Source organism: Cryptomeria japonica, chromosome 3 (genome assembly GCF_030272615.1).
Source record: "Cryptomeria japonica chromosome 3, Sugi_1.0, whole genome shotgun sequence".
NCBI classification, from domain to species: Eukaryota; Viridiplantae; Streptophyta; class Pinopsida; order Cupressales; family Cupressaceae; genus Cryptomeria; species Cryptomeria japonica.
In genome coordinates, this window is record NC_081407.1 from 888,000,325 (window position 1) to 888,144,503 (window position 144,179).

The 144,179-nt window shown below is 37.3% G+C and overlaps 1 protein-coding gene across 1 annotated transcript; it reads left to right on the forward strand.

The window, feature by feature from the left end:
• Positions 1-6,896: 6,896 nt before the first annotated feature.
• Positions 6,897-74,037, forward strand: LOC131055806 (ATP-dependent RNA helicase DEAH12, chloroplastic). The gene is made up of 3 exons (XM_057990151.2): positions 6,897-8,149; positions 8,788-11,938; positions 72,784-74,037. The coding sequence occupies exons 1-3, from the start codon at positions 7,388-7,390 to the stop codon at positions 74,001-74,003; spliced, it is 5,133 nt and encodes a 1,710-aa protein (XP_057846134.2). The 5' UTR covers positions 6,897-7,387; the 3' UTR covers positions 74,004-74,037.
• Positions 74,038-144,179: the final 70,142 nt, after the last annotated feature.

Consider the following 144,179-nt stretch of genomic DNA (forward strand, 5'->3'; position numbering starts at 1 on the left):
TATTTATTTATTTTAAATATTAAGCACAAACATTAAACATTGCACGAATAATAACACAAGAGGAAGTCTAACAATTACATCCTAAAGGGTTACCAACGAAGATTACTTCATATAAAACTACATCACAATGTTAATCCAATTATCCATCTAAATTAGGGAAATTCAATTACGATTAGCTAACTCAAACTCAAAAACTAATTCCAAATAGATAGGTTTAAAGAGTTACATTATTTATACTTCCAATGATTTATTTATACATAAGATGAAGGATAACCGAAATAACATACAATCCATTGAACTTAAATTAAAATATTCCATAAATTACAGGGCTTCAATAGAACAATAAAAGTACATAGGTTACAAAGCCAAGGTTACAAAGTTTAATAATACAATGACCACATGGTCACAACTATACAATAATCTCGAACAAGAGCTGATACAAGAATCACAAACCAAGAACCACTAGCAAAGCCGATCCTCACAAGAAGGTAAGAACCAAGATATCCGATGGGAAGTGGCACTACCACCCGACCATGTGATCCCATAATGGAACCACCCCACCGTGCTAGGAGATAGCAGAAGACCCTCAAGCAAGCAATAAGGCAAGTACAACAGTACACATGACTCTGCAGAACTCAAGTGACTCAACTCACAAAACACTAGTGACCCTAAAGAGAGAGTGTCATCACATGGCTTAAGATGGTTACCCTAGGTAGGTCTCCATAGGTCCCGACCCCCTTCCTGGGTTATCCTGGTAACCTTTCCCGAACCCCCGGCTCCACCTAAGCATCATGCGGACTCTACCAACCTTTCGTGAAGACAAGGTGGTAGGTTTGCCATTCCAGGCCTTCCCACACACCTTGAGCCTATACAAGTACTCAACCGTGTGCGGGGTACAATATCTTAATTAATTTAATAACTACCCACCCCCTAATCAATTGTTAGGTTATCACTTATTATCTGACTTCTGAGGGGTTATCCTGTCATCCACTTTGGGTGCGGCCCCTGCTCGAAAGCCACTCTCTCTCCTAGGACACTAACAGAAAAAGTACCTCACTATGAGAACTCTATGGCGAAACTGACAGCCATAAATAATCCTGACATAACACAAGTGAAGGGTTCACAATCACTAACCCAAGATTGACCATATGGAAACATGACTCACAATGGCTTACATCCTCAGGGTTTAAACAATGACACCCGACTAAGGGAGTAAACTTCATACGACTTAATGACAACTCACCAAAATTGCAACGACATTGAAATTTGACTGCAATTATTATTAACACAAGATCCTAAATAGGCAATCTTTCTTTAAGCAGTCGACAACATAAAAATACTTGCAATAAAGATTTCTAGAAATAAAGAAACCACATCTATTTTAACATAAGGAAATGATGAAATCACATGTCTAATAAGATTAATTGAAACCACATTTAAAATCTAAATCTTCGATCATTTGATTATGATTAAATTATAATTTACCCAAATTGACTAAAGCCAAGTCTATATTCAATTCCAATTTTACATATATATATATATATAATAATATAAATTAATCTCAATATAATATATATTTAATGAATATAATATTATACGACTAAATTATATTAAAATATAATATCTAATTTTAAAAATCGCATTTATATCCAAAAAATTTCACCAAACCCATTTATTTTCCAATATATATAAATATAACTAATAACTCAAAATAATATATATATATATATATATATATTATAATTATTATTAATTAATATTTATATTAATTAACATTTATTTTATTTTAACATTTATATTTTTTTTAAACTAAAAAAAAATATTAAAAAAAAAGCGATTAAAAAACTGTGGGGCCCATGGCCATCGCTACAGTAGCAGCCTGCTACCCCACGTATGAGGTAGCAGCGCTGTTGCTAACCAATGTATGGGGACACAACTTGCTGCCAAGGGAGGTGCGTGGCTGGGTTGAGCCCAGCTCCTCGCCACCGCCCCTAAACCATTTTTTTTTAATTAAATTTAAAATTAAATTTCTTTGATAATTCCAATTTATAAAAATTGAAATACAGAGATTTAAATCTTCGTTCCTTCCCACTCTGAGAAAACATATTTAAATAAAACAAAGTCAAATTAATTTTTTTTTAAAAAAGAACAAAATTGATAAATTAAATTTATGACTGGTAATGAAATTTTACTAGCAAGAAAAATCTCTGAGACAAAACAGAGATAAGAATTTGTTTCCCAAATCAAACAATTTCAATTCCAAATTCAAATTGGCTGGGAAATAAATTCATTGCCATCCCCCAATTGGAATTTTTGCCCAAACAAGACTGGAACAAGAAGAATTTAACTCAAAATTTTTCCCCAATTTGGAAATTACCAGGAAGAACTTATTTTTTTACAATTGAAGACATAAGGGGAATTTCTTGGCAAAATTTTACCAGCACGACTCTACCCAAAAACACAAAAATAAACAAAACTACAATCACCAGGAAATGAAATTTCTTGCATAATCAAAATGAAGAAAATGATTTTAAACCAAAACTTTTCATGAAGTTGATTTGGGAGAGTTTGAAGTTGAAATTTAATAGCAAAATTGATTGGGATTTTTCAATAACCTCATAGCATACAAAATCCATAACCCAACACTCATTTAATCAAACTTTTAACAACATCCAAAAATTGGGAAGAAGCATGGATTTCTAAAAAATAAACAAGAAGAAATCAACCAACCTATGGAGCTTCCAAGAAGAGATTTGTGAGCTTCAATCCTTCAACAAAATTCCAAACCAAATCAAAAGCTTCTTCCAAACAATTTTTCTAGAATTTTCCTCCTTCCAAAACAAGCATTTTCTTCCAAAAACAAGCCTCCTCTTCCAAAAATTTTTTTTTGGGATAAATAGCGAAAAATATCTTAACCTAAGCTTTTAGGTTGAAATATTTTTCTCATGAAAAACATTTAACAAACAAATTGACTCTTTCTATTTTCTTCAAAAGTAAATGGGAATTTCTTGTTTTTTGAAAACAATACATTTCTCTCATAATGGAATTTAATTACTTTTTCAACAAAAGTAAAAATCAATAATTTTAACTCTATTTTTGTTTTTCTTTAAATCCAAAATCAATAGGATTAACCTTATATATTTTATTTTTCTATATGATTTAAATATAGTTACTTTTCCTAAATAAGACAATTATTAATTTAAATCTAATCAATTAACTCAACAAGCTAGGTTTATAACACAAAGGCATAATAATGCATAAATTACTTATACCAACTATGAAATGATGATTTAAACTCAAATAAATAATCACACCCACTATGGCACACAAATCGAGAAAAATACAAGAAGATTCTGATAAAGCCAAACGAACAAGACTCGAAGGTTGAACAAAAGGAACAGACGACCGAATGACGACACTCACAAGAGTAGACTGAGGGTAAGAATTAGGGTCAACAACTATCTCCTCCACTCCCATCGGACATATAAGGCATGCTCAGACCTGTGAAGTCAGGTGGAGACGATACCCCATACCTACTTGGTACTTGTACCTGCAATATTTGCATCATCAAACCACACATGTCTATACACAAATATAGAATACACGACATACACACCGATGAAGGAGAATCGCGACGTTCCCTGTCTCACCGGAGTGAGTGAAGGAAAATCGTCCCCTTGCATCCAATACAATCGCAGACATGCAACATATATATGACACATCGCATAGATAAAATAAAGTGTCAGTACAATGCAATAATCCATAAATGCTGCAATCACAAGTATTGAAATACTGAAAATAACTCATACATCTCATATCCAGATAAACATGAAATAATATCCAATATGTCTGAATAATGTCTAGCAGAATGTATCAGCTGAAAAGTAAACTACAAAAAAATATCAGTCTAATAAGTTCGATCAAGAAGGGGTACTAAATAAAACATCAATCGTTTATGTTTTTTTTTAATTTATCAAATAAATTGATGTTTCCCATCCTTTTAAAACTTCATTTTCTTAAAATTTATTTAATCTAAATTACCTGCAATTAGATCATTTACATAATTGATAAAATAAATGCTTATATTTGATAAAAAATAATGTAATCTATATGCTCAGTTCCATAGTATTTATAATTATATTGAAGATGTTTTATAGAACTCTATTTGACAAATTTACAGTGTTTTGTAATAATGTGCGAGTGTTCAAAATAATGGTTTTGGTTATGATCATTTTGTACATACTACAAATTCTAACATATGAATCTTCCTATCTTCGATTTAAGAGACTTGGTATTGGTAATAGATGTCTGATCTCTATATGGTGAATTATTAAACTTGTTCAATTTATAAAAAAATTCATTTCGCAATATGTCATTTTATCAATTATTATTTTGGTCACTGTTCTTCTTTGCAGATTAAAATCAACTATGCAACTATTTATCCTCTTACAAGGATTGAAATGCAATTGAAGTAAAAGCTCTGAATGAGGAAGATATGCAAACAATTTTAGGATTTGGTCAATACATGTTGATTTTGCATTTTCTTGAGAACTTCCAAGGACATTTCAAATGCTTGTGTAGAGTTGAAAATTGCATACCCCTTTGCAATTCCACCTACACTTTTGTAGCCACTTTAATGTCCATTCCCCTAGCATTTGAGTAGGCTTATTTGAGCCCCTGTATCAACCTTTTCCCCTCTTAGGATGCTCAGGACACCCTTTTCAACAACTATCCTTCAACTTCAGTTTTGCATTAGCCTCGTGTTTCTCTTGCCCCTTGGCATTTTTAAGCATGTTTCGTATGGACACTAGTGCATCGCGCGAACGTCCGCGCGAATGTCCGTGCGTCGTGCATTCGTCTCGTGACATCTTAACGTTCAAATGTCAATTCTGCGCATTTCGACACTTGTCACCTATCTTGAACGGTGGAAACAACTCAAAATCTCCTAAACGGCTCGACAACCCTCTTTTTCCCTCCTTTTCTCTCTTTTAAATCCATCTTTTCTCTCCATTCAATCTCTTTGGTTCTTCAATCTCTCTCTCTCTCAGAGTTCTTCAAGCAATCTCTCTTGTTCTCTTGGCTCTCACAACTTTCTCTTGCTCTCTCTCTCACTTGCTACGGCAGTCTCTAGTTTGCTATAACACTCTTAAGCTCTCACAATAATATTTTGCAACTCTCTTGGCTTTCTCAAGCCTCTTTGGTAATATCTTTCTATCATTCTACATATCTCGTCTTTGAGCATCTTGAGATTTATCACATCCCCTATCTATTTGATCATTTGATCATTTTAACTATTTATCTTTTGATCTATCTATCTATCTGGGTTGTTTGTGGAGGTGAAAACACCAAAATGGGGGTCTGACTGAGGTAGGCCTCTAAACACAACCTCCAACATTTTCCCTCTTTTTCATGTGTGTAGGTTTATTAGAAACATTCAAACGCACGAGGGTTTGCTTGTGCTTTATTTATTTCATTCATATTCATTTCTATTTCTATTTATTATCTTCTATTTGCTATTCTATTTCTAACTTTTGGGTTTTGCAGGTTATATAAAGAACACAAAGTCGAGTTTTCGTGTTTCTAAGTCTCTTCTGTTCACGGTCCATACAAGACTACAACGCACCACATAGCCGTTCGTGCATTGCGCTGGTGTCCTTGACCGAGACGCTTAAATTCAAACTGAAGACTCTCAGTTGTCTTCTCTTTCTATTAATTAGATATCTTTACTAGCTTCATCAGTTGGAGATATTTGAATGTATGTTGTGAAATTGGCTCTCAAGGGAACATAGTTCTTCCCTTTGCACAATCACTTTTGCACCATTTCAACTTGTATTCAAGAAAAAATAATATAAATCATATATTCAATTCCATAATGTTTGTTATTATATTTTACATTTTGCACATGTTTGCTTGAAACACTATTTTGCATTGATCATATTTATATGTTTATATATACTACAAATTCTAACATATGAATCCTCCCATCCTTGATTTCAATGACTTGATTTTGCTAATAAATGAATTATCTATATACGACAAATTATTGAACTTGTTTAACTTATTTAAGAATTATGATTTATAATATGCAACTTTATCAATTTGTTTCTACCAATATTCTTCTAATTCCCATGTTCACTGTTTTTGCCATTTTCCTTGTGATCCGCGTATCCATTGCACATTAAGGTGCAATTGCTAGTAATAATAACTCTCACAATAAATGAAGAAAAACTTTAAAAATAATATCCACAAAACTAAACAATCTAGGGAACTATATAGCCTAATAACTTTTGCATAAAGCAATTTTTGTACACTTTTTATTAAATTAAATTTTAATTTTTAGATTTTTAATTTTTTTTATTATGTCGAGAGGCATCTACAATGACATACAAATATCTGTAAACAAAAAATTGATTTTGAATAAATTTGACGTGTAGATGACAGGTAAATGCATGCATGTTTTAGTTTCTTAAGTATTATTTTATTACTTTGAATAAAATAAGATTATTATCACTTTATTACTTTGAATAAAATAAGATTATTATCACTTGTCTCTAAGTATATGAAACTGTTATATCTTTAATGAAAGTGAAAGAGTGCAACATTATTCAGCTCCATGTCCTTCTTGACAACTAATAAACATGCAAGACAATTATATGATAGCTCTTTTACGTATATATTTTTAGAATATAAATATACTAGTTTTTATTTTTACTAATTATTATTATTTCTTACTTCTCCTTCTCTCAAAATAAATATATATATATATATATATATAAAGCTATCTAGTTCATTCTACTTCGAAAAATAAGCATGGATATAAAGCATGCAGATACAAGAAGAAACACTAAAACTAGGTGAAAACGAAATGTAGCTACCGTGAGTTATTTGAAAAACTTAGAACTGGTGAAGAACTGGTGAGAACGAAATGTATCTACCGAGAGTTATTTCAGCCGCTTATTGTGGGGCTTTTTCGAGGCCTTCACGGGAAAAAGCTTCCATTCATCTTTATCTTCTTCTTCTCTTTATAAAAACAACGGTGGATCATGGCGGCGGACGAGTTCCACATTTTATAATAAAATATAAAAAGAAAGCATTTGCCTAGGTACTAGGTACTAGGTCTGAAGCAAATCTGGTGTTTTCCACGACGTGCTTTTTGATTTTAACCGAAGCAAATAAATTCTCTCCACGATCTGCAGAAAAGTCCAGATTAGGTATTTCTTTAATTGGAAATTAGGTCTCGCTTTAATTGAATTGAAGAGCAAGCAATCTCTAGGCTTGGAATACAGAGTATGTCTACGGACCACTGTGACTGGGGAAAGAGCTGAACTTTACAGAAGATATACACAATCTATAAACCTTGGGTGTGAAGGCACTGTAGATTTTTTTAATGGCAGCCATGAGGAAATATCCAGGTAAGCAGCAAATGAGAAGAACCAGCAATGAAGTGAAATTATCGAGGGCAGGGGCTTGTGATAACGGTGAAAACACAAACAGCGAGCTGAAAAATTTAATAGATTCATGCCCGGGTGTGAAACAGAGGATAATTTTGGAGAACCCTGGGCATTTACTAGCAAGACTCTTTTTCAGTTCTCCAGAAGATGCCGTGGAAGGCTTTGCTTTTCTCTGGAAGCAGCGTTTATCAGGTGTTCATTCATGGAGCCCCGAAATTTGCTCGGGCTCTGGCGACGTACAGAGAAAGGCACAAGAGCGCACGAGAGATGCTTTTTTGCATTATTTAGAAGAACTGCGCCACGGGGAGGTCGTGAGCAAATGTAAGAAAGAAATTGACGAAGTAGACAAGGAGTATGGTAAGTGTATTAGGTTATTGAGGTTGCGCAACAGAGTGTATGAGTGGCATAGGTTGGATGGTTTAAAACAGGGTTTGGATGCGCAGGGGAAGATTCTTCGCAAGAAATTTCTGGAATTCAAGAGAGCTTTGCAGTGCTTGGAAACTTATCTGAAGAATCCTATTCAGGATTATGATTATTTTGATTCCTCCGGTGAGGAAAGGCCTGTTTTTGTGCTGGGAAACGACTGGAAGTGGGAGCAATTACAGTGTAAAATTGTTAGGGAGTGCAGACGTTTTGAGTCGTCCTTGCCTATGTATTCTAGCAGACGGGATATCCTGACACAAGTTCATATGAAACAGGTTTTTGTTAATTTAACCCCTAACACTAGCTCAATTACCGCTACTCAAGTTTAATCTTGATGTTTTTAACATCATCCTGCGATTTTTTTAGTATTCTCCTTGGTTGTAATTGAATTACAGTTATCTAGGTTGAATGTCGAGTGTCGTTTCTTAGTGTCGGACCTCCTGTTGTAGCTGAATTACTCTTAACCGAATTAAATGATGAACATTCTGATGTTTTCTGTCCTTTTAAATATTTATTTTATTATTTTAGTTTAATTACTGTCGTCTAAGATAATTGTTGAACTTTTTGAGGTTTACTTCTTAAAATTTTAGTATTCGTCATCTCCTGCCCCCAGTTTAGCTGAATTATTGTTACCTGTGCTCTTGTTGTGATTTCTGATTTATTCCTCTCTCTTTTAATATACTTTATGCTATACTGAGCTCAATATTAGGTTATTCATGACTACCTCATTATTTTTTGTAATTATAACTGCTTTGCTGCATTATGCAATATGTAGGATAAAATCCGTTACATTGGATGCGGGCTCTGTGGAAACAGAAAATATAGTTTCATACTATGATTTCTTTTCGTTAATATGATTTATTTTAAGTGGACGTTTGTTTTCTCAGTAGGTTTAATATCAATTTGATGACAGGTAATGGTACTAATTGGAGAAACAGGTTCTGGAAAGAGTACCCAAATAGTGCAATTTTTGGCAGATTCAGGGTTTGCCTTGAAAGGTGCTGTGGTATGCACACAACCCAGGAGAGTGGCTACCATGTCTCTAGCAGCACGAGTTGCAGGAGAATGCAAAGGATGCTATCAAGATACACACCCTGTCTCTTGTTTCACCACTAATCCCAGAGATAATTCTTTAGCAAAGATTACCTATATGACTGATCATGCACTCCTTCAACTATGTATGTCAGATCCAGAGTTAGAACATGTTAGCTGTATTATAGTAGATGAAGCTCATGAGCGCAGCTTAAGTACAGATCTACTATTAGCCCTGCTCAAGAGATGCTTGTTGAAGAGAGCAGAGTTGAGGCTTATCATAATGTCTGCAACAGCAGACGCAAAGACATTATCGGATTATTTTTTTGGTTGCCAAACTTTGTATGTGCCAGGAAGAAATTTTCCTGTGGATGTTAAGTATGTTGCAAATGATGAGGTAGAACTTGCACAAAGCTCTACTATCAAATACGGGCAATTGAGTGTTCCTTCGTATGTAACTCAAGTGATGAAGATAGTTGCCGAGATTCATGCCAAAGAAGAAGAGGGGGCAATTCTTGCCTTCTTAACTTCTCAGATGGAAGTCGAGTGGGCTCGAGATCAATTCCAGAATTCCTCAGCAATCACACTTGCATTGCATGGAAAGCTTTCAATTGAAGAACAGAATTGTGTATTTGAGAGTGCACCTTTGGGAAAAAGGAAAGTTATTTTTGCAACAAATGTAGCAGAGACATCTCTAACAATTCCTGGTGTAAAATTTGTGGTGGACTCTGGCATGGTGAAAGAGAGCAGATTTGACCCTAAAACTGGCATGAATGTGCTGAGTGTGTGCCGAATAACTCAAAGTGAAGCAGCTCAACGGTGTGGTCGGGCTGGTCGTACTCAGCCTGGAGTGTGCTATCGTCTCTACACAGAGGAGGAATTCAAGGCTATTGCACCCCATAAGGATCCAGAAATCTTGCGAGTTCATGTTGGCATCGCTATTCTAAAGCTTCTAGCATTAGGTGTTAAAGATCTTCAATCGTTTGATTTTGTTCAAGCCCCTAGCCAAGAGGCAATTGACATGGCTGTAAAGAATCTATTCCAACTAGGTGCGGTAGTTTTTAGTCAGGGATATTTAAAATTGACTGATTTTGGTTGGAAACTTGTAAAGCTGGGAGTAGAACCTCGTTTGGGAAAGATTATCCTTGATTGTTTTAATCAGCGATTGGGTAGGGAAGGCCTTGTGTTGGCTGCCGTGATGGCAAATGCAGGTAGTATATTTTGTAGGGTTGGTACAGAAGCAGATAAGTCAAAATCTGATTGTCTAAAACTCCGTTTCTGTAATCAGTATGGAGACCTTTTTACTCTTCTTGCAGTTTACAAGGAGTGGGAGGATGAACCCCCAGGCAAGAGAAACATATGGTGCTGGGACAATAGTATCAATGCTAAGTCAATGTTGAGATGTAGAGATACTATAGCAGAAATGGAAGTGTGTCTTAAGAATGAACTGAACATAATTGTTCCAAGTTACTGGTCTTGGTCACCACTTGCTTCTAACAAACATAGCATAGCTTTGAGGAAAGTTATTCTGTCTTCAATGGTAGAAAACCTAGGTATGTTTTCTGGGTATGATCGTCTAGGCTATGATATAGCTTCTACAGGACAGCAAGCACATCTACATCCTTCATGTTCATTGTTAGCTTTTGGTAACAAGCCTACCTGGGTGGTTTTTTCAGAACTTCTATGTACAACAAGGAAGTTTTTGGTTTGTGTGACAGTTGTGGAAGAGGAATGGGTCTCAGCTATTCAACCTCCTCCTTCATATAATGTTTTCCAATTGAAAAAAATTGCATTGGAGAAAAAAGTAATTTCTGGACTTGGGCGATGCCTCTTAAAAAGGTTCAGTGGAAAGGCTAATTGCAATCTACATGCACTTGTTCATCGAATTCAGCAAACATGTAATAGCCATAGGGGTGGTATAGAGGTAGATCATGATAATCAAGAAATTCAACTTTTTTCTGTGGCAGAGGAAATGGAACAAGCATATGGTTTGTTGGAAAATGTGTTGAAGTGTGAGCGGAGGTGGATGCTTAATGAGTGCATGGAAATGCCTTTGTTCTATGCATGTAGTGGTAAGTACTCTCCTGCAGCACTTTTTGGTGCTGGGGCAGAAATTAAGCATCTTGAACTGGAGGGTAAATACTTAAGTGTTGAGGTTTCCTGTCCAAATGTACATTTGCTTGATGATAGAGAAGTAATATTACTGTTTGAAAATTGTACTGATGGCATAGCTGGTTTCCACAAATTTTCGGGGATAGGACAAGAAACTACAGGTACTGGAAAGTGGGGTATAATAACATTTTTGACATCAAAATCAGCTGAGGCTGCAGTTTGCAAGTCTAAAAGTTTGAAACTAGGAGGGTCTTGCTTAACTGTCTGTCCATTCAATGCATCTCCTGTAACAGATCATAAAAGACCTGGGTTTCCAGCTGTCAAAGCAATGATTATGTGGCCTAGGAGGCAGAGTAAGGGAGTTGCTATCATAATCTGTGCTGATGAAGATGTTGATCGAATTGCATTTACCTGCTCAGAAATGATTATAGGAAGATCTCGTGTGCGCTGTAGACGTGGGAAAATGAATGGTACTGTTTTTATGACCAATCTAGATACTGAGTTTACTGAAAACGAACTAAGGCAGGTTTTAGGAAGTGTCACCAACAGGAAAATTGTGGATCTCTACATTATTCGACATCCTGCTGGTATACAGCCATCAGATGCTAAGTGTGAGGCAGCTTTGTTACAGGAACTCACTAAGTTTGTGCCTCGAGACAAGTGCCAGGTGCTTGTATTTAAATCTGATCCAAAACATATAAGTACACGTGCTCTAGTTACATTTGATGGTAGCATACATCTAAGGGCAGCAATGGCATTATCTCATCTCCAAGGAAAATTTCTTTCTGTCTGTATGCCTTGGCAAAAGATAACTTGTGAACAGACATTTTGTAGCACCATTCTTTGCCCAGCTCCAATTTACTCTGTACTAAAGATGGAATTAAATAGTCTGATCGAGTCTTTTCAAGATAAAATTCCAGGTATATGGCAAGACTTCTAGTTTATTTATGAATTTACTGGTAGCATTTTAAGTTTTAGTAATACTCTTTGCTATCAGCTTTAAGTTTTTGACATGAGTTAATCTCAAAGTCTTACTACTACTCTGGTGTGTGCCTTACTCAAATTGTATGATTAGCCCATACGATCAGCACTTTTTTAACAATATTAGCTATTGTTGAACAATCGTAAACAACCATTTTCAGTGCTTAAAGCTACTATATATCAGCTGCTGATCTGGTGAGATTTATGCAACCAACCTTGTATAAGTTATGGGGTGTATAATTATGCTGAAGGCATTCATATTTGAAATGGGCGAGCTCATTTTCACGATCCATGATTGATATCATCTCCAACACAATGCAAGACGATTCAAGTCATCTGGACCGTTCATCATCATCCCACTGAACTAGGGTCAAATTGGCAAACTGTCGTGTTCAATGGCTGAAGCAACGAACCATCATGCTAATTTTAGAGGAAGATATTATTTTGTTTCGGTCCCTCGCCTTCTGTCATAGTATGTATACTGTCTTTCAGTGTAGTAATGACCTCTGTCACAGTATGCATACAACATTTAGGCCTAATAGTAAACATTAGCAAGTACAGAATGTTTTTGCATACAATATCCTGGTAAGACAGTATCATCTACTGGTAAGTGTTTGTTACCGGTATGCTATTTGAATACATTTATATCTGTATGCCGTTTTTTTTCAAAGATGCCATCTCAATACAGTAGGTATCATCTCATGATCTCACTAGAATGGTATGCATACAATATTTTGACGTAATTATCTAGGTCTACAATACTACACCCAAATGAAATACAGAGAGAACTGCCTCGTTCAATTGGTTCAATTATGTAGAAAGACTTATCCGATGTTTTCTGAAAAAACTCGGAACAAATATTCATATATTCTATACTACCTTGCTTTAAGAATTGTCTGTTTATAGCCAGTATAATTGGAAATCAAAATTTTTAGGCCTCTCTTCTGGACCCATTTCTGAAGTCTTTATGGGTCCAGTAGAAATGTCCAGATTTTAAACATTATATACAGGCAGATCCAGAAGCTCTTAGAGATCGGTACTTCAGTTTTGTCACGATAAATTAGAGTAAATCCATTAATATAGATAGCAACCAGGCATGTGGCTAGCTTCATTCACATGTCAACATGTTAATAGCTATGGCACATCACTTTAAATAGTTCTGGCAAACTCTAAAAATGCCTACAAGATATTGGATTTTAAAGAAGATCAATTGCCCAAGATGAGCTTGAAGCAGCCATACGTCATGTGTTTCTGCTGCAATGGCATATCTTTTTTTGATTGATAAAACTTGACATTGTTATTTATTGCGTGAAGGCCATTCTGAATTTGCTACTGAATTACTACATTTCCAGTTTGATATATTATAGTCACCAAGTCTAAATATATCATGATTTGTTGGATATGATAAATAGCATCCACACCATGCCAAGGTTATGTCCAACTTTCATAAGCAGTGTGACCAATAAGAAATTGGCATAGACTGCTCATCATTTTAATAGAAGCCCACATGCATATACATTTATAATTATACAGAGACTTTGCTTTAGTAGAAACAAAACATAGAGTGAAGGCCTTAGTGTAAGGAAAAGCCCCGCATTCAATTCTAACATGTGACAGTTAAAAAGCCACAGATGTTTGAAAAGTTCTAAGGAGCAGGTCACAATCTTTATTCTCTCAAAAGCCATGGCCTAAGCATTTTAAAGGTATAGATATGTTAAGTCAAAGGATTTACGGACTAAATCTTTGCACAAATAGCTAAAGTTAAAATTGTTCCAGACAAAAAATAAAATACAAGCCTAAACAAACATTATAATGCTTTAGTGCCATGGGTAAATGAATTATAAAGAAAGAAGCCATAGATTGTGTTTCTGCAGCAAAACTGCTTGTATATTGGGAAATTAGAAAAGAAACTAGATAGGGCTGCAGTTTTAACGCAAGTAGTATCATCGGTCAACCACAATCCAGAAGTTTGCAAGAGCTGAGAAGGTTTTTTTGAGCTATTAAAAGGCAAAGATTCACAGGTCATTGATCATCTTCATCCTCCAATTTATGAGCCGTTAAGCTTTTCCCTGGAAATTTAATGAAAGATCTCCACTATTGGTGAATATGTGTTGAATTGGCAAGACGGAGCCCACATTTGTGTATGCTCACAGTCAACAAATAAAGGGAGCCTAAGGGTATAATGAAATGGAAATGATTATATTTTTCCACTACTATTAATATCAAATATTTAATACTTTTGATTATTTCGTCATTGATGTCAAAGGTTTGTTGAAAAGAGAATTGGAATGAAATACTAGTCAACCTGCTGAATATTCATCGGATTTTCATCAGCTACTTGGTTGCCTGCTTGAGGTACTTGGTTGTGTGCTTGAGCTACTTGGTTGTGTGCTTGAGCTGCTTGGGTGTTTGCTTGTCCACTTCACCTGCTTATTCAGATTATTTGCCATATCAGCATTTGAAGGTTGACTTTTAAAGGCATGTCAATTCACCTTATTCATGGGCTGCAATAGCTTTGAAAATGGCAGTTCAGTGGTATCAGAATTTTATGATAGGCGTTTTGTGTCAAAAATGATAGGACCAGCTAGGACTCGAACCTAGGACCTTCCATACGCTGCTGGAGTGCTCTACCACTGAGCTACTGACCCTTCTTGGACTAGTCCATTGTCGGTCCGGGTGTGGCTTATTTACACCGACAAATTTGCGTTCTAAAAATCAAAGAAGAAGAAACATGATATGAATTTACCCTCACAAATGAGGAAGACGAACTTTAAGAGGCAAAACCTATAAATGTTTATGAAGAAGGATGAAGTCGGCTGGAAAATCAAGGCAATGCGAATTTGATAAGCAAGGGAAAACGTTTCATTAAACCCAAGTCGGCTGGGTGGCTAGATGAAGTGATGCGATTTGAATTAAGGAAAACAAAAAAATTGTTTCATTTATTTGCCAAGTCGGCTAGGATGCTAAGTGAAGGGGTGCGATTCCCTTGGTAATCTAAAGAAAACAAAAAGACGTTTTTTATTCCTAAGCTGGCCATGTCAATGAAATGAAAGAGTGCAACTATCAACCTATAAGGCATATATATGAAAGGAGAGAAGTATTTCAATAGATCAAATTCAAACTAAATTATAATCTGCCCTCCCAAATTCATGTGAAGAAAAGAAAGACACAAAAATTGTAGCAAGGGGAATTGTTCTCAAATTCGCTCTAAGGAAGAGCATCCCGAAATCACTTAAAGAGACAAAGGACTTTGAAGTATTCAGGCAGAGTTGGAAGACAAATTCACACAAGAAATGAATTGCTCAGCCAGTCAAAGCGATTAAGGCTTGACCAGACTTCTATAACATCCAAAGATTCGATTGACAAAGTGAGAGTTGGAAGAAAATTGTGGAAGGAAGGAAGAGGGCTGATCACTGATCAAAAGCTCAAATCGTTTTCCATCAAGGAAGAGGAGACAGATTCTGAAACAACACTCAGTAATCAGACAGAGAACCAAATTTTCTTTTTATAATTTGTGAGAAATGTCATTTTGAAGATCATGATGTGTTCCTAAGATTGTCATTTGAATGCTTATTCTGATTTCTAAAATTAAATCCAAAATTTATGAATAAAATCAGAGTTTTAATTTTGAAGTATTTCCTTGAGCATCCCATTTCCAAATCAATATTTTTTGACTTCTAGCTTCGTGCAGGAATATGTTAGAATCTCAAATAACATCAAGATAGAAGAAAGTTGGAGACACTAACTTGGAGCAATTGGATCTAACCAAGTTCAAAAGGAGAATGTTTGGTACCCAAGATCAAATGCCGTCCACCTTAGCAACCAACATGATTAAGAACGAAATCTATTAAGCCGTTGACTTTCTACCAGTAGTTCAATGCAATGAATTGATGGTTGAATGTGCAAGGCATTACAACCTCCAAGCAAGGTCAATAGTGTCACCTAATGGAATGGTCTTGACATACCTTTCAGATGAAGCAATTAGAGAGACATTTGGCATTCCTCGTTAGGATGGGATGGTGGACATGACTAAGCAAGAGTCATTAGCATTTTTTGAGAAGGCATCCAGAAGGTGTATGAATCTCATCACTTCGGATTGGGTAAGTAGACCAGAGAGACCACAATCCAAACTACCAAAGAGGTTACTTACTCCAATTTTAAGGAAGAATATGGTGATATGGTATTCATGGTAAATAGAATCATGGGATGTCCACAAGGAGCAATATTTGAAACATGGATGTTTTGCTTTGTAGAGGAAGTCTGTCTAGGCTTGAAGATGATAAATTGGACCAAGGTGATTAATGACAACCTAGACATTCAGTTGAGAGAATTGGAAAGAACAAGGACATTTTACATGAGTTCCTATGTGGTGTATGCGTTGGCAAGGCACATAAAATATAAGGGATTAATATGCATGGGTGAGGTAGGTATTGAGAAAGGACAACTCAAAGTATATGATTGCTACCCCCAACTACAATTGCATGAGAAGCAACATTTCAAGAGTCAATGATGCATTCTCAATGTATCTCACCCGGTTATTACAAGGGGGAATACACAAAAGATTGTCAAAAGGGTCTATGGCATTTGTGGAAAAGTTCGGTTCATGGTTCATCTAGTTTCCCACTTCCTCATACATCAGAATCCAAGGGTGTTCATACCATCCATATCGTCTTCCATGATACCCAACTGACAAGATGGTGCTACTTGAGGTAGTGAGGCAATTATCCGAGTTTGATTTCATTCAGAGGGAAGAGCATAGGCTCGAAGTCTCATGCCCTATTTCGATTGGTAAAATGGTGGAGACTTGCTACTCAGTTCAAGCCACTGAGACAACAAACATAGAGTTCTAATTCTACCAACTTGGCATGTACAAACAAAGATCATGCTTCGATCCTCATCATAAGATGCCTATCATTGGAGGGAAAAGGTACAAACATAGAGTCGACATAGAGGATTATTGGGCAAACCTCACTGATGAGTTTGCAGTGAGAAGGAAGATGTGGTCGAGGATATTAGTTGATTTCATCAAAAGATGCAATATCTTTCCAATTCCAAATCAAGTCAAGGATAATGGAGATCATGTGTTGCCACAATATGAGCAAGAAAAGGACAAACCTATTTTAACATCCAACGAGTCTCAACCTGAACTCATTGATATCAACACGTTGATGAAGGATGTGTTAGATAATTCAAGGTGGTGGATCAATGAACAAATTAGCAAGTTGAGAAGTCAAGGGGTATCAGTTACCAATGGTAAGATGGATGAAGAGGATTCTTCCTTTGAAGAAGTTGAAGCAATAAAAAGCAATGAAGAAATAAGTAGTGAGGGAGAAGTTTAAGTCTCTAGGAAAAAGGAAGAGTACAATTGATAATCCTCAAGATGGGAGAAATGTCCGAAAGGAAGTTGCTAGTGCTGAGTCTCGACGAAAGAAATCAAGGACAAATACAACCGCATCAATCACAAGTACTTTCTCAATTAGAGAGTTGGATCAGTCACAAGTACTTCCTCAATTAGAGAGTTGGAAATAAATCAAACATCAATATAAGAGAACAACTTGGCAGATGAACAAGGAATAGGGTAACACACTCTCAAGACCGGACGTCACCAATTCGAAATCACTTTGAAGGAGAAAAGACAATCATGATAGAGGATTTGTGAGATCCTGGCTTAAACACAAATGAAGAACAAGGTGAATTTATCATTTCAGCCTTGAAAGGAATCAGTGGCGATAGTAGATTAGAAGATGGAATGGAGTTGTCTACAGTTCTTGATTGGCTAAAAGAGAGAATGAATAAGAAAGTCGTGGTAGAAGTCTAACTCATTGATGATATAGATGATTTCTTTGCAAGGGTTGACAAAGCTAAAGTGCAAAAGAGGACAAAGAAGTTCTCCCACATCTCAAGAGACAATTCAGTGTTACACACATTACAAGTGGTACTCCCCACTGTTGATAAACCACGATAGCAGATTACTCCATGGATTATGAGGTTAGTGTTGATGTGTTTTTTAGACACCTCTATCATAAAGTAAAATGCCCAAAAGTACTCTATCCTCTCTCTATCAAAATCTTCTTGGATGTTAAATGATGTGATCAACCAAGACGACTGCAAGGTTTCTATAGTCAGGTCTTGACGTGTAGATAGCTCAATTGGTTGATGTGATTGTTGGTAATCCAAGGGGACTTACGTTGATGCATGCACTTGATTGGAATGTTGCTGGAATGTGGAATCTTACCTGATTAGAAAAAACAAAGCATAGGGTTTAAGAAGACTATGCTACTCCTAAGAATGCAAGAGACAGCGAAAGATTAGGTGAAACTCAACCAAGCTCTGCTTCGCCATCAACGAACAACTTCACAAAGCTAGTGCGATCTTCTAAGGTAATCACGTGATGTTCAAATCACCATCAACAACAAAGATACCATCAAGGCAATGCATATCAAAGTGTGAATAGCATTTGAAGTTAAGTTCATTTAAGAATTCCAGTTGACCACACAAGGCAAATTTACAATCAGCAAATCGCTAGTGGTATGGATAAATGAATTTCACTATTAATCATTCACAATTCCTTTCATTCATTTAATCAACATGAAAGCAAATGAGAAGTAGAAACCATATAACTTGTTGAAGCAACACATTTCACCATATCTTCAATGAAAAGAGTATATGCATTTACAATCCCTAGCAACAATTTCTTCTTCTCCTACTCTAGTCTAACTTCTAACTTCTAGTCTATCTATTCTTCTACTCTTCTAATAACATTAACCCTTACAAATGAGAAGTTTGAGCTTTTTATAGAGATCTTATTACAATTGGAAGGCTTAGACTGATTCACAATCAATGGCCGAATTACAAGATGAAAACCCTAATTAGGGTTTGTTACAACAACTCCCTTTGGCCAATGAGAAAATTGCATTTGTTTTGACATATATCACATATTGAATGTGAACCATAGAAATTGAGGTTAGGTATCTCGAAGTTTGTTCCTCCATGGGTGAGTCAAGTGCATCGTATTTGGACATCTTGACTTGGAATCCTTTGATTGGTTGGTGATGACAAGGATGACACCTCAATTTGCTTGGTAGACTTGATACTCAACATCACAAGCTTCAGCAGTGATGATGATGAAGGCCTGTTCCTAAATTATTTCATGGTGTTCAAACAGATCATCTTCACTCGAAGCCTCCATCTTGGATAACCTTCATGCTATACTAGCAATGATTCTTGGATTTCCGGAGGAAATTGAAGATATTTGTAAAATTCCTCCCTTATCATGAGTACTTGATGAATGCTGGAGTGTTCGTTATGTGGAGCAATCTGCTTCCTTGCCTTGTATAATCTTGTGAAATCTTTCCTTTTGAGCAGCCTCCTTGTATGTTTGTAGCTGTAGGATATCCTTTTCTATCACTTGTTCATCAATGCACAATCCTCCTTTACAATGGTAAATTTCCTAATGCTGCCTGAGTTTGACGTTTCACTTCTTGTCTTAGACCTACAAACAGACAGATACTGAATTAAAACATTATGAAATGAACAAAAAGAAAGAACACATAGCAAATCATACATCGTAAACCGTTAAGTATGAAATAAGAACTCAGATTTAAAAAAAAATCTGATCCGTAGTTTTGAATTTGTCTTCCTTTATAGGTTTGATTCAATTTCTTCTCCACTATCCTCTTTCAGGTCTGGTTCAATTTCTGCCCTTGCTCCACCCTTTGTGGGCTTGTAATTTTTTAAATAAATGTTGAAAATACAGTCTTTAAAAGGTGTGATTTCCTGCACTTTAAATTGATTTCGAATTGCCCTTAAAGTGGTTGCAATTACCTTATTTATATAAATGCAAATCTAAAAGACACACTCCTTCGCTATAGCTGACTTAACTTTTTTGTTATTTTATTTTATTTATTTTTCAATGGCTTTGTTCTAAATGGATGCAATGTCTTTGGAAGTTAGTCATTCCATTATTGGTGCCACCTCATCCTTATGTTACATTATACCTTATTCACCTTTTATCATGGATTTTAATGAGTGAAAGTGCCAACGCTCTTGTCTTTTAAATGAAAGATTTCTCTTAAGAGTGGGCCCCTCTTTCATCCTTGCTGGCGTTGACTTCTTTTCAATGCTTGTTGGGTGTTTGGAATAAAAGATAACATGCTGCGGTAGTGGAGGAGGGGTGAAGGATGTGGGGAAGTAAAGATGCCGCGGTGGGAAGGGAGTAAGGAAGGTCGGTGGGAAAGGTGCCGCAAGGAAGATAGGAGTGCGGGATGTGGAGTAAGCATATGCCCTGGTGAGAAGAAGGTAAGGGATATAATAAGAAGGATGTGCCGCGGTGGGAAGGGAGTAAGGAAGTGTTGTGACCTATTTCACACATCACCCCATTGCAAATGGGGACCCTCGGTTGTTTGCTTTTTAGGGTTTTGTCTTACCATCGCAATTTCATAAGTCCATTTCTTGGAGAGTTTGGAGTTAGAGTTTTTTAGGGGTCATCCAAGTTAATTAGGGAAATCATGCTCGAAACAGTGTCTGGATACCATCAAAGCCCTTAGAAGGCCCGAAGGACGAAAATCGCAATTGCTTAGGGTCAATTCTGACACCTTCCTATTTTTGTGGGATTTTGCTTTTGCTTTTTTTGCTTTTTTGATTTGTGGCACTTTGGGACAAATCGGGGAAGTAGCTTTTTTGGCCTGTTTTTTGCTTTTTGCTTTTTCTAGCTTTTTTGAAAGTTGACCTAGGATTGGGTCCCTCAGGTCATGGCAACAACATTCCAATCTTCAGAATAAAAAAATTGTGTCTCCAAGTGTAAAAAGCAGGGTAAAATCTTCGGACAAAATGTTCATCCAGATGTTCCAGATAAACATGAATAATGCCAAGCAAACCATGAAGTCCGCCAAGGACAAGTTCAAATGGAGGTAGCAATGGAAGAAATTCGAAGTGTTATGTCAAACATGAAGTTCGCCATGCCAAAGGTGAAGATGGCAGATCATGTGCAAAATTTGCCATGTCAAGATGCAAGGGACATTGCAAGGTAAGTGCAAAGTCCGCTCAAACATTGCAAGTCAGTTGCCAAGTTTGCCCAAGCATTGCAAGGTAAGTGTCAAGTCTGCTTTGCACATGGCAAGACAATCTCAAAGTTTGCTGCACAAATGCAAGCATACTATAAACTCCGCCCTAGCATATGCAAGACAACTACCAAGTTTGCCATGCCAAAGGTGAAGACGGCAGATCGTGCGCAAAGTCCGCCTTGCACAATGGCATACAAGTCTTGAAGTCCGCCCACATTTGACATGGCAAAGGGTATGTAAACTCTGCCTAAGGAAGTTGCAAGCAAGTCCAGAAGTCCGCCCTAGCAAATGTGAGAATGGCATGACATTGTCAAAGTCCGCCATGCCAAAGAAAAAGATGGCAAACAAGCTATGAAGTTTGCCAAGGAAAGAGAAAAAGTCAAATGCAAAACAAATACAAAGTCCCCCACAAAGCGGCATGCCAAGGCTAAACTCCGCCATGATTAGATGCAAAGCAATCTCCAAGTCCGCCACAAAGTGGCATGTCAAGTGTAAAGTCCGCTATGCATAGTGGGGCATGCTAAGTATGAAGTTCGCCCTACCAAGTGACATGCTATTCATGAAGTCTGCCATGACAAGGGGTGTAGATGGCAAAACAAGTGTGAACTCTGCCATGCCATGAGTGGCAAATGACATAGGAACATGAAAGACTTGTTATTTTATTTTTTATTTTTTATGATCAGATTAATAACATGCAGATATAAAACAATTCAATCAAATTTGCACAACGTATACCCTGGGAAAACCCTCCAACATGAGGGAGAAAAACCCAGCAACGAATGTCTCTTATTATATTTATCAAACAGCAAGATGCCTTTACAAAAATCACTTCACTCCTTGAAGGTAGATGAATGAAACAATCCACACTAGATGAAATAAGATCTGCTGTGTGAATCGATCTTCCTTAGATAATTCACGAACTACTGTAGAAAATACACAACCTGCTAGTGAAGGTATACGAACTGCTATATGTATTATGTGAACTGCTGTGTGTATCCGAACTGCTATAGAAGATATTCTATCTGCTGTAGGAGAGACACGGACTGCAGGTAATAATAATCGATCCAAAGTGAGGAGAGCTGATGTCCTTTTATATCCTAGCAGAGGTGACCCTTCACCAAGAGTTGGCTCCCTCCGAACCAAGACAATTCTTCATACGATGCAAGGTGGTCTTTTCATAGAGTGGCGGACTTTACCAAAAGTCAGCCCCCTTAATAAATGTATATATTTTCCAAACAAATAATATTGCACATCTTTTAATTATCGGTCAACCTCAAATATACAAAGCCGAATGCTAATTGTATATTTAGTGAAATTGACCCAAGGTGACTCCCGTAGATACATACGTCAACACTCCCTCTTAGCTAGGGAGGAATCCTTGCTGATATCTGTGTCATGGAATGACATCCACCATGGCTACTCCCAGAGGGTGAAACAAAATTCATCACGGAGTCACTCAACGCGATGACATCCATCATGGCTACTCCCATGAATGGAAATGAATATGAACACAAGTGCCCATCACGAAGTCACTCAACGTGATGTCGTCATCTCATCATGATGGTCACCATGGCTACTCTCAGAGGGTGATCAAACACAAGTGATGTTGTCATGGTATTTCTCAACATGACATCTACCTTGGCTACTCCCAAAGGGTGGAACGAGGGCTTTCACCTCAAACTTCTCTCTCACAGAGAAGAATGCATTAACAAGGGCTTGCACCTCAAACTTCTCTCTCATAGAGAAGAATGCATTATAGTACATCTCAAGAAATCATTGATGTTGAGACTCCCTCTCAGCAAGGGCTTCTTTCTCCACAACTCCAAGCTTGTCTCGAAAATGCACAAACTTCACTTTGGCAAGGGGCTTGTTGAGAATACCAGCCATCTGATCATCAGTGCTAATGTACCTCAGCTATATGGCTTTCGTTAGAACCATATCTCGAATGTAGTGGTATTTGATCTCCACATGTTTTATCTTGTCATGAAACACAGGGTTGACAGAAAGTTTCGCACAACTTTGATTATCACAATGAATGACAGTAGGCTTCATCGATTACCCAAACAATCCTGCAAGGAGCTTCCGAAGCTACACTGCTTCTCGGGCTGCCACACATGCTACAATATACTCTGCTTCTGCGGTGCTTAGTGCCACTGAAGACTGCTTCCTGCTACACCAAGAAACCATAGCAGACCCCAAACTGAAGTAACAACTTGAGGTGCTCTTCCGATCAGTAACACTCCCTGCCCAATCAGAATCAAAATATCCTTGCAGATTTAGATCTGCACTTGAAGTATATCTCAACCCATATCCTACAGTGCCACACAAGTACCTCAATATATGTTTTTCTGCAACTAGATGAATATGTCTTGGTTCACACATAAACTGACTGAGAGTACTCACTGTATAACAAATGTCAGGTCTAGGATTGACTAGATACATCAATGAACCAATCAGCTGTCTGTACATGGTAGGATCTACCAAATCTGAACTAGTTGCAGATTCACTCAACTTCTTCAATTTTTTCTCAATAGGTCTAGACATAGATTTGCAGTCCAACATTCCAAATCTCTTCAAGATGTCAATGGTGTATTTCCCTTGACTTAGGATGATCTCATTCTTTCTTTGCCACACTTCCAATCCTAGAAAGTAATGCATAAGTCTTGGGTCCTTCATCTCAAATTTTGAGGTTAACTCCTTGCATCTGAAGATGAGATGTTCTTCTCCAGTAAGAAATAGATCATCAACATAGAGAACCAAGATTAGTGCTTCACCATTAACTACCTTGAAGTAAAGATTAGGATCAACATCATTCTTGCAGAAACCCAGACTTATCAAGTATCGGTCAATCCTTTCATACCAAGCATGGGGAGCTTGCTTAAGTTCATATAAGGCTTTCTTCAATTTACATACATGAGACTCCTCATGGATCGTAAAGCCTTCAGGTTGCTCAATGTAGACCTCTTCTTCAATTACACCATTGAGAAAAACAGTCTTCACATCCATCTGATGTAGCTTCCATCCTTTAGTTGTTGCAATGGCAATAATGGTCCTGATGGAAGTATAGCGAGCAATTGGAGCAAAGGTTTCTTCATAGTCTATTCCCTCTTTCTGAGAGAATCCTCTAGCCATGAATCTTGCTTTGTACTTCTCAATACTTCCATCTGCTGCATGCTTGATCTTGAACAACCATTTGGAGGAAACAACTGATTTTCCTTCAGGTCTTGGAACGATGTCCCAAACATCATTCTTAATATTGGATTGATATTCTTCATTCTTAGCATCTCTCCAGACATGTGGAATTGAGGCTTCCTCAACACTAGAAGGCTCAGATTCAATGATATTACTCATTAATGCAACATAGCTTGAAAATTTCTGAGCTCTTTTGCTTTCTCTGAATGTGCCTCTAGGAGCTGCAAACTTTTTTGCCTCCTGCTTAGTTTTCCTAGCCTAAAGAGTTCTCTTCTTGGTTACGACAATGTCTCTCGGACCATTAGTAGGTTCCAATGGCTCAATTGGATCAATGGCCTCCACTGGTTCAGTAGACTCCCTTTGAATCTCAGGAGTATGATCAATGTCCATGTCTTGAGGATTCTCTTGATCTTCATCATCTACCTCCATGCATGAACCTTTAGATCTTCTGAATGCAACATCTTCCTCAAATGTATCACCTCTGCTAACCTCTATCTGTTTCTGACTTGGAATGTAAATCTTGTAGTCTTTTGAAGTTTCACTGTAGCCTACAAATATTCCTCTATTGCCAGAAGGTTCCAACTTGGTTCTTTTATCTTTAGGTACATGAACATATACTGGACAACCAAAGATTCTCAAATGTCTGACTTCAAGTTTAACCCTTGTAAAAGCTTCTTCTGGAGTCATATTTTGCAATATCCGATGAGGACATCTATGCTGAACATATACTGCTATCCTGGAAGCTTCTGCCCAAAGAAAGGTTTGCAAGTCTTGGTCATGAATCATGGCTTTAGTTGCTTCAACTATGGATCTGTTCTTCCTTTCTGCAACCCCATTTTGTTGTGGGTTGTAAGGAACACAAAGCTCCCTCTTAATTCCCGCCTCAATGCAGAAATTACAAAAGCTTGTTGAAGTGTATTCACCTTTCTACTTGGGCTTTAAACTCTTTAAACCTATCTAAGACTTCTTCAGACTCTTTGGACTTCAAAAAATAAATCCAAGTTTTCCTAGAGTAATCATCTATGAAAATTACATAATACAAAAATCCGCTTAGGGATGCCATTGACATTGGACCACTTAAATCAGAATGTACAAGGTCTAATATTTCTTTTGACCTACTTTTACTACTATGAAATGGACTCTTAGTATTTTTACCCATGGCACAACCTTTACAAGTGCCATCATGCTCATGACTGAGCTTAGGTACACCTTTAACCATTTTCTCCAATGATGGGAGGGCCTTGTAGTGCAAATGAGCAAATCTTCTATGCCATAGCCTGCTGGAATTGGTAGTGTCATGTAGAAAAGCTTGAACTGGATGGATGGAAAGCTTGTATAGACTCTCATGCCGGTTGCCAATCACACGTGCCGTCTTGATGCTAGAGTTCTTTGGCCAAGCAAGAACTTTCCCTTCTGAAAACTTAACTTGATAACCTTTTTCTTCCAGGGCTGAAATGGAGACAAGGTTCCTCTTGATTCCTGGCACGAACAAGCCGTCACTTAGATGGAGAGGGATGCCAGATTCTAGGTTGAGAGAGGTAGATCCAGAACCTTTCACTGAGTAGCATGCATCATCTCCAATTATCACTTGAAGATTGGTCTTTCTTTCCACCAAGTCTGAAAGATGTTCCCTATAACCTGTGATGTGTCGAGAAGCGCCACTATCAATCAACCAAGTGCTGCTATCGGTTGGAACATTGCTAGATAGGGCAGAAATGAATAGAAAATCTTCTTGATTGTTCCTAGATTCCTTTTGAGGAGATACCTCACCAACATCCGCCATAGAAGCATGTTGCTTTGGCCTTGTCAAACAATATCTTGCATAGTGACCATACTTGTCACATCTAAAACACTGGATGTGAGAAAGATCTTTCTTCTTCTTAGAATTAGGTGTGGAAATTGAACTTCTATCTCTATTTCTCTTGAAGTTGCCTTTTCTCCCATCTCTTCCTTTCTTCTTTGAAGTTTGAGAGGCGAGAACATGATTGTCTTCATTGTGAGAACTTCGGCTATTTCCTCTTGTAGCCAACCTAGATTGTTCTTGGATACAATCAGCACAAAGACGATCAAACTTGAGAAATTTGGATCTCCCACTAATACTTTGAGTGAATGGTTCCCAAGATTGAGGAAGACCATTCAATGCCAACATGACTAGATCTTTATCCATAACTTGATCTCCAATGGCGCATAGTTGATCTCTTTTCTCAGAAATTTTCATGAAGAATGATATGACAGTTTCTCCTTTCGCCATCTTGATTTGAGGAAGTTGTTGCCTTAGAGCAAGGGCTCTACTAGTGTTGTTGATCTCATAGAGTCCTTCCAAGGTCTTGAACATATCTCTAGCGGACATCTTGGAGATAAGTGGCACTAAATGATCCTTCACCGAATCAATCAACATCTTCTTGGCCTTTATGCCATTTTTTTTCATTGAAGTTTCTCAGCTTCATCGGTTGGTTCAGATATATCATCCTTTTCTATGAACTCAAGAAGATCATTTTCTTCAAGTGCAATTAGAATTCTATATTTCCATGAAATGAAGTTTTTTGCACCTTCAAGCCTATCTTGAACCTTGAGTCCGTTCACCATATTGATGTTAAGAATTACTCCTTAGAATGGGGAGGAGAATAGTGAACTTCACTGCTTTAGAGAAATTTGATCACGATCTTCTTAAACTCGCTTTGATACCATGTTATTATTTTTTATGATCAAATTAATAACATGCAGATATAAAACAATTCAATCAAATTTGCACAACATATACCCTGGGAAAACCCTCCAACATGAGGGAGAAAAATCCAGCAACAAATGTCTCTTATTATATTTATCAAACAACAAGATGTCTTTACAAAAATCGCTTCACTCCTTGAAGCTAGATGAATGAAACAATCCACACTAGATGAAATATGATCTGCTGTGTGAATCAATCTTCCTTAGATGATTCACGAACTGCTGTAGAAAATACACAACTTGTTGGTGAAGGTATATGAGCTGCTATATGTGTTATGCAAACCAAAGTGGAACTACTCGCCACTCGGCAAAACTCACCAAGGCCTGGAAAAAAACTTCGGAAAAACTCGATGAAAAACTCGACAACTTAAAAACACGCTTAAATTTAATTAAAAATGCATTTTTTTGCAAAATTTAATGAGAAGATGCATCCAACGAGTCAATAAATGAGAACACAAAAGAAACAAGCTGATTCTAGATATATTTAAATGCAAAGTATCTACAAAATCGCATCCTCATGAGGAATGCGAATGGCTGGAAGCTCGGAAGCAAAATAGTAAATAGTTTTTGTAAAACCAAAAGTAAATTCATCATTACAATTACAACTTCCTCTTCCTAGCTCTAGCAAAAACTGGGGGAGAGGTAGAACTAGAGGTTCTAGTCCTAAAAGTCTGCAGTGGGCGTGACTCGCATGACTGTGCCTCTTCGTTCGGTATGGCTTGCTCATCCTCCATCCTGGCTGAAGCTATGTCTCCACTTGCTTGTGGCACTGGCAATGACTCCTTGTCCTCATCCTCATCCTCAATGTCATCTAGTGTGAAACCAAATCCACCCCCCTCCTCCTCCATAGTTTACCTCTCGAAATCAGTGATGTCATCCTTGGAAAATAATGGAGGCTGCTCCTGTGATGTCCAATCACTGTAAGGATCTATATCATCCAAGTCAATCGGACCACTTTCTACTTCCTCTACCTTCCTTATGCACAATCAAAGATTATATTGCACGAAGACAAGGTCATTGAGGCGTTTCTGTGCTAACTTGCTCCTCTTCTTCGTGTGGATTGCTTCAAACAAGCTCCAATTGTGCTCACAATTGGATGAACTGCAAGGCTGACATAAGACTTTGAGGGCAAATTTTTTGAGATGTGGGGTGTTTCCACCCCAATTTTGCGACCAAGCATCTGCAAAAAAAATAAAATTGAAAAGTTAGAAAGCAAAGAGAAACGAGAAAACATAATTTATCAATTTATCAATCACTTTAGATCCCAAAATCCAAATTGCAAATGTTATACCTAGGGTTTGAGTGGTTCTTTCTCTCCTAGCCAACTCTGAAGAGAATAGATTACCCCTTGGTTGCTCATAATTTTGAAGTTTGCCCACAATGAGCTCTCTCTCCTTAACATCGGGTACCATCCTCTCAATGCATGTATTGAGGCCCTCCATAACCTCTCCATTAGGATCCGAGTAAGAACCCTGTAAGAACCCCCAAACCTAAAACGAGGGTTGAGGAAGTACCCTGCTCATGAATGGGTTGGTGGAGCTGATTGTTCCACCTCCTATCAATAATTTCCCAAATGGGGATCAAATTTGAGTCTATCCCCCATCCCCCTTGTAGAAATTTTTGATAGACTCCTTGGCCCTATCCATGGCCTCATAAATATACCCCATTGGGGTTTTATCCCCATCCACCAAGCGGAGAACTCTAACCAATGGCTCCGACACCTAGAATTGAAAAATACCAATTACAAAAAGATTAATTAATGAAGTTACAAATTAGTAATGAGAGACTTGAATAAAGTAATTAAAAATTAAAGTTTTGAAGTTGCCTTCACATTCTCTGCAGCCCTTTGTGCAAATTGGCTGTCGAAAACTATGCATGCGACAACCTCTCCTTCAGGGTTCTTTGAATATGGTGAGTTTAGCCATGCTCCACTCACAAACATTTGTTTCAAAGAAGTCAATGCAGCAAGAAGGCTTTGCAACGTCAAGAAAATTGTTGCAAACCTTGTGACACCAGCTGTCACCAAATCTTTCCCTTCGGTGTTCTCTCTCATTAAATTTAGAACCCAAGGGTGATTGTAAATATATTTGGTTGAACTCATTGCATCTTCCACAACTGGAGTCACCCACTCAAGTTTTCCTATGTCCTCCAAAAGAAGGTCAAGAACATGTGCTGCACAAGGTGTCCAAAAAAGAGTGGGGTGGCTCTCTTGGAGGATTCTACCTACAAAAGAAGTTATTCTTAAGAAATATGCAACCAAGAAAAACAAAGCCACAACAAATGAAAATATTGCGAAAGGTGATAATTCAAAAGGATTCTACTTGCTGACACATATGCTGCTGCATTATCTGTGATGATTTGCACCACATTCTCTACTCCAACCTCCATGACAACATGCTCCAACATTCCAGCCAATGTTTCTACATTTTTCACTTTGCTGGAGGCATCAACCGATTTCAAGAACACTACATTTTCCTTGCAAGTAACCAAAAAATTAATGATGGTGCGGTTCTTGCCATCTGTCCACCCATCAGAAAGAATGGTGCAGCCATATTTTGCCCATTCAATTTTTTGTTCCTCCACCACTTCTTTTGCCCTAGCAACTGCATTTGTGAGACACCTACAAGAACAAAGTGAAATTAGTTCTTAGTACACAATTTTGATTTAATAAACAAGAAATCTAAAAAACAATTAAAAATGAAATCAAGTGGACTATTTAGTAATTTACTATACTCCCACTCAAATCCTTGTGAGAAGGGGGCCTTGTACCCCTTTCTTGCAACTGTTATTGCGGTCAGCAAATTCAGCCAAAAAGAATTGTCTGCCACATTGAATGAAATATTGTTGAAGTACCAAAAATCAGCACATGCAATGTCGGCTTTCTCATGTGCCTCCCTATTATATCAAGTGGTCTCTAATGATGGTTGTGCTCCAGGTGTGTTCTTGGGCACAAAACAATCACCTATGGACCCTGATCATGATGCTACAGTGCCACTACTAGTGCCAGGTACTCTACTAGAGGAAGCAGAAGCAATGGGCGAGGTGGTGGTGGGTTTGCGGATACGTGGGCCATGCCGAGAGCCGACTATGCCCTCAAGTGCTTATTGTTCTTCTTCAATGTCAATAGAAGCACCTTGAGATTCGACTATGGCTGATCTTATGGCTAGCTTTGCTCTCTCCCTTTGCAATTTCTTCTCTTCCCCAACCGCAAGTAATCAGTAGGTATCTCCCTTTGCTCTCTCCCTTTGAGATTCGACTATAAATCTCAAATCTTATTATGCAATAATCAGTAGGTATCTTTATAAATCTGCTTCAATACTTGAAGCACTTAGAACAGATGAAACCGAACTAGGGCACAACAACACAATTTACTTATCTGTTGATCAAGGAGGACAGATCATAAACACCATTCGCTGATAATGGAGTGTTTGCAGCCTCCGAATGGATTCACTGTCCCTTGGAATTGGTTCGCTGCCCTTGGAATGAAGTTCGCTGACCTTGAGTATGGTTCGCCGCCCTTGATTGATATTCGCTGACCTTATGTACTTCGCTGATCACTGTTGGTGTAAGATCGCTGTGTAAGTGAATACATTCGCTGATTGTGTGTAGATACAATGATTTAGGCTTTGTATATATATGTGTCTTAGCCTCCCAAATCACCTTAGGTCGGCTTACAAGAAGATTAATTTAATTACAATATAATGCTGTAAGTTTGGCGCCCAATATAGGTTATGCCCCATCAACACGTTACAAGTTACATTGAGATTATTGCATACAAGGCGTGACTAAGGCCAAGGGCCAATTAGTCACATACACGTGCTAGGTCGGCCCTAGAAGGGATCTGATCTAGCTATAACATCAACATGGCACCTATGCATTCTCTAGCATCATGCCTGTCTATGCCTGCAAGGTGGTATTTGAGGCAGTTGATGCCTCCATGAAGTATTTTTTCACACTTTATGCAAATAACAGTCCTAGGATCCGGTCCCTCATAGGCATACCTCCAAGCCCTATCTATAGCACCTTTGGGACGGGTGCCTATATATCCAGATGGGCATGGTTCTTGTGGCCAATCAAAACTTGCCATAATTAATGCTTAGTTAACCTACACACACAAAGTGAATTTTTTTTTTTACAATTTAGTTAAACAATTTAGCAAACTATCTAAATTAGTTGAAAAAAATTTAGACATCATTCAAAGTTTAAAAAGAAAAAAAAACTATTAGGGTTTAATTTTTTTTGGAAAACTAGATATTCTTCAAAAAAATAGTGAAAAAATCAACAAAACTTGTCAAAACTAGTGTTAAATCTTGTTCAAATAACTTAAAAAGATTTTAGACTACTTAGGAATGATTTCTAACTCATCTAGATTCTACAAAAAATAAACAAAATGTTTTAAAAAAGCATAGGAAAAAAAACCAACCAACCTAGGAATCTGATTTTTCTTGAAAAACCACCTCAAATCCCCTTCAAATCCATTTGGAATTCACAAGAATTGCTCAAAATCACCTTGCAAGAGTGTTGGAATCACTCTTCCCCTTTCTTAGCAAAAAACCCAAGCTAAAATGATGAATAAAATCGTGTTTTTGACGTTTTTGGTTTTCTATTGTAGCGGCTGAGTTTTTGTCAAAAACTCGGCGAGTTTTAGTTGCGAATTTAAGTCAAAAAAACTCGCCAGGGTAGAAAACTCGGCAAGTTTTTACATCTCACCGAGTACCCTGCAAGTAGTCCAACTATGACACGAAGTGTTGTGTGTATCTAAATTGCTATAGAAGATATTCGATATGCTGTAGGAGAGACACAAACGGCAGGTAATAATAATCGATCCAAAGTGAGGAGAGAGCTGATCTCCTTTTATATCCTAGCGGAGGTGACCCTTCACCAAGAGTCGGCTCCCTCGAACCAAGACAACTCTTCATGCGATGCAAGGTGGTCTTTTCATAGGGTTGCGGACTTTCCCAAAAGTCAGCCCCCTTAATAAATGTATATAGTTTCCAAACAAATAAAATCGCACATCTTTTAATTATCGGTCAACCTCAAATATACAAAGCTGAAGGCTAATTGTATATTTAGTGGAATTGATCCAAGGTGACTCCCGTAGATACATACGTCAACAAGACCGCCCAGCTAGCAAGCACAATTCGAACTAACATTTGATCAATTCAGCCTACCATATGACCAAATTCATCATGAAGAAAGGAAGAAATGATTAGAGAAATAGACAAACCTGGTGTGAAATACATGAAATCCACCATGGACGAAGGTTTAAACAAATTTGAAGTTGGAAAAATAAACTCAACACTTAGAATATTTTAATATGTTTCCAACACTTAGAATTATTTTCAACACAGAGAACAATTTTCGAAAAGCCAACACTTAGAATATTTTAATATGTTTCCAACACTTAGAATTATTTTCAACACAGAGAACAATTTTCGAAAAGCCAACACTTAGAAAAATTTTCAAACTCAAGAAGAATCTAGAAGATTCCGTGCCAACTCGTTCAAAGAGAAGATTAAGTTTCCATTTTGGAAGAGTCTAGGTTTGATGAATATAAGAAAAAAACATGAAGTTGCTAAAATCATTGAACTCTTCAACTCTATAATAAGTTTAACTTGTCACTTTCAATTCATTCTTTGATTGCGAAAGGTTTTCTCTCTCAAGGTTTGCAAAGATAGATTTTTGAAGGAGAATTTTTGAAGATAAAGTAAATTTCCTTAGTGGAGGACATAGATAAAGTGATTTTTTTGAGTTGAAGAACGTAATTTCCAGAAGATAAAGTGATTATTCTGAGTTAAAGACATAATTTTCAGAATTGAAGTCAGATTTTTCGTCAAGAATTCAGTCACGAGTGCAATTTCTAAGGTTCAAAATCTGAATTTGACTGACTTCTTTCATCCTTCTTCTGTCTTAATCACTTATTCTCATAAATTTTACTAAGTGTTTGGTCAAATTCTTCCATTTTCAATCTGATTTTTTACAGAAATTTAGCTTTTTGACAGGCTGATGACCACCATAGTAATGTTAAATTTTTATGCTTATTGCAGGTTGATGACCACCAAAGCAGGACCTTTAAGAAAAATTCAGATGAAGTTCTCCAATAAAGGATTGCAGCCGGAGTCAAAAATTAATTTCAAATGGAAAAATGTTACAGATACCAACCTCAGGCACGTGGACTTCAAAGATTTCAAAAGGAGAATGTATGGGCAAGATGGACTATTGCCAACACCTATTGCTTGCCAGATGATAAGAAATGGCATTGTGCAAGCAGTTGGATTTCCACCGGCCATGGAGTGCGCTGAGCTTATGGTTGAATGTGCCATACATCACAATGCACAAGAAAGACAAATCATTGCACTAGATGGGAGAGTATTGGCTCATCTTGGAGAGTTAGCCATTCAGGAAGCATTTGGAATACCAAATTACAACAGTTGTTCCTATAAAACTAAGGAAGAAGCTAAAAAACTTTATGAGGACTAGCTTCAGCTTTGTGCAACAAATGTCAACAAGTTGTGGTTGGAGAAGCCAAGGCCCACCCTCAAGAGAGTGCCAAAGAGATTGCTTCGCATTGACTTCAAGGAGGAATATGACAATAGCATTTTGTTATTGAATAGAGTAATGGGTAGTCCTCAGGGTGCACCATTTGAAACATGGATGTATTATTTCATCGACGAGATAACCTCTGGAGTTTGAATGTTCAATTGGTCCAGGATAATCAACGACAACTTGTATGAACAACTAAATAATTTGGAAAGGACGAAGTCCTTTTAAATGAGCTGCTACATTGTCTACCTACTAGCAAGAAATTATAGATATATGCAACTAATTTGCAAGGGCATAGTAGGCAATGGCGAGAATGAATTTAAGTCCTATGATTGTTATCCGCCGCTGCAGTTGTGCAAAAAGGCCCACTTCAAATGGGTAAACGATGCCTTTTTGATGTACATCACTAGGACATTATAGGGAGGAACTCATCAGAGGCTCACTCGGGAGGCCAAGAGCTTGATAAGCAAGTATGGATCCTGGTTTATCCAGTATCCAAGATTCACGTATATAAGAATTCAAGGATTTATCGGATGTCCATACCGACTTTTGATTTATCCTACCAACAGAATGATCTTGCTCGAAGTCCTTAGACAATTGGAAACATATCAAGGCTTCCAATGAACAAAGCAAAAGACGGCCATTTCTTTTCCGTTTTTCATCGGAAATATGCTGGAGTCTTGCCGGACGACACAAGTAGCTGAAGGTGCCAGATTAGAAATGCAGTGGTATCCGTTCACATTTTGTTGATCTCGAGCTGATTACGATCCTTACAACCGTATTGGAAAGGTGAATGGAGCGAGGTACAAACATAGGATGGACCTGGAAGATTTTTGGGCAAATGCTACAGATGAGTTTGATATTAGGAGAAGAATATAGTCTAGATTGCCAGTAAGCTTGATTAGAACAACCGAGCTTTTCCATGTGCCTGATCAGTTCGAGGATGATGGAGAATATATTCAGCCGTACTTTGATGAGAATTGGCCTCTCCCTACTATGAAATGGTCAGAACCAGAGCTTGCAAATATAGCCACCTCGATGCGGCCAATTGTCAAATATTCATAGTGGTGGGTTGATCAGCAAGTTCAAGTGCTAAAGTGAAGAAATTTGACCCTCACTTATAACTTGATGGGCGAAATGGAATCATGTTCTTCAAATGCAAGAGCGTCCCAAAGTGCCGAGTTGATTGAAAGCACTAATTCTAGGAAAAGGAAGGAAGCGGTTGATGACTCTACAAGGTCAAATGGTAAGAAAATTATGAATGAGGAACCTATTCAGAAGAAAGAAGTAGAGATCAGAGCCATCCCATTCCGCCACATCCAGGAATGTGAATGAGGTATTAACTATTGAGGGTGAGTCATTGGCTGAAATAAAGATTCCTTCTCCAATCCATGAGGGAAATATGGAGTCAATTCAACAAGAAGACGAAGAACCCCCATTTCCTACAGGCACGAAGATACTTGAATCAGAAAATGAAATGGATATTCTGGGCGAGGAATTTCAAGAGGGAATGATTTCCGCTTTTCGAGGAGGTCAGGATATTCCATGTGAAGAAAGTAATAAGGATGAGGAAGGCATTGAACAACCTACGATTCCTGATTGGTTGAAAGAAAGGTTGAAAATGAAAGCACCAGTGGAAGATCAAGAAGAATATGACACGACCGATTGCTTGGCCAGATTAGGGAAGGTTGCTGCAAAGAAGCCGACCAAAAAGTTTTCCACAATCCAGAGAGATGAAGTAGGCTGCTGTATAGTTTAGATTTCTGTACCAAAAGTGGACAAGTCAAAAGAAGATTTACTCCTTGGGAGTATGAAATTACCACTATCGACTTAGGACCAACTACAAAGGGTCAGGAGGTTGAGGTTTTAGACAATTCAGTTGCTTCCATGAAGGCAAGCCTGGACAAAGAGATAGGAAAGAAAAGAGAATACAAGAAAGAAATTGAGCGTCTGAAGGAATATATTCAACACTTGACCAAGCCTATCAATTAGGGCGATACAGTTGCTCCTCCACTTTCGAATTCTTTACAGGAAACAATCAAAGATTTTGAAGAAGAAAAGGTAACAGCCAGAGAGACCAAGGAGTGGATGGCGAGCAAAAGTGAAGAAGCAACCACATTTGTAGAAAAATTAATGTTAGTATACGGGCAGACTTCCTTTTTGCTTTCTAGAATTGCGAACATGGCAAAAGCATGGGACGACCTTCATGATGTCCAGAACAAAATTATCCTGTGCCTTAGGGTGTTGAAGGAATTCCAAAGAAGGAATTGATTGATGGAAAAGTAATCACATTAGGAGAGCTGCATATGATTTCAACACATGGCACTGGGCATTGGTTGCACGAAGTGAAGTCCTAGAAAAAGTGAAGGCTGATAGTATTAAGGCTGAGGAGTAGATTAAAGAGATTCAAAACAAGATTTTCTTTGTAACTGCTGATCTACTTGAGAAGGAGATCATCCGAGAAAATGATATGTAGGTGGAGAGTCTAAAGCTAAGAACTCAGGATATTTTCTTCACCATCACTGGACTAGTCCTGGAGCAGAATTTGACTAAGGCATCGCATTTCTTGTCCATCCAGGATGCCTCCTAAAGACAAGAGTTGGAATGGGAGATTGCTTTTGCCGTGTGTGTAGATGACTTGGACGAGTTGGAATTCAAGGTCAATATGCTGCCACATGTCACGATGGAGGAGGTCAGCCCGATCGTGTCTAGGTTCATTGAACATGCTGCCACTCAGGAGGATAAGGATGCACCTTCCTAGAAGATCGCTCCTTGCGCCGCTTGTTCTTCATGCACTCGTTCTTGATTTTATTTTGGGAAACCCTAATTAGGGTTGTTCTGTCTTGATCTCAACCGTTGATCTTAGATTGATCTCGGCCTTTCATTTGTTTTCAGAAACTATATATAAACTCTAATTCTCTAATTTCATTGTGGAGAGATTTATGAAATTGTTGCTTAGAGCTATTTTGATAATACAAGTTTATTTGCAGTATGCTTTGAAGCTTTATTGTTATCACGTGGTTGCATGGTTGCATATTTTCTTGAACAATAGAATAGATTTGCTTAGAGTAAATTTGCTATAAAAGTTGTTAAATGAATGAAGGATTTGACAATATAGATTGGTGAAACAATTGCTCATACTTTCTTTGAATAGATGATTTTTATTCAATGTGTAAAGTTAGCTTGAGCTTATATCGTGGATGCTTAACTTCTACTGTGGATGAATATTGTTTGTTGGATGGTATCATTCATAGTCTGAAAATTTCAAGCACAACCTTTAGAAGATTGCACCTACTTTGTTTAGTTGTCCTTAGTGTGGCGAAGCAGAGTATTGTTATTGGTTTCACCTAATTTCTATCGTCTCTTGAGTTCTTAGGAGTAGCATAAAACTTCTGAACCCTTATCCTTTTTATGCTTTTTTTTTGAAGTCTTGTCAAATCTGTCCAAGTCCTAGCTTGTGAATGATTTTTAAGCGTAAGTCTCCCTTGTATTTCAGCATACATAACCAAGGAAGCTATTCAACATAAAGTTGCCTGTTCGCCCATATAAACCTTGGAGTCGTCGTGTGGTCTTTCTTTGCAATCTTGGAATATGTAGTGATTTTGTTCTAGAGAGGGTAGTGTCCTTGACATTTTATTCTAATGTTCGGTGAATGGTAAAACGTACACCAACAGTAAAGTCGGTGGGAAAGGATGCCGGGGTGAGAGAGAGGTAAGGAAGGTGAGAGGGGGGGTAAGGGGATAAAGGTGAGGTAAATGGAGGATGGAATGAAATAAGGTTGGGTATTGGTGGATAAAGGGAGACATAAGGATGGGTAGTAGAAGGTAGGATGGGATGGGATAGTGTCAGGCTAAATGAAGAAAGGGGGGCTTAGGAATGTAAGGTGTGGGTTACGATATAGGATATAGGATGATGTAGGAGGTATAAGGGTAGTAAAGAATGGAATGGGGTATGAAAGGGTAGGTTAAGATAGGATGGAAGTTGGGAGGTAGGAAAGTGAAGGAAGGGAGGTAAAAGGATGGAAAATGGAAGATGGAGGATGGAAGGAGATGGATAGATATGAAGAATATGGTGAAGGCATAAGGGATGTTGGGGTGATGAAAGATGAGAGATGTGGGAGATAAAAGGGGGTAGTGGAAGGTGAAGGGTTAGGATAGGATAGGAAGGTAAGTGGGTGTGGATGTGAAAGGTAGGTGGAGGATAGGAATGGTAGGATGTGAGGTGGAAAGGGAGGCATAAGGGATGTGAAGGATGAAGGTAATGAGGGATGTGGGAAGTCAAAAGGGGTAATGGAAGGTGAAGGGGGAGGTGGGTTAAGGTAAGAAGGCAGATGGATGGAAAGGATAGATGGAAGGAGATGAAGGAAAATGGAGGCAAGATGGAGGTGGATGGAAGGAAGGGAGAATAGAGAGAGGCATGAAGGATGCCGCAACTAGTGAAGGTGTAAAGGATATGGATTATAAGGGATGAAGGATGAAAGATGAAAGGATGATGGGAAGGTGATTAAGGATGGGTGGGCGAAAGGAAGGAAGGATTGAAATGGTTGATGGAAGGATGGAGAGGCAGACTCCCTCATGTGAAGATTTTATCCTTGAATTTCCTTTCGGAAATCCAAGGAAAGCAATTGATATTCCAAATTTCACTCTTTCACACAACCCTTACCTATCAGTTATCATTATCCATTGAAATACAGATTTGCTTGAGGATTATTCAATCACCCCAAACCTTCATCATGGAACTCTTTCCTGGATACGATCTGGAAATTGCATTGCATCCTTTCTCAAGTAAGAGGTTAAAAGCTCCAAAACTACTGCTAAGAAAGCGACTAAACTAAACCAACTACTCTAGAAAGCAAAAAGTAGGGGTCCCCATTTGCAATGGGGCGATGTGTGAAAATGTCACAACAGTTAGAACAATTGATCTTGGGCCAACAACAGAGGAATAAGAAATCCAAGAGTTGGGTGACACCATCACATCAATTCGACAACAGCTCCACAGAGTAGAGGAAAAGAAAGATAAACTGGAAACAAAGAATACAAGATTCAAAGAATTCGTACAACAGTTGATAAAGCCAGTGAGACAGGAAGATGAAACGTTTGTTCCACCTCCCTCCATTACATAGGAGTCATTCAAGAGCCTTGAAGCAATGAGGAATTCGAACCAAGGATTGAGGAAGTGGATAGAGAACATCTCAAGGCAGGCATAAGAGTTTCTACAAGGGTTGGTAAGGATGTACGATGAAATGACATTATTCAAAGGAGGAATTCAAAGCATGGAAAACCAGTGGGAAGACTTTTCGATGGCACAAGACATGTTGATTGCTCGTCTTAGTGTATTGGGAGATATTCCTACTCAAACATTGGCATAGAAAGGTGTAATTGATGAAGTTTATGACTTCCATCGTTGGTATACCTCCTTAATGATGATGAAGACTACACTTGACAGAGTGAAGGTTGAATGTGAAAAGATAGAAATTCCATCAAGGGGATTCAATCAAAGATTCTTGTATCTTTGGAAGAGTTAATGGGACAAGAAATGAGTGAAGAAGATGGTTTGGATTTTGAAGAATTGAAAGAGAAAGTGAAGGGGGTCTACTACCAAGGGTTGGAGTCTATCCAAGAGAGCCAGTTGAATGATATCCTTTCATTCATGATCTTCAAGAATCAGCTCTAGAAGAGAAGCGAAATGGGAGAAGACTTTCAAGGCTTGCACCGGTCAGTTGGATGTGATAGACTTACAGCTTGATGCTTTGCCTAGTGTCACCACAAAAGAGCTTGAATTGATCATGACCAAGCTCATTGAATATGGAATCAGGGAAAAAGATAAGGGAAACATGGTTCTAGAAGATAGTTTGTTATATGATTAGTTGTCATCTAATTTTCTCATTGGTTCTTGCTCATCGTTGTTGGTGATGAGGAGAATGTTCCACTTTTATTGGATAGCATTTAATAATTTTGTTATAAACCCTAATTAGGGCATAGGTGGTTTAATCTTGGCCTTCGATTTTGGAGCAATCTTGGCCCTTCATTTGTAATAAGAGCTCTATATAACCTAGCTCATTTCATTTGTACTCAATAATAAGAGGGATTTTGGATAATTATTGCTACATTGCTGCTAGATTAATATAAGACATTGAAGCTTGGTGATTTTATATTCTATCTTGGAGTACTTGCATGGTTATCTATCTTCTCAAGTTTAAAAACTAAAAAAATTGCTAAGTGTTTTAATTAAATGGAAGTCATTGTGCATGATTGATGGTGAAACTTGCATGTTCGCACTACTTGTATTTGGCTGATTGTTAATGTAGCGTTGTAAATTGTCATGGGGCCAATTTACACCTCATGCTTGTGCCCCTACTTTAGCGTGTCCCTTCCTCATCTCCTATCTAGGTCCGCTATGTGCCTTATCTCCAATTTTGATGCCATGTACACCTGCCAATTGATTTCCTGGAGGGGTGTCCTCCATGGGGCTAAATTGAGGTCCCTAACTGAGAAGGAGCCTTGGTCCTAGGACCAGAGCACCCACGCCCTAGTCCCTCTTAGTTGGGGCCTATTTCAAAATGGGGCAAGGGCCTCACTTCTCTAGTGGGAATTCAATTTTATGGCTCCGCATGACTGTTGGAGGTCATCCTAATTGGTAAATGACCTAGATACCCCTATATAATGACATTTGATCAAACCTAATTTCATACGAACAAGTATTCCAATCATCTCCAAGCACTTTTGCATTCGTGAAGCATTCATCATCAAACATTTTCAGAGATCTTCAAGGCTGCATATTCTTCATTCATCCATTGTGGAACAAAATTACATCTTTCATATGCAAGCATGTGTGTGTGATTAGGGTTTTGTCATGCCTTTTCATACAACATATGTGATTACATTCAAGAAGCAAAGCATCATTGTCAACAATTGCAGATCTGAGGTATACCTTTCCATTATTTATATCAGTATTTGCAATCATTCAAGGTTAATTCCTAAACTGGAGTTTGACTTAGGCAAACCCCTATTCTCAACAATTTTCCCTTCTCCATTGTGTGTAGGAACGGGTATGGAGCTGCAATTCTCAGAATCAACATTATTTACAAAGACGAACAAATTCCCCTTTGGACGATGAAAAATGCGTAGGACCAAAGTGATGGACAGGCATTCTGGTCCCGACAATTCAGGTCGACCTTTTGGGAACAGATCCGAACATTCACATATTGCTTAGATCTAGGTTCGTGGTTCCGTTTGACGACCGTAGCTCACTTGTTATGTATAATTACTTCAATTTCAGCACACTTGCCCTAATTTCAGCATTTTCACAATTCAACTTAAAAAGAGGGAATCAAACTCCAACTAGTGGATCTAATCAGACTTCTCAGCCCTATCTTCGCTGAACTGACGCTAGATCTATTGGATCCACCGCTCTTTGATGTAATTGGTTCCTAAGCAAAAATCAATGGTTTTACCACATCATTTGGTGAAACCCTAATTTTTCACCATATTACAGTTAAATACTTTGCATGGTCAACTGAACTCTATAATTAATCTTAACTTCAATTGCTATTCATTCATCGATATGCATTCCTTTGATGGTATTAATGATTGTGAGTGGTGATTTGAACATCATTAGCTATCCTTAGAACATTGCACAAGCTTTGCCTAGTTGTTCTATTGTATGACGAAACAAAGCAAGGTTGAATTTCATTGAAATTGTCCATTGTCTTGCATCCTTCGGCTTAGTATAGCATTCCTCAAGCCCTTTAACTCTTTTGCATTTTTTAAATCAAATTAAACATTAGTAGTAGTAAGTAAAAAGCCTGATTGCGTATTTTTCGAAAGAATAAAGCATTCCTTTTAATCAAGAAATTCATCTCCTAAAGAACAATTATGTAAGTCCCCTTGGAAGAGCAACAATCACATCAAACCATTGAAGCTATCCACATGCCAAGACGTGACATATATAAACCTTGGAGTCATCTCAAGTGATCCTAGCACTCAGCATTTGGGAAGATTTTGTTCAAGAGAGGACAAAGTATTTAGTACTTTATTCTGTGTTCGAGGTGTCATAAAATGCACATCAACAAGGAGGGTGTCGGGATTTTTTATTGGGCATTTCAATTCATCATTACTGCTGGAACTATACTTGTGGCTAAGGAAATTGAGTAAAGCTTGTATCCATGACGTAGAGTTAAGAAGGGTGATTGGGACATGAGCATTGTGCTGGTCATGCATAACGAAGAACAGACATTTAAAGATTTCGGGAACACGACTTATTCCTCTATTTCAAGACTTGGTATTCTCTTTGGTTGGTCGAGGGTTCATCTCTGGTCCCTGGAGCTAGATAGGAGTCGAGGGAATGACCAGAACGTTTCTGCTTGGGCATGGCAATTAATCTTGCATTCAAGTCGGGACTCTTGGGGTCGTTGGGATTTAAAGCTTATCATAGGCTGTTCATGCTCAATATATCTGCAATATTATTCCAGCCATGACTAATATTCATATTTGAAGGGTACTCTTTTCTTATTTCCCTTCTTGCTATTAGACTTGGCTGCAGACCGGTGTGTGGACAGAGATAAAGGAAATACTTGGAGCTTAATGTACCTTATAGTTGCTGCTGTATGATTTTTGAGTATTCATTCTCAATGGTAGATTATTATTTGTAATTTTTGAGCAATACTCGAGCCATCATTGATTGGTTTCTGCAAGTGAAGCAGAGACTTAATGGAGAATATATGTGATCGTAGTGAAAATACAAATTAGTTCTGCATTTGATGTTAAAACTGAAGTTGGTGCTTCAACTGGACGGAGTTGGTGCTTCTAGAAGAGTTGGTGCTCTCAACGAGTTGGTGCTCCCTTGTGTAATCTAGGTTGGTGCCCGTTTTGTTAACGAAATCTATTGTGTGCCGTGGTTTTTTACCCGAAAGGGTTTTCCACGTGAATTTTAGTGCTTGCATCTTGATGTTTGCTCTCTCTATGTTTTATGTGGTTTCTTGTTTTTAAAAAGCTTAAAATACTGATTCACCCCCCACTCTTTAGTATTTTCTATGTTCTTTTCAATTGGCATTAGAGCAGGGTTCCTTCAGAAATAGAGGTTAAACGCTTGGAGGTTGATCTTGATTGCACACATGGGTTCTCTTGAAGGTCTTGCTACAAATAGAGCACCTTTATTTGATGGCTCCAACTATTATGCATTTTGGAGTGTTCAAATGCGGACTTATCTAATGTCTCTCGGCTTTGATGTTTGGAAAAGTGTGGTGTCCGGTTACACAATTACTTCATTTCCTCCAACAATGCTGATGGGAAGAAGGATTTTGAGAACAATGCAAAAGCCATAAATGCAATCTTATGTGGCTTGTCTGAGACATAATTTGTGAAAGTTATGCATTGTGATACAACTCATGACATTTGAGAGAAACTTTAGAAAGCATATGAAGGAGATGACAAGGTCAAGAAAGCAAAACTTCAGACAGAAGAATTTTTGAAAGTTTCAAGGTGCAGGAAGAGGAAAACATTGCTGCTTATTTTTTGCGAGTAGATGAAGTTGTTAACTCTATTAAGGGTTTAGGAGAAAAAGTTGAGGAGTCCACTGTAGGTCAGAAAATTTTAAGGTCTCTTCCATTGCGATTTGATGCAAAGGTTTCAGTGATTGAAGAGATGACAAAACTGTATAAGTTGATTGTTGATAAGCTTCATGGCATTCTAACAACCTATGAGATGAGAACAAACTGTAATTCTTCATCCAAAAGGGAGGTAGCTATCAAAGCTTTGAACAAAGGAAAAGACAAGGAGTATGTATCTAGTGAAAGTCTTGACGAAGAATCCGATTCTGAAGAAGCTCATTTCTTGAGGAAGTTGAAGAAAGGGTCTCATAAATATAAAGGTAAGTTGCCATTCAATTGGCGGATTTAATTGTGGCAAGGTAGGCCATTTTACAGCTAAATGTCCATATGCAAAAGGTGAGGACAGGAACTATGAAAAGAAGCTCAAATTCAACAATAAGAAGTATAAGGGAAAAGAGAAGTCGTCTTAGAAATTCAAAAAGTCTATTCAAAAGAAGAAAGTTTTTCATCCGATGTTAGTGATGAAGAGTCTTTAAGTGAATAATTATTGTTCATGGCTATAGAAGAAGTACATGCTGAAAATCAAGAAGATGAAGATCATATTGATGAAGAAGGAGAAGTGGATTTTAAAGAAGAGCTAATAAGTGCTCTAAGTGAAATCAAGAGACTTAGAAAGAAAAATCAGAACTTAAAGTTGCTGCTACAAGAAGAGAATGAGACAAAAACCAAGATATCTCATGCTCTTGAAGAAGCAGAAAAAATGATAGTTGATTTGAAGGTTCAAGTTGAAGAAGCAAAGATAAGAGAAGAAGAAATTAGAAATCAGCTTAAGCTCAAGGAAGAAAACTATCAGAGACTTGAAGCTGAAATTGTTTCACTTAGAAAGTTTGATAAATCTTTGACACAACTGAATTATGAGAAGATAAATTAGAAAAGTTTCATATCCTTGGATAATGTCATTGGCTCACAAAAATCGTCTACTGATAAAGGCGGAGTTGGTCTTGAAGTTGGTCAAAGTCTTAAGTCTACAAAAGAAGAACAACAAAAGACCAATGTGGACAGCACAAAGGATTCACCATCAAAAATGAGAAATAATGCTTTCAAAAGGTTCTCACCATCAAAAATCATAAATAATGCTTTCAAAAGGCCTCCTATCTCAAGGCTTAGCAATTCTTTTGTGTATGGTTATTGTTTCTCTTGCAATTATTTTGGACACAAGGCAATCAACTATAAAGTGTTTGCAAGTAATGATTTTCAGATTTACGAGTAGGAACTCCTTTGCTTCTCCAAGGAATTACAATGTCATATGCTATAAATGTAAGAACTATGGTCACATTGCAAAAATTTGTAAAAGTGGTATGGCAGATTTCTCTAAGTGAACCGGAAGGTTGAGAAAGAGGACAATGCAAAGGAGGTTACTAAGGTTTGGAGGAAGAAGGAGAAATAAGTTTTAGTAGAATCCTTCATTGTGCAAACAGTCTTTTTTGCACAAAATGAAAAATACATATGGTATATTGACAGTGGCTGTTCTAGACATATGATTGGAGACAAGCAAGTTTCTCACTCTCAAAAGCACTAATGGAAGAAAGGTAAGATTTGGTTGTAATTCATCTACAAAAATCAAAGGTAAGAGTACACTTGTTTTGGATGATGGTGATGTTAAATTTTGTAACGTCGGTCGTACTATTTCATGCTTCCGATATATATATATAAAAATTTTTACACCGTTCATGGTATCGGGTGGTAAAGTGATTCTCAAACAAGTCGCACTCCTTCTGATCGGGTAAGACTAGTTTATATACTGTGGTGAGAGGTACGTAGGGAAGAGATGTGTCTTCCCACGTGGGAAGACATATCTCTTCACTACGTAACCCCTCATCCACTTATATAGCATGCTTACATTGAGGAGGAAGAACACACCAAAATTAATGTGTTGTGCATCTTCAAAACACGCTATATGAGATAAAATACAACTTTCAGATCATATCTCCATCTCTTGTATTTTGATCATAGAATTTTGAAAGAACTTAACATGGTATTAGAGCCAAGTTAAGGAAGATCATATTAAAATTTTGTAACGATCTCATAAACTTTCACCAGGCTCTTACTAAGATCACATTCCCATAATCCTAATGGCAACTGCAGTTAGGTTTGAAGATAGATTAGATGGAACATCAAATTTTGTATCTTGGAAATTCAGGATCATGTTTGTTTTGAAAGAAAATAAAATTGACTCCCATGTCAAAAGTGAAATTCCTGAACCCTCTGATGATACAGAGAAAATTCAGTGGAACAAGGACAGTGAGAAGACCCTTAAGATAATTGTGGATTCAGTAAGAGACCACATTGTACCAGTTTTTTCTAAATATGAGACGGCCTTTCAGATGTTCAAAGCACTAGCTAACATTTATGAAATCAACAACACTAGCAGGGCTCTCACCCTAAAGAATCAACTACACCATATAATGATGAATAAAGGAGAAACAGTTACATCCTATTTCTTGAGGATCACTGAGCTTAGGGATCAACCATCCACTATTGGACATCTAGTAGACAACAAAGAACTTGCTATGATTGCCCTAAATGGATTTGCTACCTCATGGGAATCGTTCATTCAAGGAATCAGTGCTCGTTCTAAATTTCCCAAGTTTGATAGATTGAAAACCGGTTGCATTCAAGAGGAATCTCGGCTTGTCACAAGAGGAATAAAACAAAACAATGGTAATGAAGACATTCAAGTTCTAAACTCTAATTACCACAAGAAAGGATACAAGAACAACTTTAAGAGAAAGAGGGACAACAACTCAAATGGGAAGAGTTCTTCAAAGAAGAAGAGAGACATTTCTGAAGTACAATGTTTCAGATGTGACCAATATGGGCACTATGCAATGAAGTGTCCAGACAGGATCAAACAACAAGCTTCAATGGCAGAAATTAAGAAAGGGAGTAATTCCGAGAAGGTAGTCTTCTACTCAGCCCTCTCTAGTCAAGTCACCTCCAGTTTCAACACATGGGTGATTGACAGCGGAGCATCTTGACACATCACTGGATTTCGTGAGCACCTAGATACACTTGTGGAAAGTTCAAATGAAGAAGTGACAATTGGTGATGACTCAAATTATCCAGTTATGGAAATAGGAACCTGCAATATCAACCTAAAGTCAGGCATATCCCTATAGCTGATTGGAGTTCTATTTGTACCTGGTATAAAGAGAAACCTTGTCTCAGTTTCTGCACTTGAAGATAAGGGTTACAGATTAACCTTTATGGAAGGAAAGGTACTTGCTTGGCCAAAGAACTCCACCATCAAGAAAGCCCACACCATTGGATTAAGACAAGGGAGCCTCTACAGACTTTGCACCACTCCACCTCTAGCCTTGATTCATGAGACTCCAGATTCGAATGAACTTTGGCATAGAAGATTAGGGCACCTTCATTTCCATGCCCTACCTAAGATAGAGAAGATGGTGATCGACTTACCTAAACTAAGTCAAAAATCTAAAGGAGCTTGCAAAGGGTGTACCTTGGGAAAGAATACTAAAGGGCCTTTTAATTCTAGCAACAACAAATCCAAAAATGTATTAGAATTAGTTCATTCTGATTTATGTGGACCCATGTCTGTACCCTCATTAGGGGGATTTTTATATTATGTAATATTTGTAGATGATTATTCTAGGAAGACCTGGATTATTTTCTGAGGTACAAAGACTCTGAAGAAATCCTTTCTAAATTTAAGGAATTCAAAGCTCTTGTAGAAAATATGACAGGTAAGAAAATCATAACCTTAAGAACAAACAATGGGGGGGAATACACTTCTGATATGTTTAAAGATTATTGTATAAATGCTGGGATTAAGAGGGAGTTAATTGTACCTTATAACCCACAACAAAATGGGGTAGCTGAAAGAAAGAATAGGACTATAGTAGAAGCTGATAGGGCTATGTTGTTTGACCAAAATATAGAAACCTCATTTTGGGCTGAAGCATCTAGGACAACTGTGTACATTCAATATAGATGTCCTCATTCTCTTCTTGACAATAAAACCCCTAAAGAAGCCTTTACTGGCAACAAACTTGACATACATCATTTCCGGATCTTTGGGTGTCCAGTCTATATTTATGTCCCCAAAGAAAAGAGGTCAAAGTTAGAACCTTCTGGAAAGGAAGGAGTATTTGTTGGGTACAGTGAAACCTCTAAAGCCTACAAAATATACATACTTGGTCAAAGACAAATTGAACTAAGCAGAGATGTCATCTTTGAGGAAGACATAGCATTCAAGAGGTCCAAAAGCTCTAAAGAATTAGAACACCAAGATCCTCCTACAAGCTTGGATGAGGATTCCACCCTTGAGATTCAGAGGGAGACTCCTGAAGATGCTGAGCATGAAGTTCAAGGCTTACTTTTAGAAGAAAATTATCCCGAAACTAGGAAGAGACCACTTTGGCCCTAAAAAGATGCTTCAAGAAGCTGAAAATTATGTTGCTCCAAAGGGGACCTTTAGAGAAAGTAAGAGACCTAACCTATTTTCCAGTTATACTGCCTTGATGAGTGAGATCATTGATGCAAAACCTTCCTGTGTTGGAGATGGGCTCAAGCATCAAGTTTGGAAAGATGCTATGTCAGAAGAGTATCAGTCAATTCTGAAAAATGATGTCCGGGATATTGTGCCTAGGCCTAAAGGCAAATCTGTGGTATCTTCTAAATGGCTCTTCAAAATCAAACATGTAGCAGATGGCAGCATTGAGAAGCACAAAGCAAGGTTTGTTGCTAGAGGTTTCTCACAGAAAGAAGGTATTGACTATGAAGAGACATTTGCTCCTATTTCCAGATACACTTCTGTCCAAGCAGTTTTGTCTATTGCAGCATCTAAAGGATGGAAAGTCCATCAAATGGATGTTAAGACTGCTTTTCTGAATGGTAAGATTGAAAACAAAGTTTATTTGGAGCAACCTGAAGGTTATCTGATTCATAAGGCTGAATCACATGTCTGCAGATTAAAGAAAGCTCTATATGGACTGAAACAGGCCCCCAGAGCATGGTATGAAAGAATTGATCACTATCTCTTGGAATTAGGGTTTTCCAAGAATGAAGCAGATCCAAATCTCTACTACAAGGAATTAGGGTTTTCCAAGAATGAAGCAGATCCAAATCTCTACTACAAGGTAATCAATGGTGAATTATTAATTCTTATTCTTTATGTTGATGATCTACTAATCACAGGAGAGGATAATTGTATTTCTCAATGTAAGAAAGAATTAGCCTTTGAGTTTGATATGAAAGATTTAGGAATTCTTCAGTACTTCCTTGGATTGGAAGTTTGGCAGCAGGCATATGGTATAATCCTTAATCAAGGAAAATACACCATTGATATACTCAAGAGATTTGGAATGATGGATTGTAGATCCATGACCACACCTATGGGGACAAATCTGCACAAACTAAAGGAAGCAACTGCAGAATCAGAGTTTGCAGATCCTACCCTCTACAGACAGATTATTGGATCTTTGATGTATTTGGTAAACACAAGACCTGATATATGTTATGCTGTTAATGCACTAAGTCAGTTCATGTGTGAACCTAGGGAAATACATCTTGTTGCTGCAAAACATATTCTGAGATATCTTCGAGTAACTATTGGTTTTGGTCTGAAGTATAAACATGTAGACCTTGACCTACATGGATTCATTAATTCTGATTGGGTTGGAAGCGTAGTTGACAGGAAAAGCACATCAAGATGTTGCTTCAGTTTAGGATCAGGAATGATCTCATGGATATGTAGAAAACAGTCTTCAGTTGCTCAGAGTTCTACAGAAGCTGAATACATTGCAGCCTCCATGGGAGCAAGAGAAGCAGTATGGCTTCGAAAACTGCTTGTAGGACTGTTTGGTCAGCCCGTAAATCCTACTGTCATCTATTGTGACAATCAGAGTTGCATCAAGCTTTAAATGAATCCAGTATTTCATGACAGGTCTAAACACATTGAGATTCCTTATCACTATGTTCGAGATATGGTGGAAAGGAATGTGATCCGACTGAATTATATTGGTACAGGTGATCAGATTGCAGACATTCTTACCAAGCCTCTCTCCAAGATCAAGATTGAACACTTTAGAGATAAACTTGGTATGGTTGAAAATGTTATTTAATTTTGAGAGATAGTCTCATTTATTCTGATATACTAATATATTTAAAGATGTTTAGTGTGTAAACTCTTTTATTTGTCATGTGTGTGACTCCATGACTGCATGGGCCTTCTGTGAACATTATTGAAGGGTGACGACTTTTCAATAATGAACACTTGTTTCAAATTGATATTGTAAGGTGACGATTTTACAATTATCAATTTAACTATCTTGATGGATATCATGTGACTTGATATCTGTGGACATGTCATGATAGTATATATATCTCTAAGACATTATGGTAGATATCTGTTGGTTGATATCATTAAATAAACCATAATTATAATAGAGATCTTCATGGTGAATATTCGTGGACATGCCATGAAATCATTATCAGTATGGTAGGCATCATGTGACTTGATGCCAATGGACATACCTTACTTGATAACTATGAGTTATGGTGAGTATCATGAGACTTGATATTCATTGTTGAGCCATATCTCTGAATATCACTATGGTGTGATATCTCCTCTCTTCACAATCAATGGATGAATTGTGATGTTTTCTCTAACATGAAATGTGTCCTCCCTAGTTAAAAGGGAGTGTTAAATTTTGTAACGTCGGTCGTACTATTTCATGCTTCCGATATATATATATATATATATTTTTTTTAACACTGTTCATGGTATCGGGTGGTAAAGCGATTCTCAAACAAGTCGCACTCCTTCCGATCGAGTAAGTAAATGGTGACTAGTTTATATACTGTGGTAAGAGGTACGTAGGGAAGAGATGTGTCTTCCCACGTGGGAAGACATATCTCTTCACTACGTAATCCCTCATCCACTTATATAGCATACTTACATTGAGGAGGATGAACACACCGAAATTAATAAGTGTTGTGCATCTTCAAAACACGCGATATGAGATAAAATACAACTTTCAGATCATATCTCCATCTCTTGTATTTTGATCACAGAATTTTTAAAGAACTTAACAGGTGAGACCAAAGTTGAGAATGTTTAATATGTAGAAGGTCTGAAACACAATCTATTCAGTGTGAGTCAATTGTGTGATCAAGGACACAATTTAGTTTTCAATTCAGATTATTGTGAAATTAGTAAAGGTGGTAAACATATTGCTGATGCAAGTAAGGCTATTGACAATCTGTACACTCTTGATGATATTAAAAGTGAGAAGTGTTGTTTGAGTCAGGTGGATGAAAGTTGGCTATGGCATAGGAGGATGTGACACATGAACTTTGATAGTCTTGTTCAAATCAGCAGAAAAGAAGTTTAGTGTTAGCTCACTAAACCTTCAGACATTGTTTGCAGAGATTGTGAGCTGGGAAAGAAAACAAGGAATCGTTTCAAATTAAAAGAGTATTCTAGCACAAAGCCTTTTGAGTTGATTCATATTGATTTATGTGGGCCTACAAGAACTAGGAGTATGCAAGGTGAGAAGTATTTTATGCTTATAATTGATGATTTTTCAAGAATGACTTGGGCTACATTTTTGAAGGAAAAATCAGAGGCACTTGAGAAGTTTAAGGCCTTTAAAGCCTTAGTGGAGAATAAGAAGACTTCGAAAATTAAATGCTTCCATTCATACAATGGAGGAGAGTTCACATCAAATGAGTTTGTAAATTTCTGCGAAAAACATGGTGTAAAAAGACGATACTTAGTTGCAAGAACACCACAACAAAATACTGTTGTTGAGAGGAAGAACAAATCAATCCAAGAAATGTCTCTTAGTATGATTAATGAGTCTAAAGTGAATGATTCCTTTTGGAGAGAGGGGTTTGTCATGTACCCTAAATAAGTGATTATGAATATATGGAATATTAATTATCTTATATAAAGTTCCATTCACTTATATAAATAATTAATATTTATAAACCATACGTTGCAATTATATTAATATTTATATGTTGCAATAGTTTAGCCGTGATTAATCTTAACAATTACGGGAATTCAACCAACTCTTGCAAAATAAAGAATGGGCTCACGATAGGAGAAGGGGAACGGATTATATGCAAAGCAATGTTTCAAATAAAGGTGGATAGTGTGTGAGATATCCAATTTATGTATGGTTTCCTTTCGCCAGCCTCATTGGCCTAGTGGAACGAAGAATCCAGGAGTAGGATACAACAAGAAGTGTTGAAAATATCATTCAAAATATCATTCATACGTGCAGATTGCAGAAAAGCTTCCCGGAGTTTGGCAAGGAGGCACATTGAATACTTTCGAGATTATTCCTGGTATGAGAGAGGGACCCGATATCGAGTAAAGTTGTTAATACATCTCTTTTCCACGTTGCGTGAGGGGAAGATCGGACTTCGGGTTTTTCCTGTCCTGACCGCGTAGTCACCAAGAGACCATTGGAGTCTCAAAGCGTAAGAGGTGGTATATGGTGGAAGCATTCCTGCCGTGGTTGATATAGCGGGCGAGTCATCAAACGGCCAACCCGACACTTGTGTGTTCCCGTGAGACCACAGAACTTCGTGCTGTGCCAAGTATACGCCACAGAGAGGAGTATTTCAAAACGTGTGGTGTGATACGAACAGAGAGGAGGTGTGTTTCTGGAACACCGTGTGGTCCATTAATTCTGCAGAGCTATGGACAGACGACATCTTTGATAAACAGACATCCGCGTAATGTGCGTAGATAGCCGCTGCAAGTTGACAGGTGCACAGTGATTTACTTAAGAACTGTTTGAAAATTGCCTTGAATATTATAGTGTTGAATTCTGTTTAGAAATTGATTGTTTTCACAAACATGAGATATAATTAGCGACTGCATAGAGTCATACACAGACCCTCATAATTATTTGCAATCATACTTAGTCAGGCATTTTACAGAATAGTTAATTGCAGTCAGACTTAGACAAGGATTTTACAGAATATTATCATTTGCAGTCATACTTAGTCAGGTATTTTATAGGGTTTCATACTGTTGTTTACATTCGGAATAGGGGCTGATTAGAGCAAGGTATAACAAAACTCCATATGTACTTCGGAAGAGTAAGACTGCTTCAGTTAAATATTTCAAAATTTTTGGTAGTCCTTGTTATATTAAAGAGACATGAAGACAATCTTGGAAAATTTGATCCTAGGGTTGATGAAGGGATTTTCTTAGGATACTCTTCTAAAAGTAAAGCTTATAGATGTTTTAACAAAAGATTATGAAAGATTGTTGAAAGTGCTAATGTGAAGGTTCATGAAGATGCTAACATCTATGACAAGGTGCAAGATGATGATGGTAGTTGTCAAATAGACGAAGAAGAAAGTGCTATTTGACAAACACCTTCAAATGTACAACATGGGACAATAGATGCAAACTTTTGGAAATACACCTTCAAATGTACAACATGGGATAGCAAATGTAAATTCTGAAAATGCATCTTCAAGTGTTCAACATGGGACAGCAGATGTAACTACAGAAAATGTACGTACAAATTGAAGAGCACAAGAATATACTGAGAGGGGGCGTGGGGGGGTGAATCAATATATTAACAAACTTTTACTTCTTGAACTTTAATCACAAGCATATAACTTACCTCAACGAAGGAGGAGACTCGAAGGGGGTGGGTGGGAGGCTATAGTTGATTTGTTTTTGGCTGCAACGGTTCGGTTGCCCTACAATTCTACGGGGATCCACCCGCAGATGATCTAGATCCCATTCCCATTGATTGATATCGAGACCCAGAAGTAGTGGGGACAAAGGCAATAGTTTCTCGCGTTTACCCATATCCAATTGATCGAGACCCAGTAGCAGATCCAGTGACGGAGGCAGAGATGGTAACAAAACCAAAGCAAAGAGGAACCCTTAAAATAGTAAGCATATTCATTGTATATTATTATTCACATGAGATTCAACTGCAATGAACACAAGGTATATATGTGGAAACTCTTATGGGAGAAAACCATGACAATAAATGCTTATATGAATATCTTCTTTTACAATATTTGTAGGCACCAACCTACTAGAGGCACCAACCCCTACGTTTTGTTGGAATCAATGAATACTGGGAGGGGAGGGTGTTAATGCATGATAGCTTCGGTAAGATAAATGATTGAATGAGAGATAAATGAAGTCTCTCATTCAATCATTTATCCTATCGATAAATTATGATGAAAAACTTCAAGCTATTAATCCTTCATTTGATAACCATTCTTCATTTGTATATGATCAATCTACTTAGTTCGATCAAATGCTTAACTATCGATAATCATCCTATAGCATAGAATCCCGATTAATATCGGTTATATTATTTGTGTTCACCGATTATTAAATCGAGCTAACCAATGTATTTCGATTTATATCAGTTAATATATTTAATAGTGAACAATAATGATTATTGGATTAACTAAACACCGATTGGTATCGGGTGGCAATGTAAGCTTGCACCGATTGATATCGGGTTAAGTATGCACCGATTGATATCGGGTGGCAAGGTAAATACGCACCGATTGGTATGAGGCTGTTAAGTTAAGCATACACCGATTGGTATCGGTTGTTAAGTTAAGCATACACTGATTGGTATCGGTTTGTTAAACATGCACTGTTTGTAATTACTGCGATAAGCAAAGGGGCACGATCAAGTAATGTCTTTATCGGTCATGTCTAAAAGACATGACCGGTCAAGGCATTGCTTGATCGTATCTAGCTTGCATATACATATCAATTGGCATTTGTGAGAAGGACATCGAAATCAATAAATGCTCCTCTCAGCTGCCATACAAAAGAAGATAGTCAGATTTATCATATAAATAGATAATACATAGATCAAGAAAATATACACTAGAATATAACTTGCATATTGAATTGAGTATTGAACATCATTTACATGGTGGTATCAGAGCTATAGTTAAATCGAACCTGAGGCTGTTCAATTTTGTGGAAAATTCAAAACAAGCTTATATTCAACATCACAATTCTTCTAATGGCTAGCGCTATCAAATTTGAAGATAGACTCGGAGGAGGTGATGACTTCTCAGCATGGAAGTTCAGAATTCAGATGATTCTAAAAGAAAATAAAGTCGAATCATTTGTAAAAATTGAAACTGCAGAACCTGAGACTGAACCTGACAAAACAACTTGGAGAGAGGGAAATGAAAAGGCGATCAAAATCATAGTTGATGGGGTGAGAAATAATATTATGCCCATCATAAAGAAACATGAAACAACCTACAACATGTTCAAAGCACTTGAAGATGCATTTGAGATATCTAATGCTAGTAGAACCTTGGCTTTAAAAAGAGAAATAAATCACATAGCCATGATCAAAGGAGAATCAGTCAATGCCTACTTCATGCGAATATCAGCCCTAAGGGATGAACTGGCAACTCTTGGATATGAGATCCAAAGCAAAGAATTAACACTCATTGCTCTAGATGGGTTGCCTAGCATATGGGAAACATTCGTCCAAGGCATCAGTGCGAGGGATGAATTTCCAAAATTCGATAGGCTAAAGGCTGACTGTCTCCAAGAGGAATCAAGGCAAAATAAGAAAGGTATCAAGCAAAAGAATAGAGATGAAGATCTCCAAGTTTTAAATACAAACTCAAACAAGAAAAGCAAGCAGAAACAATTTAGAAAGAGAAAAGGTCGTCACGGCAAGAACACCTTCAAGAAGGACCTTTCATAGATTCAATGTTACAGAGGTGACAAATTTGGGCACTATGTTGCCAAATGTCCAGAAAGAGCCAAACAACAAGTCACATTTGCCAAAGCAGGAAAACCTAAAAGAGAAGAAGACCCCGAGAAGTATGTACTCTATTCAGCACTCACAAACCAAGCATCAAACAAAGTTAACTCCTGGGTGATCGACAATGGCTCATCCAGACACATTATAGGATTTAGAGAAGTGCTATACTCCATGAAAGAGGAGAATGATGAGGAAGTAACTATCGGAGATGACTCCACACATCCAGTCAGAGGAGTTGGAACCTACACCATCAAACTAAAATCAGGTGTATCATTACAACTTAAAGGAGTACTATATGTGCCAGGCATCAAGAGAAACCTAGTCTCAATATTAGCACTGGAGGACAATGGATACAGAGTGACCTTCATGGACAACAGAGTATTGGCTTGGCCAAAGAATTCATCCATCAAGAAAGCTAAAACTATTGGTCAAAGACAAGGCTACTTGTATGAGCTATGCACAGAGCCCAATTTAGTTCTAATCCATGAAACTACAGATGCTAATGAAGTATGGCTTAGAAGACTAGGCCACTTGAATTTTAGAGCTTTATCATCAATGGGAGACCTTGTCACAGGCCTACCTAAGTTAAAGCAATATCATTCAGGGGCATGCAAAGGATGTGCCCTAGGTAAAAATACTAAGGGTGCTTTTCAAAATAGTACTAGGAAAACAAGTAAAATTTTAGAGTTAGTTCATTCTGATGTATGTGGACCCATGTCCGTACCTTCTTTAGGGGGATTTTTGTATTATGTAATATTTGTTGATGACTACTCTAGGAAAACTTGGATCTACTTTTTGAAATGTAAAGAATCAGAAGAGATCCTCAATAGGTTTAAAGAATTCAAATCACTAACAGAGAACTACTGAGGAAATAAAATTAAAACCCAAAGAATTGATAATGGGGGGTAATACACATTAGAATTATTTAAAGATTTTTGTAAAAATTCAGGGATTAAGAGGGAGTTAACAATACCTTATAATCCTAAAAAAAATGGGGTAGCTGAGAGGAAAAATAGGACAATCGTTGAAGCTGCCAAAGCTATGATTCTTGATCAGAATCTAAATGTCAATCTTTGGGCAGAAGCAACTAGCACTACTGTATATATTCAAAATAGATGTGCTCACTCCCATCTTGAAGATAAGACCCCTGAGGAAGTCTTTACTAAATCAAAACTAGATTTCAGCCACCTTAGGATATTCGGATGCCCTGTCTATATTCATGTACCTAGGAGAAAAGATTAAAATTAGAGCCTTCTGGAAAAAGGGGAATACTTGTAGGATATAGTGAAACCTCCAAGGCCTACAAGATCTATATACCTGGTCAAAAGAATATTGAACTAAGTAGGGATGTGATCTTTGAAGAAGACTTAGCCTTCAAAAGAGCCCAAAGCTCACTAGAGCCTAAAGTCTATATCCCTACCCCTAGCATAAATGAAGATCCTACTCCTGAGCTTCAAAGGGAGAATCCTGAGGAAACTATAGGTGAAACTCAAAGTCCACCTAGAGAAAACCTCAAGAAAAGACCACTATGGGCCACCAAGACTGTAGCAGAAGCTCAGAAGTTTGTTGCTCCTTCAGGAACCTTCAGGGAAAGCAAAAGGCCTAATAAATTCACTTGCTATGTTGCCCCTATGAATGATCTCTCTAAAGCCGAACCAAACAATGTATCAGATGCACTTGAACATCAAGTATGGAAGGATGCCATGTCTAAAGAGTATGAGTCCATTATGAAGAATGATGTTTGAGAGATTGTTCCTAGGCCAACTAAGAAATCTGTTGTTTCATCTAAATGGCTTTTCAAGATCAAACATGCTGCAGATGTCAGTATTGAGAAACACAAGGCCAAATTTGTAGCTAGTGGGTTTTCACAAAGGGAAGGAATAGATTATGAAGAAACATTTGCACCTGTTGCCAGGTATACATCAGTAAGAGCTGTACTAGCCATTGCAGCAACAAAGGGGTGGAAGGTACACCGGATGAATGTTAAGACATCATTTCTAAATGGTGAGATCTCAGAAGAAGTCTACCTAGAGCAACCTTAAGGGTTTAAAATTCATGATGCAGAGTCTCATGTGTGTAGACTCAAGAAATCTCTCTATGGACTTAAACAGGCTCCCAGGGGCCTGGTATGAAAGAATTGACACCTATCTCTCAGGACTGGGCTTCACTGAGAATGATGCAGATCCTAATCTCTACTTCAAAAGAAATAAAGGCGATATGCTAATATTGATTTTATATGTTGATGACTTATTAATCACAGGAAATGATCACCTTATAGATCAATGCAAGAAAGATCTATCCAAAGAATTTGATATGAAGGACTTGGGGCTCCTTCATTACTTCCTAGGATTGGAAGTATGGCAGAATTCTGACAACATTATACTAAACCAAGGAAAGTATACCTTGGACATTTTGAAGAGATTCGAAATGCTAAACTGTAGGCCTATGACCTCTCCTATGGAAACCAATTTACATAAACTTAAAGAAGTAGCAGCAGAGTCACAACCCACTGACCCTACTCAATACAGACAGATGATTGGGTCCCTGATGTACTTGGTAAATACAAGGCCATATATTTGTTATGCAGTTAATGCTCTAAGTCAATTTATGTGTGAACCTAAGGAGATACACCTGGTTGCAGTAAAACACATTATGAGATACCTACAAGGTACCCTGAACCTTGGTCTCAAATATGGGAAAGTTGATATAGACCTACATGGATTTACAAATTCAGATTGGGCTGGAAGTGTGATTGACAGAAAAAGCACTTCAGCGTGTTGCTTCAGTCTAGGTTCAGCTATGATATCTTGGATCAACAGGAAGCAGTCTTCTGTAGCTCAAAGCTCCATCGAGGTTGAATACATTGTAGCTTCTATGGCTGCCCGAGAAGTAGTATGGCTTAGGAAGTTGCTTGTGGGGTTGTTTGGAGAGCCTATGAAACCCACTATTATACATTGTGACAATCAAAGCCTGCATAAAACTCTCAGTAAATCCAGTGTTCCATGACAGATCCAAGCATATTGAGATTCCATACCACTATGTGCGAGGTATGGTAGACAGGAATCTGATCCAATTAGAATATGTTTGTACAGGAGATCAAACTGTAGATATTCTGGCCAAACCTCTTTCTAGAGTGAAGGTTGATCACTTCAGAAAAGGTTTAGGTATGATAGAAAGGTAATTTGCATTGTAATCTGTATTTGCATATCAATAAGATGTTTAATGTGTAAACTTCTTTGTCATGATAGGACATTTTTGGATTTTATCCCCTGGGTTCACATCTAAAGAGGTGACGATCTCCTAAGATAATGAACACTTGTATGTAGACATTATAAGGTGACGACCTTATGATGTCCAGACCAGTTATCATGTTGGGTCTTTGGTGTGTCATGGATGTGCCATGATTATGTTGTGGTAAAACATTTGTATAAGATCTTGGTGCACATATCCTTAAGTATTGCATGTTTAGGCAATACTGATATCACATGCTTAGGTGATATCCTGTCATCACAAGATTGATGTGATGGACATTTGTATCACGTGTTTAGGTGATACTTCATATCATGTGATTAGATGATATGATTTTCTAGAGAGTCAGATTGTGTAAAGAATACTAACCATCATTTGAATTGTGATGCTTGATATATTGTTTTTCATTTATCTTACCTAGCTAAGAGGGAGTGTTAATGCATGATAGCTTCGGTAAGATAAATGATTGAATGAGAGATAAATGAAGTCTCTCATTCAATCATTTATCCTATCGATAAATTATAATGAAAAACTTCAAGCTATTAATCCTTCATTTGATAACCATTCTTCATTTGTATATGATCAATCTACTTAGTTCGATCAAATGCTTAACTATCGATAATCATCCTATAGCATAGAATCCCGATTAATATCGGTTATATTATTTGTGTTCACAAATTATTAAATCGGGCTAACCAATGTATTCCGATTTATATCGGTTAATATATTTAACAGTGAACAATATTGATTATCGGATTAACTAAACACCGATTGGTATCGGGTGGCAATGTAAGCTTGCATCGATTGATGACTTTCTTTAATTGATTCTTAAACCATTGGGGATGCAAATGAATAAAAGTAAAGTGCAGAAACTCAACACACACAAGCATAAAACCATAACACCAGAATTTTACGTGGAAACCCAGAAAGGGAAAACATGGTGGGATTGAGACCCACAATATTAAAATACTGTGATTGGGGAGTATAATAATATTACAAGGGGAATGCACATGCATTCAGGCACACTACCTAGAGCTCATTGCTCAATTACAAAAAGAGAGGGCTACAACCCCCAAAGGACTCACTGTCCTACAAATGATTACAAATGATAATTGATTGTTTGAACTGATGAATAGCATTTACAAATGCCAAAATGCAGTTCCAGTTAAGCACAAAGAGTCTTCTTCCACTGTTCTAGCACCCTGCTCTGTTTTGCATTGCTCTGTCATATACCGGAGCATAAATGCAAGGATAGCGCATGTGAAACTCTGCACAGACGCTCATACAATCTTCGCACACCACTATCGAATACCAAAATGCTCATATAGATCGGTCTTATATATCCACGTCACTTGATTAGGTCACTAACACGTTGGCTCCAAAAAGATGAAACGTGTAACAAGAAGTCGGTTCAATTCGATTACAAATATATATGCGGACCAAAACAAATTGATTATATGCTTCACATAAGTCGGCACAACAACCTCAAACAGGCACCAATCAACAAAATCATCCTGAAGATTCCGCATAACACGCTACACCACAATAATCTTGTTCTTCCGAAAATACCGGATGACGCTTCTTAACTGAGTTTCCATCAATGACAACCCCTAAACAATCCTCAAGCACTTATCTCTTCTAGAACAGTGTCTCTTGCCAACACGTTTGTGAGTACCAACCCATTGGAAGCACTGACTTCCAAATTGGCTTTTGTGAGCACCAACACACTGGAAGCACCAACTCCCAAATCTGAATTTTTGTGAGCACCAACTCCCACTATTGAATTCGTGAGCACCAACCCACTTCTTCAAAATTCCACCTTGACAATGTTTATATGACAACGGATGATGGATGACTTCTTCCACAATCTGCTATAATCTCTTTCACAAATCTGCTATAATCTTTTCACAAATCTGACATAACTTCTTTCACAAATCTGTAATAATTTTTTTTCATGTTCTTCTCGTCAAGTCTGAAATAATCTTCTCATATCAGCGGAATCGACTGGAAGGGACACTACTGGCTATCGATCTGGAGGATATGAAACTAGACAAAGTGAAGCTGCTACTGGTTCAACTGGATCACTCGCAACATCGACAACCTCAAACCACTTACAGCCGCCGAAGGGGTGTTCCTTAGAGAGCACTCTTGGGTGGGCCTCGTCCCTTCGGCCCTGATCCCATGAAAGAAAGAGATCAGGAAATGGAAAACTACTGATATCTTCTACAATCTTTGCGAGAATTGGGAGTTCCTATAGTCATGCATGACTATCTGACTGGAGGTTTTACGGCAAATAATACGTTGGCTCATTATTGCCGAGATAAAGGCCTACTTCTTCACATTCACCGCGCAATGCATACAGCTAAAAAGCCAACTTTATTGCGATTTCAGGGTTTACGTCCATCTAAGTATGAATCCTAGGCAGAAAAGCCAGTACAGTTTCGGATTCTAAATCGTCCAATGCAGTTTCGGATTCTAAATCGTCCAATACAGAATCTGATTTTAAAGAATGAGCAAGTAGGACCAGTGCGTAGGCTTGGCAGGTCTAAAGGGCTAGCTTAATCTACCAGGCGCCCCCCCGGTTTCAATGCTTCTCTGAAACCAGTTAGGGCGAATCATAACTGCTCTTGTAATAAATCTGCTACAGAACGAATATATCGATTTTGTAGGTGATCCTTGAAGATCGAGTGAGAGCTCTCAGCAATGCCGGAATAACTAGTGAATTGCAACTTTACTGCACGGATCTACTGCTGGATAGATCCCCTTGGCAGCTAATCCTCGCATCTATTATTTGCGATAACCTAAAATTCTATGGTTCTTTCTCACCGGTTCAACTTAAATTGGCGACTTCCAATTCGCAAGTTGCTAACGAGCTCGAAATCTGCTGATAAATAATATGAATATCTTCCTTCTATATCTGCATATATATCTTCTTTTGTCTCTGCACAATCAACCGCAATTTTTGCATGCAGTCCTCTTCAAAAGTCTTCACTAATGTCTCCTCATTAACTTGTACTTGTATATAGTTTGAGTCTCCTCTTTTAATTTGGTATAATTTCCTTCTTCAAATCTGATATAGTCTTGTCTCCAGGTTTACTATAAAATCTCCAATATATTTCTGTAAAACCTTCTATAATCTGATCATGAATCTTTTTGCTAGATGACCATTGTCATCTTTTTCAAAATCTATAATATATTCTCCATTTACTTCCTCATAAGTCAGTAATTATCTTCATAGAATGCTTTCTTCATGGATGACTTCTTGATATTCAGGTATACCCACATCTACTCTCATTCACACCTATGTTATTCTTCTTTAAACATTCTTAACTCACTCCTTGCTTATTTGATCCTTTATTTATATCTTCTTTAAAGGATTGGGTGCACCTTAAACAAGTTACACCTTTTCAAAACAAATGACTTATCTTTTATTAATTGCCCCTCCATAAGCATTAATCACTCCAGCATATTATGTGATTGCATCCCTTGCAAACCATAATAAATCACCACTATCTTTTGAATAACAAATCACACCATTCTTTTATCAATCAGGCTTACTCCTTTTTATTTGTGTATTAAACAATAAGTTATATTGAGTTTATCTTTAATATGATTTTATTGTTTCCAAAACATAGTGTTGTCATTATTCTACCATCATGTCATATGATGATGGCCGCTCCATTGACTACCTTTTTGTCAACTCAAATCATACCTTTTATTATAATGATCTGCTTTGTAAATTAATAGCATGTCAGTCGCGTCAGATTTTAAATTAGTCGACCATTAATACTGAAACTTCTCCTTTTTAGTAGTGACTATACATTGGGCGTCTTATGAATTTGCTTAGACAGATCGGAAATCTTATTAAGCGAGTCACCACCAATTTCTCTTCATTGTTGTCTATCCTTTGTCATTTAATCGTTGCACATATCGCTGCCTTTGTTTTCACGAATGTCTTTGATTAATTCATTGATCATTGTCCTCTCCGTGATCGCTGTGGTTGCTGTCATGAGGATTCATATGCTAATATCGTTGTCTTTTATTGCTTGCTTTTCAGGCTCCTTAAATTTTCACTGACTTGAAAGTCTTTACTCAGTAATCACTGTTCTCCGATATCAGTTTCAGTAATCCATATTACAGCCACCAATTGATGCATAAATATAATGAATCACTGTTGTTAAATTTGTTGTCTCTATTCAAACTGAGTTTCTCTTGTAATCGCTGTAAGTTACAAAGAGTCGATCATTTGTTTCCAGATCTCTGTCACTTTAGAATTACTGCTCCAATGCTAATGCTGAGTTGGCCACCATGCTGTGTATTCTTCATAAAGTCGACAATACTAAATAATTCTTTTTATGAGATTGTTGTCTGGTACTCTAATCTCTGTGTACAGATCACTATAATACAGATCACTGTCATATTTGTTGAGTATTATGTCACTGTTTAATGAAGTTGACCATTGACTCATCCAACCATGACTATTATACATTATTTTTTACGTGTTCTTTTTCTGAGACAATTCGTACACTCTACAAGCTTTATTCGTTGTTCAATGCAATGGATGTAATCGACTTTAATTACTGTCGAATACTTGTTGTCTCTAATCACACTGTTGCTGTGTCTTCTGCTATGGCTATGATTGTGCCTCAAACTCACGATCTATCTGTCTCTGTCCACGTCCTCCTCTATACTCCATGCTAATAACTATGGAACAAATCAACCCGTGAGTGCCAAATAGGATGGGAAGTGTATTTGCCTTAATAATCGCTGTTGTCTTTTATCATTGTTTAAACATAACAACATCACCGTTTGCAGACTGTAATTGCTGGTCCATGTTGATCTTCTACTTTTGACTGTAATTTATTCTCATAACTTTTATTACAATGATCTTCTTATCTTTGACATCAATGACGAAGCCTATAATCTTCTTACCTTCTTGACATCAATGACAACATTTCCAACACAAATGACCAAGGTAAGAAGTTAGAATGCATTGAGGACTATTTTAAAGACTTCATCAAAGTTTGTTCAAAGAAATTATCCTATTGATCAGATTTTGCAAGATGATACACCAAGAGCCACAAGAAGGGTTAACTATTCTGAAAAGAAGATATTTCTTTGCCATCTATGATTGAGCCTAAAAGTTTTGAGGAGGCACTGAAGATACACATTGGGTGGTAGCCATGGAAGAAGAGCTTGATCAGATTTAGAAAAGTGAAACTTGGGAACTTGTCCCAAGGCCCAAAGACAAGAACGTGATTGGCACAAAGTGGGTCTACATCATAGTTCCTAGACTCGGACTCGGCTCTGACTCGGCAAGGATGACTCGACTCGTTACTCGGCTCGGACTCGGCAATGACTCGGCAAAATAAAAAAACCCTTGAAATTTAGAGATTTTTAACTATTTAAAACTTGTTTCATACACCCATTATTGAATTAAGCTTAAAGACACTATAACATCATCAAATAGAAGCTAATTTGATCACATACATAAACATACATCCATCACATGCGTAGAAATGTAAATTGTAGTTGAAGGAATTAGAAAACATAGATATATAGAGTTATAAATGTTGTCCAATGTATAATATAAAATCCATGACTACAAATGTTCCCAAACATATATCTAACTGTAAAGTGTAAAAAAAAACAAGTCTATGGCTCAGGCTCTGGCTCAGCCTCGTCTATCTGCCTCCTACAAAGGCGTCTAAGGTAGGTCCTGGATGACTGAGTAGCCATAGTCTTTGCCTGTGATGTGCCAGTCTGAGTAGCCATAGGTGTTGTGCCTGATCGTGCTCTATCCTCCTCTGCCATAGCCGCAGCCTCAGCCTCTCTGTCTGCCTGGTCAACCCACTCAAGGTCCTCATCAGTGAAGACTGGATCGGTGGACTCAGTGAGCCAATCGGACTTGGGGTCGACTTCCTCTAGAGTGATCGGAGAGGAGTCATCGTCCAAAATCTGTCTGGTCCTGAGACGGAGGTTGTAATGAACAAAGACTAGATCATTCAACCTCTCCACAGACAATCTATTTCGCCTCTTCGAGTGGATGTGCTCGAACATGCTCCAGTTGCGCTCACATCCAGAAGCGCTGCACGGCTGGCTCAATATGCGGATGGCAATTTTTTGAAGGTTTGGGGTTGAAGGCCCAAACATTTGCCACCATCTATCTGAGATAAGGAAAAGAAAAAAACATTAGTCTCATTTCCAACTTTAAAGGTAGATTATAAAATGAAAAATTAAAATGCATGTCATAAACTTTAGAATTTTCTACCTGGTTGCAATTTTGTCCGACCTTCTTTACACAATTGGCTGGCAAAGATTGCCCCTGATGCATTATTAAATGCATCCATCTCAAGAAGTGTAGCTGTGGTATCAGTGACCATCCGTTGTACTACTGAATATAGCCCGCTAAGAACCTCCTCATCCGCTTTGAAATCAGCACGGAAACGAAATGATGGATTGAGGTAATAAGCTGCTGCATGGATGGGCCTATGAAGTTGGTTATGCCATCTTCTATCAATTATGTCCCAAATGGGCCTATACTTATCCTCAACTCCAGCATATATGGATCTAATGGCCTCCTTGGCCCTATCCATGCCCTCATATATGTAGCCCATAGCGGGCTTCTCCCCATCAACAACTCGTAGGAGAACTACTAGGGGCTTAGTGACCTGCAAATAATGTTAAACAAAAATAGTTAACTCACAAGTGTGCATGAAAATAAGAAAAATTGCAAAGTTGCACAATACAAACAAAACAAAAATATGCATGTAATATTATAAATTTATGAAATTACCTGCACGATCTCTGCACAAGGGATCCAAAAACCTAGCTCATCAAAAATGCAATCTACTACATCCATCCCTGCAGTGGTCGTAGCATAGGATGAGGAAGTCCACTCCTCACCAACAAACATGCGCCTCAAAGATGCCTTTGATTTTAACAAGGATTTCAATGTGAGGAAATTTGAGGCAAATCTCGTTGTACCAGGACGAGCCAACTCCCTTTCCCCCGTGTATTGCCTCATAATGCTAAGGACCAATGCATGATTGTAAATAAATTTGCATATATTCTTGGCCCTTTCAACGCATTCTTTCACCCATCCAAGCTTACCTATATCCTCCAGCATGAGGTCAAGGCAATGGGCTGCACATGGAGACCAAAAGATTTTTGGGTGCCTCTCCATCAAAAGTTTTCTTGCAACAATTTTAAATTAGTTAAAGAATTAGATGTGATAACTTATAAGTATCAAGAAATTTTACCATTAATATTTAAAAGTTAAAAACTTAAAAGTTTAAAAGTTAAAACTTAAAACTTAAAAGAAAACTTTTAAAGTTTACCTTCAGCAACATAACTTGCTGCATTATCCGTCACCACTTGCACCACATTTTCTTCCCCCACCTCATCTATAACTTCCTCAATGGCCTCACATAAGTATGCCGCATTTTTGACATGTGAGGAAGCATCGATGGACTTCAAAAACATGGTGGATCCTGAAAATAAAACAAATTAATTATCAATAAATTAGAATGTAAATTATTCAATTTCAATCACAATGCATATAGAGAAGTAAAATGATCAATCACCTCCGCTGGAAACAAGAAAATTTAGGAGTGTTCTATTCCTCCTATCAGTCCAACCATCTGTCATGATGGTGCAACCCTTCTGGCTCCAAGATTGGCGGTGGTCTTCTAGGTCAACTTTCATATCTTCCACCATTTCCAACAAGAGAGGGCCACTCAACTCAGTATCATTGGGGGCTTTAAACCCCGGCCCACAAATGGTTACTGCATCAATCATGCCTTGCCAATAAGAAGACCTGTCACAAATTGAAATAGATTAAATAAGAAAAGTTCAATTTCAATTTCAACTTTCAAATTCAAACCATAAAATTTTAAATTTTAATTTAAAACAATCAAATAAAAAGGTACCTGGCTGCAATAAATGGAATGTTGCAGAAGTACCAAAACTTGCAAATTGCTTTTCTTCCTGCATCATGGACCTCCTTGTTCCAAGACATGCTCTCAAGCGAGGGCTGTGCGCCAGGAGTAGTGCGTGGTACAAAAAAATTGTCTATCTTAGATTTTCGCACTCTAGGACCAAAAGTGTGACTAGGAGTAGGAATAGAAGTACTGGCACTAGCAGAAGCACTAGGATGAAAGGGAGGCATAGAAGAACCCTCTCCAACACAACCTACGGATGCAACTGTGGATGCGGAGCCAGATGCGGATGTGGGTGGAGGGGAACCAATATGACATAACTCCTCTCTTTGTTTTTTTTTGTTTGCTTATGTATTTCAAAGTTTTCTAATAAGACGTAACAAAAACGGATTGCTTCAGGAGTTGCCTTGTCACAAGGCTCAGTATCATGACCACGTATGCCAGCAATATGATAATTTAATCTATTTATCCCCCCATGGTTAATTTCCTTACAAAACATACACTTGGTTTGATTTCTTTGTCTACCAGGAAATTCTTCAGTGTATTTCCATGCTTCATCTTTTTGACCACGTTTCCTAGGTCGAGGATTAGGATGAGCCATTAGGAAAAAAAATTGTTTTCAAAACGTGAGGGCTGCTGCAATAAGACAATTTTACAAATCACCATTTAAGCATTGTGTTTGACAAAGTTTTAAATTTAAAATTTTAAACTAATTAAAAAAAATCAGCAAAGACTAATTTGTGCATTGTGTTTTTTCTTTAAAATTTTCAAATTTCAAAGAAAGAAATTAACAATTCAAAAAAATCAGCAAACCCTAGGTTTTTTTTAGAAAAAATTATAAATACATGTATACAATTTTTTCAAAAAAAAAAGTCTAGGGTTTGCTATGCTATTGTTCTATTTATGTCATTGTGATTGAATCATTGAAGTATGCAAGCAGCAATATAGATTTGGAAAGCTGAAGTTTAAAAAAAAATAACAAAAAAATGAAAAAATCCATAAATATAGAAAAAAAACCAACATAATCAACAAAAATTAACACTTACCTCTTTCAAATTTGTTGACAAGTGTTTGAAATGAGCTCCTTGATGCTCTCAATGCAACTGTAGTGCTGCCCCAATGTGATTTGTGCTAGCTTTTCCCCTCTTCCTGTCTGCTGGTTGCACAACTATGGTTTTCTTTTTTCCTCTCTTCCTCTCTTTTTTCCTCTCTTCCACTCATAAAACTAAATGGCAATCCCTTTTAGGGTTATAACAAAGGCAAATGGCACAAAACATAATAAAATTGTGTTGTGTTTTTTTTAATTTTGCGTCCACTTTTTGCAAGCAGCGCCGGCCGGGTCACGACCCTCGGACTCGGCGAGTCAGAGGGTGACTCGCTGACTCGGTGAGTCAGGCGAGTCATACCCTGTGACTCGTCCGGGCCCGGGTCAGGGTCGCCGTGACCCGACAGAGGTCACCCGGCCCGCTGACTCGCGCGACTCGTCGCGAGTCTCGGAACTCTGGTCTACATAAATAAATTAAATGAAGATGGTAACGTGGTGAGGAACAAGGTAAGACTCGTGTGCAAAGGTTATGCATAGGTTGAAGGTATTGACTTTGAAGAAACTTTTGCTCCCGTTGCATGTTTAGAAGCTATTAGAATGTTCTTAGCCTTTGCTTCTTTTAAAGGTTTTAAAGTTTTTCAAATGGATGTTAAATTTGCTTTTCTGAATGGTAATCTGAATGAGAAGTCTATATAGAGAAGCTAGATGGATTTGTTATATCAGAGAATCAAAGCTATGTATGCAAGTTAAAAAAGGCAATCTATGGTCGCAAGCAAGCTTCACGTGCTTGGTATGCTAGACTAGACAGTTATTTGCAGCAGCAGGGTTTCAAAAGAGGAATAGCGGACAACAATATGTATGTTAAAGAAGTTAATCATATGTTGATTGTTGTAGTTTATATTGATGATTTGATTTTGGGTAGCGATTGTGAATAGATGTGTCAAGTTTTTGCTACTAATATGAAGGAGTTCGAATTGCCCATGATGGGTGAGTTGTCATTCTTTTTTGGTTTGCAAATTCATCAATCAGATAGAGGCATTTTTATTTCTCAAACAAAGTATATTAGAGAGATGTTGAAAAGGTTTAAAATGGATGATTGCAATCCCATGAGCACTCTAGTGGTGACAAGATGTAAGTTAATTAAAAATGATGGGTCTCCAAATGCTAATCAAACTTTGTACAGGTGTATGATAGGAATTTTATTATATGTTACAACCACTTGCCTTGACATTATGCAAGTAGTAGGTTAAGTTGCTAGATTTCAGGCAACTCCTAAGGATACTCATGTTCATGCAGTTAAGAGGATCTTCAAGTACCTTAAAGGTACTATGGATTATGGGATATGGTATCCTAAAGGTAATGATTTTACGCTTACAACTTATACAGATGTAGATTGGGGTGGTTCTCTTGATGATAGAAAAAGCACAAGTGGAGGTGCATTCTTTCTAGGTGGCTGTCTTGTATCTTGGTTAAGCAAAAAACAAGCTTTTACTTCAGTATCTACAACTGAAGCGGAGTACATTACAACAGTGTCTTGTTGCACACAAGTTCTATGGATGAAGCAAACATTAAAGGACATTAAGGTAGAGTATGACCATCCTATGTCTATCTTTTGTTGTCGTAGAGTACATGACAACAGTGTCTTGTTGCACACAAGTTCTATGGATGAAGCAAACATTAAAGGACATTAAGGTAGAGTATGACCATCCTATATCTATCTTTTGTGACAACAGGAGTGCTATTAATATCTCTAAGAATCCAGTTATGCATTCTAGGACTAAACATATTCCTTTAAGTATCATTTTTTAAGAGAACAAGTTAGAAATGGGTAGGTTAAGTTGGAACATGTTTCTACCAAAGAATAGATTGCAAATTTGTTTACCAGGCCTTTACCAAAGGAAACTTTTGAATTTTTGAGGGAGAAGTTGGGAGTGATTTCACTCCATCTTTTATTTGTTGTTGTGACTCAGGGGGAGTTTTTATTGTCATATTCTATGCCCCATTTCAGTTATGCAGGTTGATATTAGTCATTGATGTCAAAGGGGGAGTAGTAAGTCAAGGGGAGCAACATTATTTCAGAGTAGTTTTGGGTTTAGGTTGGTTGCAGATGGAGTTGCCATCAATGACAAAGGGGGAGTTTGTTGGTTATTTTGTCATTGATGTCAAAGGTTTGTTGAAAAGAGAACTGGAATGAAATACGAGTCAAGTTGCTAATTATTCATCAGATTTTCATTAGCTACTTGGTTGTGTACTTGACCTAAGTTGCTAATTATTCATCAGATTTTCATTAGCTACTTGGTTGTGTACTTGACCTACTTGGTTGCTTGCTTGAGCTGCTTGGTTGTGTACTTGAGCTACTTGGTTGTTTGGTTGAGCTGCTTGGTTGTGTGCTTGAGCTACTTGGTTGCTTGGTTGAGCTGCTTGGGTGTTTGCCTGAGTTGGTTGCTTGTTCACTTCATCTGCTTAGTCAAATTATCTGCCATCTCAGCATTTGAAGTTTGACTTTGAAAGGCATGTGGATTCACCTTATTCATGGGTTGCGATAGCTTGGAAAATGGTGGTTCAACGGTGTCAGATTTATGATAGGCATTTTGTGTCAGAAATTGATTTTTTTTTCCCTTTATTCTTACCTTGGTGCGATGGTTTGCAGAGTTATTACATTCTTTGTGAGTGGGGCAGTGAATCTCTGTTTGCGTTTGAAACACTTTCTCTATTTTTAAACAATCATTCCTATTGTGCCTTGGTTGGATAAGAAAAACGTTTTCATAGAAGACTTTATGGAGGGTGTCAGGATTTTGGGCGTTTCCATTCATCATTACTACTAGAACTATACTTGTGGCTAAGGAAATTGAGCAAAGCTTGTATCTATGACGTAGAGTTAAGGAGAAGGGTGATTGGGATGTGAGCATTCTGTTGGCCATGCACAACGAAGAACAAACATTCAAAGAGTTTGGGAACGACTTATTCCTCTATTTCAAGACTTGGTATTCTCTTTGGCTGGTTGAGGGTTTATCTCTGGTCCCCTTGGAGTTGGGTAGGAGTTGCGGGAATGACCAGAACGTTTCTGCCTGGGTGTGGCAATTAATCTTGCATTCAAGTCGGGACTCTTGAGGTCATTGGGATTCAAAGATTATCGTAGTGTTGTTCATGCTCAATATATCTGCAATATTATTCTAGCCATGATTGATATTCATATATGAAGGATACTCTTTGCTTATTTCCCTTCTTGTCATTAGACTTGGCCATAGACCTGTATGTGGACAGAGATAAAGGAAATACTTGGAGCTTAATGTACCTCATAGTTGTTGCTGTATGATTTCTGAGTATTACATTCTCGATGGCAGATTATTATTTGTAATTTCTGAGCAATATTCAAGCCATCACAAACTGGTTTTTGCAAGTGAAGCGGAGACTTCATGGAGAATATATGTGATCATAGTGAAAATACGAATTAGTTTTGCATTTGATGTTAAAACTGAAGTTGGTGCTTCTAGGAGGATTGGTGCTCTCAGTGAGTTGGTGCTCACTTGTGTGATATGTGTCGGTGCCCATTTTGTTAATGAAAGTTATTGTGTGCTGTGGTTTTTTACCTGAAAGAGTTTTCCACATGAAATTTGGTGCTTGCATCTTGATGTTTGCTCTCTCTATGTTTTATGTGGTTTTTGTTTTTAAAATGTTTAAAATACTGATTCACCTCACCCCCCCCTCTCAATATCTTTTGTGTGCTTTTCATATACATCAAAGCATCACGATCTTGCATTAATCATCATTCCATTTTTAATTAAGGAAGCATGTTTGTAGCCTGCTTTTATTATTTCCTTTTTGGAGGGAAGGAAATCCTTTGCTTTGTGTTACCTTTAGATGGTATTTTGAATTTTCAAACATCATATCGATTGTGAGGCATCCCTTTTTACCTTATTCAGGCTCGCTCCATAAATTTTTAAATCTATATTTGGTTTATCATTTATCCCTATTTTGACTAGCTATGTCTTAGGAGGATTTGACGACTTTCTTTCTGATGCAAACTTTGGTTTATGATATTAAATTTTAAGATGAATGTCATTTTGCATATGGGTTTGCTAAAGTGATCTTTATTTTGTGTTAATGCTAAAACTTTGGGCTATAAGAATGGTCAACTTAATACCAAATTTTGTGTCAACTATTGAACTTAGTCTTATCTTACTGGGTGACTTATGCTGTTGTTTCAACAAAATTTGTAGGCATCAAAATTGGTTGGAAGCTACAGACAAACAAATCTATGGCTTTGCTGGTCATCTACTTTTACATGTTTTGATATATAAGTGATGTGTGATTTGTCATGCATGGGTTCCTAATTTCAATACTTAGCCTACATTTACTATTCTCTTCTTTCACCAATTATATGTTGAATGTATTTAATGGCAATTGTAATTGCCTATGACATTGATTTGTCTTAGTGATAGATATTATAGAATATTAGATATTAGGACAAGTAATAGTTGTTCAATCATTCTAAAATAGGTGGTTTGTTATATGTTTTGAGAGCATATTGTAATGTGTTTGTTATGTCACTATTTGGTTATGTATATAGTCAATATTGTAATGTAATAGCGTGGCCTATTATTAGTGTATGTTTTAATGCCCCTCTACTAATTTTTTACAACAACATTCTTTGAAGATTCTGTTAGTAGATTCAAAGATAGTATCTCTCAATTGATAACATCTACACTTGAATCAGTGAATCATAATGAACAAATTTAGTTTTAAAAAAATGAAACAGACTAATACTAAATTGGACCCATCACAGGGAGAAAATCGAGGCCATTGACTTCACACAAGATTTAAGGAAATGGTCATCGTTCATTGAAAGATTATGTAGAAAGACTTATCTGATGTTGTCAGAGTGTACGAAGTGTTTGAAACAATGGCCTTCTATAGAATTGCCTCCAATCTACCGATCTATTGGACATTGATCATATTTTCATGTGAATGATTTCATATTGCAGATAAATGATTGATCTCTACATGGTTAATTATTTTATTTGTGAGACTTATTAACACTTAGGGTTTGCAATATGCCGAATTGCTGAATATTGTTGCCATTCTTCTTTTTAATTTAAATGTTTTAGGGCTCTGCATGCTATTTACTTCTAATATTGGGCAATTTTAAAATGCTCCCTCCTGTAAAGGATTTCTATTTTCTCTTAACGCAAAAAAGGTGAATCTATTTTTTGTTCAATTCATACAGCTCAAGCCCTCTACCGACACTTCTTATCATCCAATTCAAATATATGTGAAAAATAGCCCAAAATTTTCTCTAATTGACCTTCCACACCTCTTTGGCGCACCCATTGCACACCAAGGTGCAATTGCTAGTAAACACATAAAGGCAATGCATTGTACTTTGATCATAGATGTCTTTTTTAATATGAAAAGCTAAGAAATTACATGCAGAAAAAGTAAGCATAGTGTTTATCGTGTCAGTCGTGTTTCTCTCTGTATATGGAGCCTGTTCACTGTACAGTTTTGTATATGGAGTGCTATATGTTTTGATCAGTTGCAAATGTTGTTTTTTAACTACTGATGCATTGATCATTTTAATGTCTTATAAGATTAAGCGCTATTTTTATTCTGGTCTTAGACTGATACTTTTTGACAAATTGCTTGTGTAGGTTTGAAGATAGATATGAGCAAGACTGAGCGTGGATCCTACAGAATCAAAATACTTTCAAACACAATGGAAGCTGTTGCAAAATGTAGATTTTCACTAGAAGGACTACTGGAAGGGGTTGTGGTAACAGATGATAGGCTTGATCCTGCAGCCATGCAGCTTCTTTTTACTCAAGAAGGGGTCCAGCTTCTAAGGTATTCGGAACAGAAGACTAAGACTTACATTTTCTTCGAAAAGCGTAGCCTTAGTATCAAAATTTTTGGTCCACCTGACAAATATGAGAAAGCTGTTACAGTGGTGATAGATGGCTTGATGAGGCTTCTTGAAAACAGTTATCATGACATACCCATTAGAGGGGAAGGATTCCCATATGGATTGATGAAGGAAGTTGTCAAAAGATTTGGTGTTGATCTATGTGGACTTAAAGAAATTATTCCTGAGGCAGACTTTATCCTTAACACACGGCATCATGTTTTGTCTGTTCGAGGTAGCAGAGAAGCAAAATGTAAAGCTCAGCATGTCATCACTGAAACTGCAAATAGTCTTAAGTGTGTTGCAGAGAAGATGCTAAAAAATGTCGAGGAAAGGGAAAATGCTTGTCCTATCTGCCTCTGTGAGATTGAAGACAGCTACAGGCTTGAACGATGTGGGCACGCTTTTTGCAGGTCATGTTTAGTTGACCAGTGTTACTCAGCCATGAAGAGCCATGAGGGTTTTCCACTTGTTTGTGCTTGTGAGAACTGTGATGCTTTGCTCATTATTTCTGATCTAAGATCTCTACTTTCAATTGAACAGTTGGATGAGTTATTTCAAGCTTCACTGGGGGCATTTGTGGCTTCCAGTAAAGGTAGATACAGATTCTGTACCACTCCAGATTGCCCAGCTGTATATGAGGTGTCAAGTTCTGGCAAACTCTTTGTATGTGGTAATTGTTCAGTAGAGTTGTGTACAACCTGTCATCTAGAATATCATCCATACATCTCTTGTGAGAAGTATAGGGAATTTAAACAAGATCCTGATGCTTCTCTTAAAGAATGGTGTAATGGCAAAGTGGATGTCAAAAGATGTCCTGTTTGTGGTTTCACAATTGAGAAAAGTGATGGTTGTAATCATGTCAATTGTAAGTGTGGTAAACATATTTGTTGGGTTTGTCTTGAATGCTTTGACAGCAGTGAGATTTGTTATAGTCATATGCGTGCAGCACATGGCAGTATTAATTAGTATATTCAATAAAAATCACTAGTTAAATGCAAAATTTCTCTCTATTTTTCCTGTGGCATGTCACTTTCACACACAAAACAATAGAGAGTTTTGAGTTGTAAGGATAGGAGTTCAAACATTTCTCTTATGATGGATGGTGAAGCTTGGATATATTTAAAATTTATGAAAATGTGAATGGTCATTCTTAGACGGAAAAAATGAAAAAGATGAGATGCACTGAGATGTGTTATATAAATTTAAAGACTTAATGAGTCATTTTCACAAGAATGTGTTTCAAGATAGGTTAGGCATAAAGGCTAGTTTTAGTGAGAACATAAGTGAATAAGTTATACCACTTGACTAACTTATTTAATTTTGTATCATCAATGCTCTTTATTCTGCACTGCCTGCCCAGGTGTTGATTTATGGTGGTAGGAACATTAGGTTGTCAGGACTCAACCCTTTTCAAAACTCTGTCATGAAGACGTGTTCAGTAGCCTGCTCCAGTTCATTCCTAACTACAAGGCGCAATTTCTTCAGGGCCTGCAACCATTCTATTTTAGATTTATGGTGGGCATTTGTTTGGATCTTAAGCTGAGTTCAACTGTCTTGCAATGAAGTGATCTTAAGACACTACAGCCCCTAAAGACTTGTGTTTTGAGAGAGCTAAAGGGTCCACAAAAGGATACCGGGAGATCAATCTTTTACAAACTTTAATATGGATTTCAAAAAATAGACCTAAGTATAGATGAACTCTCTGATACGCTGAGAGACTTGTCTAGATCAATCCATGCTTTGCTCTATAATTCTTAGGACTTGGCAAAAGAACTTTCCAGAAATAAATGGCTTGAATCTATTTCTACTTGATTGCAACCTTAGAATATAAATGGTTCTCAGATTAATGAGAAAGTGTGCAAACGAGAGCTGATAACTAGAAGTAGATAAAGATGATATTTTAGGGCTAGAGGTCTTTATGCTAATTTTTTTTCCTCACCCAGTCATCTTGCTCGTACAGTAGCTGACTATGTTTGGGCCCTTCTAGCAATAAACATTTGACTCTGATTATCAGATTGCCTCAACATTATACTTTTATTGTAAATATTTTGAACAATCTTGTTGTTTCCCCCTTGGGGTGTCAGGTTAAGACATTGCATAAATGACAGAAGTACACATAATATATGGAACTCACAAGTGTTCTATTGATTCATAATAAGCCAGTACATACAATGATAGCAATATGTTCGACTACAATAGCATGTCCAAAGACTGGAAACAGATGCAATATAAAGGAGTCTGGTCAGTTACCCGGTGCCAACTGCCGACAACCGACGGGTTAACTGCCGACGCTAACACAATTTACCTTAATGCTTAATTACCCGACAACACTTGTCTCCGACATTTAGGAGTTTCATCCATCTGTCATTGTTTTCACTTTTCCCTGTTTCATGTCTGTCCATTGGCTAAACTGAGTCATCCCCACCTTCCAACATCTCAACATCATAGAGCCTTGAGACTATAGGAGTCAGGTCAGTAGCAGTAATTATCCCATTGGTACTCTTAAACGGTCTTTCCACTTAGCATATTAAAGCTCCTTTATTCTCATGTTATTGCGTCATTTGATGTATACTCATTCATTGATTGTCTCAGGTTAGATTGCATCTAGGGTTTCTTTTTTATTTTGAATCCTTTGTATGATCATTTGTTAGTCAGGAAACCTGAAAAAATGCATTTGCTATCCCTACTCTCCTATTTTTATCATGAAAAAAAAAACTGTATAGGAAAATAACCTTCCTCTTAGCTTGATACAGGCTTATGAAATGAAATGCATACAACTCAGCATAAATTAATTTAGATTAATTAATGTGACGGCTGGGACTAGATAATTGAACACTTTATCGAGTAAAGTAATTGCGAAAGGGGTTAAGGGGTGGATGAATAACTTTGATGGTGCACTAAATTATCCTTGTTCTGGGACTGGAAAATAATATTTTCTATTTTCACTTCCCCCGTAGAACTGGAATAGTTGATCAACTTTTCTATGGGCCGAACTTGTGTTCCAAGATGATTTTTGTGGGCATGGACATTCCTTGGGATGCACGGATCTAATTTGGGCAATAGCGTACTTTGTTTTTTATTTGCCAAATTCTTTGCTCTATACATCATCAGGAACTGATGGCATTCAAAACTATCTTTGGGATATTGTTAGATAACAAAGTGTTGTGTTCTCATATCAACCCTCAATTAGAATGACTTCATGGTTGTGGAAATCCTTAAAGATAACACTCTTCATTCATGCTGATGTCCTAAAATGCTATTATACAATTTAGATTTGTTTCAATGCTCATAGTTGAAAGATTTTTCGAGTGATGCTCCTAGTAAAGAAATGGACAGGGGTTGAAAAATTTGAAATCTCATGGGCCAATTCCACTAGGGGTGGGATCAATCTTGCGTTGCATGATTGAGGATAGCAAAAAATTAATTTTTCAATGGGGAATATATGTCTAGACATGTGGGCTGTACTAATGTAAAATTTATGGGTAAACATGTAGAAATAGATGAGATATTTTTGAATGTGTATAAACAGATAGGGGTGATGGATTAGGGAATGACCCTGATTTTGCACAAGATTGTGCCATTTGTCAATATGTAATTGTCTAAAGCCATTCATTCATAATGGCCCAAAAGTAAATGGGAATTGGCATGGGCAAGAGCACGTGAATTCTATCATGAAAATGCATCTTAATTAATGGAGCACTCACAAACATGCATGTAAACTCAATAAATATATGGGAACGGATACTAAGTTCATACAAAGTTATGCACTTCATTAGATCTCATTGTATATGCTCATCTTTTGGCGTGTGTGCTCCATAAAAACCTACAAAATAGAAAAAGAATGAGCAATGAGTACGTTCTATCATGCAAGAAAAAATAATCACAATTGCAATTGAATTTTGTTGTTGATGATCATGAGAAAGAGAGAGTAGGGTTAGAAACAATCTAGCTAAAAAGAAAGTGGTATGTTTATGCTCTATGGTTTGTGGCAACCATAGGATAACATGTCATATTGGGTGCTACTATGTCATGTGCTAATGATCCATCTGGACATGGTGATGTGTCCTTGTGTAGGCACTTGTAAACTTTCAATCTCAACATACGAGTGTTGATATAGGATACAACCTCCTTCAATTGGTTGCATCTGTCAAATAAAAGGAATTGGAGGAGAGTAAAAATGACACATGAAATGTAATCTAAGCATGTAAGCATGTAAATCAATGAAATGAATACATTGTGATACAATCAAGTAAGATATCATGAATGAAAGGTGTAGTAAGTCATTTGATTGGAGATAAAACTAAAGGAATATAATTTTCCCCTAGTAAAGGCAAATGAGAGTGGTGATGCAGCCTTGAATGGCCAAGACCAACCATGTAAGTACACAATACACTAGGCTAGGCATATGCCTCCATTGTGGCATCCAATAGCGTGAGCGCATAATGGTCTAAGTAAAGAAAGAGTCTTTATTAGTGCGATATATTGAGATAATGTAAGGAAGGTTATGGTGTCCTTAGTGCGAGTCTTAGTATATGATAGGTGTGTAACACATGATAAGATAGAGGAGGGTACAATGCACAATGCCCCTAATGCAATGATATGACTCTTTTTAGGCATGCAAGTACAATAATATAAGATGTGGTCATGAGAGCATATGTTGAAAGGATTGCTTCCTCATTGGTAAGATATTGTAATGAGGCACCAATAGTGTAATGAGCATAAGAAAGACTATAAGCAATGTAAAACCACCTAAGCAATAAGGTAGGATGGACCTTGTGGCTAGATAAACATGACATGATAATTGAAAATTGGAAATCATGCCAATAGATAGGCATACAGGTACAAATATGAGTTAGGTGTAATCATGAAAGTGCATGTAAAGCCATTTGCCCACAATAGGGCAAGATGACATGATGAAGCTTAGGAATGATCTAGGGCAAATAAAGATGATGGTCAATGAGTAGTTATCCCCTATGTATTGCGATCAACTGTAGTAACATTGGAGATGTATATTATCAGTTGTCTTTTTCTAGTTTTCAATTGGGAGGGGATAGGCTAGAGGTACTTGTGTCAAATAAAGAGGTAATAATTAAAGGTTCTATCTAGTTAAGTCAAAATTTGCCATAGAGTTCTTTCTATTAAAAAGGTATAAGGTACTTAGAGTTTTAATGAGACAAAAGGTAATTATTGAAACTTGACCAATCAATAGGTTGCCCACCAATTGCTAGCAGGCTTCTTAATTGAACGAGAGTAATTTTAGTTAAACTATGTGGCATTTCATTAAGGAAAAAATCATATGATGCATTGTTGGGTTGAGGTTGGTTGGTAGTAGCTAAAGCTGATCACAATTGGAAAATGAATACGATCTCCATTGAAAAAAAGGGACAAAAGTACACAATTGATTTAAGGAACCAAGCCGTAAGTGAGGAAGTAGTTTTCTCCGATTCCTTAGATTCACATTATGAAAAAGAATGGACAAAAAAGAACGATCTTGGTTCAATAGATCCAAATAATGAAGGGATTCTAGAATTATAGTCATGCTCAAATGATTAATCAAATTCCCTTTAAAGCCCATTTCATTAGAAAATGAGGACTATGAGGCATTTGCATCAACTAGTAATATTCTTGAAGCTACAACTCCTAGTGAAGAGCTACTAATGAAAAAATATTTTAAAATGTTGGGTAGTTTATGTGTGCGAGATGCAGTCCATGGTTTCCAAAAAATCAATTGTTGTAGAGGTATCTATCTTTACAAAAGAATGCAAAATTATTGATGGTACATCTTATAGTACTAAGTGCAATTAAATAAAAAGAAAAAGAAAAAGAAAATTAGAAAATAAAAAATATCGGAACAAAAAAAAATTAATTCTAGTGAAATTTATAAGAGGGATAATTATAACATACAACCACTTTATTATCATATCATATGACATTGTCAAATAGACAAAGATCTCATTTGAGGATATTTTTAGATCATATGATGACATCTTAATTTCATTGTACATCCTCCACTCTTAAACAATGACCTTCACACCATCTACAAGGGAAAGTACAAAAGGTCATCGTATGATTTGTTCTTCATTCGAGCATACAACATTGAGTTGCAAAAGTGTTGGTGTTTGACCATATGATAACCCTTCCCTCTCAGTATAAAATGCATTTATGGTTACAACATACGACGATGGTATCTTGTGCTCACCTTATGGTATCTCCATTCCGCTTGCACCTTATTGTATCTCTGTTCTGCCTATAACTTCTCCATCATATGGCTCTTCAAGGTGTGACTTATCATCCAATGGCCCTTCTAGAGATCCACCACAAAATAGGTTTTTGTTCATCAAACACAACACTGACAAATGTGTCCTCTCATAGTACGAACCTCACATAGAGTTTCCGCATGCTAAACAACAATTTTTTCGCAGTGTATGACTAGTGTTTCTTCTCAATGTACAATGAAATCATCCTTCACTCGACGAGGTAGTTACATCATCATGCACATACAATTCATCACATAAAAATCAACCATTATACAACTTCCTTCTCGGTTTGACATCATACATTGGCTAAACACTCCAAAATCTCTATTTTTTGGCTTTGTTAGCATTTATTTTTGCCTCTTAAACGATCATGCAAATTATGCGTATCATGAAGTTCTATGTGGTTTTGAAAGTCTTAATTTGGGCTTGGTAGCAAGGGCTCCACTCGTCGACCCACCCTGTATCACGACATGGAGCACACCCAGAGCACTGCTTTAGAACCTCACAAAGGGTATTTCTCCTTGACCCTGCTGGGGGCGTTTCCCTTAGACCCCACAAGAGGTGCCACTTGACTAGTGGCACTGCCCCTAGACCCCCATAAATTCCAAGTCCAAGTTTGCAAAGTATATTTCCAATTTTGTTACAAGTCCTTGTTTACAATATCATGATCAGTTTTGATAGTCTTCCCTAATGTTACTTGATGTCTACTTGTCGTTTGGAAGAAATTTTTGTTGGACACACATAAGTACTGAAAGGGGCGAGGGGGGTTGAATTAGTACTTAAACAATTTCTTGAATTAGATCAACAATTCATCAAACGTATTTAACTAACTACAAGTGTTTGGAAATATGGCACACGTATGAAAGACCATGTCCTATCAGCCGGTTAATCATTAGTCATGTGGGATAATCAACACTAAACTGGTTGCGGTATTGGAATCATGGAGAAACTCTATGCGCTTCAAACCTTGAGTACTTATGAGATATGTGGAGAGTCCACATAAGTTTATATAGCTGAAATTTACATCCTTTTGCTCGCACAAGTACATAATCACATGTACAAGTGAAGACAGAGCATACCAGTTCAACTGTATCACTTTGACACTGTGAAAATTTAACTTGCGGTTGGCCAAATCATCTAAAACTTGAATAGAACATACCTTAGACATCCTTGATCATGTCCTAAAAACTGCTTGGCCATGTCATTCAGTTCGGTGGAATGCAGAGAATTCTGGCTTGTCTTTAGAGACCCTTTACTCTGGCTTGGCACAATCTGGTACACTGTCGTCCCTAAATTTATTTGCGAAAGAAGCTATGGCTCGAAACTCTGAATATCACATCGTTTTTAGCTCTACAATCATTCAATTTTGAACCGCAAGACAATATCTTGCTATGTGGAAGAATGTGATCTAGATTATTGTGTCTCTGCCTTCGAAGATAAATTGTTAAGGCCTTAGACATCTTTTCAACAATTTGCCAGTATGTGAGTTACACCAAACTGATAGTAGATCATTGCAAATCAGTGTCGCATCTACCTTAGACATAAAAATTGATTATCTTTGATATGGAACTCATAAAAAAATTTACTAATCAAGGATACACTGATACACAGTATGGGCTTGAACATTAGAAGATAAGGTACAACTATTGTGGAGTTTAATACTTACTCCTTGTCTTCCACATCACTGCAAAGAAGAAATACACCATTTTAGGTTGGTATCAATGATAATATGTGGATACCATAACTGAACTAGCCTCCCCCTTAGTCATGCCATAAGTTATGTGCACCACTCTCCCTCTTAGTCATACACGTGTATTTGTATAAATGCATCATGGGTTGACATCAATGACAACCCACTACTTCATATATGCAATAGGGATAATGTAGTTAGTTTACAATGTCTATTATTATATTACAATAATATTGGTTATTCGACTATGTATTAATTGTTTGTCAGCTTTGGGTAGCTATAAGCATCAGTTGGTTGGCTCTTGTGCTCCTCTTAGCAACCATTGTGTCCTTTAAATAGATTGTGCATCGTCAAGGAAACTAGTATGATCTAGTCGGATCAACTTATCCCTGGTTGACCATCTTTGGTCTTCTTTTGTAATTTTTTCATGTGTGAATAAAGATATTTTTTACTCTTGTATCTCGCATGCATTGTCATCTCTATTATTAACTCATGTATTTATTTTATTAGATAGGGTAGTAAACAATAAGCATACGGGCATCCTCTACAAGAGATGTGTTGTCCTCGATTTCAGCACATCCAAAATCGTGAGGCAACCCTACGAAACTAGTCCGTTTCGTACCTTATGGTCTTCGGGAGAGCTCAATCGACTTGGTCGGTTAGTTCGTTTCGTACTTTGCTTTTCATTTTTCTTGTTTTCCTTGTTTCTTAAGTTTGCAGTTTTACCTGTAGTTCGGACTTAACTACAGTGCTTTTTTGGCCAAATACACTTCGGACTTTAAAGTCCGGTATGTATTTGCTGGCTTCTTTACTTGCAGTTCGGACTTTTGCCTCCAGTTCGGACTTTAAAGTCCGAGCTGCAGGTGGTCTTTGCTCACAGTTCGGATTTTAAAGCCTGAACTGCCACTGCAAGTTGTATTAATGCCACATTAATTGCTATTAGGGTTTTGATTAAAAGCTTTTTAAAGTTAATTTTTTGCGTTTTATTTTCATTATTGTTTGTTTCTTCTGTCTCCTCTGCATGCCCTCCTCGGATTTTGCTCGCTTTGACTCGATCGAATCGCCCCCTTGTCGGATTTTTTTCAATCATCTTTCGGAAGAGGTAGGGTTTTATTTTATGTCTTTTTCGGGTTTGCATCTTTTTGGTTTTCTTTTTGTTTTTTCGTTTTTCTTTGGTTCTCCTTCGGAGGGCAATCGGGTTTTGAAGTCCGATTGTCCCCCTTGCTTCAGAGGACAATTAGACTTCAAAACCCGATTGCCCTCCGGAGCCCTCTTTCTAAAGCTGCATACCGAACTTTAAAGTCCAGTGTGCAGCTGAAGATTCGTCCCTACGCATATCGGATTTTAAAGTCCGATATGTGGGATCTTGACCTTCACATATCGGACTTTAAAATCTGATATGCGGAGGGGAGTAGGTCAGCATGTCGGGTTTTAAAACCTGACATGCCGACCCGTTGTCCTTCCCCTTGTAAGCACATCGGACTTTGTGCCTCTAATTGTCTCTAGATAGCACATCGGACTTGATGTGCTTGTTTTTCTTGCACACTGCACTTTAAAGTCTAGTGTGCAGGTTGTTTTTTCCAGATTACACATCGAACTTTAAAGTCCGATGTGCTGTTAACATGTCCCGAGTTAGCACGTCAGACTTTAAACTCCGATGTGCAAATTTTTGTTTGTAAAGAAGCAAATCAAACTTTTTTCCCCGACTTGTTGTTTTTGACAGTTTTACTCCTAAGCCTATTTTGAGTCTCATTTTTCGATCTGTTTGAGAAAAAATGATTTTGAATATGATGAAATGCTAATCATCAGTGTTGAATGTAGTCATTGTGCACGAATGTCAAAACTCTCTCACAACAAGCCCGAGTCTTCCTCAGGACAACCTTCTCCAAGTAAAGCCTCATAAAAAAAGATGAAGTACAAGTACAATAGGTACTTGAATCTGTACCCAGAGAGCTCAGTGGACTCAAATATTAAAGAGATCAGGGACACCGAAATTGGGCATGTTGACATGCAAGAGTTTGTTGACCGGGTTCAAAAAGCTCCTGCACGTCTAACCAGTTTAATCAAATCTGAGTTGCATAAGTATGCATCTTTCCCAGTTGCGACTCGTGATCCTGAATTTGTACTGGCAATAGCTGCTCACTTTGATCCAAGTACAAGGCAAGTGAAAGATGAAGATCAGAATGTCATCATGACTCTGGACAATGTATTCTTCAATAGTCTCTTTAAAGGTTCATCAATTGAAGAAGTAGCTGATATTTCTCAAGAGAGTGCTCAAGAGTACTACGAGAAACATGAGGATAAATGCAAAAAAGTGATCAATATTGTTTATCTCTCTACTGCAAGAACTTCCCTCACCTCACGATGGCCTAAGTCTTTCCACAAGAGTGATTTTAATGAAGAATATAATGACATGGTTACTATGTTATCCAGAGTGAGAGGATTAAAAGACTCTCATTATTTGCAAAGCTGGATGACTTACTACATAAATATAATCAGAAAGGGAGCTGCAAGAATTGATTGGGGAGAACAGATCAGTGATGCGCTTTGTGCCCAATTGAAAGAGGTCAAGGTAACACTAAAGTTCTATATGACCTCATACCTGGTTTACACAGCTGCTTCAATGAGGCAATATCCAGGCTTGTCAACCAAGGGTGACAAAAGAGTGGTGCCTGTTTGGGAGTACTATGACCAGCTAACTATCAAAAATCAAGGTAATCATTACAGGAGGGTTAATGACGCCTTCTTTGCTGTATGGAAGTACATTTTTGATAAAGGCCTGCAGAAGAAAAGAATATCAGAGGCCGCTTACAGCAGGGTGTCTCATTTTGGGTGTGTATTTCTACAGTTTCCCACATTCACCTATATCCGGATTGGATGCTTCTCAGGTGAGCCCTTCATTCTTCCAAGGTTCCCTTCAGACAAAATTGTCCTTATGGAGCTGTGCAGACAACTGATTAATGTGCATGAGAAACAATCACAAGCACATAAGACTGGGCTGAAATTCCCAGAGTCAATTGGCAAGTATTCAGTGCTAACCAACCCCAAGGCCAAAAATATGGAGGAGGAAATGCAGTGGAATACCATGAGAAGGTTCAAGGCCCGAACTGATTTTGATTTTCGAGGTATAAAGAGCAAGCTCAAAAGGACTTACACTCATGTTTATAGATATGAGGATGTTTGAGCGGATTGTCAGAATGAGGAGGATATAAGAAGGATGGATTTCAGTCGCCTTACTCTAGAACAAATTGAAAATCAGGATCTAGCTAAAATCCCAATGACTATGGAAGACATAGATGACATAGTGGACCCTGTTTATTATGAGAAGAAGATTGCAGACTCCCCACTTCCACTTGTGTAATGGTCCAAGAAGGAAAGATAGTCCATTACGTAGACGATCTCTCCCATCTTAGCAAACACCAATGCTTGGTTGCTAAAAAAGAATCTCAGGATGAAACAACTTCCCACTAGTTCAGGAGATGATGACAACACTGATGGTCCATTGGGCAAGACAACAACGTCTGAAACAAGAACAAAGACTAGGGCAGATTCACAAGCACTATCCTCAGCTCTTGTGATACAATTGAACGGTAAAGGGCCCAAAATCAAATTTACAGTTAAAGGGTCAAAGAAGGGTGAATCATCATCCGTACCACAGGAAGCAGTGACGAAGGAGTCAGAACAACTGCCTACCACTGAAGCTGGAAAGGGAAAAGAGGTCGAAGAAGGTGAAATTACTCAACAAGAGGAAGTACAGGCAGGGAAAGTATCACATCCATTTGAAGTTGATGCCCCGATTACTTCACAGGTAATCATCCATTCTGTTGACTCGGACTCTGACTCTGACAAAGAGGATGAAGATTTTCATGAGGACAAAGATCTAAGTATGGGCATGACGCAATCAGAGACCGTTGGTCAATTTTTTACAATAACCAACTTCTCTAATTTAGATGATATCCCTTCATCTGCTTTTGAGTCTACCATGATGGATTTTAATGAAACCTTACAAGATGCACTTGCAAAATAGGTTTCGGTAGATTTACCCGCCACTACTACCACCATCACAACAATTCCTCCATTGGTAAGTGCTGAATTTACACTCACAACACCCTCGACTCTCCCACCTATAATTGAAGAGATAGAAGCAACAAATGTTCCACTAAATGCTTCAATATCAACACCATCAGTAACAATCACAACTGCTCCAAGTTCCAGTCAACCTGCCCCTGAATCTTCGACTCCAAGTCAGGAAGGAGCTACTACTCCATCATCCAATCCAGAACTACCCCCTTGGATGGAAGTAGTGGCCCCTAAGAGGAAAAAAGAGGTAATATCTCCTGATGAATTTGACTTTGAACTTTTAGTTCCTCCAAAGCCTAAGGGAACGAAAAAGCCAAAGACAGTATCTCAGGTGGTTGTAGACCCTGCTTCCAAGAGGAAATATGCTGAAGTTATGGTGCCATCATCAGACAAGGACAAAGGCAACATACAATCAGAAGATTATACCATGCAGGTTATAGAGCTCGAGGTGGAAACACATGAGAGTGTGAAATTAGATTCTTAGACAACCCTTAATTCTTTATTGAGAAGATTGGATCAAGAGAGGGATGAGAAAAATATCTTGGAGCAGAAGTGTGAACAACTGACCAACGTCCTTTTAAAGGTAACACAATCTTCTCAAGAGGTTGAACCTATAGGATCATCAATAGACACTGAAGCTCTCAAAAAGATTAATCAAGCAGGAGCTAAAGGTCGGGTCATGCACGAATGGATCTCATGGCTAAGGTCAGAAGGCTCTCATCTTCTGAGCTTAACAGTGGAACTATTGTCTGATTATGAAGTGATCCAGAGTCGGATGCAAAGACTCAAAACCTCTTTATCACAAGAAATTGAGGAAGTTGTGAAAATCACTACCTTGTGGAGCAAAATGTAGGATTTCAGGATAGATGTCCTAGTTGAGAACAAGGTAATTCCCACAAGGGAGAAGTACATTCAGATCTTGTCATTATTGTCTCATAAACAAGAGACAATGAAGTTAATGATTGTAGAGCTGGACCGGGAGAAGAATGAAGGTGACGATGAGGTTGACCTTATTTTTTCTAAAGTTGGTGATTTTCCTTGCTATTTATATGATAGCGATCAAAATCTCGTCACTGCTGAAGTCATCACACATGAATTCCTTTCCTTGATGGACCAATGCATGGGACAAGATTTCTTGCTTGATATCTTTGATAAACTGTCAGAAATTCAGGTCAGCTTTGAAGTCCTCACATCCATGTTGAAGGATGTTAAAAAGAAACAGGTGAAGATTCAAGATGCAATGTCCCGCGTCCAGATCATCACAAGTTCTACGTTGATGCCGAATGAAGTAGAGGTCAAAACCATCCTTGCTAAATTCGAAGTTTTCCAGAAATCCAATGAAGAAGAGAATCAAGAATGAAGTACCCTCTTTTGGCACTCTTTCTTCATGTAGCTGCACCGATAGATGTTGTAAATTTTTGTGCAGTTGCACGTTTTCTTTATGTAGTAGTTGTAGTAAAATGGGACTGTGCGGTTGAACAAGTCAATTGTGCCCACCTTTTTCTCAACTTCTTTTCCTATATAAGGAGGACCTTTTTGTAAATATTTTCTTTTTCATGCTTAGCAAAAACTCTGCTGGATTTTTATCCGAATCAAGACTTTGGTCTTTTATGGTTAAAATTCAATTAAACAAATAAAGAAAACTATTTTCTTGATTGCAAACTTTGTGTTGTATCATGAAAGCTGTTTATATTATTTAATGTTCCTATGTCCATTTAATACATATTACCTTTATTTCTTTGATCTTTAAGATATTGCTACGTGGTTAAAGGGCTCTCAAATCTTGCCAATAGACTTCGTGCTCTTAGCATACTTGAGAAATCTGCTGATAAATTAAGTGACTTGTAGTAAGCTTTGTATTGCTGTGGTTGTTTGTAGTTCAATGGATTAGAAATCTATACTTGAAGACTTTGAGCTTTAAGCTAAGTTTCTAATTGTTTAATTTGTAACGATCAGTGTGAATTAGTGTTACCATAAAGGAGACTTTGTGCTGCTTAAAAGTAACTCTTTGTGTAGTTTGTTAGATTAATAGTTCTTTTCTTTAAGTATCTGAAGAGGTAGAGAAATTGTAACTAGGTGAAGGGAGAATACATAAACTCTGAAAAAAGAGAGTTATATACCCAACACCAACCCACAAATTTAATTTCTTATTAATTAGAGGAGAAATTTCATAGGGAACCTCCCCTTGATGAGAGGAGAGATTAATTTCTTAGCATAGCATTGTGTGAATTTTATGTTTTGTCATTACTATGCTGGTGACAATATATCCACCCAACAGTTTTTTGGCGACTTTGCTTGGGAGCGATGTGCAACCGGTTTGTCTTTTGGGTTGCAGTGTTTTTTCATTGTAATTTCCATATTGTTGTTTTTCTTCAAATCATAATCTGGCTGATCGAAGTTACACTCGTGGACAACGATTAGCAGGAATTGTTGATCCTACTTTTGAAGTATTACAGTGGTTTAATTTTCCCTTTGTGACACCTCCACGGACGCTTTCTCCCTTGCAGTGGACACGAAGTTTTCCTCCATCTGAACGACGATCTCCCTTACCAAGTGAGGCGTTGAGTTTGCAAGTTTCAGTTGTTCCACATGCAAATCATTTTGTTATACCATCTTATAATTCATTAAGGATGGCTGCTGCTAGCCCTTGGGGCACTGCTTTTGGTCCTCTGAACCTGACCGCACCTTTGCATGAACTTCCCAAAGGTACGCGAAAAAATTTACCCAATTTTTTTGGGGATGGTTCTCAGCACCCGGACGAACACATTGTTGCCTTCTACATAGCATGTGGAGTCCTAGGTGTTGAGCACGAAGATGTTTCAGTGAGATTATTCATTGAGACTTTGCATGGAGCCGTTGCTGATTGGTTCTATCATCTTACTAACGCTTGTATCACAAATTGTGAAACTCTCAGAATGTTGTTTGAGGCGAGATTCAAGTCCACTGAAGATGATCATGCTTTATTGGCTCAATTAACTTAGTTGAAGAAAGAGCCTCAGGAACCCATGCGTGAGTTTGTAGCAAAATTTGACAAGTTACATAATCGTATTCCAGTTGCTTCAAGACCCACTGTTGGAAACTTGAAATGCTTTTTCATCAACTCCCAATTGCTAGAGGTGAGTTTTGTTTTGCGAAGGAACAATCCTATAGATTTGGCTGCAACTCAACAAATGGCCATATCGGTTGAAGATGATCTTATCCTTGCTAGCAAAATAAGGAGAGATCCTAACAAGGTTAGGAGTAATCAAGTTGCCGATGCGTCTCTCCCTTCAACTAGTTTTGTTGATCCTATGATACAGAAGCTAGCAAATGAGTTGTTGGTGCTTAAGAAGCAAATTTCCTCTCAAGGAAATACTTCTTATCGTGATGTTCCAAGAAGGACATATCCAAACAATGCTTCTAATTACGCCATGTGTAATCAGAACAAATTACCTCCTGCTCCAGAGAGGCTTGAATTGGAAGCACCACCCCAAAGTTCAGCTACCAGATAATATGAAGCTGAACAAAATGATCTTCCTCCTTTTGGTGAAGAAGATGCTAATTCGCATCAAGAATGTGATGCAGAGTTGGCTGGCGACTCTAATATAAGGTTTATGCAATATCAAGAAGATGATACACCATACACACATGATGGAGACGTCTTTGCAGTATTCACTCGTTCGCAAACACAGGTAGCTCAACCACCTGTCATTGCAAAGGGTGATGATTCTACTCAAATAAAGGACTCTCAACGTTTGCCGATTTCTATTGCTAAGCGTGGGACTCCCATACCAAATCCTACAAAGAACAACACTATCTCAATGGACGCTGCGAAGGATAAAAATGTAAGTGATTCTTCGACTGCTATCAATTTTTCTGCACCTGTCAATTCTTCTACACATGCAATGAAGACTAGTGTACCAAATATTTTTAATTCTCAAAATGAGAATCCAAACCCATCTTTGATGATAAATTCCTTTCAGTCATTTGATATTTTAGATCATGCAAAGAAATCCAAAATACAAATGTCTGAAGTTGAATTTTTGAGATCTAACCCAGATCAATTTGACCGTTTGGTCAAATTTGTTAAAGAAAAAGATACTACCCCTAGCAATCTTCCAAAATCAAACTTGCTTCAAAACAATCTAGTATCTTCCCCTTCTCCTGTCGAGAAGATAGAACCATTTTACATTTCTTTGTTAATAAATGGTTACAAGCTTAGTAACTATGTAATTGATTCCGGGGCATCTGATAATGTTATGCCGTCAAAAGTTGCCAATGCCCTTGGTTTAACTTTGACCAAAACATTTGGAAGGTGTTTCTCTATGGATAACAAACAAGTTCCTGTAATTGGTCAAATCAAGGATGCACAATTTGCCTTTGCTTCGTTCCCAGAAAAGAAAATCAAGATGACAGTACTGGTAGCTGATGTACCGGCTTCCTATGGGCTATTGTCGGGAAGAAATTTCTGTAGAGATGCTGGGGGGTCGCATCCCAGTTAAAGGAGTTGTCCAAAGGTTACTTCCAGAAAAAGAATCAAAATATACCGTTGTCAAGTCCGACGATCAGCGGGCCCAGATTCTTTTCGAATCATTAGGCATGGGTAATTATTTCATGCATGCTGATGATGGTTTAAAGATGACTCCTGAGAGTGGAGTTGATACTTCACTCAATTATTTCCTAGTTGATTGCGAAAGTAGTTGTGAAAGTAGTGTTATTGAATCAGAAGGATCTTCAACTTCACAACAAGAAATTCTTGATTTTAATACCGTCAGCATTGGTAGTCCAGATGATGTTTGGACGCTGGAGTTTGATGGCAGCTGTTCATCTACCAGATCAGGAGCCGATATTGTTTTGATTTCTCCTAAGGGTAATCTTTTCCCTTTCTCCTTCAAATTGCAGTTCGATAACACAAACAACACTGCTAAGTACGAGTCTCTCCTTCTGGGAATGAATGTTGCTTAGAAGAAGGGAATCAAGAACTTGCATGCTCAAGGAGATGCCAAGTTAATAGTCTGTCAGATCAGGAACATATATCGAACAAGGAGTGAAAGGCCGCGACATTACCGCAACCTTGTTTGGGACCTAATAGAAACATTTGATGCTTTTGATATATCTGTGGTTTCTCGTGAATTCAATGATAGGGCTAACTCATTAGCAGTATCAACAACATCTTTGGTTCCTCACAAAGATTTTTCAGGATCGACTTATGTTGTTGAGTTAGTTTTCCGGCCAAGCGTTCTTGACAACTCTGATCATTGGCAGGTGTTTAATGATGATCATCATGTAATAAATTTCTTGCAGACTTCTGACAATTTTGATGATCTGTACTTTGAAGGTAGTCACTGCCCTTCAAAGGATGCAATTGAAAGTGTTGACGCAGAAACAGGAGAGAAGTTTATGCAATTAAAAGGAAACAAGATCCCCAAGGGTCTAGTTTCGCTAGAAAAGCTTTTTGACAAGCATGATCGCTATGTTAAGAAGCAACAAAGATCAACTACAGGGTCAATGGAATATGAACAAATAAACATTGGGACTGAAGACAATCCAAAAATGATCAACATTGGAAAGTGTTGTTCACAAGGAGAAAGGCAGAAATTTGTTGCATTATTGCAGCAATATGTTGACGACTTAGCATACTCCTATGAAGATCTAAAGTCTTTTCGTCCTGAAGAGCTCCACCATGACATTCCATTGAAACCAGGTATTATGCCTTTCTATCAAAAGCAAAGGCAATACAACCCAAAAATCTCCGACACTATCTTTGCTAAAGTACAAAAGATGTTGAAAGAAAGGATAACCTTCCCCATCCACCATTCTTCTTGGATAGCCAATATTGTACCTGTATGTAAGAAGAATGGCGAAATTCAGATATGTGTAGATTTTCGAAACTTGAATCAAGCATCCTTGAAGGATAATTATCCTTTACCTGTCATGGACCATGTCCTACAAGCTGTTACTAGAGCAGAAATGATGTCCATGTTGGATGGGTTTTCAGGTTATAATCAGGTAGAAGTGCTGGAGCAAGATCAACATAAGACCACATTCAATACACCTTGGAGTACCTTTGCATATCGCAGGATGCCTTTTGGATTGATAAATGCGGGAGCAACTTTCCAACGTGCAATGGACTTGGCTTTCCTAATTTTTCTTGGTAAGTTCATTGTGGTCTATTTGGATGATTTGACAGTTTATTCTAAAGAACGTCAAGATCATTTTTCTCACCTGCAACGAGTCTTAGAAAAATGCTGTCAGCATGGAATTTCCCTCAATCCAAAGAAATCTGTTTTTGGGGTCACTGAAGGTAAATTGCTTGGGCATATTATTTCAAAGGAAGGTATAAAAATTGATGCAGAAAGGGTAAAAGCTATCCGTGACCTTTCCTTGCCAACAAGCAAAATTGCCGTTCATTCATTCTTTGGAAAAGTTAATTTCCTGCGAAGATTCATTCCAGACTTTGCTGAACAAACTCGTCATATAGTCAATATGATGAAAGGTAATTCTCTCTTCAAATGGACTCCCAAAGGGAAACAAGCTTTCCATTAGATCAAGGAAGCCATGGCAAATGCTCCAGTCTTAGTATGCCCAGATTATACTAAAGAATTCATTATGTATAGCTATGCATCAGATCATACTTGTTTGGCTATACTAATGCAGAGAAATAAGGAAGGTGTGGAATCACCTATTGCATTCATGAGTTATCCACTGAAGGCTCACGAGTTGAAATACTCAGAAATGGAGAAGAATTCTTTTGCTGTGGTGAAAGCGGTTAAACATTTCAGGTTTTATATTCTGAATTCGCATGTCATTGCTCTTGTTCCTGATGCTGTTGTCAAGTCGATTCTGACGCAACAAGAGTTTGGGACTTAAAGAGGCAACTGGGTTGCCAAGATTCAAGAATATGATATGGAAATCAAGCCCACTAAGTTGGTTCATGGAAAAGGTCTATGTCAGTTGATAGCTGACAACAAATCAATAGATGAAGTGGTGCTTGAAAATGAAGGTGTTAATCAAGATCTTCCTCATGTTCTATTTGTTAGCACTATTGATGAGTGGTATTCTGACCTGGCATATCTCTTAACATATGGAGATTGTCCTGCACACCTATCAAGGAAAGAAAAGTGAACCTTAAAGCTTAAAGCAGTGAATTTTGTCCTATGGGACAAAGGTCTGTACAAGAAGGGTCTAGATGGCAATTTCCTGCGCTGCGTGGACAAACAACAACAAGTAAGATTACTTCAAGCTTTTCATGATCTTGCTTCTGGAGGACATTTTTCTGCCCCTGTTACTACACTCAAAATCTTGCATGCTAGGTATTACTGGCCAACATTGTTTAAAGATACATACAGTTGGGTTCGTAAGTGTGAGCAATGTCAGCAATTTGTTGGCAAGCCTAAACTAGCTGCACTTCCACTAAAGCCAGTAATAATTGAAGAGCCTTTCAAACAGTGGGGATTGGACTTCATTGGACCTTTCAATCCAACATCAAGTGCAGATCACGTATACATCCTCACAACAATAAATTACTTCACCAAGTGGGTGGAAGCAATTCCAACTAAGCAATTTACCTCGGCGGTGGTTTTTCAATTTCTAAAGGAGAACATCGTCTCAAGGTTTGGTGTTCCTCATAAGATTGTAGCTGATAATGCTTCATGTTTTTCATCTTATGAGATAATTGACTTTTGCTTTGATCATAGTATTACTCTTTCACACTCATCTGACTATTATCTGCAAGGAAATGGTCAGCCTGAGTCAAGCAACAAGAATCTGGTTACTATTATGAGGAAACTTTTTGATGAGAAACAACGGATTTGGCATAAAGCTCTTTATGATGCGCTATGGGTGGATCTTATAACTCCAAAAAGAGCAATTGGTATGTCACCTTTTCAACTTTTGTATGGGTTGAATGCCAAGATTCCAATCACTATGGAACTTCTAGCACTAAAGCTCGCCAAGGCCATTGAAGACGAAACATATCAAGATTCACTAGACAAGAGGATTATGTTTCTTTCTCAGCTGGAAGAAACAAGGGCTGGAGTAGTAGATATGATTGCTGCACACCAAAGCCAAGTGAAGGTGTTGTTTGATAGGAAAACAACTTCCCGTGACTTCGCAGTTGGTGATCAAGTCTTGTTATGGGACAAAAGGAGGGAACCAAAGGGTTTGCACAAAAAGTTTGATTCTTTATGGAGAGGTCCTGTTGACGTGTTTTTTGTACACTATCAAACACAGAATAAAATACCTAAAGGGTACCTTATCCTCTCTTGAGTAAAGCCTCTGAATGCTGAAGATATCGCAAAAAGGATCAATCAGGGTGACTTCAAGGTTCTTTGTTGTAGGATCTCTACGTGTGGAGAAGCTCTCTGTGGTATGATGTGATTTTGCTGGAATCACAAGGGGACTTACACTTGATGACTGAACTTCTGATTTGCTTTGAATATTGCTGGAACATAGGATTTCACTGACTTAGATTTGAAAAAAAAGGAAAAAAGATGAGGGCGAGGAAAGGATCTAATCCTAACACTAAGAATGTAAGAGCAATGAATGATCTTTGATGAAATTCTAACTAAGTCTTGTCTTGACATCCCAGGACCATCTCCACAAGGTTAGTGCTATCTTCGAAGGAAAGCTTTATGATGTTCAAATCATCACTGCAGGCATAGACACCATCAGGCTGATGCATATCAATAAAGAAGCGACAATTGAAGTTAAGCTTAAGCTGAATGATTCCAGTTGACTACACAAGGCAAGTCTGCAATCAACAAACTGCTAGTAGTATGGATATACGAATTTCACCATCAATCAAGCACATTTCTTCCACTCATCTAATAACATGAAATCAAATACGAGAAGTATAGAGACCATGCAAATTGTCGGATCGACCCATAAATTTCACCATTTCTTCAATGAAGTTTTACAAGTCTTTTACAACAACATCTTGGCAACAATCTTTGCCTTCTCTCTCTACTCTACTCTAATTGCTATTCTATCAACTAGCTAATCACCTTCTAACTACTCTCTAATCGCTAACTTCTTTCTAATTGCTTCTAACTGCCTTTACAAAATGAAAAGTCGGGGCTTATATAGTGCCCTGAATACAATTCGATGGCTCAGATTCATTTGAGATCAATGGCCAAGATTCAATAATGAAAACCCTAATTAGGGTTTGTTACAACCATTACATAACATTTAATGCTTGACCAATGATAAAATTGCATTAATTGGACACATGTCTTCTCTGAAAAAATTGACCAATGGATAGCTGGGGTAGGTACATCAAAGTTTGTGCCACCTTCCATGAGTTAGGTACATTGAATTTGGACACGCTGAGGTGGACCAATCCAATTGGAGAAGTGATGACTGGGATGCCACCTAGTCTGACACTCGATTGATGCCAATTTGGTAATGTTGAGAAATTAGCTTTAATTAACTCTTCTGGAACTATCTGCTTCTTCAACGAACCCTTGCTCTAACTCCTCTTGTCTTTGATGTGCAGGATGATGATGTACCTCGCCTTGAAATGCTGGATTGGAAGAGGTTAGTCATGATGATGCCGGATCGAAGAAGGCCGTCCTTGTCGATGCTTGACTGGAGGAGGTCGCCCTTATCCTTGCTTGATCTTCTTGGAGGAGTCCGTCCTTGATCTGGCTTGATTTTCCAACTCCGGGATCTCCATTTGATGCCTACACAAAATATTAAAGTTAGTCTTTTGAGTATCAAACCTCAAAGCATGAAATTTAAGACCTTTCAAAGGTAAAACTTAAGATATTAATTTGAAAAAAGTCATGATAAATCAAGAACTATACATTTTCAAATTAATCATGAATGGAAATTGGATTTTCAAGACTTAGATTTTACAAAATTGCAATGGGATCATAATAAGTCTTGAATGAGATCTTCAAAAAAGTAATTCTTCATACCTTCCCTTGAGTACTTAAGTACAAAACCTTGAAAAATGAAGGAAGAAGACTGGATTTCGTTGGGCAAGACTTATAGCCCTCCCTTGGATGAAGTACGCCTCCTTTAGCCTTCGAAAGAGCTTCACCTTCCACTAGCTTCTCCAAAATCTGGAAATTCACCTTCAAACTTGCTTAATTTCACCTTCAATCTTCTGGATTTCGCTCCTCAAAATATGCTCTTCAAGTTCGCATGAGAGATAATGCAAGAATGATTTGAATTTGCTAAGGAACCTCTCCCATTATATAGAGCGCTTACCTTGATTCTTGTTGAGGCCGACCTAGCAATTAAGCCTTAAAATAAAATAAAAAACCACCAAGAAGAAGGCCGACTTGATAAATAAAGACAAAATAATGCCTTGTGCGCTCAACCTTTAATCTTTTAATTATTTAAATTAATTTTAATACCTCTAAGATGTTTATTTTGATTATTTCAAGGTACAAAATTAATTTATTAAATTGAAATGCCTTTAATTTAATGTGAATTTGATTTAATCTTCCAAAGGCTTTGAAGTGAGTAAATTTGGTGAATTTTTTAAGAATATCACACTCAAATAATGTAAAAAATGAAGGATATCACTAATCTCGTTGTGGACCCTTGGCAAGGGTTAGGAGCGGTTTTTCAATCTAGACCTTGCACACCTCCCTTTTTTCGTCCAAAACTTCATCTAGACATTTAAATGGTATTTTTAATTGAAGTTTTGAATTTGATTTCATTTGATCTCTAGGAGGAAAGTGTTATTAGGACTTTTTTCCCCTAGACCCTCAGAGACGGTCAGGAGCGATTTTTCAATTTTGCTCTTAATCCTTCGTCTTTTAATTGTCAATTCTCCTTGTGGGGTAAGCAATGATCTCCTTTACTCATTCCATGCATGCTTGATTTGCTTTTGCAATGCAAAATAGGGGCTTCAAAGATTTTCACTCTGGGCCTCCAGTGAGGGTCAGGAGCGACTTTTGCAATTTTGGCTAGGATCATCAAGTTTTGGAGGTAAATCCTTGTTCATCACGTTTTGGAGGACCTTTCCACCTTAGCACAACCTTGCCTTAGCGCAATCTTGAAGGGAAGTTGTTGGTTTTGCAAATTTCGCCCTGGGTCTTCAGTGAGGGTCAGGAGCGACTTTTGAGTCTTTTGCACAAATTCTTGATCATTCCAACTTCAAATTACTCTCAAGGTGTAGAACATCGTTCTCCACTCCCTTTTGAGTCTTGGAAACAAAAATATCATCTCAAAATGCAAGGAAAGTGGGCATACTTGGAAATTTCACCCTGGACCCTTGGAGAGGGTTAGGAGCGATTTTCCTTATTGTCATCAAAATTTGCACTCCTAGCATCTCAATTCCACTTCAAGGCATTTCAAACACCATTTATAACTTTTGCCTAGGCTTAGCTTAGCTCAATTTTGGAGAAAAAGGTTGGATATTAGGTTTTTCGCCCTGGGCCCTCAGTGAGGGTCAGGAGCGATTTTGCAAATTCAAGCTTATCCATCTTTTGTTAGCCCTCCAAATTATCTTCAACAGGCAAAACACACCCTTCCTCATTCATTTCAATCATAAAATCACTTTGTCCTTGCAAGAAAATTGTGTCTTTGAAATTTTCGCTCTAGACCTTCAGTGAAGGCCAGGAGCGATTTTTGTCTTTGTTGCCCAAAATTCACCATTTTTTCAAACTTTCAAACTTTCAAATGCATCCAGTAATGTCCAATCTTCTCTTTGGGAAACCCCGCACAAAAAAAGTTAGCCAAAATTAGCAAGAAATAAACTTGAACAACATTTTCGCCCTGGACCTTCAGCAAGGGTCAGGAGCGAAATTTACAATCTAGGCTAAATTGCTCAATCTTTTAGTTTCAAATAACTTCATAGGGCAAGGTAAGATCATTTTCAAGGCCAAGAACAAGGTTTCAAATTCAAGCGAATTGGCAAACGAAATCTACAATGAATTTCACTCTGGACCCTCAGCCAGGGTCAGGAGCGAAATTTCTAATCTTGGCCAAAATTCATCATTTTCTTCAAGGTGTTCAATCAATTCCAAAGTCCAAACAAAATGCTTTCCAAATCAAAATTTGGTCGAATAAGGCCAGGAATGAGTCCTAGGTTGATTTTCGCCTTGGACCCTCTGGAAGGGTTAGGGGCAAGATTCGCTTTGGACCTCTTGAGAGGGTCAGGAGCGAAATCCGCTTTGGACCCTCAGGAAGGGTCAGGAGCGAAATTTGACTTTTTGAACTCTCTATCAGGATAATTTTTATGGAATATAACATTTAAGTATAAGTGATACTTTAAGTTATATTCCATATATACTTTTAGGATGTTTGAGAGTGGTTTCAGACCTCCAGGAGTTATATTGCAAAATCTAGTTTTTGGAGGTTTTTCAGTTTTCCAGACTTAGTCAAATTTCAGGATCAGGACTTTCAGACTTAGCCAATTTTTAGGATCAAGACTTTCAAACTTAGCCAAATTTCAGGATCAGGACATCACTCAAGCCGGACTTGCTATCCATGTGATCCCCTTGGCGACACTCAAAATGCAAAGGCTAACAGACAAAACCCTAAAAGACCTAGAAAACAAACCCTAAAAAGCAAAAAAGCAGGGGTCCCCATTTGTAATGGGGCAATGTGTGAAAATGTCACAACAGTTCCCTTTACTATTCATGAAGTATGTGGCGAGCATAGCTACTTACTTGCATATGCAGATGGTACCCCCGTTCTTGCTACCACATAGTAGAGAACATTTAAAGCTCTTTACTCAATAGAGAGCGATGTAAAGGAAGTACATATTTTACAGTCTTTTCTTTTCAGTCTTTTTGTCGCCTGAATCTATAGCCCAATGGATACAAGCACTCGAAGTTCTGGATTCAACAAGCTTCAAGTGGTGCAGCTTGTTCCCCAGTCAGAGCCAGCTGTTGTCCTCAATTTTAGCACGGCCAAAATCATGAGGCAACCCTACGAAACTGGTCAGTTTCTTACCTTATGGTCTCCGGGAGAGCTTAATCGACTTGGTCGACTAGTTCATTTCGTTCTTTGCTTTTCATTTTTCCTGTTTTCCTTGTTTCTTAAGTTTGCAGTTTTACCTGCACTTCGGACTTTAAAGTTTGAACTGCAGTGTTCTTTTGGCCAAATACACTATTGGGACTCATTAAAATTTAGTCAAGTTTAGAGGCCCATTTCAAAATTTTGCTTTGCATTTCCGAATAAGTTAGTTTGAATGGCCTAGTTAACAAGGGGGTAAAATGGAGCCAGTTGATCTTCAGAGGGTAAGGCTCGGGATTCATGTCCTACACCTTTCATTTGGCCTATTCAGTGATGTGCAACTTTTAGAATTCAATTTGGAGAAGTTTACCAGGTACCCATTTCGAGGGGTAAGTTGAAAGTGCATTTTAGGCACAAATGCAGATTTTATTGAGTAACCTACTTTGAGTGATTATATCTTTTGCCCTATTGATCGTCATGAAGAAATTCAAAGTGGATTGGATTTTTTTCCTTAATTTGAGTCAGCCTGCAAAATTTCAAGTCCTAATGAATCCATTTGCTCAGTTTTCAAAGCCAAATCCGTTTGCAGTTTGTGTGTTTTGGCAAGTCCCTGTTTCGACAGCTAGTTAGAGCCCTGTTTTGCACAAGTGTAAAAGTTGCCTCAGTGAGTGTCATGACATAATATTTTTTTCCAGGCTAATGTTGATATAAATGATGAGTTATGTTTCAAGTTTCAAGCCTCTGCTAATCCATTTGATCAGATTTCCAAAAGGTTCATTTAGCCATCGTTTTCAGTTATCCGTACTTTCAGTGTCGTATCAATTAATGTAGCCATTTTTGTGAGTGCACCATTTTCATCCTATCAATCTTGTGATCAAAATGAGAATTCAAAGATTTAATATGTACTTAAAGGTACCTATGTTTCAAATTTGAGGGCCTACGGAGGTCGTTTGGTATTTTTGAGAAAGGTGTCATGTGTTGCCAGGACATTGACTTCATCAGGTCCGCAGTATCGACAAAGCCAGTTGGGCATTTTTGAAAATTAATATCTCTTTGCTCGGGACTCATCTTGAGAAACCATTTGGTAGAGTTCATCCTTGTATATCAGAGTACACGCCTGTCAGATGGCGAGATCTAGAAAGGTGTTTTGACCACTTTGAAAATTACGTCTTTGTGATTAAATGCGAAAATGTGGCGTAAGTGCCTGAAAGATGCAAAACTCAGTTTGGTGATCCGAAAATGTTGCCGATCATTTCCAGAGGTGTGTTTAAGGTTCTTGAAGCATTTCGGAGGTCAGTTGCACGAAAACGAATTTGTTTTAGTCGGACCCACTTTGGGGCCCGACCTGGCTCATGTCCGTGCATTATTTTTAATGGCGAAATAGTCTTAATTCAGAGTAATGCATGTCAATACCAGCTTGAATGCATCTTGGCAAATTGGTTTATTAAGAGATGATTTCGTTTCATTATGTGGGCATATAACTGAAAGGTTTTTATGGAACTTTATGGTTTTTCTTTGGCTGGCAAATAAAAACTTTAGAATTTCAATTGCAAGGTGTAGTTCCAAATTCTAAATTCCAGAACTCTTTTAATGTCCTCGCTGCTGTGTGTGAGGAACGTGGAGGTTGAAAAGACATTAGAAAGTAGCAGCAAATGCTTTTGGCATAAGTAAAACGTGACTGTTGGGAAAGGTTTTTAATAAATTCAAGCAATGCAATTGGCAAGCGTTTAAACCAAATTCAATAGGCAATAAATGAAGTTTCAACAAAATGCAAATGGAGAGGCAAATGAAAGAGCATTAAACCCCAACAAATGCATAAACCCCCCTGTACAGCGTTTGGAGAAGAGGGAACATGAAATGTTTTCAACAAATGCAAACAGTAAAGCCCACACTCCACGTGACTGGTGAAAGAGACCATTTTAAACTTTCAAAGCAAATTTAATTGGCAGGTGAATGCCAAACCCCCCTCCCATGTGAGGTGCAACAATGGAAACATTTAAAATCAAGTTGCAATTTAAAATCAAAGTGCAACAATGGAAACATTTAAAATCTTAGACCTCAGCTCCTCCCCTATGTGGTAAATGGCCTGTATGGTCAACGGTGTTGCTGAAGCAGCATTTAAAATCTTCTACAGAAAATGCACATTGGCATGTGCTAACCTCCTCCCACATTAGCAGATTTGAAACTAAAATCCTCTCAGGTATGTGACTGGTGAGGAAGAGCATTAAATGTCAGAAGCAAATGCAAATAGCATATTTGAAACCAAAATCCTCCTGGGGGCAACGTTGAAGAGGCTGCAAAGATTTCAAAGCAAATGAAAATGGAAGGTGTAAAGCCAATGTCCACGACCTTGCCAACATCTTCCCATTCTGTGGCAATGGAGGAAGGCAATAAATAAAAGGAAGCCTTTAAGCGAATGCAAAAACACCATTAAAAGTCTCAGGGAAGCTTAAAAAATGCAGTTACAGGAAAAAACTTTAATCCCACATTGGCTGGGCGAGCATGCTTTTTGATATTTATATTTAAATCTCCACCAATACATAATGTCAAAGCCTTTGGGCTTTTGACGAATGGTGCCGTTGGGTGCCAAGGGTGGCCCATGTGTGGGTGCGGATCTCGAGGCGACGGAGGAGGTGATTGAGCAGCAACCAGGTGGACCCCACACAGGCACACTTCTCGAGGTAGATAGGTAAAATTTTGCAGAGAAAGGCTGACTTAACTGGTGAGCAGGTTCGAGATGATCCGATGAAGCGCGTTGATTCGCGGGTTGAAGATGCATGCGAGTTAAGCCCTGCGAAATGGCAAAATGGTTTGGCAAAAATGCAACATGGTAAAGGTCGAGCAAGTTTGGAGCAGATCGACGGCCTGCACAGTTTCGGAGCTTGAAGATGCACGAATGTTAGAGGCTGCGAAATGGCGAAAGCCAGGTGGTGCTCAGGTGGTAGGTCCAGTCAGAGGTCCAGCAGGCAGGTCCCGTTCCAGTGGTGATGATGTGGCACAGAGGTGGCGCCTAGGTGGTGATGACGTGGCACTGAGGTGGCGTACATATGGCGGCCAAGTGGTAGTGACAAAGTGGATGACATGGCGGTGATGAGGTGTCATCCCAGGTGGCATCTAGTCAACCCCATTAGCCAATCAGGTCCCGCCACGTGGCAAAGCGTCAGGACCAAATGGGAGCAAAAATCAAATTTAAAATTAGTTAAAGATATAGTTTCAACTATAGAGAAAATTGAAAAATTTAAATGATGTGCACATTGGAAGGATTAATTCGCCTAGGGCTGTATTTTTGGCCAAAATATGAAGTGTTATATATAGCCGAAAAGCTCTCGGAATGAGGAATCCGGTCAGGCAGTTAATTTTGACAAACGTGGGATATTTCAAGAGTAGTTTCCATGGGAATGAAATTCAGTTAGAGAGGAGACACTTGACAATTTCAGTTGCAGATTTGATTTTCTTCCCTCTCCTTCTTATTCTCAATTCTTCTCATTTGGAAGGGTTCCAAAATTCTGTGAGATGTGCTCCAATTTTCATGGCTTCCATTTTCTGAATTTCTTGACCCAAACTTGTAAAGTTCTATGGATCTGTTCAGGGTATAGAGGCCACATTACAGGATGACAAATTGTTTTCTAAGTTGCGCGTCTTACTTGTGTCAGGCATGAGTAAATTTCCCATGATATTGTCTCTGTGCATATATTTCATTGTTATGAATTGAATCCTCAAGGAGGCTTATAATTTGTCATCTCAATGAGATTGTATGATTGTATGTAGGCATTCTTCAATGAAGAGTTTAAATTCTATAATTAGTCATAAACAATGGAATGTGTCCCAGATCTGATAATTTTGTGAATGGATTGAGTAATGCATTAGTATAAGGTATTAGTGCAGGGATATTTTGTAAGGAGAACAAATTTGCTGCTGTGATTGGCATTTTGTAGTTCTATGTGTGACTCTGTTGCCTAATGAACAAGGCACTGGTCTTTGACAGATTTGGGGATGGTATTAGATATACATTTTAAAAGAAAATCTATTTCCCTTTATGTTTAGGGGTTAATGTTCTATCCTTCCAAAGCCCTATTTGACCTATTATTTGTATGAGATCCAGCTCATCTGTACATGTTACCTAATTTGGTGAGCTTGTGGAATGGTTTGTCTGCTCATTGTTAATGCAGTCTTATGTTTGTGATTGTTGTATTCAATGCATCAAAAGGTGTCCCCCCCTAGGTCTAGCAGAACCTGAAGTGCAGGAGGATCATTAGGATCCTATGTTATGTTGTCCAAGCCCTGAAGTGTTTCATTGATTGAGATTGGCTATCTCATAGATAGATTTGCAGGAGTTCTTGGGTTATCACTTTTGGTGAACAACATACACTTCGGACTTTAAAGTCTGGTATGTATTTGCTAGCTTCTTTACCTGCAGTTCAGACTTTAAAGTCCAAACTGTAGGTGGTCTTTACTCGTAGTTCGGACTTTAAAGCCTGAACTGCGACTACAAGTTGTATTAATACCACATTAATTGCTATTAGGGTTTTGATTAAAAGCTTTTTAAAGTTAATTTTTTGCATTTTATTTTCATTATCGTTTGTTTCTTCTGTCTCCTCTGCATGCCCTCGTTGGATTTTGCTCGCCTTGACTTGATCGAATCGCCCCCTTGTCAGATTTTTTTCAATCATCTTTCGGAAGAGGTAGGGTTTTATTTTATGTCTTTTTCGGGTTTGCATATTTTTTGTTTTCTTTTTGTTTTTTCGTTTTTCTTTGGTTCTCCTTTGGAGGGCAATCGGGTTTTGAAGTCCGATTGTCCCCCTTGCTTCAGAGGACAATTGGACTTCAAAACCCGATTGCCCTTCGGAGCCCTCTTTCTAAAGTTGCATACCGGACTTTAAAGTCCAGTGTGCAGCTGAAGATTCGTCCCTACGCATATCGGATTTTAAAGTCTGATATGCAGGATCTTGACCTTCGCATATCGGACTTTAAAATCCGATATGCAGAGGGGAGTAGGTCAGCATGTCAGGTTTTAAAACCCGACATGCCGACCCATTGTCCTTCCCGTTGTAAGCACATCGGACTTTAAAGTTCAATGTGCTTGTTTTTCCTACACATCGGATTTTAAAGTCTGGTGTGCAGGTTGTTTTTTCCAGATTACACATTGGACTTTAAAGTCCAATGTGCTGTTAACATGTCCTGAGTTTGCACATCAAATTTTAAACTCCAATGTGCAAATTTTTGTTTGTAAAGAAGCAGATCGAACTTTTTTCCCTGACCTGCTGTTTTTGGCAGTTTTACTCCTAAGCCTGTTTTGAGTCTCATTTTTCGATCCGTTTGAGAAAAATTGATTTTGATTATGATGAAATGTTAATCATCAGTGTTGAATGCAGTCATTGTGCATGAATGTCAAATCTCTCTCACAACAAGCCCGAGTCTTCCTCAAGACAACCTTCTCCAAGTAAATCATCATCAAAAAAGATGAAGTACGAGTACAATAGGTACTTGAATTTGTACCCAGAGAGCTTAGTGGACTCAAATATTAAAGAGATTAGGGTCATCGAAATTGGGCATGTTGACATGCAAGAGTTTGTTGACCGGGTTCAAAAAGCTCCTGCACGTCTAACCAATTTAATCAAATCTGAGCTGCATAAGTATGCATCTTTCCCAATTGCAGCTCATGATCTTGAATTTGTACTGGCAATAGCTGATCACTTTGATCCAAGCACAAGGCAAGTGAAAGATGAAGATCAGAATGTCATCATGACTCTGGACATTGTATTCTTCAATAGTGTCTTTAAAGGTTCATCAGTTGAAGAAGTAGCTGATATTTCTCAAGAAAGTGCTCAAGAGTACTACGAGAAACATGAGGATAAATGCAAAAAAGTGATCAATACTGTTTATCTCTCTACTGCAAGAACTTCCCTCACCTCACGATGGCCTAAGTCTTTCCACAGGAGTGATTTTAATGAAGAATATAATGACATGGTTACTATGTTATCTAGAATGAGAGGATTAAAAGACTCATTATTTCCAAAGCTGGATGACTTACTACATAAATATAATCAGAAAGGGAGCTGCAAGAATTGATTGGGGAGAATAGATCAGTGATGCGCTTTGTGCCCAATTGAAAGAGGTCAAGGTAACACTGAAGTTCTATATGACCTCATACCTAGTTTATGGAGGTGCTTCAATGAGGCAATATCCAGGCTTGTCAATCAAGGGTGATAGAAGAGTGGTGCCTCTTTGGGAGTACTATGACCAGCTAACTATCAAAAATCAAGGTAATCATTACAGGAGGGTTAATGACGCCTTCTTTGCTTTATGGAAGTGCATTTTTTTTAAAGTACTGCAGAAGAGAAGAATAACAGAGGCCGCTTACAGCAAGGTGTCTCATTTTGGGTGTGTATTTCTACAATTTCCCACATTCACCTATATCCGAATTGGATGCTTCTCAGGTGAGCCCTTCATTCTTCCAAGGTTCCCTTCAGACAAAATCATCCTTATGGAGCTGTGCAGACAACTGATTAATGTGCATGAGAAACAATCACAAGCACATAAGACTGGGCTGAAATTCCTAGAGTCAATTGACAGGTATTCAGTGCTAACCAACCCCAAGGCCAAAAATATGGAGGAGGAAATGCAGTGGAATACCATGAGAAGGTTCAAGGCCCGAACCGATTTTGATTTTTGGGGTATAAAGAGAAAGCTCAAAAGGACTTACACTCATGTTTATAGTTTTGAGGATATTTGGGTGGATTGTCAGAATGAGGAGGATATAAGAAGGATGGATTTCAGCCGCCTTACTCTAGAACAAATTGAAAATCAGGATCTAGCTAAAATCCCAATGACTATGGAAGACACATATGACATAGTGGACCCTGTTTATTATGAGAAGAAGATTGTAGACTCCCCACTTCCACTTGTGCAATGGTCCAAGAAGGAAAGCAAGTCCATTACGCAGAGGATCTCTCCCATCTTAGCAAACACCAATGCTTGGTTGCTAAAAAAGAATCTCAGGATGAAACAACTTCCCACTAGTTCAAGAGATGATGAAAACAGTCATGGTCCATTGGGCAAGACAACAATGGTTGAAACAAGAACAAAGAGCAGGGTAGACTCACAAGCACTATCCTCAACTCCTATGATACAATCGAAAGGTAAAGGGCCCAAAATCAAATTTACAGTTAAAGAGTCGAAGAAGGGTGAATCATCATCTGTACCACAGGAAGCAGTGACGAATGAGTCAGAACAACCGCCTACCAGTGAAGCTGGAAAGGGAAAAGGGGTCGAAGAAGGTGAAACTACTCAACAAGAGGAAGTACATGCATAGAAAGTATCACATCCATATGAAGTTGATTCCTCGATTACTTCATAGGTTATCATCCATTCTGTTGACTCGGACTCTGACTCTGACCAAGAGGATGAATATTTTCATGAGGACGAAGATCTAAGTATGGGCATGACGCAATCAAAGACCATTGGTCAATTTTTTACAATAACCAACTTCTCTAATTTAGATGATATCCCTTCATCTACTTTTGTGTCTACCATGATGGATTTTAATGAAACCTTACAAGATGCACTTGCAAAACAAGTTTCGGTAGATTTACCCGCCACTACTACCACCATCATAGCAATTCCTCCATTGGTAAGTGCTGAAGTTACACTCACAACACCCTCGACTCTCCCACCTGTAATTGAAGAGATATCAACAACAAATGTTCCACTAAATGCTTCAATATTAGCACCATCAGTAACACTCACAACTGCTCCAAGTTCTAGTCAACCTACCCCTGAATCTTCGACTCCAATTCAGCAAGGAGCTACTACTCCATCATCCAATCCAGAACTACCCCCTTGGATGGAAGTAGTGGCCCCTAAGAGGAAAAAACAGGTAATATATCCTGATGAATTTGACTTTGAACTTTTAGTTCCTCCAAAGCCTAAGGGAATGAAAAAGCTAAAGACAGTATCTCGAGTGGTTGTAGACGCAGCTTCCAAGAGGAAATACGCTAAAGTTATGGTGCCATCGTCAGACAACGACAAAGGTAACATACAATCAGAAGATTATACCATGCAGGTTGTAGAGCTTGAGGTGGAAACACATGAGAGTGTGAAATTAGATTCTCAGACAACCCTTAATTCTTTATTGAGAAGATTGAATCAAGAGAGGGATGAGAAAAATATCTTGAAGCAGAAGTGTGAACAACTGACCAACGTCCTTTTAAAGGTAACACAATCTTCTCAAGAGGTTGAACCTATAGGATCATCAATAAACACCGAAGCTCTCAAAAAGATTGAACAGGTAGGAGCTAAAGGTCGGGTCATGGACGAATGGATCTCGCAGCTAAGGTCAGAAGACTCTCATCTTCTGAGCTCAATAGTGGAACTATTGTCTGATTATGAAGTGATCCAAAGTCGGATGCAAAGACTCAAAACCTCTTTATCAAAGGAAATTGAGGAAGTTGTGAAAAACACTACCTTGTGGGGCAAAATGGAGGATTTCAGGATAGATGTCCTGGTTGAGAACAAGGTAATTCTCACAAGGGAGAAGTAAATTCAGATCTTGTCATTATTGTCTCATAAACAAGAGACAATGAAGTTAATGATTGCAGAGCTGGACCGGGAGAAGAAAGAAGGTACGATGAGGTTGACCTTATTTTTTCTAAAGTTGGTGATCTCCCTTGCTATTTATATGATAGCGATCAAAATCTCGTCACTGCTGAAGTCGTCACACAGGAATTCCTTTCCTTGATGGACCAATGCACGGGACGAGATTTCTCGCTTGATATCTTTGATAAACTGTTAGAAATTCAGGTCAGCTTTAAAGCCCTCACATCCATTTTGAAGGATGTTAAAAAGAAACAGGTGAAGATTCAAGATGCAATGTCCCGCGTCCAAATTATCACAAGTTCTACCTTGATGCCGAATGAAGCAGAGGTCAAAGTCATCCTTGCTAAATTCAAAGTTTTCTAGAAATCCAATGAAGAAGAGAATCAAGAATGAAGTACCCTCTTTTGGCACTCTTTCTTCATGTAGCTGCACCGATAGATGTTGTAAATTTTTGTGCAGCTGCACGCTTTCTTTATGTAGTAGTTGTATTAAAATGGGACTGGGCGGTTGAACAAGTCAATTGTGCCCACCTTTTTCTCAACTTCTTTTCCTATATAAGGAGGACCTTTTTGTAAATATTTTTATCTTTTTCATGCTTAGCAAAAACTCTGCTGGATTTTTATCCCAATCAAGACATTGGGCTTTTGTGGTTAAAATTCAATCAAACAAATAAATAAAACAATTTTGTTGATTTCAAACTTTGTGTTGTATCATGAAAGTTGTTTATATTATTTAATGTTCCTATGTCCATTGAATACATATTACCTTTATTTCTTTGATCTTTAAGATATTGCTACGTGGTTAAAGGGCTCTCAAATCTTGCCAATAGACTTCGTGCTCTTAGCATACTTGAGAAATCTGCTGATAAATTAAGTGACTTGTAGTAAGCTTTGTATTGCTGCGGTTGTTTGTAGTTTAATGGATTAGAAATCTATACTTGAAGACTTTGAGCTTCAAGCTAAGTTTCTAATTATTTAATTTGTAACGATAAGTGTGAATTAGTGTTACCATAAAGGAGACTTTGTGCTGCTTAAAAGTAACTCTTTGTGTAGTTTGTTAGATTAATAGTTCTTTTCTTTAAGTATCTGAAGAGGTAGAGAAATTGTAACTAGGTGAAGGGAGAATACATAAACTCTGAAAAAAGAGAGTTATATGCCCAACACCAACCCACAAATTTAATTTCTTATTAATTAGAGGAGAAATTTCATAGGGAACCTCCCCTTGATGAGAGGAGAGATTAATTTCTTAGCATAGCGTTGTGTGAATTTTATGTTTTGTCAATAGTACGCTGGTGACAAAATATCCACCCAACAAGATGTTTCATGAATCAAATCATATGAAAGGAAGGTTCTTAAAGGTAGTATGTTGGTGATATAGAGTAGTATGTTGTCATTCATGTCAACCCATGTTACATCGATATGCCAACTAAAGATACACTTGTATGACTAAGGGAGATTGGTGCAAACAATCTATGACATGACTAAGGGGGAGAGTTTAGTATAGATATGGTATTCACATGTTATCTTTATGGTGTAATTAAACCTTGTGGAGATATGGAAGACAAATATTTAGCATTGCAGTGATCTAGAAGATAAGGAGTAAGTATTTACTATACACAGTTGTACCTTATCTTCTGAAGTTCATATCCATATTATGTATCCTTGATGAGACAATATTTTGATTATATCTATATCAAAGATAATCAATTTGGATGTCTAAGTAAGATGCGTTAGTAAGTGCACATGTCTGAAGGGATTTGCACTTATAAATTGTTAGTGGGCACAATAAAATTGTCCAAGGCATCAACAAACTATCTACAAAGGAAGAGACACAGTAATATGGTCCACACTCCTCTACATAGAAAGATATTGTCTTGCAATTTGAAAGTTAGATTGTTGAGCTATAAAGATGTTATATTCATAGTTTCAAGTCACAACTTATTTTGCAAAGAAATTTAGAGATCACACTTTATCAAACTGCACCAAGGCAGAGCAAAGGGTCTCAAAAGACAAGTTAGAATGCTTTATGTTCCACCATACTATTTGACATGACCATGCAGTCTTGAGGATATGTTCATGGATATCTAAGGTATGTTCTATCCAAGTTATAGATGATTTGGTGCATCACATGTTTAGCTTTCAAAGTATTAGAGTGATACAATTTGTATGGTATGCTTTATCTTCACCTGCACAAATGATTATGCACATGTGCTATCATGTATCAATCAAATATTGAAAAGGATGTAAGCAAAGTTGTTTGGAAAGGGTAAAAGTGTATGTATCTTGATCCACATAGTAATAGTCATCTCCTTTTGGTATTGAAACAATTCAATGTTGTCTCTCTAGGTGACTAATGAGTGATGTGCCAATTGGAAATTATTTTCATGTTTGTGCCATGTTTCTTTGTGTTCATGCTACTTTGAGAGTTTGTATTAAGATATGTTTGGGCCTAGTTGAATCTTGCTTTGAATTGCAATAAATTATCTTTCATGGATTATGAGTGTTGTGGCAGACTTGTGTAATGCTCTACACATTTCATCTAGTACTGACCTATTTGATGTTTTGAATACTCGTGGAAAGTATTTCATGTGGTTGAGTGATGAAATCATTTCATGTCTCATCTACATGTCATCTTAGAGCCGACTTGATTGAGGTTTTTGAAGATTGCAGTGGATATGTATATAGGAGATCGAAATCATTGAATGAATAAGAAGAGTGAGTCTTGAGAATGTGCAAATGTTGAAGGCAGTGAGATGGAAGAAGTTAATGGTGCAAAACATAAATATTGTTGATTGATAAGTGGAGTAAAGCCATAAATTACAATCAGTCATTTTGTTCCAAAATTATACCTTAGGGAGTTGTAGCTTCCTTGGATTGATGCCATCAAACAAAGTATTGTATTTTAGGGAGTTGTTTCTTCCTTGGGTTGTAGCCCCTAAAACAAAGTTGTAATCTTGCTTATACTATTGTGAGGTTGGATTTGAACAATAGGTCGGAGTAGCTTTCTCACCTTGGTTTTTCCTTTGTTGGATTTTCCATGTAAATTTGGTTTTATGGTTGTGTGCTCCCGTGTCTTTCTTCTTGTATTTTGATAGTTACATTTGATAAGTGGTTGCTGACCAAAATTAAATGAAATTGATTAAGTACTAATTCAACCCCCTTCTCAGTACTTGTGTGTTCAACAATTGGTATTAGAGAAAGGTTCCTTTTGACAACCTAACAACTAAGGTGGACCTTGGAGTGGAACACATGGGATCTAATCCTCTGGAAGATGATAAAGCCATGTTTGACTTCAATGAAGATGATTGTGTAGTGGATAATGAAGAGAAACTCATATCTGCACCAGAAGATCTAGATGCAAAAAGTAATGAAAATGGAGATCTTAAAAATAAACTCAAAAAATCAAAATAAATAATCATTGGTCTAAAAGTTCAAGTTGAAGAAGGAAAGAGAATTGAAGACTACTTAAATTATAAGCTATATGACAAATCGGTTGAATGCTCAAAACTTGAGGAAGATATTGTCCTTCTAAGGAAAGAACTATAGAAAGAAAAAATTTCAAATTGATACAGGCCTAAAACTCAAGAAAAGAACCAACATATTTGATGGGACAATCAATAGCAAAAAATCCCAGAAGGATAAGGGTGGTCTTGAATTTGAAAAGGGTCAAATTTCAAAATTAGATGCTTCTAAAAACACATATGTGATAAAGAAGAATGAAACTTGTGTAGAAGACTCTAAGGAGTCTAAAGATAAAAAGTAGAAGATGAATAAGGACCATGCAAAGGCCAATAATTAGATGAAAGGCTTCAAGAAATATTTTTCTAAGAAAGTTGAGACTTCCAGGTACTGCCAATCATTTTATGGTTATTATCATTCTTGCAATAAGTTTGGTCATAAGGCCATTGATTGAAGAACCAAATTAAGAAAAAATGAGCACATAAGTAAGAAATCATCTATGCCTCAAAAATATAATGCTATGACTTCACATTCCTTTTATGGTTACTGCTACATGCATGCAATAAGTTTGGAGATAAGGCATCAAATTGCAGAACTAAAGTGCGGAGATATAACTTTGGTCTAGACTAAAATACTGTTTGTTACAAATGCAACAACCTTGGGCATATAGAAAAGTTTTGCAGAAGTGGTTTTGTGAAACCACCTACTCAAGACAGGAAGAATGAGACCTTGAACAAGAAAAAGAAGGAAAATAAAAAAAATTAGAGAAATAAATAGGGGTAGGATGATGAGAAGAAGAATGACATTATATTTGTGCATGGTGCACAAGACCTCATAATAAAATAAGTTAGAGCATTAAGATTTGTGTGAAAGATTGTGGAAAACAACATGATTTGGCTATGCAAATCTTATTCGAAAAGGTCAAGGAAACCAACAATGGATGATTTAGGGATTTAGAGCATTGTCAAATTAATCAACTTGACAATTTTTATTCTTTATAAAGCCGTTTCAATAGAATATTCATATACAATAAAGGATTAAAAACATATTATATTATAATGCATACATGATGTATCTTTTTCTCTAAATTTTATTTTAAAAAAATATAATGGTAAGAATTGTACTTTAATAATAGGTAATGAAGATTATGTTACTCATGATGGTAACAATAGTAATTTTCATGTTTCTTTGATTGGATTTGTGTTGGGTTTTAATTGTATTATATGCAAACATATGTAGCGCAGAACAAGCAATTACTAGTTTTCTATTTGGAGACTCAATTATTGACATTGGCAATGATCTAGGTATGAAATCCAACTTTCTTGTACCTCCTTAATATTTGTGACATTTTATTTTAAGTGGGACATATTCCTGTTATGAGAAATATACGAGCTCACTTCTTCGTGTTATGAGAAAAAATATCAACTGATTTATTCGTGTTTTGAGAAGACATAACAAATCCCTTCTCCATGTTATATCAAAACTCACCACTTGATGTTGTATCAACTCCTAAAAATAATATCAGTCATGTCAAAAATCACCACGTAATGTTGTATCGAGACCTATGCATGATCAATAATGTGTAGAAGACATTTATGACATTGTATCAATTTTTAATAAAGTATTTATAAATCCAATTATAGACATCTTATCAAATTTATAGGACATTCTATAAAGTTTAGAATCAATATAACCATTGCACCTTCTTTTAGTGAAAATACTAGAATAACCATCTCTTTTTCATTTACTCACATATTTTAATTTGAAATTGGCATTCTTATTATCATATTGATATTGATACTGATTGGTGTGAAAGGAGTATTTTGACGAGCATGTTCATCACCTGGGTCCTGATCACACATGTTACTTAAGTTTAATTAGGGTACAAATAGGTCCTAGAAATCTTTCTAGAAGTATTTGTTGGGAAAATAGGTGTTCTACACCTTGCATAATAATGTTTATAATTGTAATATTTTATTTATTAAGTGAGTTGCAGATGGACGTGTAACATGTAGAGATTCTTTGGAAATATTCTGAAGGCCACTTGATGAGTTGTATTGTAACACTGAGATATATTATATTGTATTTATTTAATATTTGGAAAAGTAAATTAATAAAGTACCTAATATTCGATGCAGGGTCAATGGATAGGTAGCCCATGGCTTTAGCACATGTTTTTGTAGCACATGGTTTTGATGTAATACCACTTGGTGGTTTTGTGGGAGCTTGTGTTTTTAAAAGCAACCACAAGGGTAGTTGTTTGGGTTAGCTAGGTTAGTATTTGTGAAGGTTGGAAGCATGGCATGGGATATGTTGTTACATGCTTGTTCACATGGAGTGCTTGTTGATGACTAAGGTTTTAAAGGCTTTCATGGATATATTGTAATGTTGCATTGCGGATAAATACATGGATGGTAGGATGCTTTTGGAGGCTGGATTTTCCCCTCATGAGGGTTTTCCCAAGGTATATCTCATGTAATATTTGATGGGTATGTTGTCTATTCTTTGCCTTTAGATTCTAACTTATGTTTATTTACTTGATTTCTTAATTGGGTAATGTGGAAATTGTCATTTGTATTGTTGCAAGTTTCCTTTCATTTGGTATTAGAGCTATGGTTATGGAGTTATAACCCTAGGAGTTGAATCTATGGAATGCATGTAAGAATGAAAGCCATGGAAATATATGAGGTTTTGTGCAAGTTGTGGGGTTGTAGATTTATGGCTATTTTTTGCAAATCTAGTTTTATAAAAAAATGTTTTAAAATGAGGTTTTCTTAGATGTTCATTTTGGGGGTTTTAGAGTGAAGTTTTGTATTTAACCCTTTCGGAAAAAACACACCCCATGGTTGCATTCAGGGAGGTCGGGAGATGAATTTTGATATATAATTTGATCCTCTTTGATGACAATGGACTGAGATGCAAAAAAATTAAGTCGGTACGACCATACTAGCTGTTGTAGAGGGTTGTTAGAAAGAAATAATATTTTATTTATGCATGCTAAAACCCTTATTAGAATTTTGAAAAAAGTCAAATAAAAAAATGTGATACGACCGAAAAGAAAGAAAGAAATATAAAAAATGGGAGGGGGTCGGAGTTCGCAGACCCTGTATCCCTTGCTATTATTGCAATAGAAATACATGGTGGTACCATGGTATCATTGGTCTCATTAGAAAATTTTGATACTATATTGCTAGGATACCAGTGTTGGCATTGCATAAAGATTGCATTGATGAAGTATAGTGTTGTCATTGATGTCAATAGCAATCGGTAATGAAGTTGTATTGTAACCGGTAGTGATGCAGTATTACAACCGGTAGTGAAGCAGTGTTGGAAATCGATATTACTATTGAAGTAGAGAGATCAACCGGTAACCCTAACTTGTTGATAAGCATAACCCTAACCAATGGAGCTTGGAGAATCGATAGTGATGTTGTATGATTGGATGATGAGCGGAGATGAAGATGCCACGTATGCATGATGCATGTGATTAGTTTCAAAGTGTATTTGGCGCATAGAGATAATTGTTTTATTTTGGGAATGAGCAAATGCATAGCATGAAGTGAATAACGCATGATGAGTTACAAGATCCAATGTGCGACGATCAAGGAGTGATCCAGGAGCAGTCAAAGTTGTCTTGAACAATGTGCAGCTGATTGCTATGTAATCTAACAGTCATGTTTGAACCAATATGTTTGTAATCTCTATGAGATCTTAGGTTTTGTGATGTGTTACTGACCTATTGCATTTGTATTTAAGGTCGATGAAGTTGTTTGTAAATTGTGTTGGAAAATTTGTTGGGTGTGAGTTGTTGTTGCCGAACTAGAAGGAGTATCTACAGAATGTTGTGAAGGAAGATAGGAGCATAAAAGGATTTGATTAAGCAGATCAGTTCTATTACCAGATCAACAAAGACCCTATTGGTTTCTAACCATTGCAATAGTTAAATCCTCTAACCATGTAAGCTTTAACAAGCTTCTTGTTCAAATCCTCTAACCAGGTGATCCATTAGCTTGGGTTTCAAATCCTCCACTGAGGTTACCTCTTACATGGTATTGCTTTTAATAGGGTATTGTAGTCAATCCCTTAATCAGGTGGTCCTTAATCGGATCTGTTCCTAACAGGACATTTTTGTAAAGCTTCTAATAGGGCTTAGCTCCTAACATGGCGAACTTCAGAAGAGTTCAGAATACTTGTGGGTATTCATCCCCACCATGGTTTTTCCCATTTCAGTTTCCACGTGAAAAATCATAGTGTCAATTGGTGAATGATTTTGTGTGTGTTTTTGATATGGTTAATATGTATAATTGGTAAAACCACTAAGACATGTTTAGATGACCGAAAGTGATCTGAAATAAGCTATTACTAATGCTAGTAAAGTGTTTTGATGTTTTGGTTAAAAGGTATCTGAGTTTCAGATCTGTTACACTGTATCATTGATATTTTAGTCAACCGGTAAGCTTGACAGTTCAGTTGCAGTTTTAGTTACAATGTCGAAACCAGTTAAGTTAGCAAGTTGTTTATGAGTTGGGAGTCAGTTTGGTGAAATTTTAGTTTGTTTTCTATCTACTGATTCACCTCCCCCTCTTAGTAGTTGACCAGATCACTATTGTGTCATCATATTATCAATTGGTATCAGAGTTGTCCAGGTCCTCTTGTGTTTAAGCCTAATAGCTTGAGGAAAATATATAGGAGAACATGATGAAGAAAGAAGGTCCAAAGTTCAATAGAGAAAACTATAGAGTGGAGTGATAGGATGAAAATCTATATCAAGATTTTAGGAAGCTAGTACTAGGAACATGTTGTTAATAAATATAACTTGCCTAGTGGGATTTTGTCAGATGATAAAAGGAGCAATAGGAAAATAATCAAGCATTGGAGGCCACCATCATTTCCTTGTTCGATTCAGAGTATGTTGATGTTCATGGATTGGAGACTGCATATGAAGTATGGAAGAAACTGGAAGAGATCTATAGTGGTGATGAGCATGTTAAGATTGCCAAGGAAGAGAGCTTGAGAGGTAAATTTGATGATATACAGATGAATGAAGGTGAAAATATTCAACAGTATGGTCAGAGGATCAAAGAGATAGTTGATGAAATCAAGAGTGCTCAAGGTATAGTGGAGGATACCACTGTGGTTAGCAAGGTGTTGAGAACCCTTCTATCGGTTTACGCTATCCGAGTTGTGGCCATACATGAACTCAAGTCTATTGATAAATAAAAGGTAACTCTTGACTCTATCATTGGTAAGCCAACTGCTTTTGAATTAAATGGTTATGATGGAAGTGTTCAGAAATTAGAATTGTGTTTAGAGCCCCAGTTTCAACCCCATCGGTAAGGAAAAGTAGAGAAATGAGCTACAATCATGAATCTAGATCCAACAAAGAGGTAGATGATGACGATAGTTTGATTGAGCTTGAAGCATTGTTGGCCAAGTGGTTACCCAGAGGTACCGATAAGTACAAAGGAAAATTACCGTTGAAGTGTTTTGCATGTAACCGGATTAGACATATTGCTGCTAACTATCCAAATAGAGATAATGAAGAGAAACGTGAGAAGTTTGGAAAGTATAAAGGAAAAGGTAAAAGAAAGCGTCTCATTGTAGTAGATGGAGGAATTATAGATGAAAAATCTGAGGAAGATGCAAATGAGGACATTGTATTTGTTTCTATTAAGGAAGAGATGTCAGATCAGAAGGATTTAGTCTCTCACATGGATAGTTTTGATGACTGGATTATAGACAGTGGTTGTTCACACCACATGACCGGTGATCAGAGTAAGTTTCTTACTTTGAAGAAATTTGATGGAGGTGTTGTGAGATTTGGGAATGACTCACCCTGAATGGTGAAAGGAAAAGGAACCATCTCTCTTAATGGTAAGAGAAGTGCATATGATGTCTACTTGGTTGAAGGATTGAAACACAATCTTTTGAGTGTTGCTCAACTCAATGACAAAGGTTATCCACTGGAATTCAAGAATGGGATGTGCAAAATCTACGGAAGTAAAGGTGAGCTGATCGCAACCAACAAACATACAAAAGGTAACTTGTTTCACCTAAATTCTAAAGTCAACAATTGTTTAATTGCAAAAGTAGAAGATAGTTGGCTTTGGCATCAAAGATTCTGTCATGTAAACTTTGATAACATTGTAATAGTTAGTAAGTCCAAATCGGTAAGAGGTTTGCCACAGTTGGACAAACAAGGAATGTCATTTAGGAAAGATGACATCCTCAACTTTCAAGGGCAAATATTTCCCAGCCGAACATTTGCTAGATTTGGTTCATACCGACCTTTGTGGACCAATGAGGACTAGAAGAATTCAAGGTGATCGGTATTTCATGATTTTTACTGATGATTGCTCAAGAATAATGTGGGTCACATTCTTGAAGGACAAAAAAAAAGCCTTTAGAAAGTTTAAGGCATTCAAAGCCTTAGTTGAAAATGAAAGTGGAAAGAAGATAAAGAGCTTAAGAATTGATCAAGGCGGTGAATTTACTTCAGAGGAATTCACTAGATATTGTGAAGAAATGGAATTAAGAGGCAACTTTCTGCACCTAGGACACCACAACAGAATGGTATTGCAGAGAGGAACAATTAGTTAGTAGTTGAAGCTGCAAGGACTATGCTAATTCAAGGAGGTGTAGCTAAGACATTCTAGAGAGAAGCTGTCAGCACAACTATTTGCACAATGAACTGGATATTGGTTAAAAGAGGTAAGGATAAAACCCCTTATGAATATTGGTATGGTAGATCACCTAATGTCAGTTACTTTAAGATTTTTGGTAGTAGATGTTTTATCAAAAGAGGTGATTATGTTGGTAAGTTTGATGCTGAGAGTGATGAAGGCATATTTCTTGGTTACTCCACCAAGAGCAAAGCCTACAAATGTTACAACAACTGGACTAAGAAAATCTTTGAAATTATTAATGTCTGAGTGGATGAGTTTCCTAAAGATTCAAGAGAAAACAGTAAGGAGAAGGAGGAAGATAAACCTTACATTCTGATTTTGGAACCAGAACCGGTAAAGCAAGAAGTTGGTGAACAAAATACTGTAGCACTAGTTCAATCGGAATAGGTAGATTCTACAGAAGATGAAGAAAGTGAAGAAGAAGAAGAACCCGAAGACAATGATGATGTTATTCCAAGGTATGTTAGACTCAATCATAATCCTTATCGGATTATTGGAGATAAAGATGCAGGTATTTTAACTAGAAGAAGGATACGAGAGAATTCTTGGATGATCTCCACTATTGAGCCTAGAACAACAAAGGAAGCCTTTGGAGATGAACATTGGACCAAGGCTATGGAAGAAGAACTTGACCATATTGAGAAGAACAATACATGGACATTGGTACCCAGACCAGAGAACAAGAATGTAATAGGTACAAAATGGGTATTCTGAAATAAACTGATCAAAGATGGAGTAGTGGTCAGAAATAAAGCCAAACTGGTATGCAAAGGTTATGCACAAGAAGAAGGTGAAGACTATGGTGAGACATTTGCACCACTTGCAAGATTGGAAGGTGTTAGGACTCTACTTGCATTTGCAACATATAGAGGATTCAAGGTATATCAGATGGATGTGAAGTCAACATTTCTAAACGGAATATTGGAAGAGGAAGTCTACATTGAACAACCAGATGGTTATGCTTTAAATGTAGAAAAGGACATGGTGAGCAAATTACATTAGGCATTATATGGTTTGAAGAAATCACTAAGAGCATGGTATGAAAGATTGCAGTCTCACTTGGTGATGATAGGTTTTCAGAGAACCAGTGAAGACAGTAACATATATCTTAAGACAAAAGGAGATAAGATACTTGTTAGTGAGGTATTTGTGGATGATATCATTTTTGGAGGTAATGATGACATGTGTGATGACTTTTCTAATGAGATGAAAAGTTAATTTGAGATGTCTCTTGTAGGTGAGATAAAATTCTTTATAGGTTTGGAAATTCAATAGATGAAGGAAGGAATTTTTATCACACAATCCAAGTATGTGAAAGAGGTGTTGAAGACTTTTCGAATGGGAGAATATAAACTAGTTGGAACACCAATGGTTACATGCTGTAAATTGTCTAAGGAAGATGATTCTGAATCAGTTGATGAAAAGGAGTACAGGTCTATGATAGGGAAACTACATTATGTTGTTCACAACAGACCAGATATTGCTCATGCAGTTGGATTAGTTGCTAGATTTCAGAAAAGTCCTAAGGAGACACACATGGTAGCAACTAAAAGAATATCCATATATTTGAAAGGTACAATTGATTATGGGTTATGGTATCCATATGTAGGAGACTTTGATTTGAAAGTCTATACAAATGCAGACTGGGTAGGCAATGTTGATGACAAGAAGAGTACAACCGGAGGAGCATTTTTTCTTGGAGGCAGACTTGTGTCTTGGAGCAGCAAGAAACAAAGTTGTATCTCCCAATCAACTGCAAAAGCTGAATATGTTGCAGCATACATGAACTGTACACAAGCAACCTGGATGAAACACATTTTAGAAGGTTTCAAGTTGAAAATCTCAGAACTGGTAAAGATTTTCTGTGATAACACCAGTGCTACAAACATTTCAAAGAACCTAGTGTTGCATGCTAGAACCAAGCATATTGAGCTGAAGTATCATTTTCTGAGAGAGAAAGTGCAAAGTAAAGATGTGTCACTGGATCATGTTTCTTCAAAATAACAACTTGCAGATATCTTTACTAAACCTTTGCCTAAGGAAACATTTGAGTATCCTAGAGGTAAGCTAGGGGTTGTACCCCTACATGAAGTTAATTAAGAAGATGTGGAAGACATCAGTCCCAGACCCTATTGGAAATCTTGAGGAAAGATTGGTGTAGAGTGGAGCTACTCCACAGGGGGAGCAACTAGTTGCAGAACAAAGAAGTATGACACTGTATGTTTTACTTTCACTTTGGCATTGTTGTAAAAGGGGGAGAAGAATTGTATATGATTGATTGATAGCCAGTTACCAGCTGAATACATGAAGACAAGTTGAAGGAGAGTATAAGTGAAAATGTAACCATGATTCCTATTCTATGTATGTGCTTTACTCTCAATCATCACAATCAAGTGGTATTGATATTTGTATTGCCATCAATGCCAAAGGGGGAGATTGTTGGCATTGCATGAAGATTGCATTGATGAAGTATTGTGTTGTCATTGATGTCAATAGCAATTGGTAATGAAGTTGTATTGTAACCGGTAGTGATGCAGTAATACAACCGGTAGTGAAACAGTGTTGGAAACCGATATTACTATTGAAGCAGAGAGATCAACTGGTAACCCTAACCCATTGATAAGAAGAACCCTAACCGATGGAGATTGGAGAATTGATAGTGATGCTATATGATTGAATGATGAGCGGATATGAAGATGCCACGTATGCATGATGCATGTGATGAGTTTCAAAGTGGATTTGGCGCATAGAAATAACTGTTTTATCTTGGGAATGAACAAATGCATAGCATGAAGTGAATAACGCGTGATGAGTTACATGATGCAATGTGTGGTGATCAAGGAGTGATCCAGGAGGGGTCAAAGTTGTTTTGAACAATGTACAGTTGATTGCTATGTAATCTAATGGTCATGTTTGAATCGATATGTTTATAATCTCTATGAGATATTAGGTTTTGTGATGTGTTACCGACCTATTGTATTTGTATTTAAGGCGATGAAGTTGTTTGCAAATTGTGCTGACAAATTTGTTAAGTGTGAGTTGTTGCCGAACCAGAAGGAGTATCTACAGAATGTTGTGAAGGCAAATAGGAGCATAAAATGATCTGATTAAGAAGAGTAGTGCTATTATGAGATCAACAAAGACCCTATTGTTTTCTAACCATTACAACAGTTAAATCCCCTAATTGGGTAAGATTTAACAGGCTTCTTGTTCAAATCCTCTAACTAGGTGATCCATTAGCTTGGGTTTCAAATCCTACACTGAGGTTACCTCTTACAGGGTATTGTAGTCAATCCCTTAACCGGGTGGTCCTTAACCATATCTATTCCTAACAAGACATTTTTGTAAAGCTTCTAACAAGGCTTGACTCCTAACAGGGCGAACTTCAAAAGAGTTCTGAATACTTGTGGGTATTCATCCCCACCGTGGTTTTTCCCATTTGGGTTTCCATGTGAAAAATTTTAGTGTCAAGTGGTGAATGATTTTGTGTGCGTTTTTTATATGGTTAATATGTATAACTGGTAAAACCACTAAGACATGTTTAGATGACTGGAAGTGATGTGAAATAAGCTATTACTAATGCTAGTAAAGTGTTTTGATGTTTTGGTTAAAAGGTATCTAAGTTTCAGATCTGTTACACTATATCATGGATATTATAGTCAACCGGTAAGCTTGACAGTGCAGTTGCAGTTTTAGTTACAGTGTCTAAACCGGTTAAGTTAGCAAGTTGTTTTTGAGTTGGGAGTCAGTTTGGTGAAAGTTTAGTTTGTTTTCTATCTACTAATTCACCCCCCCTTAGTAGTTTACTAGATCATTATTGTTTCATCATATTATCAACTACACGGGCCACCACCATGGGGTGCGGGCCCAACCCCACAGGGTGCCTTTTAAAACAAACATTTTTTAAAGTTTTTTTTGATTGACTTTTTAATTAAAATGAATTTATTATTAAATATTTTCGCAAACATTTTTATTAAATCAATCCACCCAAATAAAAGGTTATATTCTATTTTTAATAGTGGGTTGGGTCTAGACCCCCCTATTATATATTTTATTATTAAAATTTTAAAAAATTGATTTGATGGAATATTGGAAAGTGTTTTTGGAGTACATATATTTGCAAATGTAGTCTAATATTCTATATTTTTCCATGGAGCATAACTTGGGCATATGGTGTTAGATTTTTGATTTCTTATAGTTGTTGGAAAGGTGACTTAGAGCACTATGAAATGGTGTGGTTGATTTTACTATAATTTTGTTGTTTGGTACAAAATGTTAGCTGGAAGTTAGTGGTAACCTTATGGCTTTGAGAGGCCATAGCTTAAGTATATATAGTCAAATTTTGGACTTCCAATAGTTGACAAAAAGCTCATTCAAAGTACTACATAGTGGATGAAGTTTGGAGTTGTTTTAATATGAGTTAGATATTGTTTTATTGATCTGCATTTTTTATGGGTCTTTTAATTATGGCAACTTTATGAGTTTATGATATGTTATATATTGGAGATTTAGAGTTTATGTCATTGTATATTCAACATCATATCTCAAATTGCTCTCATGTTGACATGGTTATCAATTTTGGTTTGGGTATGTATGACGCATTATTGGGTGTACAAATTATGCAATGTTGTAAGTAGTCTATACTTATAGGCTGCATATATGGCTTGGATATGGGTTGTCTATGCCAATAGATCTTTCATTGTTGATTCATATTCAGATTGGTGGATTGGTTTAGTCACTTGGTTTTTTGCCATGTTGAGGAGGCGAGATGTTGTTACCAAGTATAGTCATGATGGAGGACCTATGTTGTTGACAATGTGATGCTTATAGGGTGGACACATTGGGAGCTAGATGCTTGTTTAGTGGATGTGATCATGATGTCATGGATGTTCCTTGTATTTAGGGACTCTAACATGACATGATTGGATTTACACGTGCTTTGATTTGTGTTGATGTTTCCTGGATTTGTAATTGGTTATGGTGGTGTATCTTCTTATTTGAGGATCATGGCTACTTTGGATTTTGGGAGCTCATGATGTCGATTTTGAATTCTTTAATTGCGTGAGGGCCTTGGTTGATTCTTGTTGGTGTAAATAAATATTCATCATGGATATTATTACACTTTAGTTAAGTTAACTTAGGATAATGCATCTCTTCATAGTTTGGATTTGAGACCCTTAGGGAAGTGTGCACATAGGGATATAGCTTGTAGGAGAAATTCCACCTTTTGTGGTCTTATTTTGCTGTTACACTTCACATTCGGTGGGTCATCCACCTCTTGTGGAATATTATATTATTTCTCCTACCTACACCTAGTATTTCTTACCTGCCCTTGTTTCTCATTGAGCCACATGTCATGATTGTGTGTTCGTATATCCATATGGCCTTGCTTATATAAACAAGCCTATACTCATTGTATTGGTTAATCCAGTTGATCATTTGCATATTGATGAGAACACAATTTATTCTTGTCATTCTTTTGTCTCTCTTTTATACTTTTCATTGTGCCCTTGATCTTGGCAAAATATCACATGGTATTAGAGCCATTGGGACTTCATTGATTGGTTTCTGGGAGACTTCGTGGAAGGCTTCTATTTTCGGATCTGAGGAACTGCACTTTTTGGAGGCATCTTAGAGCATTTTCGACCTCACCATTGCGTTCGGGAGGCCGTTTCCATAAAAATCGAGTATAAACTCGAGCTATTTTGGCGAAAATAGAATTTTGGGTGTAGGAGGAATTTTTTTGCCCAATTCGGGCGGTACGGTACGAATTTTGATTTTATTTTTATTTTTAAAAATTTCTATTATTTTGCAAAAAAAAAAAATTCTTTTGAAAAAAATTTGAAAAGGCGAAAGGCATTTTTTTCAAAAAAATAAAAAATAAAAAAAAATTGTTGTTTGGGGGTCCGTAGACCCCCCTTGCCCCGTTGTACCTTTCTGTAGGCTTCGCAGGTTTCTGAGCCCCGCTTTCCGACAAACAAGACACTTTCCGACAGACGCACCGACGACCTCCACCATCACGCCTGCAAAAGTCGCCGCCCTGCCGGCCACCAGCACCGCCCAGCGGCGACCCCCGCCCTCCGCAGTCGTTCCGGCCACCGGTGGCCCCTGCCACCGGTGACCAGACACTGGCGAACCAACCCACTGCCGGTTACGGATCCCGGCCCCGTTGCTTCGGCCACCACTGTCGAGCCATGACCCTCCAACCGACTTTCGATCGTCGTCGATAGACCTCCGGCAATCGCTGCCAGTAGTCCACCTCCACCTGCCATGCAGATAGCGGGCCCACCTTCGCCTGCCACACAGGCAACCCGATCCAGTCAACTGACATGTCAACAAATCAACCCAGTTAGTGCCACTTGGCTTGTTTTGCACAGTCAACATTTTTTGCACAGTTAGCGCCCAGTCAACATTTTTTGGAAATTTTTTAGACCCCTCTCTGTTGAGCAATTTGGATTTTTGAGTCAACTTTGGAGGCTCATAACTTGCTCATTTTTGCTCCTTTTTGGGTGCAATTATTTTTTATTTGGGCTAATTTTTTGTTCTCTTCACAGTGGTGTGGTTATTTTTTGATTTTGGTGGACAGGTTTTTCAGAATTTTTGGATTCTCTCAGCTGTACCTGTCCAATCCTCAATTTTGCAACTTCAAAGGCTTTGTTTGAGCTCATACGACCTCCTTTTCAAGTGCCATTTTTTTTTAAAGTGCATGTTTTTTCATCTACTTTCATAATCTATGATCAATTTTTATATATTTTGAGTAGAAATTGTACTTTCAGATATTGGTCTTATTTGGCCTAATTGGTACTTGTAATTTGCTTGGATCTTAGTTTAGATCTCTTGCATTATTAGTTTGAGCCTCCTTTGGCCTTATTGAGGCAGTTGTAAATTTGAAATCAGAAGTCTACTTTGCCATTTTTTGCAAGTGGCCCATTGTACACGCACTAAGTATAAAGTGCCAAATCATCATTTTGGTGGGGGTTCTTTGATTGAGTGAATTTAGAGGGGGTTATTTGATTGAGTGAATTTGGGGGTGGGGGGGTGTGTGTCTTGTGTGATTATGCCTCTCTTTCCTTGTGCTCTTTCATTTTTGTTGCAATGAGTCCTCATAAATTTCCACCTTTAACTCCACATAATTATGCATAATGGAAAATTAAAGTATGGAGCAAATTAATGGAAAAAGGTCTCATGCATTACATAGATTTAACAATAGCAACACCACCTGATCCTAAGGTTGATTCTAATGCTCAGTTAGAATGGCTCACTAAGAATTGCATGGCTCTTGGAAATTTGCGTAAGTATGTATCAGATGACCTCATTTTTCACATTGAGAAGTGTAACAATCAAAGAGGATTGGGATATGTTTCATAAATTGTATGGTCAAGTTGATGAAATCAGAGGTTACAAGATTGACAATGAGCTCACCAACTTGGATCCCAAGAGTTTTGATACAATACAAGATTATGTCACCAAATCAAATGAGCTAAGAGCAAAGCTTAAGGATTGTGGAATTGACAAAAAGGATGCTCAGTTGATATTCAACTTGTTGGACAAGCTTGCACTAGAATATGCAGCATTTGTGTCTAGCTTCCAAACTCATCATTTGATAGTGGGGAGTTCCTGCATTATGCCTTCATTTGATGCTTTCACATAAATGTTGATATTGGAAAAATCTAAGTTGTTGAACATGGGGCTTCTCAAGCCTTCAAAGTCCAAGGCTTTGGTGGCTAATCAAGGGAGTCAAGGGAGTCAAGGAAAAGATTCCAACAAGAAGAAGAAGCAATCTAAGTCAAAGCCACAATATGAAAAAGGACAATCATCCTCTCCATCACAAGGAAAATTTTCATCCTCTTTCAAAAAGGGGACTCCACCTAAGAAGGATAAACCAACTTGTGCATATTGCAAGAAGTATGGTCATGATGAGCATCAATGCCACACCAAGCAAGTTGATGAGTTGACAAATGTTCTTAAGAAAAACAACATCAACTTCCCATCCGCTTACACAAAAAAGGATTCATATCCTTCCTCTTCCTCACAGTCTAAGGGAAAAGGGCAAGCATTTGTAGCTACAACAGGTTCTTCACAGCAGTGGATACTTGACTCGGGTGCCTCTTAGCACATTGGTTCTACAAAGGAGCACTTTTCTTCATTGGAGCCATCTAAGGTACCTCACATTTACATAGGTGATAATACACAAGTTGAGGTTGAAGGGAAAGGTTCAATTGACATGGATGATGGAACATTTGAGAATGTTCTTTATGTTCCTAACTTGTCTACCAACCTTCTCTCTATCTACCAAATCACTCACTATGGGAATGGGAAAAAGGTTGAGTTTACATTTGATTTAATTGTGGTAAAGGAACTTGATGATGATGCCTTGGTAGCAGTGGGACAAGTCAATGATAACTCAAGGCTTTATTCATTCTCCCACTCTGTGCCAAGTTCTCCTTCGAGGGCCTTGCTTACTCATTCAAATTCAGAAAGTAAGCTATGGCATGAGTGGTTTGGTCACCTCAACTACCGCTATCTTCAGTAGCTCAACACTAAAGACATGGTCATAGGTCTACCTCGAATCAGTGTTTTAGAGGGTGTATGTTCAGGTTGTTCCATGGGAAAGCATCCCGAGGAGAAGTTTGATAAGGGGAAAGCTTGGAGAGCTTTGGAAGTTCTTCAAATTGTTCACAACGATGTAGCAGGTTCATTTCCAGCACCTTCATTTAGTAAGGCCCGCTATGTAGTCACCTTCATTGATGACTACTCCTGCTTCACTTGGGTCTACTTTCTCATTCATAAGAGTGAAGTATTTGATAGATTTCAGGACTTCAAGACTCATGTGGAGAAGCAATCCAGAAAAGTGGTCAAGATTCTTCGTAAAGATAATGGAAGGGAATATGTGAACAAAAGACTTGAGGATTTTTGTACATTTGAGGGGATTGATCTTCAACATTCTGTTGCTTACACTCCACAACAGAACGGAATTACAGAATGCAAGAATACAACTCTCAAAGAAATGGCTAGCTATATGACACATGCACGTTCTGTTGATCCCACCTTTTGGATAGAGGCTATCAGTTGTGCCACACACATCCAGAATCGGGTTCCTCACAAATCTTTGCAAGGTATTACTCCTTTTGAGGCTTGGGCTGGTAGGAAACCAATTGTGAGATATTTCAGAGTCTTTGGGTGTCTAGCATGGGCTCGCATACCTCCGCATAAATGCAAGGCATTGGAACCTCATAGTAGGCCTTGCATATTAGTTGGATATCCTGAGGGTGTTAAGGCATATAGATTGATGGATCCTAAGACACATGAGGTGTTTATTGAGAGGAGTATTCATTTTGAGGAAAGCTCTCCTAGCTTAGCCTCTCTACCTCCTCCACCTTCCTCCATTGTGGATAGAAATGCTAGTGATTAAGATGATGAGACTCCTTCAAATCTGACTCGCAGGGTTACACCTCCATAGGGTCCACTTGCAGTTGAGGAGCCTCGTTCTCCACCTCCACCTAGACCTCGTTGGGCTCGACATACACTTGAGTCCGTGAGTTCTCTTGTTGGGGATCCTTCAGATACATGGAGGTCTCGATCACAACATCAAGATCTTCCACATGCATTCATTGCTATCGCTTTCGATCCACAGACATTTGGGGAAGCATCAGGGGTTCCTGAGTGGGACCAAGCTATGGAGGAAGAGTATAGTTCCTTGATGAGGAACAACACATGGGATTTAGTCCATCTCCCTAAGGGGAGAAAGATGGCTCGATGTAAGTGGATCTTTTGGACCAAGTTTGTAGTGGACGGTAGTGTGGATAAGTATAAGGCTCGGCTTGTTGCGAAAGGTTTCTCTTAGGTTCTAGGTGTTGACTATACTGAGACCTTTGCGCCCTTAGCCAAGATGAACTCCATTCACTTGAAACTTTCTATTGCTGCAGCTCGTGGTTGGGTTGTACATCAGATGGATGTGAAGAGGTTTTTTCTTCATGGTGATCTTGATGAGGAGATTTATATGGAGCAGCCATAGGATTTCATCCAGGATACTTCCTTGGTTTGTAGACTAAGGTAATCTCTCTATGGCCTCAAGTAGGCCCCCAAGGCTTGGTACACCAAGATGGATTCCTTTCTTCTCTTAGCAGGGTTCACCAGGTGTCATTCTGATCCGAATGTCTACATTTTGCGACATGATGACTCTCACTTGATACTTGTGCTCTATGTTGATGATTTGATCATTACAGGGAGCACCACATCCATCAATAGCAGGGTCAAATCTGCTTTGCATGACATATTTTCTATGACCAACTTAGGTCTTTTGCACTACTTTCTCAGGATAGAGATTTCACAGTCACCTTCCAGGATTACACTATTGCAGCCCAAGTATTCTCTTGATATACTTGCACGCTTTCATATGGTTGATTATAAGCCTGCACCGACTCCCTTTCTTTCAGGAGTCAAGATTGAGGCTCAATGTTCTTCTCCATCAGTTGATGCCACATTGTATCGTCAGCTTGTGGGTAGTCTCATCTACTTGACTCACACACGCCCTGATATTTCATTTGCAGTTGGAATGGTTTCCCGCTTCATGCAGGAACCACATGAGATTCATTGGAAAGCCGCCAAATGTATCCTTCATTACATCTAGGGTACACATCACTATGGGATTCGCTATGCAGCAGCCATCAGACTTCGCTTGGTTGGTTACACAGACTCCGATTGGGCTGGCAATCTTGATGATCGTAAGTCTACTTCAGGTTATAGTTTTCACCTTGGTTCAGGACCCATTTGTTGGTAGAGCAAGAAGAAACATGCTATTGCTCTCTCTTCGACTGAGGCTGAGTATTGAGGAGTTGTTAATGCAGCCACTGAGACCATTTGGCTTCAGTAGATTCTCACAGAGTTTGGGTTCACCACTCCACAACCGACAATTGTACATTGTGACAATCAGAGTGCTATTGCAATCTCGAAGAACCCAATCTAGCACCAGCGGACCAAACACATCGAGATCCATATGCACTATATCCGAGAGTTGATTCAAGAGCAGGTCATTGATTCGCAGTATTGTCCTACAACGGAGCAGGTTGCAGACATATTCACCAAACCTTTCACCGAGAGTAAGTTCCAGCAGTTGCGAGCTCTCTTGGGGGTGCGAGATGTCTCACTAGGGGGGGTCAACTAACTTCTCCTTCCTCTCTTATGTGGGGGACTTTTTCCTCTTTGAGGTTTTGTCCTTCTTCTTTGAGAGTCTTTTGTACATTCATCTCTCTTTTGGGGGGGAGTTTTTTCCCACTGGGTTTTCTCCCTTTCTCCGTTTGTGAGAGATTGCATTGCATAGTTTTGCTTGCATTTGCATATTGTACATGGGTACCTATCATGGCCTAGTAGCCGAGACCCATCTTGCATTGTTGACTTGAGTCTTCATTCCCCTAAGTTGCACTTAAGGGGGGGTGTTGGTGTAAATAAATATTCATCATGGATATTATTACACTTTACTTAAGCTAACTTAGGATAATGCATCTCTTTGTAGTTTGGATTTGAGACACTTAGGGAAGTGTGCACATAGGGATATAGCTTGTAGGAGAAATTCCACCTTTTGTGGTCTTATTTTGCTATTACACTCCACATTCGGTGGGTCATCCACCTCTTGTGCAATATTATATTATTTCTCCTACCTACCCCTAGTATTTCTTACCTACCCTTGTTTCTCATTGAGCCACATGTCATGATTGTGTGCTCGTATATCCATATGGCCTTGCCTATATAAGAAGGCCTATATTCATTGTATTGGTTAATCCAGTTGATCATTTACATATTGATGAGAATATAGTTTGTTCTTGTCTTTCTTTTGTCTCTCTTTTATACTTTTGATTGTGCCCTTGATCCTGGTAAATCTCACAATTCTCATGGGGAGGATGGTTTTACCATGATGTCATGGAAACCTTTTTTATACACTTTCAGTGGGAGCTTTTGATAGTGATGATGTGGAAATGTAGGATTGGTTCTTGATTGTTTGTTGGCAGTTTTGTATCTTCTTGGCTTGGAGATCACGATTACACTTGATGTTATTGACACTTTCAGTTGTGTGTGTAGACCTAGATGATCTCAATTTAGGAGATGGTTATCACGATGCTATGGGAGAGCTCAGTATCACCGTTTAGTGGGAACTTGTAAAACTAATGTGTATTCACCATTGGATGGTGGATGATCTTAGTGTGTAGATGTTAGAGGAGTCCTTATATCCTATTACAACAAAAATTTCTCTCACATTTGTAGGTACACTTGTAGGAGATGATGATCTTCATGATTTTTGAGGATGTTGACATCTTGGAGGACTCATGGAGTCCTTGGTTGAGGTGTGGTTTATTCTTTCATTTGACGTGTTATCCTTGTTTGATAGGATGGTCGATATTATGTCATGGTACACTCTTGATTGTGCATTAGAGTTTTGACATGTTATGGTTATTTGATATGTTCATATGGAGTATGTTATCTCCTAGGAGAGGATGTTCAGATCATGTTGTCATGTTTATGTTTCTGATTCTACGGTTGGAGCTTTGACATTGATCTTGGTAGTTCTCTTTGTAGTAAAGTACATGATCATTTTCTTGGTTATTTTATGATGGTGCTATGTTGCATTTTAATTTTGGTATGGATTGATTGGCTACATGTGCTCATGGACATATGGAGACATAGGTGATGTTAGTATTCCTTGTGATTAGAGACATGTGTTGAGATGGTTGATGCTTTTAGAAGGAAGACCGAGGATAATTAATTTGGTATGGAATTGAGAGGAGATTGTTCTTAGTGTGAGCCATTATGACTTGGATAGCTTGATGAGCATTCTCATTCCCCACTCTTGGTGTACTTGGTGGTTTACTACTTGAGAGGTATTTCCCATTGTTCCTTTCAAGTGCATTATGTTTATGCTTATAGTTCATAGATATGGATCTTGCACTATGGATAGTTCCATAGGATTCAATTTGAGGGATGTTTTGAATTTGTTATCTTCTTATGCATTTGAGTTGTTATTATGATGTCATTAATTAGCATTGAGATTATGAGATGGTTCTTTGGGCTTATTCCCTAGGATTAGGAATGGTATTGGTTTTATTTTCTTGGTTATGAGAGGCTTACATCCATGTTGATTATATAATATATATATTTGTTTGGTCTAAGAAAATGAATTGGTTTGGATGTTGTTATGGCTTTTAATTTGGGGTTTTATGGAGGAGATCATACTTGACACAATTCACATTTAGAGGTGTATGTAGGATATGCTACAGTTTTTAATTTGCAACATTTCTCTCTTTGGTCTCGGTTATCTTCATTGATGTTTGGTTTCACATTACATTAGGTTTGAGGTTGTTTGGAGCCATGTGATCACTATTTTGTGTTCATGTGTTCTCATGTGGGAGATATCATGGAGTTTCCTTTATCTCTTTCTTTTGTTGGGTGTGGATAACATGGGAGAGTTATGGAGACTTGTTGTGAGAGTTGTACTTATAGGTTATTTATATTGTTGTGGATGTTCCTTGATACTACATGGTTATAATTACACTTTCTATGTGATGCTATTAGTGGGTTCATTTCAGATTTGGCATTACCTATGTAGTGGAATTTTTTAGGTGTGTATGTGATAGGTATGGCACTTGGGGCTTATGGTTGCATGTTACAGGTTGTATATGTTGATGATATGATATTAACTTGATATGTTTGTATACCTTGGAGATATGGATAGTTGTATGTGTTAGCACTTGTTGTCCCCTAGGTTCTATATCAGCTATGGATATTGATTCTTGATAGCTATTGATGTATTTGATACCTTTGGATATAGTGTTTGTGTTTGCGATATTAGTTGATGCAAAACTTATGATTCGTTGCAATGGACTATGTGGCTTTCTCTTTAGATGGCCTCTTATGGGTAGTAGTAGTGACATGGTGGAGGGTGAGAGAATTTATGTATGAGATGGTGGTCACTTTTTTTTTTCTTGTTGTAGATATCTTGATGGAGCACATGAAACACTTTGATTCCTTGATGGTATATGTGGCTAGAGGTATTTTTTCCTTGTTCATTTTTGAGGTTACTTATTGCCCCTTATACAATGTATACAACAAGTGGGGGAATGTTGAGAAAATAGGTGTTGTACACCTTGTATAACAATCTTTATAATTGTAATATTTTATTTATTATGTGAGTTGCACATGGACGTGTAAAATGTGGAGATTCCTTGGGATTATTGTTGGGGCCACCTGATGAGTTGTATTGTAACATTGGGATATATTATAGTATATTTATTTAATATTGGGGAAAGTAAATGAATAAAGTACCCAATATTAGATCTGGGGTCAATGGGTAGGTAGCCCATGGTTTTAGCACATGGTTTTGTGGGAGCTTGTGTCTATAAAAGAAACCACAACGATAGTTATTTGGGTTAGCTAGGTTGACATTTATCGAGGTTGGAAGTATGACATGGGATGTGTGGTTACATGTATGTTCATATTGAGTGCTTGTTGATGGTTGGGGTTTCAAAGGCTTTCATGGATGTATTAACTGAAATAAGGGAAAACTCATCAAATATGGATGCTAATAAGAATAAGGGAAATCACAAAAACCCAACTAATTAACTGAATTCCATAATGACAATGAAATAGAAAGGAAATCAACAAATCAGAAGATAATTAATCTAAAACCTCCTTTTGTTGATTCGATTCATAGCTTCCATTTCTCTTTTGCTTCTCGTGGAATGATGGCTCTCAGTATTGTGCTGCTAACCTGCATAAGATTGGCACAAGAATTCGAAGATTGTGATTGTTGAGAATGGGAGAATGATGCTCAATTTATAGATTTTGGGAGGAGATTGATTGAGAGGTGGAACTGAAGTGAGCTAAAAAGTTGATTGATAGTTGAATTGAATTGATTAAGAGATAGACTCATTTGATTGATGAGATGACTGAATAGATTGATTAGATAACTAGATAGATTAAGAGTTGAACTGAATTGACAAGTCTTTTCCATAAAGATAATTTGGAGTTAGAATAAGTGATTGGGGAGTTAATTGAGTTAACAGATTAGATGACTGAATTGATTGCCTAGTTAGAAAAAGGTGATTGATAGTTAGACTGGAAGTCAATGCTAGTTAGGATTTTGATATGTGTTGTAGGAAAATGACTTGAAATTCAAATTTCATTTGCATTTGATTTAAATTTGGATTCTCGAAATCATGAAATGAAATGCACATTTTATTGAATTTAGACGAAATTAGAATTTGGGGATTTTGGATTTTTGAATTAGAAGAATGAATTACTTAATTAAATAATTTAAAGAAATTATTTAATTAAGTAATAAAGATTATTTAATTAAAGGTATTAATTCATAATTAATTAATAATAAATATTTAATTAATAATGAGAAGGGGATGTCAAATGATTAAATTGGTTAAGATAGAAATAGAATAATTAGAATATGATGAAATGATGATTAAATATAATGTGGACCCAATTGCACTATCATGGTGTTTCACTCTACATTCTATTGAATTTGAGATTTATGGCTTGTAGTTTGGAAGTAAACTAAAGTTGTATACGAATATAGATATTCTAGAGTTTTAGAGGATTTTGTTCAAGCAGATAGAAAGTTAGAAGTGATAGAGTGTTCATAGAGCTAGTTGGTTGACTGCATTGATTTTCTAGAAGGATGTGCTAGAGAATGATAACATGCGCTAGCTAGAGAAAGTGTGTGGCTGTTAATTGCGGCCAATAGAGTGTGTGTTGGGTAATGCATGATATGTCTTCATTCCTATAGTATCATGTGGGCTTTAAGACCCAGCTGACTACACTGTTGATTGAGAAACTTAATTGTGGCTAGCTTGTGGATAGTATAAAATATGATCCAGGTTGACATAAAGTGGTAATTATTATTTGTATGCATATATATTACTGATCAGATTCATTCAAATTGTGTGGATGTGTGTTTGTGTGAGGAACTAATAATCAAAAAAATTGGTGCAAACTATCTAGTCAATTTAGGATAAGTGTGCAAAATCAATTGAAGATCCCATGTTCATAGTTGAAGATCCCATGTTCATTGTCAGAGTATTTTGAAGCTGATAAAAAAAATGATATGATTAGGATTTAACCTTGAAGTTCCACATAACATATATTGTATATATCTTGACATATTTGAGACTGGTGTCTCATATTTTGTGCTAATGCTCAAATCTTGGATTAAGGGATTGGTGTCTCTTGTAGGTTGGTTCCTACTAGATATTGTACAAGTTCATTATTTTTGTAATGTTGGATTTGGATAGTAGATCCAAGCAACTATTCTCCCTAGCGTTTTCCCCTCTAAATTTCCACGTAAATTTGGTTTTCTTTTGTGTTTTGTGTGCTTATCTCTTGCTTGCTAGTTTCTATGATGTTTGAGGAAGTTATTAATGATAATTAATTTTGAATTAATTTTGAAACTGGAATATGTTGATTTAGCCCCCATATCACTATATCTATGTTCTTAATAGTTATAATCTTATGCAATCTTATGTTCACCTTGGCCTACATAACCAATGGGTCCTATTTGTAATCTCAAGTTATCATATAATTCAAACCATTGTAATCTATCATTTTCAAGCATCCTTTACTAGAATAACAATATTCTTCCATTATTGGCCCCTCTTGTGCTTGCATGAAGTGCATTGATCGTGGTTGGATATAATCTACAACCAATGTTTCATAGTATAGAGCATTCTATACCAACTCTTACATAGTATAAGAGATTTTGTATTGCTTCTTATCAGTCAAATTTGAGAGATATAGGTCGTAAATATTGGTTGATCTTGAAAATTTTGAGTATTATGTTCTCTCAAGCATCCAATAATGATCTAGATAATCATAAAAAAATGATAGAGATATTAGATTTGTGAGTCTTTCTCTCCATGGCTTTGTATTGCAGGTGAAAATTAGAGCTTGTTGGTGCAAATCTAAGCTCACCATTAGGTTTAGAAGGTTCAAGAAAGTAATTTTTTATTTTTTTGTCCAAATTGGACATTAGAGGATAAAGATCTATGAGGGTTTGAAGCTGGGAGTTGATTATCAGATTTGAGAGGTAGCAACCATTTTGAAGCTCTTTGGGTATAAATAAACCTTGCCATCACACTTACAAGGCCCAAAAATCACAAGATTGATTGTCAAATCGTCAAAATTGGGGCACATCACTTGGGCCATGATCAGAGTTTTTTGCTCCCTCAACCTTGTCTATATGACGATACATTCATCATTATTAACATTGTAAAAAAAATTACATAGTATGGGTACAAGTGAAAAATAATTATTTTCTATTTTTAAATATTCTCTCAAAAAATTCTTGCTTGCACAACCTCTATGGACCTGTGTAGGTGCGAAAAAGTACAGGTTTCCCACAACATGCCTCATGGTAAAAATTATTTAAACTAGCATATCATGTTTAGACATTCCAACTTGCTACTGGTTAACTCAACCAAAGAATATTCTTGCTATAATTCCCCAAAGATTCCTTGACATAGGGGAAAGGACCCAGTAGTTGTGCACTCTAACTTTGCGCTTCTCAAAATCCTACGTGGAAATTTCAAATCACTCCGATTTTTTACAGTAGCTTACTTGGCAAGTCCCCTACTTATAACTAAGGTTTCAAGGCCACATCATCAAATATGATGCCACATCAGCATGCTTTTTTCCAAGGTGTCCAAAATAACCCCCCAAAAAGGTGAGACCAATATGTGTGCAAAAGGGCCCTAATACTTGTGTACCTGATGTGGCATCACATGATTGGTTACTTTTCACAACAAATAGTATATTTCATTCAATTATTGGTACTTATCATACAACTATTGGTGCAATGTTGTACACAAGTTGGACATTAAATCAGCAAGTAGGGGGTATTAAATCAACAACTTCTATCACAAGAATTGGAACACACTTAATTACTGGGTCCTTCCCCCTATTTTCGTTAGGGAGATTGTTTCACTCACTACATAGTCAAGGGAATATTCTGACACTGCTAGTGGATGATGATGTGGGAAAGTGTCACATCTATGTGATGTTAATAGGATGACCCCCAAACTTAGCCCTCTCCTCATTGTAGTTTTCAATCTTGCACTCCAAATCTGTGAGGCTATAACTCAAGCTCATGAAGACTTTTTTGTGAGGATTTTTTTTAATTTATGGTACAATTTCATGTTTTTCATATTGGTACAATCGATTTTTTATTTTGGTGCTTAGTTTTTCCAAAAATTCTAGATTATCATAGGTTTTGTTGAGTAGTTCTCACTTTGGGAACTTTTTCCTAGGTTTTGTTCTTGTTTCTACAGTAAAATTTTTGGGTACCATTTTTTTTTCGAAGTGGATGATTTTTTCTATGCTTTGTATTGGGGTGATCAAATTGATCCTATTCTATTGAAAATTTTTACATCGATCTTGTGGTCAAATTTAGCATATGTATATACCAAGATCAAGTCTATCTTATTATTTTTGGCATCTAGCACTTGTAAATGCATTGAGCATAAACTACCAAACCATATTTTTCTGCGAGGGTTTCTTGATTGAGTAATTTGGGAGGCTAATCTTGTGGTGGTTGATTGCATTATTTTTCTTCTTTATATGTTCATGCAATACATAAATTTTAAATTGATCTCCAAACTCCATATAATTATGTATCATGGAGAAAATCCATGTGGAACTATCTCATGGGAAAGGGTTATCTTGGCTACGTAAAGGAAGCAATTTATCAACCTAGTGATCCTAATGAACAATAAGATGGGAGGTCAATTATGAGAAACTTTGATGCATATGTTCATTAGTCTCTTTTGATTTGAAATTTCATATTGAATCACTTAAAACACCTAAGGAGGCTTGGGAGACTTTTGAAAAAATTGTATGGTAAAACTGATAAGATTAAATGATATCAAATTAAGAATGATTTGATGAATCTTGATCCAAATTGTTTTTTACCACATCCAAGACTACATCTCCAAACTCAAGCAATTAAGAACATAGATAAAAGATTGTAATATTGAAAAGGAGGATTTATAATTGATTCTTAATGTTTTATCCAAGCTTGGTCCTAAGTATTCATTGTTTTTTTCTGGCTTAATTCATACCCATTAGCTTTCTATGGAGCATCATATGTTGATCCTAAGTTTGATGATTTTGTAAATCTCCTAATCCAAGAGGAAGCAACACTAATTCACATGGGTCTAATCAAGTCTTCAAAACCACAATAATTGGTGGTAAGTGAGCCAAAGGTACATAACGGAATATGAAATATTGATAAAAAATTAAAAAATAAAAAATAAAAAGCTACATAAGGAATTTGAATTCTCCTTCTCTCAAGGGGAATCATCTAAGAGAGGCCTAAACATGTGCATATTACAACAAATTAGGGCATGATGAACATCTATTTTATTCAAAAAAATGGATGAGTTGAAGCATCTTCTTAACAAGAATCAAATCAAGTTGCTTTCAATAATGTCAAGGGGTTCGTCTTCTTCTCCTTCTTCAAAGTCAAAAAGACACAAGGGGCAAGAACTTGTTGTAGTTTTATATTTTGAGTCAAAAAGTGGATACTTGATTCTAGAGCCTTGTACACCATACAAATTCACCACACAATATGTTCTCTTCATTTGAGGCTTGTTCATCACCACACATCTTGATGGCCAACAACATATATATGCATGTTTTTGGGAAGAAATCTATTGACATGGACAATAGAGAATTCAATGATCTCCTCTATGTGCCTTCATTATCATCCAATATCCTTTCTTTCTATCAGATCACACATGGTGGAGTAATAAAGAGTGTTGAGCTCACACTAGATTCTTTCATTATTCAATATTTGCATAGCAGAGATATTTTTTTAGTTGTGGAGGTTGATCATCAATCTCAAGTCCACACCTTCTCACATTTTTCTCCTATCGTTCCTTTGACTAATTTTCACACACAAGCATCTAGTGTGGACACATTTGAGGAGATTTGGTATGTTCATTTGAATCTTGGAGTTACTTCATCTTTTGGGGTCCTAGAGACACATGTTAATATTCCATCTCTCTCCTGTACCATTGCATTGATGATGCTTGTGTTGCCATAGTTTTGGCTTCTTGTAATTTTCTGCAACAAGATAGACATTGTCTTCTAGAGATTGCTACAAGTGATGATCACTTGACAAACATTGCAGTTTTGTTTGTGGAGTCCCATATTTCAGCTTTAGGAGACACCATTGTTATTTATATTCTCTTTGATGTAAACATTCATTCTTCAGTTGTTGTGAAGGAACACTTTGACCCTATTGTTCATTCTCTACATGATAATTCCTCATAGTTTGACATAAGTATGGATAATTTTGAACATAATTTTGAGGATTTATCTTTATCTTTAGAGTAGGTATCTTTTTCTTTGGATGATGTTCTATATTAGTTTCTAGGAGATCCTAGATTTTCATCTTCATTAATGTAGCCTAGAATGCTTGATTTGATTGTAGTAGTTATTAACATTGACATGGAGACACTTGAGAAATATTTAGAGACATATCACTTCATATTTCTTCCCTCATCTTCTCTCTACAAATGTGAAGACATCCTACATTCCATATTGGTTTTATTTATTCCTATGGGGAGGAACGTTGTTCAACAAGATTGGGTCATCTTCAACATTCAATGTTGAGAATCTACCATCATTTCAGTAGACTCTAGATTGAGGTGGGGTTGCATGGTCTCTCATATCATTCTCTCTCATGGGGGACTTTTTCCTTACATGGGGTTTGTCCATCTCATAGTTCAGTGACAACATTTTTTTCTCCTCTCTTTTGAAGAGGAGTTTTTTTCCCACATGAATTTCTCCTTTTCTTCATTTGTTAGAGATTGCATTTTATTTGTACATGAGTACCTAAAATGTCCTCATAGCTAGGACCCATAAATTGCATTATTTGCATTTATGTACATTTTCTCTTAGTTGCACTTAAGGGGGTGTCTTGGTGTGAAAGGAGTATTTTACCTAGCATGTTCATCACCTAGGTCTTAATCACACATGTTACTTAAGTTTACTTAGAGTGCACATAGGTCATAGGATATTTCTATAATTATTAGTTTTCATGTGGTGTTATCTTAGCACATTTACTTCTTCTTTCCTAGGTCATTTAGTATTATCATGTTAGTTGTCTCAAGTCATAAGATTAAGACACATGTCATAATATTATGTAATATATGTTCACCTTGGCGTATATCACCAAGGGGTAGCCTTTATAATCTCATATCATGTAATTCGATATATTGTAATCTATTGTTTGTATCTTTTGATAGAGTAACATAACTATTTCATTATTGATCTCTCTTATGCTTTCATAAAGTGCCTAGATCATGGGTGGCTATAATCTTCAACCAATATTATATGGTATAGAGCATTTTATACCAAATCTTACAATATCCCTACATCTCCTAATAACTATATATATTTCATAAATACAATTATTCACATCATTATATATCATATTTAATTTGATATATTAATTTATGTAATTAAATTGTTTACAATAATTAATTATAAAACATGTTTTATAGAAAAACAAAATAGCAATATTTCATCATTGATAAAAAAAGTAAATTTCTATGTTTCATGTGATTTTGTCTTTGAACAAGTTTTCTGAGACATGTTTATTATTATTAAAAGAAACAAAGCAAGGGTCCTGACCTTGCATATAAACAACACGTAGGCGGGATAAAAGAAAGGCAAAAAAACAAGAGTGATGATCATGTACAAGCTCAAGTCAAACATGCCATTAACAATAGGTTAGAGGACAACTGTTAAAAGGCCTACAAACCAACAACATAATAGAAGAAAGCTACAAACCCAACTCAAGAGTGGGGAGAATCACCAACAACTCGACACATAAGAGTTTGGGAGGGGGATGACTTACCTTTTCACCTATGATAAACAACTGTCTAGAGGCTAAACTATCAATAGGAATATCATTGCAAGTAGGATCAAGCAGGGAAATCCCCTCAAAGTGACTGTCCGCACTTGGAGTAGATTGTTGCTACAAAATGACACCTGGAGTAGACTCACTTGGAGTGGACTTTTGTTGTAGAACAAGAGAAATAAGAGTAAAAATATAAAGGCTTGAGGAGGCCACACCATTAATATTCAGGGGGCTAGTGGAGGCCACAACAACAATAAGAGGCACAACCTCATCTCGAGAGGAGTCATCATCAGTATCTGAGTCATCGGAATCAGGAGCTTTAACAATCAAGTGATCAATATTAACATCTTTCCACCAAGTAGCAATACTTCTACAACGTGAGAGAGAATAATATGAAGATAAGAGACCAATTGAGAAGCATCTACGATAATGAAAGGGGAGGCCCTCATAATCCAGCAATTGAGTCCATGGCCTATCCCCAACTATAAGAGCCACGTCCCCAAGGAGAGGCACATAGATGTCAATGTTGATTAAAATGCGAACAAAATTAGAATGACCTATGAAGGATGTGGAATCATCCACCTTCAAGAAGCGACCGATAGAGTTGCCAATGACCTCATAACAAGAATGCTCCAAAAAATGAAGAGGAAGATTGGGAAGGAGAACCCACACTAGATGCACATTGAGTGGTTCTTTAAAAGGGTTGAAATAAGCTATCCAAGGTTTGACAGAGAGGGAGTTAACTCCCCAAACCCATATATTTATCAATACTAAGTCACGAGCATTGAAAGAAGCAAAGGAAGCAATAAAAAAAACCCCAGGACAAGGCAAAAACTCAATGCTACCAACAACCAAAGGTTTCCAAGAATCCCTCACCTAGTGATGAAGATATGGAAGGGAAGGCCAAAGCCTAGCAAATCTACACACCAACCCACAAAGTTGGTAGAGGGCAACATTCTATATCGCATCTTTACCACAAACCACAATAAAGGAGGTCTTGCCTCAAGGAAGAGGGTGAGATCTTCCCTTCGTAGGATGAGCAGCAATAGATCTAGCAACACAGGTAGAGCTCCACTTACTAGCATTAAAAAGAGTTCCAAGAGGGACCCATCACTCGCATTAGCCCTACTAGGATTATCATCATTAGAGACAATGCTAAACCCACCAACAACCAAGGGGGCATTTGGAGGAAAGGGCAGGGGAGACATAGACCTAGACCCCAACAAACTCTAATGAAGGGTAGAGACAACGACAACCTCACCGAGAGAAACAAAAATAGCAACTGTAGAACAATCATGTTTCGTAACCATTGGAGGAGCGACAGTTTGGAACACAACAGTAGGAGTGAGAGTCATCGCAACATATTTTAACTTAGAAAATTAAGAGACATGTTATATTTACCAAGGTTGAATATTTATGTGATTTAGCCTATGCAATTTGCACTTGACCTCAACTTATTTTTAAATTTATTACCAACTAGTATATTTATATTTAAAAAATATAGGTAAATTATGTCGAGAGATATCTTATAATAGAAGGGAATATGAGGATTGATTGTTCCGTTTTAAATATTATGATACTCTTCTACTATTAATTGAATGTAACGGTTTCATATAGTTGGGGACAAGTGGCGAGGGTTGTATTTTATTTGGAGTAATAATATAACACCTCCACAAAAACCAAAAGATGGCATATTTCATGCATTTACCCGTCATTTGCATGTCAAATTGTTTCAAAATTGAATTTTTATTTACGGACATTTTGATGTCATTGTAGATGCCTCTCGGCATAATGATTCTCTCCATTTGTTGGATTTCCTCTTCACATGTAAGTGTTAAATGCATGTTGCCCGTAGCATGACAATTTTTTTGCCAATATGCAATGCATTCACATGAATCGAAGGAAAATGTTAGAAAAGATAGAACTTGACAAAGCCATAACAAAAGTATTTGAACTTGAGTCACCAAATTCAATTGCAAAATTGTCAATTTTTAAGATGTGGCAGAAACAACATGGCACCTGATTCCATGTGCCACTTGATGCACCTCCTTGCTAAATTCGATATGGAAATAGTTTGATAAGAGATTCTCTCTTTTTATCAACATCTACAGTTTTTGGACTCATCAAAGAACATGCTAAGTGATTAATTCCTAAAGGCATAGGGAGACGTTGTGGGCTATAAATCTTGAATTTGGTTCTAAATTATTTAGAGCTTGAGATGCTACAATATATTTTTGGAAAAATAATTAGTAGATTGTAAATTAAAGCAAATGGCTATAGTAGGACTAGGGCCAATCTCTCGCTCACTTCATGTTCTAGGGAGCATCGGAAATTTTTTCCATGTTGAAAATTGGAACTCATCTAAAAATTTGCACTAATTAAAAAGGTCCATGAGCATTTTTGTGCATGATTTATTTCGATCTTTCATCCAAAATACCACAAAAAATAAAAAAATAAAAAATTCAACCTTCAACAAGATATAATTTTCTATGATATTATCATTTTTTTGTATGTGTAGCTTCCTTTTTAATGCCTATGACATGACAAGGAAAACATAAAGCCACCATTTGTGTAGCCACGTTGAGGATGTGGGGCAATGCCTTCTCCATGATTATGTTGGGAAAAATGTTAGGCTTATAGGACTTGAGTACATGTTACATGAGAAATTGGTTATGATTCCAAGTAATGAAGATAAAAAAAGCTATTGTATTCTCATGAAGATGAAGTAAATAGTGGAGTTCTCTTCATGCTACCAGTTCCAAGTCCAATACAAAGATATGACATAGGCTTATTAGAATGTATTCCAATTTTGGTAGTTTGATGAGGGAGGTACTCTGCCTTTGGTTTTCCTCAACTCATGATGGCTTTGGTTGTAGATACTCAGCTATGTGAAGAACTTGGTGCATGTATATCAAATGATGAACACCCCAATTGGGGTTTTCAAGTACATTATTAAGTCACATAAATGTGATTCTCAACACCTCAATTATGTCGTAGGTCATCCTCTTTATGATAGGAAATGGTTAGGTTCCTCTAAATCTTATGGAAGTGGTGAAAAAACTAGAATACATTCTTATTATGATATTTTTTATGTTTATTTTTAAATTTCAACATATAATAAAATTGTGAGCTATGGCTACAAGCAAGCAAGAAAGAATATGTATAGGGAAAAATGTTATTGTGAAATCAAATGGTTAATAATGCATCTTTACTACAAAAAAATTACAAAAATAACTACAGTACAAGAGAACTATAAACATATTAAAAAAATGAACAATACACATTGTGCATTTTTTTTAGCCAGGAGACATCATGTCTTTAAGCCGAAATCTTGATGGCATGCAAAGAAAAGAGATTTAACAATTTAATAGATTTCACTTTTTAGGTGGTTCACATAATTGAAATAGGCTACTTCACATCTAAAGGAATAAGAAAGGAATTCTCCTTTCTTTTCATCCTCTAGGTTGGAGAATCAAGTCTTAGTCTTTATTGCCCTTCAACATTATTAGAGAAATAAGATATGATATCTTCCTCAATACTCTTCCTCACATTGGAACAATCTCTTCTACAACTATCTACTCTTCATCTACATCTTCTAGAATACATATGACCTCCTTTACTTCAATTTTCCTTTATACACTATCCAATAGGCATGGTTAAAAGGAAAATCAACAAAATAAACAAAAGCAAATTAAAATTTAAAGATAAGATTTTATGCGATATAATTTAATTTTAAGATATGATATGATTTTAAATAGTATTACACATAGTACAAATTGTTCCAAAATATGTCAATGATTGAAAAATATATTATTGAAACTTATTTAACAATTATATTGATCTTGAGACAATATTTTTGCAGCCTTTGAATAGAAATATTGGTTGTGTGTTAAAATTTATTGTCAAGCATTAGACGAGGAATAATTTATTTACAGTTGTAAGATTTGTGCAAATTTAATGAGAATAAAAAAAATGTAATTAAAAGTGACTGAAATGACAACTATTATATTATCATCAGATCATATTATTAGTAGAGAAATCAAAATTGTTCTTAGCAAACCAATTTTGACATGATAAATAATGAAATTTGATGAACAACATTTACACTACATAGCCTAACAGATAATTATATTATTCCCCTATAAATCCTCTCTTCATCCTATGGAGAATAAAAATAGGCTTTGAGGTCCTTCAACATTAGAATCTCACGTTTATAATATTTTTAATTGTGTGAATACTAGCAACTTTATTGTAGGTTATATCAGATTTCATTAGATCTATGACTAAAATTTAGTACATCATCTCTCTCTCTCTCTCTCTCTCTCTCTCTCTCTCTCTCTCTCTCTCTCTCTCTCTCTCTCTCTCTCTCTCTCTCTCTCTCTCTCTCTCTCGATCTTCATTCTACGCAAGTTGCTTGTGTCAAAATACCCATCAACACCACCCATTTGTATCAAGGCACCAAACTTCTTCTAGGTAGATACTTTAGCATAGCATACTTAAAATTTTTAACTCCATTATATTCATATTAGTGTGATCTTCATTCTACACAAGTTTCTTGTGTCAAAATACCCTCAACACCACCCATTTGTATCAAGGCATCGATCTTCTTATGGATGGATACTCTAGCATAGCATAGCTAAAATCTAAAAATATCTTATATTTATACTAGTTTTTTCTTTTTATTTGTGCAACCAACTTGAACAACCTCGTATTTCTAAAATGCCAAAATCTCTTAGGAGCCTTCCCTAGAAGGATCTACATGAGACTATCACATGTTGTTTGTTTAATATAGCATGTAAGTAGTCCTTAGATAATTTAATAACACATGTGAGGGATATGAACTTTATTTACAATTGGTTCATCACATGATTTACCATATAATAAAATTATTTTTTATTCTTGAATTAGAAAACTTACACATTAAAATTTAGTGAAAATTTTTTATGCATATTATGAATTTTCCCTTGAGGATGCTTATTATTATTCTATTTCTCTCCAATTTTCTTCTAAAAACTATTGTCCTTGACCTATCCATTGTCTAATTATTATTTTAACTTATTACTCACGATGTCGACTTTAAATGAGCCATTTGAGTCAAAGTAATTCCTCTAAATACTCTAAAAAAATAGATTACTCATATGGGTGGCTGCAAGAAGTTGAGTCCCACTTATAGACAAAAAGTGGAAGTGTTTTCTCTGTTTTTCAAATTTTCTGTCGATTGATGTCAAAATTTGATGCACTTAGAGATTGAATCTCAAAAAATTTCAGTAATAGAAAATGTAGTGCTTAGAGTGTACTTTTCAAATATGTAATTTATTTTAATACCCACATGCTAGAAATCCCTTTTTAGTAGGCATGTTTAAAAACCAGTATTTCAAAATGTTTGTTTCAGGACCATACCACACGTGTACGACCACCCTTTTTTGATGCAAATAAATGATTTTTTGCAAATCCTTCTGGGAAATGATACTTAAGACACCAAATATTGATGAGAATATTTTTGCTTATTTTTTTATTGAATATTTTTTTTTATTAATCTTTAACTGACAATAAAGTA

What these genes read in the sequence shown, in the direction of transcription:
- LOC131055806 (XM_057990151.2), top strand. Translation starts at nt 7,388, where the DNA reads ATGGCAGCCATGAGGAAATATCCAGGTAAGCAGCAAATGAGAAGAACC. An exon ending in CACAAGTTCATATGAAACAG is followed by an intron (nt 8,150 to 8,787) that starts GTTTTTGTTAAT and finishes ATTTGATGACAG; the next exon opens with GTAATGGTACTAATTGGAGA. An exon ending in TTTTCAAGATAAAATTCCAG is followed by an intron (nt 11,939 to 72,783) that starts GTATATGGCAAG and finishes TTGCTTGTGTAG; the next exon opens with GTTTGAAGATAGATATGAGC.